The sequence below is a fragment of the Cololabis saira genome, chromosome 8, assembly GCF_033807715.1.
Source record: "Cololabis saira isolate AMF1-May2022 chromosome 8, fColSai1.1, whole genome shotgun sequence".
Taxonomy (NCBI): domain Eukaryota; kingdom Metazoa; phylum Chordata; class Actinopteri; order Beloniformes; family Belonidae; genus Cololabis; species Cololabis saira.
In genome coordinates this window covers 30,921,076-31,042,971 of record NC_084594.1, presented here as the reverse complement: position 1 = coordinate 31,042,971, position 121,896 = coordinate 30,921,076, and the positions used below count along the sequence as shown (strand labels likewise).

Genomic DNA, 121,896 nt, shown 5'->3' with positions numbered 1-121,896 from the left:
CTTTGATATGAGTTAAACACTGGGCAGCCTACTGGAAGACAATCGCTGAAGAAAGGAAATGAAAAAGCCTGGAGCAGACAGTGGAAATCTATGAGGTAAAGTAAGGAGAAAAAAAAGAATGACTTAGCCGTCTAAAATCTCCAAGTGATTAAAATAGAAAGAAAGGGGCCACAAACAAGGGGCTGAAATTTCTACAGCTCCAGGCCAAAAGAGTGTGCTTTCAGCTATGTATGCTCATGCACGTATATGTTTAAAATGCACTGCAGATGAGAAACTGTCTAGATTCTGATATGACGTACAGTAATAGATGCAGCGATAGCAACGTTTCCAACTGTGCTGCATTGTGTCTGTGGGTGTGTTTGGCTGTGTGATAAAGCCTGTGTGCTGCAGAGAGCAAAGAAACTCTGAAAAGCCTTGAGGGGGATTTCCTCTGAAAGGGAGTGCTTTTCTCTCCTCCCCCTCTCAGACCAGCTCCTTCCCTCCTCCTCCCTTTCTCTCACCCCCCAACACTCAGAGGAGGGAAGCGAAAGAGAAGTGAAAGAGGAGCTGAGCTATCAACAGGCGGCTTGACAATTTGTGTCTCTCTGTGCCACATACTCAAAGTGCGTGAAGAATGGAGTTGACTTTACTTATTTTTCAGTCAGGACTGCTCACTGTCTTGTGGATGTACTTCAGCCAGCTGATGAACTAAACATGGCAAGTCTCCTAGCACAGAGCCAGAGGAGGTTGCCTGGAAAGGATTATCAGGACCAAAAATGAAAAAACTTTCTATCTGGTAGAGGAGAGACTGCTGCAAACATGGTAAAGTAGCATCCAAGTTAGTTTCCTGTGTTTCCATCCTGCCCATTGTTGTTTTCTGTCTCAAGAATTAACCTGCACCACTTACCCACTATCAGAGAGGGTGTATTTATGACGAGACAAGTGACTTTGTTTCTCTCTGCTTTTGCCTAACATGTGTGTGTAAACTTTAGGAACCATGGGCCGTCATAAACACACATAATAGGCTACTTTCAGCTTTTTTTCCCCCCCTGGTGCACGTTATTGTGCAATGACATTCTGTAAAGTCATTTTTTCATATTTAAGACAAAACAAAGTCTGCACAAAACTAATGTAACTGCACTCTCCTGAGCTTTTTGTCGTGTCGATGCACAGCCGGAGGGTTGTTTCACTTCAACAGTTTGCAGCATCCTAAGTTTTCTAAGTGTGTGCCCACTAACAAAGACAGAGGGGGGCACATTGTCTTTTGTTTTGAATCTTCAAGTCCTTTGATTTGGACTTCATTGATGCGGATGGCACACATACTTCTGTGAGTGGAGGGTGCCTTAGTGAATAAATGATTTAACTGCTTTGCATGTGGACATAATAGACTCTCCGGTTCAGTGTTTGGTTCTTTGAAAAGTTCAAACCACAAGGCTTTTTTACACCCAGAGAGGACCGCTCTAATCCCAGTTGCAACAGATTCTAATTCATGATGGGAAGTGAACCACAACGTGGGAACAAGGATGGGTTTTATTTTTTGCCTCAGTCAGGCCTGTAACTAACATAAACAAGCATGCAGAAGTAAGAATAAATGTTTAAGAGCTTCTCTTAACTTGGCTAAGCATTGTAGCCACTACTGTACTTGCTTCCCACCCCTAGACGACCGCCGCAGCACACTTGTTTGACCAGTTTTATTGCCCTTGCTGTTTGTTTTACTTAAAGCATGAGTGATGTTTTCCTCCCTGACCACCCCGACTTACAGTCATACGAGCCTGCGGAGTCTAAGTTGTCTGATTAAAGCTCCGTGCATGACCAGGAGGTTCTATCTTAGGTAAACATTGGATGCGTTAACAAAACACAGATCTCTGTCTCGCTTATGTGCATCATATTTGTCTTTCGTTACTGTGTTACAATAAAAAACAAGTCATTTATTCACCAGCGAGGTCAAGCACTTTCAAGGTCCACGTCTTCTGCTGTACAGGAACCTGGTGCTGCACAGATAATCATTTTCTGTTGTTGTATTCACATTAATGCAAGAGAAGTCCTGTTAGCCCTCATCTTCCCGAATGTGCTGAGCTTGGGAGTTACCAAACAAACTTAAATCAAGTTTGTTGAAAGTTATTCAGTCGTAAAGAATGTCATAAAAATAAAATACTTTACAGCATGTCTTCACATTAATCTGATCCAGCAGGCAAATATTCACCAGCTTAAACTATCTGCCGTTTAGTGCACATTTAGTGGGAAAAAAGCTAAAAAAAAGCTGATAACTGTAAAACCTTTCTCTAAAAATGAGGGATTTGGTTGTTAAATCTCTGGTTTAACATAACAAGCAAAAGTCTTTGAAACATATGAAGCCAACGGATCCATTGTTAAAAGAATATCTTGATTACAACAGTTTGAAATCTGATTACTTTACATAGTGTTGGGCCACACAAATGCTTTATTTTACCATTCAGCTTGCAGGGCATCAGTCATTATTTTATTAGTTCCTATATTTTGTGAAAGAGAATCTTAACTTTGATTGTCATCAAGTTCACATGCTGACCTGGGTTTATGTGGTCGTAGCTCCACTGCCTTTTACACCCTGGGCTCCAATAGCGCAGCTTACTAAAACATCCAGGGGGAGCCTAATGTGGTCACAGATACTTGATCTGTTCATCTCAAAGGTGAGCAAAATGTAGTTTTTGCTTTAAGAAATCCCGACTGGAATGTTTTGTTGTTTTTTTTCTTCTTTTTCGTGGGAGAGGTTGACGGTCGGGAGCAGTTTCAGGAAGGGATGCAAATTCCACACACGAGTTTGATGTGTGGAATGTATCTGCCTCAAACAAGAATTACTTGTCGAGGGCAGATACATAAACAGATTGCTGTAGGGCACCTTTGCCACTAATTTCCATTTACTGTATTGAGGAAATACCTAGAAAGTCGATAAGCGATACAAATTTGGTGATGCCTGTGATCTGGTTCAAGCCGGCAACTTCAACAGTTTGTGCTCATGCCGTCTCTGGGTTCTTCTCAAGCCCACCCTGAGTTTATTTAAGGAGCAATATAGTGCTCATCTCTTCCTTGCCAACTGAAGAACAACTACCAGTCTTCCTGTTCTATACAGAAATGAATAAATACATCCCAGCACTACTTCACCTTCTTCCTCTGAGTCAAAGGGTCCAAATAGCAAAGCTGTTCATCACTCCCATTGTCTTAACTTAGCTTTTATCCATGGAGACAGATGAGTTCAGAGCCCAGATACCAAACTACAGACATGGGCCAAAGTTTTGCAGGATTCGGGTTTTTGATAACTTTGTTGCTTCAGTATTCTTAGATCATGTTTGGGGTTGAGATTGCTCCTGGACTTTGGGGAGAAGCTGCTCTTGAAGGACATTATTCTTTATACAGGTTGTGTTTATCAGAAGAATGTAAGTAAACCCACTCACTGAGGTGAGAAAGAACCTCAACCATGAATGGTTTTAGGATGTTTCCCTGTTGGTATGATATGGGACTTCTTTTCCTGGGAGCCATTTTTCCAAAACAACTGGAAGGGGTCATATTTTCAGTCTAATGTTGTCCTTGGAGAAAACTGGCTTCTTTCTTGCCTTTCCTCACATGGCTTTTGCAGCATTACAGTGCATCAGAAGCATTCACACCCACCAGCTGCCATTGTTGAGCAAGCGCTGCACTTGTGCCCTGCAACTGTGGTGACACAGTTCCTTAACTGAATCCTCAAAAAGAACCGGTCTTGCACAGTTAAAGCAGCCTCTTTGACGCATGTGAAACAATTTTGATGCAAAGAAGTGATGGCTGTACACATCTCTTTAGAGCTAGACATTTTTAGGAACCTGCCTTTTGTAACTATCGGTCTGTTCTTATAATTCAGTCAGAATGATAGAGCGGTTTCAGCTGACTTGTGCTTGTTAATAATTACCTCTGTGCTGAGCGTCGGGCTGCTGAGATGATGTCAGTTTTCAGGCTGTGCTAGGGACGAAATGCAAATTGCATTTTTATTTGTTTGTTTTGTGCTTTATATCAAAGTGCATTTGTTCACTCTACGTGACAATAATCTAGACACGATGTGGATCACGGTACAAAAACTGAAAACTGCAAAAAATGTGTCTTAATTCCAAGACTTTTAGGCATGAATGTACAAGTATTAGTCATAGTAATGAAACTGCAATCACAAAACATTTCAGAGGGTTGGCCTGAAGATCGTTTGTGTGAATCTGGTGAAGTTTAGAATATTATGAAAAATGCTTTCAGCTTAGCTTGAAATAAGCACTCTGGCCTACCAGCATTATTGCAACTCCTCTTGCTGTATTTACTGTATTTGATGAGGTGCAAAAATAAAACTTCTAAAGGAAAAGAGGACTGCACTGCAACAAGAATCTGAACTCACACATCTGGGACTTTTGGTTTGCAGTAATGATTCTACATATGTTTAAAATGACTAAAAACAAATAAAGTACTTAGTTTAATATAAGCATGTCATATATGTGGACATCTGGATATCTGGATACGATGGATGCTTTACTATTGGCCCAATTCCTGCGCTCCTTTTTGAATAAAATCATCCCAGTCAGTTTCAATATATACAGTACAAGGTTATATTATTAATTTTGCTAAAACGGTGCTTAGTATCCAGTAGCTACTTTGTGTCTGGTGCTATTTAAATGTCCAACTTGGGAAGAGACTTTTAATTGTTTCTCATCTATAGATAAATATAAAATAGTACTTCATTACCAAGTTTGGAAATTCAAAGAGACTGAAAGAAAGAGGCACAAAAGTGAAACGTATTTGAGCACAGTGTACTCAAATTTACCTTCCTATTGTCACATGTATTTACATGAATCTCAGTTAGTACGACTGGATGAAAATAATTGAGCATCAGTTTGTTGCCACGGGGTATTGTCATGCAGAATCATCTCCCGTCTTTTAGAGAGGACTGTCTGGTGTTCCCTATGGTGAATAAAATAGGAAACGAACCACTGAGGGTTTTCTTTATATTCATTCCAGAAACAAAGGCAGCATTGATCAGTTATCAGAGCTGCAAGTTAAATACTTAGGCTGTTTCTGACAGTTAGAAGGCAAAAAAAAAAAACAAGAAATAAGGAATCAGGTGAATGTCCCTGATTAGGGTGCCAGGTTTTCACTATAAACTCCAGAACCAGAAGAAAAACAAAGAATGAGATGAAAACACGTAGAAGCACTGGCTCTTATGCAGCTTTGCTACTGCAAAACCGTTATATTTCTCAGTGTTGTAAGTCAAGATGAGAGCTGCGAGCTGTGTTTTCAATTAGTTTATTATCACTGCCTGAGTAATGTGGGTCAAACTCAACAGATGTTTTGCAGGCGACATTTGAAGCATATAGTTGTGTGTTCTTGGGGAAATGTGTCTAAACATTCTGCAAGTCAGTTTTCACCACGATAAACTCATAATCATGCCAACAAGCCCTTGTGTCATTTCATTTCACATCATCTTTCTTTTCATGTTCATTTGACTATTCTGAGTTGCTCCTTAGGGCCTCTTATGGTGCTTTGCAGTTTCAAAAAGCTAACTATTTCCAATTGTATGCCTTTTACGTGTATTTAGCATAACTGCACAAAGATAGCGCTCCTCTCCGAATCCATGGCTGCATGAAGATATTATACTGAGCATTTCAATTTGTTGTTCACTGTGAGTCAGTTTGGGGAGCGGGCAAATCCCCAGAACATTTTTTAATGTCACAATTACCATGATTTGCATCTGGGAATCAGACACTGTTTGGAAAAAAACTTTGCCAAAGTCTTGTGACATATTTTGTTAATAGTTTGAGCCAATACCAGAGTCCAACACATGTTGTTTTGAGAATCCAAAGTTACAAACTATATGGTCATTCTTGATCATAAACTTATTCAGTTAATAAGCAGTTTTGTCAAATTGAATCCCAGCTCGCCCCTCCACTGCTGAAACGTTGCAGCTCTGTATTTTCGGGGACAAAGAAAAATGCTTGACCAGAGAATTACAGAGAAAACTATTTAAGTGTACTTTTAACTCTACAAACATTTAAACTACCAACCAGATAAATGAGTAAAAGAGCACCGTGTTTACTCCTACCAGAAGGACCTTGAAGACATGAGCTACCAATTCTGCCTTGTAGGAGTCTTTTTAATTGCTTAAAAGGATTTCAGATGTCGAATAGGCCTCCCTGCCAAGTTAAATAGGAACCAGAGCTGTCGCATCACAAAACAGAAGACACCAAATATTTAAGGGAGTCACAGAGAGAGCCCGGCCAAATGTCTGTCATCTTGATATGACCAAGACTGTGACTAATTCTGTCCTTTTGATTACAACGATGATGAATCCAAGACACAAACGTGTTTCACTTTTAGTTTGGATTTGCTTGCAGAAAACTGTTTTCATGGTTCTTTTTTAAAGCAAATAAACAAAAATAAAGATGAGACACTGTTACTCACATGACCTCATTTTTCTTTTTCTTGTGACAATTTATGTGCATTTTTATGGGTTTTATATGCATAATCTTGTGCTCTGAACCCAGTGTCATGATTTCCTCATATTTGTGAGAAATGTGCAGGGATTTAAAAAGCCTTGTACCTTTCTCATAGCTGTATTTTGCACTGAATCATGAAAGTTCATTAACCAAGTAGTTTTATGATCAAAGTGTAACAAATTGTGAGAATGAAAACAAAACAAGACAAATTAGAGAGACAAAAGACCAAAAAACTAAGAAAACAGCCTACAGGAAACTCACAAGAGTTAAGAGCCTCAATGTCCTTTAGAAGTGAAAAAAACAACTCACACGGGAGTTGAATTTGGGTCTCCGGGGAAAAGGTCCAACTTCCAAATGTGGATTTGTTTGCTAGCCAACAGGACATGTGCTTATGCAGGTCAAGGCATGTGCCTCCTGAGGCGGAAAGCAATGAGATTATAGATATTCTTGGCTTCCTGAAACGTAAAACGATAAGCCCAAACGATCATCTAAGGGTTGTACTTCCAATTAATGCCTTGCGTCAATAAGGAGATTGTCTCGGGTTAAGTCCAACTCCTGGATAAATCACCAAGACCATACATGTAGAAATCAAATCAGCACTTAACTATCAATTCTGATTTTGTTTTGGTTTCACCCTGGAGGCGGAGTGACAGTCGTCCTCTTATGAGGAATTTTAAGAGCCACATGTGTCAGAACAGAGTCGTCAACAAAATGCTTCCACCTTGTCAAACTTTTTCTGCTTAGTTCACGTTTACCTGCTTCCATTTACATTGTAGTCAGCTTAACTTCACTAATCTTGACCCATTATGGCTGATGATGACACAAATGCACATTGTGTCATACAAGTCTGGACAGTTTGTTTATACAGACAAGACTTTCTTTAACCACATCCTGGGGCAATGTGCTGAAACATGCAATTATTTGCTCAATAGCAAACACTGCAAAAGAAAAAAAAAGTCCCAGGGGGCCTAAATAGTGGACAAGACAAAGAAAGAATGAACTTTTAAAAGACACTTGTTCATGCCAGCATGGCCTTTCAGGTTTAAACAATGACCTTTGTTGGAGACTGAAGTTCTTTCTAGAGTTAAACCACAGACTGCACTGGACAATAGTGAGCAGAGAGGGAATCCCCTTGTTGCAGAGGTGAAGAGGAGGCAGTGGAGGAATGCGGTCCGCTGGACGCTCTCTGCTGGCCTGGATAAAGACTCGGGATTTATACTTGACTGACTTCTCCTCTATGCCTGAGTGTGGGAGTAACACACAGTTGAGTTAATTCCTATTATGGGCCAGTAAATGTGCACGCAACATTACTGCAGTTATTTCATCATTAAGACGCTGGGCTGAGATTCTTCCTGAATATGAATTGGAGTGAAAATCCATTAACTTTAAAAGATGGTCTAATGGACTTTAATATTGTACTCTAATGGTTGCTCAAATATGTTAAAATTACACAATTATACAGGAAAATAGTCCAATAATACAATAAAGTCTGGGTATGTGGACAACATCATAGCCCATGGATGTGTTAGCAGCAGGAGGGAAGCAAACTATGGCCAAGATGGCACGTGCAGACTTTGTGGGTATGTGGACCCGTGCTGTAGAGACGTACCCCCAAATGTGATCAGTAAGCTGCTACAGTATGTGCGGTTCACTTTTCTGTTGAGAAATATTACTTATGTTTTCCAGTAGTGACAAGGACACTCACCAGTGAAATTGTATGTAATTCAATTAATTAATGCTTTTTTTCAAATATAAAACAGAGCAAGGATTTAAATAATATTATGATTTTAACAATTTATGCAGGAGACATAAGTATTGTTTAAAACTGTTCCTACTATTCAGAGTTAAGTTAATGTTTGCGATCATACATTTCATGTTTTGTTACATGTAAAATTATATACATGTACATTTTATACCATATATAATTTATTATGTTTTGCTTCCCTTTTTCCAAAATTAAATTCCAGCTAAACCCTTTTGCTGGTCAGAGCTGTTGTTTGATAGAACCTGATGTAATAAGACATAATAACTCACAACACGCACAGTCCGACTCCCTTCAGTTCATTCTGCTGGCTTGACCATCGATGGGCCCCGAGCTATGCAAACCCAATATCAAGAGGATCTCCTTCATTTATTTCTAGCCAAAACCACCCACAACGATACAGCGCAGCCACAGAAGAGTATAATTGTTTCAGGCAAGGTTAAAAAAAAAAAAAGTTAATATCTCTTTGCAGCTGCAACTTTGACAAAATGGGTTTTGTTTCTCTGACAACAATAATGATTACCTGGAAAGATGTCATGAGTCAAGATTGTAGGCACAGATATATTGCAGAATGTTGAAACTGCTTTGCCGATACCGTGGCAGTTTTAATCACAAAGTCGTCCAATTACAGTAAATTATGGAAACGGGCAGAATCGTATTGAAGATAACGATCATGCATCTGAAATCCACAACCATATCACAGTAGTCTGTGAACATGCTGGGACTTGTATGTGTTTGTGCCCTAGGAAAAGTTCCTTTACCATAAACACAGACAGACGAAAAAGTGAAAGAAATAAAAAAAATGAACATAAGGAAACAAACTTCTTCACCCATTCAGAACTGCACATTTTTAAAAAAGCTTATCCATTCATGGTTCACATTCACATTTTACTCATTAATGTTCACCTGCTGTCATCTTATCTTTAGCCCCCTAAAAAACGGGGAATGTGCCTAAAGCTAAACAACTGGGAAATTAATGAATAACTCTTTCTGCAGATCAGCACGAGGAGAACGGTCCCACTCCATGCCTTTTCCCTTGTTACAGCACATTTATTAAGGTTATCTACTGTTGAAAATAACTCTAACAAAGTGAGATATCCTGATGAAATATGCTCAAACACAACTAAGGCACATTACACAGACCAACTGTTCTGATGATAGCAAAACAGTCAATAAGAGACTGAACTTCTCAGCTCTCTGAGCAGTGTTTTATTAGATATGACCTCAGGTTTACTGCTAATTTCAAGTAATACAGTAGAATTCAAGTTCAATGGCTGCAGTCAGCCTAAAACAGCTGTGATGCATTACCCAGCAGGATCCAGCCTCAAAGGTATTCTGCAGTCCAATTCATAATCTCTTGCAACATATGTGCACCATCAGAAAAAAAAAGAAATTCTTTTGTGCTGAGGAAATGCAATAACTAGAGAGGGTTATAGAGACAGAAGTTGCTGCAAGTTCTCAAATAATGATGCTGACTCGCATCCAACATCCTGCTTTGGGTGATCTTGGTCAGCATTTGTTAATTTGAACAACACTTAGAGTTGAGCAATCTGTGAGTAGCGATGTTAAATATAGTTCAATAGTGTTCTGTAGTAATAAATGGACTATAACAGACTTTTGCAATTTTATGGCATTTGGTTAAACTTTTTATGTGTTAAGCGTGCGCAAATACTTTTGCATCTGCCAAACGGTCCCAGTGCTCACCAGTATGAGGTCTTTGAAGTTGCTGCAGTTGTGTTTACCCTGAGCTCCTCCGGTCCTGGTCAGGCCATCAAGCTAAACAAGGAAAGGGCTGAAGCCGGAGTCCTTTGTGAGGCCCGAAGATTGATTTAACACCGCAGGATACCCAGAACTGATTGTATGAATAACATGCCTGCTGTGGATGGTGACTAACAACTTTCTATATCCATAACATGTGCCAAGTGCTTGTGTTCATTTTAGTTCAACACTGAGTTTGCATCCTTTCTTGCCATTGAAGTGGGGAATAATCAAATCTAAACACTAAACTGTGGATAAGGATAAGGATATGAAAGAATTAGGGCAATGTTGTCAATGATCTGAAGTTAACCTCTAACCTTTGGAGATATAGTATGGCTCTGTTTAACCCCTGACTGGATTGTGAGGGATGCTGCATGCTAAGCACAACTGTGAAAGACTAAACAATAAGACTGCATGAGTATGAGTGATTTATATCCCACTTAAACTAACTTTGGGCCAATATTTTCTTTTGAGAAAATCTGTTTTCACTGTTTTCCAAATTTTGCGCCGTTGTCCTTTTTGTTTACACGAAGCGGTTCCTCCACTTGATAAATGAACGCATGTGCTACAGTTTACTGCATGCCACAATAAAATAAAAGGCCCTTTCACTGATATGTTGTAATCTCAGATCTAAAAACGTCTCCAACACAAAACACAAAATACTTAAAAAATGTTCTTCTTTTATCGTAATCGTTTCCATGTGCGTAGCAGATCTTCACTAACAGCACCGGTAGTGCTGGCACCTTTTCCACGGAAGCATTTGAGAGATTATTCGAGGCAGAACTGAGCACTCAATAAAAACTAGCAGCATGGATACCACTTGACAAGAGGTGGTTTCATACACGGATGAATCTCAGTGGGCATTTTTGATGAAAATAGGTGCTTATTTGTCATTTTAAATTAGTTTTGACACTGACATTGCTCAACTGGAAATACACCAGCTTAACTTTAGCGTAGCATAGGCACAAATGAAACAAACTGCACACAATCAGGCAAGAAAGTTCTTAAATTAGCCCGATGGTACACTTTCTTTTCTCATAGTACACTCAAAAAAATCTCTTCAAAGCGTTTCCAAACATAGCAACAAGCCAAAGGTTAGAAACAGTACCTGTCACTTTGTATTAAAGAGTATTTGTTCTTGGCTGGTGCTTTATTTCCTTTAAAAGTCTAGTTTTTTTTCTAAATAATCAAGAGGATATTTACCTTTCATAGCTTATGGTTCCCTTGTTACACAATGAATCAGTGTTCACACTTGTGACCAGATGGAGACAAAACTCAGCACGAAGCCACAGCTGAGGGTTTCTGAAAAGTAAACACAAGCACATTCCACCTCATCTAAAGGGAAATATTAACAAAGTAAACATCAAAGGTAATCAATTAAGAAAAACCTATCATAACATCCACTTAAAAAGACATATGGCATATTCCCAAAAGGCCGTGTGAATGCAGTCACTGAATAAAGCAGGTTAATGTTCAAAACACAATAATAACAGGATTATAACTGCAAATCAGGGGTAAGTGTGAAAAATCCTACAAACTGTCGTGATGGTTGTTTGACATAAAATAAATATATTTCATCATCATGTTCAGTAATTATGGAGCCCATTACTTCTCATAACTAAATAAAAATAAAAAATAAAGTCTGCTTCTGTGAATATAACGTAATCCTGCCTATCCTTCTACCTTCATCTGTTAGTAGTTATTTGATTGGTTGTTAAATCAGACAGTGTTGGTCCAATTCTTTCCGCAGACGTCTCCTCTAAAGGGGCCGTTGCACAAATAAAAGGAATGTCTGAGCCTGCAAAAGAAAAGAAAAAACAAAGTCCTCATCAAGTCGTCTCTGTGAACCGCTCCCTGCAGATTTTGAGCGATTATTGTCCAAAGCCCAAATGATATCAAGTGACAGTTTGTATTCAATAGTCAGCACTTTTGCTTTGTTCAACGTAATCAAAGCAGTGTGGATTTTCTTTTGGCACATCTTGAGACTTTTTCTCTTTCCTGACCTGCCAGAAATGGGCTTTGTCTTTATACTGGATCTCCTGACTTATACTCTAAACACTGAGTAAGAATACAAATCTAGGATTAAAGGTCTGTGTGAAAGACGGGTTATAGCGGCATACTTTATTGTTTCTAACGCATGATTCATGACAGCATATCCCAGTTTTGAGCCATGCCAACATTTCATGAGTCATGTTTTAGGTGAGCTAATGTTTTAACATGCAACATGGATTTATGAAGAAAAGATGGTCTGTTGCAGTTCAAAAGTAAACCGGCAATTATAATCTAAGTGCCACAATAATTTGACTGAACACGATACTGTAAACAGGAAGAAACCAAGAAGGGATGAGAGGGATCTCATAAATGAGAACAGAAAACTGTGAACAGAGTAATTAATAACGGATGAAAGCATGTGAGCGGCATGAGCAGCGCAGTCGGATGATCAATAGGACTAAAGTCAGATGCAAAACAGGTATAACAGACATAGCAAAACTAACAGAAATGGACTAAATAAACAAAAAAAACTTTCAAATTAAGACAGGAAGTAAAATTAATCAAGATGTACAGTAGAACATGGCAATGAATTCAAAATCTGAGACGATTCAAATAGCATTATGAGCACATGGTGTTAGAAGAATTAAAATGTTATTTTATTTTTTTCTGTCAAGGTTCATATGGAAAAAGAAAAGCGGCACAATCGTAGACCCTAAGCTCACCCTTATCTCTTTTTGTCCTCCAGAATCCAGAATCCCTGGACTCGTCTATCCAGAGCGCCTTGTCGGCCCTCTTCCCACCTTTCGAGGTCACAGCGCCAATCGTCATCAGCCAGCTGTTTCGAACCATTGATGAGCGTTACCAGGGCGATGCTCTGCAGTGCCTGCTGGACTTCCTTATTCCTTCCAAACACTTGCTGGAGAGTGTCCAACAGGCTGCGTGTGTGAGTATGAATTAATTGAAATTCAGCGTCAGCACTTCCCAGTTTTTATTCATGTTATAAGTGGCCACAACACAAACTGACCTCGGTTCAGACGAAAGAGGATTAACAAAATAGCTAACTCCACATTTGTGTTAAAATGACTTGGATGGTTGAAGAAACTCTTGAAGTGTTTCAACTGAAACCAGCTATCAAACATTTGAAAAGTGTGATAATAGCTGAAGTTGAATTGAAATCTCTTAATCACAAAGTACCATTGTCCTTGATCTTTTTTCCTAGGCTGGCTACTCCGATGTGGTTTTCCGCTGTGAAGGCTGGCCTCTGTGTCTCCACGACAAAACCGTTATCCACTTGGCATCTGTGAACCCTTTGCTGTTGCGTCCCGGAGACTTCTATCTCCAGGTGGAACCTTTCGGTGACCAAGCGGCACGAATCGTCCTCAAAAGTCTTTTGGAGGAGGGATGTAGAGAAATCGAGGAGACCCCCATCCCTGAGACGTCATACCCCTGCATTTTCACTGAGGAGTGGCTGCAGGACATCAATGAAGGTCGTCAAGGAACTCCTCTGTCGCGGTGTTTGCTTTCCACGGACCAGGGAGTCATCAAGTTGCCGTGGACTAAAATTGCCATCCCCGAGTTTTTAGACAAGCCCAGGGTGATGCCCACCTGTGAGAAGGCAACCCCTGAGTCCAAACAGATTGCAGTTCCTTTCCCGTTTGACTCCTCCACCCTCCCAGTAGGGGCTGTGATTCCTCCACTAGAAGATAGGATGTCAGCGTCTCTGAGACCTGCGTGCTCCCCTTCCAGACTTGTTAAAAAGGGACACGAAAGACTAACCCCAAAATCCGGCTTCAAACCCTTAATCAAACCTGTAGGTTGGGTTTCTCCTAACACCTGGGAGAGCCACAACTATCAGGAGATAGAGGGGGACTATGTAGATCTGGTGGATATATCCAAAGGGAAGGAGTTTGTGGATAAACACAGAGACAGCCATGACATTTCTCCTAAATTAGTTTTGCTCCAGTCTGTTAGACCACCGTCACATGTTTACCTCGGGAATAGAGCTCCCTATGGACACAGCCTTCAGCCCACTAAAGAGTCCTCCACACCATGTAGCCAAAGAGATCTGGGGCAGGAACTCACTGATCAAGACTTTAAGTCCAGGTACAGAGACTCTTATGTGGCAGCGCTGAGAAACCCACTTCCCTTTGAGAAGGGAAGTGTAGACCACCTGTCTGCTTTAGAGGAAGGGAGCGTGTTTGAGGAAGGGGACCCAAGACCAGGAGGTTCTTTTGAAGCTCAGAAAGACTACCTAGGAAACGTTTGTGACCGCTGTGAAGGCAGTGAACTCTGCCAGCATGAGCCCTGCTGCGAGCAAACACCAGAGGACTCTGCGGGTCACCTTAGCAGCGCTTCGGAATCAGAAAAACCCACGGAGGAATCATCCGTCATCTTGAATTCAACATCAGTTCCGAGCCTCAGTCAGAGAGTTCCAACTAAACATATCTCCCACCAACTGGGACATACTGCTTGTGTGCCTCCAGTGTCACACGTCTCTATGGCAACCTGTGATGGCGACTTGAAACCAAATCAAAAGGCAGGTGTTGTTAAACCATCGGGCAAGCAGAAAGTTAAAGCAAGGTCTCTGTCCACCGTGTCAGAAACACCGGTGGGGAGTCCCGTTCTCTATAAACTCAACAACAGAAGCCACAGTGACATTTGCCCCGAAACAATCAATGACCTAATCCAGCGTAAAAAAAGCGTGCTGGTGGATCGAGAAACCGGAAGGCTGGAGAGAGAGAAGTGCTCTAAAAAAGGTAAGTCAAGTTGAAGAGTTAAATTCAAACATCCAAGCTTCTCTCAGGGTTATTTATCTTTAGACTTCCTTTTCATTCCCAGCCCACACACGATATCTACGTTGTGTTTCTGTGCACACAGTCGTTTATAGCAGTCTGTTGCTCAAGTCTCAAAGAGCCTCTCATCATCAAAGCCAAACAGACTGCTTGAGACTCAACTGCGGTCTGACATGTTTGAGCGAATGCTCCTCCACTGAGGGTCGTGCTTCACAAAGGCTCTTCAGAAAGCAGGTTCAAGAGTCAAAGATCAGACTTGAGCCTGATCTTCCTCCAGGGATCCTCCCACCTCTCTCAAAGTGCTTTGGCAGTACAGTTGCATTCACGTCATTCTTCTTATCAAGGGAGTAAACGGAAATAGCATCCTGCACCCCAGTGAAAGTGAGGGTCTGAACCCACCGGGTGGAAAAGCAAATGCAGAGCGTTTGTCTAATGTAGGGAGACAGCATGACATGCAAGGAGGAGGTTTCTTTGTCCCCTTCACCCACTTGCATGCACACGCATGCCCCTCAGAGGGGAGAATTGAGGTCTTGAGTGGAGACATGCTTGTCATGGACTATTAAATTGGCGAAGAGAGAGGGTACCGACAAGGATTGTTGACTGATGGGAGGGGAATCAGAGTGTTTGAAATCAAAGCTCTGGCCAGGATGCCAGGAGTCTTCACACAGAAACCGTGTTGAATGATCAGAAACTGTCTGACTAAAGCTAGACAGCTGTGCAGGGTTGCCTCATCTTGATTGAGAGCAGTTACAATAAATGTTATTCATGAAAAAAAAATTGCTGTTATAAGTAGAGGAAAGGTCAAAGGAGAGATTTTAAAGTTGTGGCTCGCCACAGGCACAACTACTGTACGTATTCAATAATTGCAACTGAATAAGGTTATGTAATGTTCAGAGACCTGCATGAACATAGCATCAACAGTTTAGAGATCAATAATATTAATGTGGCTAACATTCTTAGTATAAAATATAATTAATGTTTTGATTTTTGCTGCATGTGTCTTTAGTTGTGCAGAGTCATGGCGTAACATACTTCATAACATTTGCGTAAAAGCTGCACATCCATAGTAAAGTACTACTTACTGATATCCAAGTGGGTAATTTATAAGCTAGTGCAAAAGTTGCAATTACCATTTATGTTGAAGATCTGTTGCTGATGTTCAGAAAAGAGACCACGTGGAATGCCGCATCGTCATAATTACAGACAAATGAAATTGCATAGCAGCATTCCAACACCAGGCAGCAAAGACAGAAAATGGCAAACAGTGATATACAAAAGCCAAAGTGAGATTCAGAGAGATCCTGTCAGGGTTTCACCAGTTATGTGCCACTGCCACCAAGTTTGTTTTACTCCATTATGGCGCTCCCACACCAGATCATCTGTGGCTTTCTGTCTTGTATGAAGTGTATTTTGGTCTTGTTTCTTGCTTTGAAGTTGTTTACTATGAAGTTACTTTATGAAATCCTGATATTTACTGTGAAAGTGGGCTGCTGCTGCTTTAAGACATGTGTGGAAGGATGAGTGGCAGCTGGTTTGACTAAAAACCAGATCAAGACAGGCTGATACTGAAACATGGGCTTATAATTTGGTGGACAGAGTCCCCTGTGACCATCTTGTATTGGGACCTGGCATTAATCCATGACTTTATTGTTACAATAAGGTAAACACAGAACAGTTTGATGAATAAAGTAATCAAATAAAATAATTATTTTTAGAAGTGATAAATATTTCTTCTGTTCTGATTCATGACTTCTTTCTCTGTCTTTGGTCACTGTGTTTGCGGCCACTGAAAGATTCACAATCAAGCCGCGGTGAAACCCTATCTAATACGAATGCACCATCTCCTTCAGATGTCCAGCTGCCAGCAACAGTTCCTGACTCTGAAAAGGTCCCAACAACTAAAGACTCTGCTTTCAGGAGGGTCAGCAGTCTGCTGGAACTGGGGATTTTTTATTTACCAGGTACATTTCAGTTTTTTGGGGGTTATGTGTCAGTATATAAGAAATGCGTCCACAAATCTCATGATATAAGATACATTTAAAAAGACATGCTGGTTTACATTAAAGTCTTATTGCGTACTGTGTGACCTCATCGGCCCTTACATGAAGCTGACTGAGATCATTCTCATTAAAGTAATGAGGGGTTGAAATGACTGAACTTAGTCAGTTGTGTCGTCTCCATCTCCTGTATCACGGGATCTTTCTATTTAAGGCATTAACACTGACGCAAATATCTGAGGAAATATGATGTTCAGAATTTTAACATGTAGGCTGCAGGGGCTGGGGGTTTAACCTCCAACTTCTGATTGGTTGGTGACTGTTCTTTCTCCACTCATACCCATTTTTAAATCAACATTTCATATGAATGTCAGTGGCTTAGTGGCCTTTTAAAAAACAAGCATTCAACTTCTTTTCTGTCAATATGCACACAGGCAGCAGGGACAGGAATGGCAGAGCAGTGATGGAGTGCCACACAGACAGAAAGGAGTGGATGTCCCCTCTTGTGTCAGCACAGAGTGTTTGTGAATTGCTGCTTTATTTACACTCCATACCAAGGTATGGCAAAAAGCTAATCCACTGATTTAAATGCATCTAACTCATTATTTTAATGAAAAAAAGAAAAGAAAACATATGGATAATTGGTCTATAGGATAGTTTTATCTCTGCTTATTAACCCTACTGTTATATTGCAGCTAAAATTTACCCATTTCAAAGTTTAAAAATCTAATAAAAAAGAAAAAGTTGTTTAAAGTCTCAGGGTCCGAGGTTCGTTGCTTAATAAACATTTTATTAAATTTAAGAGAATCAGTGTCATGTAAAACTATTGTATTTTATATACAAGTGTTTCAAATGTACAGTAAAAAAACAAACAAGAAAATAAATAGCATGATTTATTTTTTGAAAATGAATTAATTATCTTCAATGAACAGTAATCTGTAAGAGGTAAAGAGAACTGCACTAAATATTGATTCAAATGGTTGATAATTAGTTATTAATAAAATATAAACAATGTTTATTGGGATTTTTTGTTCTTTTTTAATGCTTTTGGATAATTAAACATTAAAAAATATTGTTGTTCCTGAGAAACGCACATAACAAGATGGTTAAATAACTATTATTGCAGTAGTTGTTCGGCAGGGGAAAGCAGCTGTCATGTGCCCCAGCGTGCAACAACATTTGAGGCCACAAGAGGGCAGCATCATATCAACTGAAACAAAGTGCATGGTCTAATCCACAGTGCATTACAATAAATGTAAAACAACTCTTTCTCCCTATCAGTAGCACCTATCTGTAAAATTCTCCAATAATTGACCTTCAGAGTATTATAAATGCTTACCTCAAGGGTCTACTGATAAATAATTTAACAGTTGAAATCCTTTAACTTGAGCTTGATAAGGGCTTCTGCATTTTAAAGCTTTTTGAGCAGCAAGTGTGACCCCCTGGTGTCCCTTGTAAAGAGGCGTATCATAACAGTCTGGTGCAACCAGACGGACTGCCAAGTGTCTGGTATGCAGAGCCTTTCCAGAATTAGCAGCCATTTCTGATGTGTGCTTACACAGCGGTTAGGCTATGCAAGAAGAGAGCATTATAAAGGCTGTGTGAAGGCCTCAAAGATGAAGAATGGTTGAAGTATTTGGGTTCATGTGTGGGTGTGAAAGTGTGTGTGTCAGATATAGGAAAAGTCCAAAAAGCTGTATCACAAAAAGAGTATTGTGACGGAGGTAACAAGTCTTAATCTGTTCTAAGATGATGTCATATTGTTGCAGGAAAGATGTTCGAGAACTTGGAATGACGTTGGTAATTAATGCCAGGAAGAAACCTCCTCCGCTCCAGCTGTACAAAGCCCTGTTGATGACCCAGGTTAAACAAACCTGCATGCACATGTCCAAAAAAAGAACCCCAAAACATTTTTAATGTTAAGTTTAAAAAAAGGCTTGATATAGATTATACTAGTTTTCTGTAGATGATACAAGGAAAGGTTAGGATATTTACTTGATAATCAAAGTAAATATCAAGTTATGATAAAAGACATGACATTGTCCCATGTGTTTTGTCTCTGCCTTGCAGGAACAAGCTCTCCATGCGGTCCACTGCATCATCATTCTGATGGATAAAGATAGTTGTCCAAGACCTGAAAAACAGCCTGGTCTGCAGGTTTGAATTCCTCTTCAGTGTTCATGTTTTTTTTGGTTTATTTTACTTTACTGACACTGAAGCTGAATATTACATCCTCCCTGAAATGTCTTGGGTGTCGGTGTTCATCAGATGGACGTGGTGACCTCTATGAGGGTCCTGAACAAGACGGTGGAAGCTTCCCAACTGACCTCTGATCTCGGAGGGACCTTCACCTACGCTCACGCCGATTGGCTGCAGTTCCATCGGGTAATTATTGCTTCAACTATTTGTAGTTATTATTTCCATTTGTCAAACTACATGTACTTAGAGTTTAAAGGTATTGTGACATCATTTTTAACATGCTTTTAACACTATTAAAAGTCTTGGCCAACATCCCTCAAATGTGTCTAAAAGGGTGTAACAAGAAAAACTTCACTCCAGTACTCCATTCCTGGCTTTTTATGACGGTGTTTTTTTGCGCCGTGAAAAACGCGTCCTTTTCCCCCTTTCCTGTCAATCATTGCCCCGCTCCTCCTCCAAACCTCCTCCAACCCAACTGCTACAAACTCCAGTCAGTGGCCGCGGGTCTTCTTAGCAGTTTTCCTCCGGTATGAGAACAAAAGAGGCTCTAAACAGCTCCGTGTTAAGCCTGATTTATGGTTCCGCGTTAAATCGACGCAGAGCCTACGCCGAAGGGTTCAGCGTACGGTGCGCGTCGCCGCGTAACCCTATGCCGTAGGCTCTGCGCCGGTGTAACGCGGAACCATAAATCAGCCTTTATGGTGCGCTGGAGAGGAGAGGAGGCAGGGAGCTGGGTGGAGGGGGCGGTGATTTAGCGGGTCGTTACGTAACGATCCGCCACCAAACCAGATGCGCCGTTTTTGCATAGTTATGCGGAAAATCCCAGAAAGCACACAATACACTGAATGTTAAAAGTTTGTTGTTTTTTGGGTGTAATTGATGTCAAGACACCCAACAAAACACAAAAAATCAAGAAAAATGTGTTTTTCATGTCACAATACCTTTAATGTCACATTTCTGTCTTCTATTTTAGAAACTAGTATCTTTCAAGCACGAGTTGCAAGGGTCCAACAGTTTGTTGCAAAAGGCCATCGAGAATATGGACGTAAGGAAACCAACGGACAGTGCCCAGGTAACGTGCATTCATCCTGCAATGCTATGTACTTTGATATAAGCTCATTTTAGCACAGGTGTGACTGCTTGCCGTGTGGCTACTGCAGGAAGTGCAGCGAAGCATTCAGGAGCAGAAGGTGTCCATGAAAGAGGTACTGGAAGATGCAAGACTGGTTACTCTGCAAAGGGAAGGAGGAACCTTACTGGCCAGGATGAAGAAAGAGGAATTCAGGTTTCAGCAGTCAGAGGACTACAGGTATCAATAAGAATACTAGAGTCAGATCTCATGTCTGGTGTGGGATCTACACTGATCTTCTCTTGTCTTGGTAGCACCTTTTAAAGACATTTGTGTTAAATACTTCCACGTTTACTCACTTAAACTGTACTTTAAGTAGGCGGCTTTAGTCACAAGTTCTTTTGAAAAGAAATTCCCTAAACAGTCACCCATTACCAGAAACTGGCTGGGAGGGAAGGGGGTTTCGAGCCTGATGCAAGCTGAATCTGTAGCTTTCCTGTGGCTGCATCGCGCCCAGCTGAACAGTCAAAGATAATATTGACAATAATTACGCCGTCTCAGTGAGTTGTGTGATTACACAAAGTCTGCAGTATTGTACATTACATCAGCACATAACTACCGAATATAATATGACGGAACATTATTTCTTTTACTTGCAGTCGCTGGTTAGTGTGCTTTGCTTTGATCCACCGAAACAATTAAAAACTGCTCACCACATTTACTATATACCAAAGTCTTCCTATCCATCACAGTACAAGATAAATTAACTCTGCTTTATCCCACTGATGAAAAGAAAATACATGTAATCCATTTTTCAGTAAAATATTTAAAGTTAGCTGAGGATAAAACCATATGTTTGTGGGGAAAATGTAATACATATAATAGTAAACGTCCATCATATACTGTACAGAAGGTATCAGAACGGAACAAGACAAATGGATTATGTATACTGTAACGTAAATGACATATTCATTGTAATCGCTACATTTAAAATGTCATATGAAGGTTCAATTTTTCTAATTAAAGAAGGCACATTTGCAGCTTTACAAATGTGTGTCTCTCGTTCCTGTAACAGAGATGCTTTGGAGGCAGCGACAAGTCTGTACAACCAAGTGGAGGAGAAGCTACATACACTAGTGATGAAATCCAATGAGTCACTGCAGCACCTGGAGTTCCTCCTCAGGATCAGAGAAACAGAAGCGGAAATCGTCACGGTACCACTAGTTTCTTGTGTCTGATCACACATTTAAGAAAGTGTATAGCCTACAGAGAAACATCTTAACTGCTTTTAGTCCTTGATGTGATTCCGAGGGCACAAATGTTGGTTTTCTTTTGTCTGCATCATGTTTCTCAAAAATAGCATGAATAAAGTCTCGACCTTTCCTTGTCCAGCTACAGAATCAGGCAGCGTTGCGTAACCATCACTTAATGTATTGCAGGCCGGTATGTGGTTCAGCACGGAGGGTGAGCAAAGACTGACGGACTCTCGCACAACAGATGATACACTACAGCACACTGAAACGGCCTTGCAGGACTTTAATCTCTTTTTCCTGAAATCTAAGGTATTAAAAAGGGGAATAAATGTTTTTTTTAAATGTATTTAGCCCAATAATAAGTTTACATATACAGTATTCACTCGTCTGTATTTCTCCATAGATGCCAACATTTGTTTTGTTTATGTTCACATTAGTTCACAAGTTTCAGGATAAACAGGGAAGTAAATGTACTCCACCTGACACGCTATATCATTTGTGACAGGAGAAACAACAGCACGGCTTGACCCTCACAGCAGCAGCAGAGGGGATTATCAGCACCCGTAACTCTCGTCCTGGGACGGATGCTTTGGGTAAACTTGTTAGCACTTTCAAATCCAGCGTACAGGACTTCATGCTACGTGCAGAACAGAGGCAGAAGGAGCTGGAAACGCTGGTGCACGTGTGCAGCTTCTGTGACCAGGTCCGTGTTTTGCCGTGGCTCATTTGTATTTTCATCTATGGCCCCCCTTTTTTCAGAGTAATTTGAATCAACCTTGCAATCTAAAATGTCTTTCACTCTGTAGGTTGCTGCCCTGGCTAAAGAATGTAGTCAGTTTTCCGAGCAGGTAGAGGAAGGGTCTTGGTCAGCTCACACCCTAAGCACACTCCAGATGTATAAAGAGAGATTAGGTGGTGAATTCTCCACCCACCACTTTGAGGCGCTGAGAGCTGAAGCCTGCGCTGTGGGATCAGCGGGCCCTGGGATCATGAAAGTGTGGAATGCAGCCTGGGTCCAAAGCCAAGAAGTCAGGCAGTGTCTTGAAGAGATGCAGAAGAAGAAGAAGAAGAAAGGCGTAGATAAGAGCCAGATCCAGCAGACCGCAGCTGCAAACCCTCCTGGGGAACATGGAGAAATGGAGAGGGAGGGGAAGAGGAATGAGCTGGGGGAAGCTGTGAGCGCTCTAACCCAGCAGCCTGTCTCCCTTACAGAGTCGGTCAGTCCTGCAGAAATCACAGGAGAAAGCAGCAAAGGTGCAAGCTTTAAGGACAACTTTAAAGGAGGCAATAGCCAAGGTTTAAAAGAGATGGAATCTCCTGAAAAATTTGTCAAAAATCCAACAAGGACTCCTCTTTCTGCACAAATTTGTGACCACAACCCAGAAAACAAATGGAGGCCAAGAGAACACTGCAGCGAGGCAGATCTGAGGAATGCAAGTTCCACAACAGAAGCCAAGGACTTTCCACCGCACCAATCTCTGGGTCGGTCCCTGAGCGACAACTCGTGTGTGAAGAGCAGCGCATGCGCCTCAGCTTTGAATATAAGTCACAAACACCACCACAGTTGGTCATTGGGTCAAAATCTGCAGCCCTTGCAAAATCTCCTCGTTCCCCAGAACGAGCGCACGTGTCAACAAAACACAAGCAGCCAACCAGACAGAGGCTGTAATAAAGGTGAATGTGATGGACGTGCACTCTCTGCCCAGAATCCTGAAGATTCAAAGACCCAACAGACATTAATCACCGCAACAGAAAGCAACGGCAGTAGTGATTTGTAAGTAGTGCCTGTTCATCAGATTCTTTATTCTTTATTCGGATCCCCATTAGCTTCCACTGTCGTGGTTGCTAATCTTCCTGGGGTCCACATAAAACATCACATAAACATACAATACAACATACAAAATAAACTGACACTTGTCAGTCTAAATCTAAGTACATTCAAAATGGCAATAATATAAAAATAGAGAAACATTTGTCAAGCATCATGTACAAAAACATTGATTATTCTAACTGTGTGGTCTCACTCATAAATTTTTGTTTAATAGATCTTTTGAATAAATATTTGCTTTTGATACTTTTCATATTTGCAGGCAATGTGTTCCATTGTTGGGTGGCTCTATAAATAACAGATCTTTTAAGTATATCAGAAGTTGGTTTTGGAAGTGTCAAATAACCTAAGCTTACCTGTCTAGTATTATGATTATGCTTTAGACCAGCATTTAGTAACTGATCTCTAAAGAAATCTGGCTTCCCCTCAATCATTGCATTTCTGGAAAACTTTATACCCTCCCGCTCAGCTCCGTGCTGTTACATGTTTCAAAATGCATTCTGTACAATGACGTAGTTGTAAAAAGCATTTTTTATGGAGAAATCGGTATCCATTTCAGATGAAAAATGCAAAACAGATCAGGATTCTAAGCTCAGCAGACTCCAGTTATAACATTTATTAAAATCAGTGCCTTTACATTTTTTTTTTTTTTCATTTCCTACTCGTGGAGCAGGAAGGTACAGAAGATCTTGGAGGAATTACTGTCAACAGAGAGGGAATACGTCAAAGCGCTGGGTTACGTCCGAGAGCACTACTTCCCCGAGCTGGAGAGGGCCGACGTCCCCCAGGACCTCAGGGGCCAGAGGGGGAGCATCTTCGGCAACTTAGAAAAGCTTCACGATTTCCACTGTCACCATTTCATGGATGAGTTGGAGAGCTGCGTCAGCGAACCCTTCAGAGTGGGGCGCTGCTTTTTACGTCACGTAAGGTTTCACCTTTTTACGTCACGTAAGGTTTCACCTGTCTTTTGTGAAAATTTGTCTCCAATGTCTGGCTTTTATTTTTATTTTTTTTCTAATTTGTCAAAATTCAAATTTCTAAGCAATTCAGAAGTCAACAGTTTCTCAAACCATCATCTTTGCCTGAAGCCACTTGGTTTTGGCAGATTTAATCCTGGCTGTAGAGCAGTGATCTATAGTTTCCTGTTTTGAACCAAAAAAATCAGGAATTAAGTGTCATCAATTGCAAAGAAAGCCCTTCCAGATGTGCGTTAGCTGGAAGCTGATGCTGAGTTGTGTGTTTTTTTTAAATAGTTTAAATGCCAATATAACTGAACAAATGCTGGACTGCAAACTTGCCTGCATACTTTAGAGCGAGACATATAAATTCTACTTGGCGCTGATAGTGATGGTGATTAATGCTATTTATGTATTTCTCTTGTTTTAGAGGGAGAGTTTTGCTCTGTATGCTCTTTACAGCAAGAATAAACCACAATCTGACAGTCTTCTCATCAACCATGGACAGGTTTTCTTCAAGGTAAGAAAAAAAAAAGCAAAACAAATATTTGAATTACGTTCGGAATTGTCAAATTAAAACAGAATATGGAGTACCCGGCCGTGCTTGCATCTTCTGGAGGCGATGATGAACTGATGACAAGTTGCTTGTACATGTAAGGTTTTGAATTATAAATGTTATTACAACTCTGAATAGTGCACATCCATGCAAAACCCTCAGTAATAAACCCAGTGAGTGTTGAGATGTTTCAGTTCAGACCATCATACTGAGGTGATGGACTGAAACACTGTCCCATGGCATTCAGTTGAGTCACTTCCTGCCAACGTGGCCCCAACACAACACAGCATCAACCTCCTGTCCACGTGGACAGATGCTTGCACTTGCTCTTAACACAGCTCGGTTTATGTTCCTTGTTTTTCCAGCAGAAGCAGCTGAAGCTCGGGGACAAAATGGACTTGTGGTCATACCTGCTGAAGCCCGTGCAGCGCATTAGCAAGTACAGCTTGCTCCTGCAGGACATGATGAGCGAGTGCGGACAGGGACAAAGCAGAGAGATTGCTGAGATCAGGGCAGCCTTGGAGGTCGTCCAGTTTCAGCTTCGCCATGGTAACAACCTGCTGGCCATGGACGCCATCCAACACTGTGATGTAAGCAGGACCTCAATGGCTGTTTTGGCTTTGGGCCATTAAAATGCCACGAAACATCACCAGTAAAAAAGGGTTCCTTTCTTATATGCTGAAGATATTGTACCCCAAACACAGTATACTAAATATTTCATTTCATTTCATTTTTATTTATTCCATATCATGGAAATAGTTCACGTATGTTCCATTCCATGATGGAAAAGGGGCAAGAAGAAGACAGCCTTATATACCAAGCCCCTTTCTCAAAAAAAATAAAACAATTCATATGAAGATGGTCTGTCCGTCTGTTCAACAATCACTACTTATATAATACCAAAAAAAAAGAAATAATGAAAAAACAAAACAAAAAAATAAGAAAACATACACACTAACTCGCCAACAATATAAAAACAACAAAATATATTTTACCCGTTAAATTCATATTGTCTAATTGTGTGGTCTTTATACAATTTCTTGAACTGGTGAATATTTTTACAATCCTTTAAATCAGTTGTTAAGGAGTTCCATAATTTTACACCACATACTGAAATACACATTTGTTTTAAAGTAGTGCGTGCAAACGGATGTTTAAAATCTAATTTCCTCCTATGGTTCTTATCTTCTGAACTAAACACAAAAAAACGTTGTATATTTTCAGGCAATATTTTGTTTTTTGCCTCGAACATAACCAATAAAGTCTGTAACTCAATAATATCTTTAAATTTAATTAATCCTGCATTGATAAAAAGTCCATTGGTGTGTTCTCTTGCCTCCTTTTTATGTATGATCCTTACTGCTCTCTTCTGTAAAATAAACAAAGGCTTGATATTTGAACCAACTGTAGAATCAGTCACTTGTAACTGCAATATCGCTGACAGGAAGGAAGCAGGTATAGGCAGGTATAGGCATGGCAGTTATGTTACTCACTGAATAAAATGTACCAATATTAACAGAAATGTTCTTTGTCTGTTGGCTTTGCAGGGTCAGTGTAGATAAGTATAGGATGAGAGGGAATAATAGATAATCAGAACCACAAACCAGATAATTCCCATGGAATGTGAGAGGAGGTGCTGTTTAGAGAGTTGTTTGTCTGGTGCTCTATTACCGGTAAAGAGGGAATACAGCTGGATTCAGAAGAATTCTGTTGGACGGTCATGAATCGTCACGGCCCTTGTTAAACATAACCAGAGCTCAGTGTTGGATGCTGTTAGTACAGCTCTGTACCACGCATTCACTGCCTGAGTTAATGTTCTCTCTCTTTTTTTTTTTAATTCCAGGTTAATTTGAAGGAGCAGGGGCAGCTGATACGCCAGGATGAGTTTTTGGTGACCTATAGGAAGAAAAAATGCTTCCGTCACATCTTCCTCTTTCAAGAACTCATTCTCTTCAGTAAGACCAGAAAGACCGATGTAGGGAATGACACATACATCTACAAACAGTCCTTCAAGGTACGCAAACTGGAAAGTGTGAATATATTCACATTGAAATTCTATAGAAATAAGTTTCTGTTCTGCTTTTCAATTTGAGGAAAGATTTCACAACATCTTTGTATGAAGTTAAGTGAAGCTGAAGAAACTTCCATGTTTTGAAACGTAAAAAGTTGAAGTCGTAATATAAATGTATTAAAAAATGAAAAGTAGTAAGAAAAAAACATCTACCATACTATTCAGATGCTTAGCATTAGCTTTACTTTACTTGACTTTTATAACAACATTGTATTTATCTCTTAACCCCTTACGACCTACCATAAAACAAGTCCACCTAAGCATATTTTTTACATTTTTAGATCCTGTAGTGCCATTCAGGCCTATAAATATAATAAAACATCTATTTTATTATATCTTTAATAATTAAATTTAAAGCAATGCTTATGCAACAGAGCCACCAAGCAATTTGAATGTCAACAGGACATCAGTACTTGTAAAACCTTATCTCTAATCTCTAATCTTCTCTACTCTCTAATTTACCACAAATCAGAAAATATGTTTCTTACCAAATCCAGCATCTCTGTAGCCTCTGTTACTCACTTCCTACGGTTTAACTTCACAAGTCCAACTATAGAAGTCTTGATTCTCACCTTTGTCTTGACTAGGTCATCGGAATCGCTCACTGTATGTGAATCTACAACCGCAAGTGATCACATGATCTTTCTGTGTGTTTAGACGTCTGACATAGGCATGACCCAAAACAGCGGGGACAGTGGCTTGTGTTTTGAGATCTGGTTTAGAAAGAGGAAAAGCCAGGATACATACACACTTCAAGCTGCTGGCCGCACGGCCAAGGAGGCGTGGACCAAGGACCTGGAGCGGATCCTGTGGGAGCAGGCCATCCACAACAGAGGTACAGCAGCCGTGCACATGCGAACACAAAGCAGGTCCACTGTGACTGGAGGCAGACCAGCTATAAAAGTCTTCCAGCGCAATTTTATGTCGGAGTTCATATTACCTTTATAAAAGCACTGATGTTGTTCACGTGAATATTTTTGACAAAAACTGTCAAGACTCTCTCAGTTTTTGACAGTTCAACTGGTGGAAAAATGTTGACTTATTCTTATGAATTCATCTTTATTTCTATGTGTGGGGATGTTGACACGATAAAACTGAATAAAAGAACTAAAGAAGTTGATTTAAAGGTAAAGAAAAAGTGATTTTTAAATCTGTTTTTTTTTTTTTCATTTCTTCAGAGGTGCGTATGCAGGAGAGAGTGTTCTTGGGAATCGGTAACAAACCTTTCATCGACATCCAGCCCAGTGACGCAGCTATCAATGACAGAGCCATCGACTATGCGCTGATGGGAAGAGGTACATACATACTCACATAGTCTATGATTTTTCATTGCAGCTCTTTATAATTCCTCAAACCTTTTTTCTTTCTTCTGTCGGTTCCTCCAGAAAACAAGGTGCTGTCTTCTGTGAGACCATGTGGGGTGCAGGGTGAGCTTCAAGGGAAGCGGCCAAACTCTCTAGGTTCAGGCAGCAGCTCATCGTCCTCCTCTTCCTCGGGACGAGGTTCTCTGTCCCCTGTAGGGTACGTTTGTGGGCCCAAACGAAAGGTTGTTTCAGGGGGCCTTGGAGGATACGTATCACCCCCTGGAGCTCTGGAGGAAGACGATCTGGACCAGGAGAGCGGGAGTCAGAACTTACTGTGTGAGTAAAATAAATTTGTTTGATGTTTAAAAGCATACAACATGATTCAACTGGACAGAAAGTGTAAACATCTGCAAAAGCAGCTATTTCCTGCTTAGCAAAGTTTTATTTATGTTGGAGTGCATTTTATTATTAACTGTCCCTCTAAAACAGGAGAAATAAACAGAAAGCATTAATCACCATCACTATCAGCACCAAGTAGTGCCAAGTACGGTAGTATATGTCTCGCTGTAAAGTATGCAGACGAGTTTCCAGTCCAGCATTTGTTTAGTCATAACTGCATTTAAACTACAACTCAGCATCAGCCTCCAGTTAACACACATCTGGAAGGGCTTTCTTTACAATCAATGATGCTTAACACCATAGCTTTGGTTCAAGATGGGAAACTATGGCTCACTGTTCTACATCCACGACTACATCTGCCAGAGACAGGTTGGTTCAGGCAAACACTAACGAGTCTGGTTTGAGAAACTGTTTATTTCTAAATTGCTTAGAAATGTGGGTTTTGACAAACTAAAAAAAACAAGAAAAGCCAGACATTGAAGACAAACTTTTCACAAAAAAGACACATGAGCCTCGCATGGCGTAAAAAGCAGCGCCCCACTCTAAAGGTGTCACTGAAATGGTTATCGTATACATCGTTTGTGTGCATAACAATGTTTTTTTTCTTTCTTTTACTTTTGCAGTGGATAGCTCGGAGTCTTCAGGGGACAGCGTAAGCGGCTTCAGTAGTTCGAGTCACAGCTTCCGGTCTGCTGTGGGAGGAGAGGTGGAGGACAGTTCGTCAGTCTGCCCTTCCATAATCACTGTGAAGGATCCAGTCGCTTCTCCTCTAACTGAAGTCTCACCAGAGACCCAAACAGCAAATGCTCTGGCAGGATCTGCAGGGAAAATCAAACCGCCAGTTGCACCCAAACCCAGGCACAGGCCACAGTGCCAGGACGGGGTTCTGGCAAGCGGCAAGGTGTAGTAAAAAACTTAATATATTTGTTTATTGAGACAAAAACACCAGAAAGGCTAAATTCGTAAGCGAATCATCTACTGAGTCATTCCTATTTTAAAATCAATGTTTTTATAATAATAATAATAATAATGTTGTGATTATGTGTTGTGACCTTTTCTTTATATCAAATCAATCCAGAATGACCTTTGAGAAAATCTGTCTGGAAAGTCAAACTCAGTGGAAATTTACACAGTAAGACACACATTCCAATTCCTGTTCCAATTCCTGCTATGTTGCAAGAGATAATGAAAGCAAAAGTCTGAAGAAATTGATGAGAAGCCAAGTACGTCACTCAATTCATCAGCTCGTAAAGCTGCAGTATCTTCATCAGCAGGGAAGTTTTTTCTTACTTCTGAATGGCATTCCCAGTTTCAAAGAAAGTCGCTTCTGTACAGTGAGAATCCCCAGTCTTTGTGTAAAGAGTATTTTCAGCTATTTGTATTCTTATTCTTATTTGCGTAGCTGCTAATTGCCGTGGAAAATTCTGTTGTACTGATGGACAATGACAATAAAACCTCTTATCTTATCTTTATTTAGGGGCACTCTTGCTTGGAATGTTTGTCTTGCTGTGTAAATTTCCACTGAGTTTTACTTTCCAGACAGATTTTCTCAAAGGTCATTCTGGATTGATTTGATATAAAGAAAAGGTCACAGTTCACTTACATGCCTATACATTTCTGGCTGTAAAACGTCTGTAAAAAGTCCCAATTATCACCCCTCCACCACCGTGCATAGCTGCTGATATGCTGAGTGTATTATTTGCGATAATGGCCAAAGGTCTCCTCTGTGACCTAGCATGCCAAAAGGATAGCAATAGTATTCTGTATGCAGGATGATGGATTGTGACACTTCCCAGATTGAAGGGTATCGATAGTTGTTTTCCTAAAATCATTGTTGATGTCATTTAGGTGTTCACACTCCTGAATGCTCCAGATCAACAAACTGCCTAAATGACTCATTTTATAGATTTCATTTGTCGATGACTAAATTAATTGTGTGTTTAATAAGCAGTATTTGCGGCAAGGATTTAATTGCAAGCAACTCATAATAATAAGAAAATTACACTGTCATTTTTTTTATATTGTATTTCCTTAAATTTAAGACTTGTCATTATATCTATTTCTATTTTTTAGTCCTGATACCGTTCTTTTTTATGTCTATAAATGAATGCAATTAATAAAAATGAAAATGTTGAATCTCTCAGGTTCAGAGTGCTGCTGTTGGAAAGTCCACTGAAGTTTGATCCTTATCGCATATAAGGTAAAATATTACATTTCCACATAACCCATCTTTATTTGACGAGGTCAGAACTCAAATTGATTATTAAAGTGTATATATTTTATGTGTGCATGAAAATGTCTTGTTCCATATTAAGTTGTTAACATGAAGGATTTTGTCTTCAGACCTGCGTGAAGCCCATGAGAAGCGGAGGCCGGACTGCATCAGCGCTGCAGATGGCACCATGTGCTGTTTCTGCAATCCCTAACCCGTCACCACTTAATAGACAAGATATTTGTTTATAATTCCTCTGTATCACAAACATAACCATGGATCAATGTGATTCTGAAATGCAGAAATGATATTTTATTTACTGCTGTGCACTGTAATGTTTAGTTTTATTGCTCAAACAAAACATTCTTTGGGTCAGTTGTAGCCACAATGTCACATTAAATAATAATAAGCAATATAATAATGTCTTTGTTATACTTCAATATTGTCCTTTGTACAAAGTTAAATGCTTAACGTCACTTAATTGCAGCATATGTGTTCTTTTGAAAATAAAATACATTCAAAGTACTAATTATCTTCTCTTAATAAAAAACTTGTATAAACTATGATACTTGTATGAATATTGATCCTTTTGAGAGCTGCATTGTTTCTTATTGAAACAGAAGACATGAAGTTATTTGATGTTTTTTTTTTATAAATGTGTATTTCCATTTCCATAGTTTTTACAATAAACAAAAAAAACTGCTGTTTTAACAGATAGACATGTCCTCAGTGTATGTGTGGTTAATATTGACTAATGCATTGTTAATACAAATGTAAAACAAAGCTCAAATACAATTTAGAGAGCAATATATAATGCAGATGTGTTTTCAGTTGAATGAAAGTAAAAGAGCCAGAAAACGACCCATGGTTTTATGAGCTCAACTTTTTTTGTGCCAATAATAACGGTGAAGAAAACCAAAACAAAACAGCAGCAAAATAATAACCACTAATGTACAGTTTGTCTCTGCTTAAGAAATCCTGTTCTATAGCTATCTGAGGCCTAAATTTCCTCTTTTGCTCGGTCTCGTTCTCTAATCTCTAGACTACTCCTTACACAGCTGTATAACCACTTTTATTGCATGTAGAACATCTGCAAGTCAGACCAGATTACAGATGTTACTGTCTTTTTGGAGCTGAAACACCATGTTACCATCACTGGATCTGGTTTGGCCTTTTTGAACTTGTTTGATACTCTTTGGAGAGAAGACACTGGCAGGCCCAAAGAGAACAGCCGCAGGCCGTCCGCCTCACATGACAGAACCACACTCTTTAAGTACTTTACATCAAGTTCTGATAGCATTGAAATATTCTTTATGATGTATTCTGAAGTTCACTGTCGGGTTTACATTTTTCAGTTAAGAGGGTCACATAAAGTTGATGTCATCTGACCCTTTAATGTCTGACATATGAAATAATACACAAAAAATATATTTATCATTTATTAGTAGTGTTTATTACATATTGAAAATTAAAAACATACCAAATTTCTTCTTTAACAGTTTCTAAATAATATTTTTTGAATCACGCAAATAATTGAATAATTGTATTTATTTATTTTTGGATATTTGCTATTTTATTCATTTACCTATTTTTGTATAAAACTATTTTATGGGGTGGCTTAGTAGTCTAAGAAATGCTTGTATTATATTCAAAAATACATTATAAAAACCGAAAGGAAAATCAAGTAGTTAATCTTATACTAATACAAATACTAATACTAATACTGTCATTTAGCAGACGCTTTTAGAGAATTAATTTAACCTTATAAAACGTAGACTTATTCATTTAAAGGGGACCTATTATGAAAAACACGTTTTATCTTGCTTAAAGGAGCTGTATGTAAGAGCAATAATAAAACTAATCATAAAATGACCCCGATATGTCAACAGACATTTAAAAATCATGTTCATTTCAAATACTTATGTCACTGACAACAGCACTCAACCCAGGATATTCCAGTTTAAAAAGAGGAGTTGCAGCCCTCAACTGATGTTTATGTTGTCATTTTTTGTTTTGGCCTGAAGCTCCACCCTCCACCTATCTCCCAATCACCAAGTCAGTATTGTTTCTGAAGCTCCACCCTCCACCTATCTCCCAATCACCAAGTCAGTATTGTTTCTGAAGCTCCACCCTCCACCTATCTCCCAATCACCAAGTCAGTATTGTTTCTGAAGCTCCACCCTCCACCTATCTCCCAATCACCAAGTCAGTATTGTTTCGGCATCCGGGTTGCCAGCTCGGCTCTAATTATCGCAGCCATGGCAGCCTACGTTCCTGCTGCATTCTGCAGCCTACCTGGCAACCTCTGGTCGGGGGGAGGAGGGGGAGGGTACACGCCGCTCAACAATATTTTGAAAGTGACTGCAGTACCAGTTTTGGCCATTTCTTACAGACGGCTCCTTTAAACATATATAAAGTGGTCTCCCCTCAGCCTGCCAACTCAGAGAAGGAGGAAAGCAACCAAATTCTGCAGTATCTGTACAGCTGCCCGGATGAGCCATCCAGTGTGATGTGGCTTCTACGAGCCGTTCAGATTCTGCTCCCTTTCGTTACGTAACGACGGGTGCAATTTACATAGGTTGGCCTCCGATGCGTGAAACCACGGCCACAACTAACTCCGCCGGCCGGAGCTTCTGCCATTTTTTCGTAGCGGTGTATCGCGTCATTCAGGCAGCCAATCAGCACAGTGCCTCATTATCATAGCCCCGCCCACTCAGAATCCTGCATAGATAATGAGGTTAGAGAATGGGAAGATAAAGACATGGCTTAGAGGCTGAATTTCTCATTTATTTAGCAAAAACAATCAAAAGCTTGTTTTTAAGACTTCCAAAGGCTGTTTAAATAGATATTAGATGCCATAATAGGTCCCCTTTAATTTCTCATTACTGAAAAATATAATGCAAATATTAAAAAAACAGCAGGTGCTGGTTGTTGGAACTCAGCAAGCCCATAAGACCACTTGTGTATTAACACAAATGCTTTCTTTGAAACGCCTTCATCGTTTTCCAAACTGGTAATACTGACAAGTTGTTGGTTTTCAGTAGTAAATGTTGTACTGTAGCTATTTGCTAAAAATAAGGCTCCACAGACTGGCGTCAAGTGTAGGCTGCTTCACTGGTCCCATTCATCCTCACTAACGCATCACCCGACAGTGTTGTTGGAGGTCAGGATGGGCGCTGTGGTGAAGACAAATAAAACTGCTTTGGGTAAACTAACAGACACGGGGATTATTCAGATGTATTTATTTCGCCTGTTTGGCACACCCCAAGTAACAGTTTTTTCTTGGCATTAAAACACAGCAACATACTGTCAAGGCATGTGCTGAATAATTACCTCAGAGTTCGTAGGAAAAGCAGAGCGTCTTTTTTGCAATAGCGATTACAGTGAATTGGACGGTGATGTGAGTCATGTGGGATGTGAGTGTATACGTGCGTGGGGGTTTTCGCATCCCCAGTGTTTTAGGTGGGTCGTAACACACCCACCCTCAGCGGGACTGGCATTAGGAGGACTACAAGTAAAGACCGAGGGAGCGCCAGTTCGGACACGGACTTCAGCCCTGAGCAGCAACTTCATCCAACACAGATCTGCACTTAAACAAAAAAAAAAGCACCGCAAGATGGCACAAGGTAAGTTAGACTGATTTATTTTTTTTATGTTTTTAGATTTATGATGGAGTGGTAATCTAACTGTGTTAATCCACTCCTTTAATCAGTATAAAACTGCACGAACTGTTAGTAAATGGCTTAATCGAAAACAGTGTGCACGCATTTTACCTCAAGGCTTTTGTTCCTGTTCCTCACGGAGCAGATGTTATTAGTTGTAAATATTCGTGCATTTCGATTCAACTTCCATGTAGCGGTGTTTTGCAGGCGCTGAGCAGGCTGCAGCATGCTTTCTACATTGCATCAGCACTATCCATCACACTCCAGCAACACAATGCTGAAATGAATTCTCTTCATCCTGAGATTTCAAGACCCTGAAAAGTGTTTGACCCCCATGTTTGAGCATGTGGTTGTTTCCCTGGGACACTTAAAAATAGCAGCTAGAGATTTCACTGATTGCTGCTATACCTTAAAGCACACACAACCCCTGCAGTAGTTTGCTCTATACCTCCCTGAAGACACTCAAGATTTCTCCATGTTGTCCTAAATTCCCCAGAGGGGTTAAAAGCTGTTATTCATCAGGCGATGGAGCCAGTGGTGTGGCATATGAAAAACATCTGAGGGGTGTTGTTGAGCACAATGTTGGTGAATGCACGTTAGTGTATTTCAACTCAACAGGGAACTTCTTTTTTTTTTCCCAGACAGTATATTTACATTCGGGGATTTTACAAGTCACATGAAGTTGTACAAATATAACCCAGAATGTTGTTGGACAGCTTTACGCCGTCACCAGCGACGCTTGTTTTCCATCTGTTCGTCTTAAAGTATAAGCCTGAGCTGTGATGGAGACCTGAAGTCAAAACGGGTGTCACCCAGAGGAGTGAAAGGTTCCTCTACTCTAGTGTTTGCGTGTTTGTATTTCCCAGAGGACCGCATTTACCGGACCAGCTGCCACACCAGTTGGGTTTTGTTTAGACTTCCTTTTAAGGATCAGACTGGCCTCAGTGTTGCTGCAGAGAAACCTCTGTGGTGTGGGGTCATGCATGGTGGAGTGGGAGTGAAGCAGAATCATATACAGTCTGTAGAGAAGTCCGGCTCAGGACTCCGCTCGGGACTGTGTAACTCAATTTTGCTGCAAATTAGGAGCGTAATTAAGTCTGACTTCATACCACATGCACCACATCTGCCGTATCACAGCTGTTTTGATTAAGAAACGCAATGTTTTACAGCTTCCTTTTGTGTTTTCTTTTCTTGCTCTCATTTTGTCATCTTTGAAAAATAACTTATACCTAACAATGTTCACGTATCACTACAAAAGGATGGTGGTTACTTACTTTTGACTTTTTAAGTCTGTTTACGTCTTTGGGTGACAGACTTACATATGGTATTGATTAAGTCATTCTTCCCCGTACTTTAAAAGGTTTTAATAATTCCTTTGGATTTACAGTAAACTGTGCAGCTGTTAAAAAATATCTGCACTCCACTATACTTTGCTCTTTTTTCTTTCTTTTTTTTGCCAAAAAGTTAAATGCTTTGACAAAAGACTTAACAGGAAGACTTTTACATCATCCAGTTACAGTATTTAAACACGAACCTGCACTAGCATGTGTTCCATTAAGACCAAGGCCAAGATCAGTGAACCGGTGATTCCCCCTGGAGTCGTGTAAAACAGCAGGAAGTCTTTCCAGCCCTGTCTTTTGTTCTCTTGAGTCTGGCCCAGCCTTGCCTGCTTCCAGGACTTCTTTTAACGCATATTGATGATATATGGGGAGTGGATGACCTTCTGACTTGCTTCAGAGCAGTGGAAGTGTTACATAAGTTGACCCTAGTTTTTTCCTTTAAACAGGAAATGAATGGGCGTGACAGTGACTCCATTTCTTGTAACAGGCCATGAAGACGGGGAGTCGGAGTGTGAAAAGAAGGAATCTTGCAGTTAATCCTTTGTTAGATCGAAAAAATCAACAGTTCTGCTATCTGAAATTGATGTTGATGTAAAGCACTTTGAATTACCTAGTGTTGAATTGTGCTATATAAATAAACTTGCCTTGCCTTGCCTTGAAATAATTACACCATAATGGGAATAAATAAATGAGCATCCTGCAATTAACAGTTAGAGTTCAAAGTATGTGTGTCAATAATGGCATTCATAATGACAGAAAAGTTGACAGATTATTATTTTTTCCCCTATTTCTACAGACTAAAAGCCGCACTCAGAACTGTATGATGGCATAAACAGAGTAATGGTATTGAGTTATGTTTTGGGTTTTCTCTCCTGTTCCTTCTCCAAAGTTCTGGACATCGATCGCTGGAACCTGGAGTGCGAGTTTAACAACACGGACCATCGCACCGATCTCAATGGCGTAGATCGGCTCATTGTGCGGAGAGGCCAGCCGTTTACAATCAGCCTTTATCTCCGCAGTGGAAGCTTCCAGCCGGGAACCAGCTCTCTGGACTGCGCTGCAGAAACAGGTGCTGCCGCTATTGCCAGTACTTCTTGTATCCAAAAGAACTGTCAAAATATTTTTCCTCCAGATAACCTTTTCTTTGCACCGTGGCGCTGCATCTATGTGTATGATAATGGGAAAACCTTGTGCCTTGCGGCTGATGAGGAAGGAAAGGGAAGAAATCTTGTTTTGCCATTATTGAAACTGCTATTACCTCAAAAGGCCTTTGTAATAAGATATGCTGTTATTTCCATTTTTTATCGCCTGCAGTTCTGCTGCAACTTTAAACCTACTTTCCGTTATTGTTGGAAGTTTTGGAAGCGGTTTAAACACTTAACACCGTCTGCCTCCTCCTGTTGGAGCTGGATAAACCCCTTATGAAGAGTGAGATAGCACAACTGTTGCACCCCATGAAAAGCAACACTTTCAACAGGAAATACTGCTTGCCAAAAGGAAAGCATGTGTGTAATCACAGATAACCCTATCAAGGGTTGAGAGTGAAGCATATTTTGATGGATTGATATGAGACCCTTCATTTTGGACAAGAGATCAAACAGCTTGCTTATTTTGGCTGCACTGGATGGAAGATGTTAAGGAGTGCGGGCTTTGGGCTGTAGGGAGCACAAGTAATTGAAGTGAGCAGCTGCAATTACAAAGTTATGCTCCCCATGCATGAGAAGAGATTCCAGAGATGTTTTAAATAATATCAGCAAGGGTTGAGTAAACAAAGTGTTTCCATTTTCCAGACTGCTCTGTTTTTGCAGACCGTTTTTTGTAATATTTATTGTTTTGTGCAGGTCCTCAACCGTCTGAGCAGTATGGCACCAGGGCCTCCTTCGGTCTGTCCCCCAGTATTGACACTTCCCGCTGGAGTGCTGCTGTCACCAGCCCTCCCGGGGACATGGTGGCCCTCTCTGTGTGCTCTTCCCCCAACGCACCTATAGGTCGCTACACCCTGACCCTTGGCCGGTCAGCGAGGATCGAGTTCATTCTGCTCTTCAACCCCTGGTGCTCAGGTGAGTGTGCAGACCATCTGTGTGAAGCTGTCAGCCGAGCAGTGCATCTTCTGCAGCTGAATGCTTTGATGATCATGTTTCACACCGGTGTGGGTTGAGCATAACAGCTTCTCAGGAGCAGCGGTGAACAAATCCCACAGGAGAGCTGCTGGGATTCGGTCCAGTCATTTTTCTGGAACGATGACGAGGACCAGCCCAGCATCAATCTTGTTCCAGTTAGGACTTGTCTTGGACATTATTTGTATTGTCTCTTGGTAACAGGAGATGCAGTATATATGGACAGTGAGCAGAAATTGGCGGAGTATGTCCTTTCTCAGGATGGACTCGTCTTTCAAGGAAGCTACAAACATCCTATAGCTACTCCCTGGAACTTTGGCCAGGTACCAACACCAACAGTGGCACTGTCAGCCTCACTTCATCATAACCACAATCAATCAGACCAGCCAGATTTCAGTCAGAGTGCTGAAAGAGCTGGAATCTCATTTGTTCTGATAAGAAGAAACTATCCACTTATCAGATTGTGAAGGGTTATATAAATGCAGTAATATTGAAATGTTATCTTTTGTATCCAATCATACTATGCGCAGCATTAATGACAATGATTCATTAGCAGAGAGGCTTTCTGATATTTTTGACATGATATTGTGTCTTGTTTGACTTTTATCCCAAACAACTAATCCTCAGTCACATGTTTTCCTTCACTGTTCAGTTTGAAGGTGGAATCCTGGATATCTGCCTGCGGATTCTGGACACGAATCCTAAATATTTGCGTAATCCCGGCAAAGACTGTTCAGGGAGAAGAAATCCCATCTATGTGTCCCGTTTGCTGAGTGCTATGGTACTTTGTGCTCCTCGTTCTGCTCTGTTTATTTGAGTAAAACATGTTTTACCCTAAGTATAAACGTAAAAGGGATTCATTTGATACAATTTGTTTTGTCTATTTTTCCTTTGCACGGCAGATAAATTGCAATGACGACAAAGGGGTGTTACTGGGAAAATGGTCAGATGGCTTTGAAGGAGGCGTGAGCCCCATGTTTTGGCGCGGCAGCGTGGAGATCCTACGCAACTGGGACACGCAAGCTTGTCAGCCCGTTCGTTATGGACAGTGCTGGGTGTTTGCAGCAGTGGCGTGCTCCGGTAAGATAGTGCAGAGCTGAGCTCTGCGGTCTAGCGGTTTACAGCACACTTCTTTTGTCTTCTTTTGACACGTACTGTATACACGTGGAAATGGTATGCATTTTTTCCCCCTCTGTTGTATACTCCCAGTTTCCAGAGCCCTGGGTATACCCTGCCGTGTTGTGACCAACTTCCTGTCTGCACACGACACCAACAACAACCTGGTTATTGAGCGCTATATCAATGAAAAGGGGGAACTCATCCGATCCAAAGAAATGATCTGGTGAGAGCACATTATGATGTATTTTCATAAATAAATAGAAAAATTATCTTGTAAAAGTAGCACGTGCTTAGAAACCTTCCGATGACCATCTTCTGGATTAGTAATTATTGACATTTCCATACAAACAATAGAGATTTACTGACTAGATATGGATCTGTGCCTTTACTTGTGAGAATTCAGCAAATGTACTGCAGCTGTGGTGCAATAGGGACATTGCTGACACACTGCTGTTGTGGGATTGTTCAACAGCTGTGTTCAACATTTGCAGGAATTATCATTGCTGGGTGGAGAGTTGGATGACCAGGCCTGACCTTAAGCCTGAGTTCAACGGCTGGCAGGCCAGTGATCCCACACCTCAGGAAAAAAGCGAAGGCAACAAATAAAAGTTTCAATTTTTCAATTTCAGTTGAAGCTCAGTCAGTTGTTGTTCTAACATTTCCCCCCTTTCCTCAGGCGTGTACTGCTGCGGCCCCATCCCTGTCAGGGCCATCAAGGAGGGCGAGCTCATGTCCAAATATGACGCGTCCTTCGTCTTTGCTGAGGTCAATGCTGATGTCATCACGTTCATGAAGAAAAAGGACGGCAGTACATCCAAAGTAACTACCACTACATTTGTGGGCCAGAAAATCAGCACCAAAAGCGTGGGGAGTGACAACAGAGAGGACATCACTCATCTGTACAAGTACCCTGAAGGTTGTGTATTATATATATAAATACATCATAATGTGATCAGATCAAACGTAAATTATCTCCTCATGTCTCCCAGGGCCCTCCATATTAACATGATGTTTTGGTATTCTGAGAGGCTAATGGCCATAGTTTGAGCCAGTTTGAGGCACACATGTACATGTATTCTAAGGCACATCTTAAAATATAAAGGCCTCACCAAAAAAATAACAAATAAACAAGAATAATTTAAACAAAACTTATCATCATGGTGGTTGACAACACGTTCTGCACCGATAAGGAAGTATACACAGTGAGGAGAATGCCACTGCTTTAAACTGCCATAGAAAAACAGATGACGGTTTGCAGCTGCTCATGGAAACAAAGATCTTCATTTTTCAAGACGTGTCTTGTAGAATGATGAGACTAATATTAAACTGTTGGCTCTTTTGGAGGGTAAAGGAGGGAGCTTGCATATTGTAGCGCTGATAGCGCGGAGGGGCTGGTGCACTTCATAGATGGTGTCACGTAGAGAGGGAAATATGTGGATGCACTGAAGCAACATCTGGGCATCAGCCAAAAATATAAAACTTAGTTGTGGGTGGATCTTCCCTTCAAACAATGACCCCTATCTACCCCCTCCTACCACACATAGTAGCAAAGTAGATTGAAGACAATGGCTTGAAGGTATTGAACTGGCATTCAACAATCCTGAGCTCAATTCTGTGGAAAATTTGTGGAGAAGAACACACGCAAACTTTTTCTATTATTATTATTAAATGTATCCTGTTTCTGCTGCCATATTCCCAGGATCTGATGAAGAGCGAGAGGCTTTCAAAAAGGCCGACCATCAAAACAAGCTGGTCCAGGAGCAGCAGCAGGGTGGAGGGCTTCACATCGCTATCAAAGTGACATCAGACATGAAGAAGGGTTGTGACTTTGACGTTTTTGCCGTCGTCACGAACAACACGAACACTGACAAGAAATGTCGCCTGCTGTTCGGATCCTGTGCTATGTCCTACAATGGGGTTATGGGTGCCAACTGTGGCTTTAAAGACCTGCTCAATGTGGAGCTCGCACCAGGTGGAGGTAAGTTACATCATACCTGGTACTTACATGAGTGTGATGCCCAAATGTGATTCACCACAATTCATTTACATTATATTTCGTACTCTTCTAGAGAGACGAGTCCCACTAAAGCTGAACTACTCAAAGTACGGTGGCCTGCTCACTGAGGACAACTTAATCCGCCTGGCAACTCTGCTGATGGACTACTCTACTGGAGAGTCATTCCTGGCAGTGAGGAATATTGTCCTGGACAATCCAGAAATCAAAGTCAGAGTGAGTACTTCTGTGTGATACTGTGTACTTCTACCGAGGACAATGTAGACCCAATACCTTTCATGTTCAGCTTAATTATATCCACGCCTGCATTTCTTACACATCCCAACAAAGGTTGAGTGACACCCAGTTTAGGGTTTGAAAACAGGTTAAAAAGATTACATTATTTCACACAGGTGATGACATTTTACCATGGATTTGTACAAAAAGCAGTAAAGGCTGAACTTTTCATTAGCAAATATATTGTATCGTCAACATACACAACATATCAAATACATTAGAGACTCATTTAAATGTTTAAAGATAATATCATCATTGAAATATTGAAAGGGATTTGTATATTTCTGCTACTTCAGCACAAAGTTATTAACCCTTTAATGAATGACAAATAAAATAATACACAGAAACTAATCATTTATATTATTTAAAGGGTTTATTGTATATTAAAATAGTAAACACTCACAATTTTGTCTAACAGTTTCTAAATAATATTTTTTGTATCATTATGAATACATTGGGTAATTTGATGTACGTTTTGATTTATTGTGGGGTTTTTCTTGTATAAAACATGTGTGAAATGTGAAACATCCAGCATTATAGGGTTAATGAAATAATACTTTGTTAATCCCAAAGGAAAGTGCCATTATTACAGTAATATTTGACTCAAAGATAATAAAAGAAAAGGCTATTGCATTGACCTGGAATGGCCCTGTTTCAGTGGATCTGAAGAAGTTGACTGAAGAGAAGAGAAAGATGTTTAATGGAAAACCCCAGAGATCCCCATAAAGGCCCAGGGGGCCGGGGCCTGTTTTTTTTTTGTTATTAAACTTTTTAAGAAATAAAGTCAGTCATACAGGATTTACATCATCCCAGTATCAATATTGCATTGTTTTTCATAAAAAAATTTAAAATAAAATAAATAAATCAACCAATGAATAAGTAAAACAAATCATCAATCAAAATCCGATGTACAGTCAATTCAAGACTAATACCAAGTAAATAAATAAATCAAGGAGAAATCAAAAAGAAAATGCATCTGTAAGGGGATAGCAAAAAATGAGATGAAAAATGAGAGAAAATGATGATGAGACACATATGACCATATCAAAATAACAAGGATTGTGCAGCAGGGGACAGTATATGTGCCGGACCAGATTGATGGAGTCAGTGTAGAAAGAGTAAACTGAAGGTGGTGGGACGTGCAGTTAGAAAGGCATACAACCCTTTACCTTTGATGCAAAACAAAGACAGAGCTGAATTTACAGTACTTGCAAAACCAGTTAAAATCAACAGAATCAAATACATTGGTTTACATGCCTGTCAGTCAAATATCCACCTGGCGCTTTGCTGAGAGCTGACACCATTAAATATTGTATAAATATTTAACCAGATACTAACACAAGCACTTTTCTTTTTCCTGACGTGTGGAATATACCACAAGGGGGAGTGATACACTTGATTATGTGCATTTAAATAGGACACATACTGACCGAGCAGGGCCTCCTCTGTATCTGGGTCTGACCCAAACCACCAGAACATTGGCCCTTGACAGCTCTTTGTCAGCTGTAGGACAGCTTTACACATGCTGCGTGGGATTTATTTGAGCATCAGTACTTGGAAACAGTCACATAAACCACTTTTTTGACAAAAGGATGAGCTTACCAGAGGAAAATCAAGACATATTTCTTAGACAATGATTGATTTCAGCAAATCAAAAACTGTGAGAGCTCCAGAACGCCTCACTGGCAATACCAAAACAGTGAAGGCTTTTCATCGTCACTATACTCTGATCTTGTCCTTTCATATTTCCCAGGGATCTCACATTTTCATTAACAAATAAGTATAATAATGTCTTAATCTTGCCTATCCTTGCTGTCTGTTTAGCTCCTGCTTCACATCTGTAACATTTTCATCTCATCCCTTTAAGTCCAGTCTTACTTCAAGCATTACTTGGGCTTTGTAAGGCATATTGAGCTGTTCCCTCATGTAAACAACTCTGATGTTGGCACAATTCCTCATTACAGATGTTAAAAGTACCAGGAATACCAACATAAATACTTAAGCAGTCTAGTATCTAATTTAAAATACAATGATCTAGACAGGAACAAAAAAGAAGAAAAAAAGTAGAACATCACAAGATTAAAGATTGGAAAATATTACATGTCCTGATCTACTGCAGCAAGCTGCCCCTAAAACAGTACCATACAAGCATCAGTCTAAAAACATGTTGTGACACCTGGACTTGACTATCTTACTTTAGAAATGTGTTTTGGTCAGATGAATCAATACTTCGCATCCTTTCCGGAAGAAATTGGTAGTGTGGAAGACATTTAGGCTGCGTCCCAATTGACCCCCTCGCCCTCGTTTTCTTCACTCCCCCTAAATTTTGCACGTTCCCGTGAAGGTAGTGGTGTCCCAATTCCTCTTTTCACCTACGGGGAAGGGGCATATCGAGGGGGAGGGGCTGAGAATAGCCCCTTCAAATCGAGGGTTTTCAGATGCTGACTTCAAGAGCGAGGGGGTATGAAAATTTCCCAGAATGCTTTTCGTCGTCATTTGCGGACTAAATCCAAAAAAAAAAACATGGCGGACATTTCTTATTTTTTTTGTGAATAAAATCAATATTTTGAGTTAGTTTCTGCATAAAAATGCGTTTTGATTACATTTCTAGCGACAAACCTATATTTTACTTTCATAATATTCACTCAGTGAATCTACATAATCCCTTTTTTGTCCGTTGTTCGCAAAGAATCGCGCCGGAGTAAAGGCTTAGGTTACGTCGTAGGCTACGTAAGCTACGCCGTAGGCTCTGCGTCGATTTGACTCGCCGACCGAAGGCAAACAGGCAGACTCGTCTCAGAGAAATAGAGAGAAATAATCCTGTGACTCGTCAGATTTGTTTTGGATGTTTCTGATATAATAGTTTTCAGAAACCACAAAGTAATCCAGCTGTTATCTGGGTAATTTACACACTTTCAGATAAAGTTGCCGAAGATCACGCCAGAATAAAGGGATTTATGGTTCGACGGCGACGCGCGCCGTACGCCGTACCCTACACTGTAGGCTCTGCGTCGATTTAACGCGGACCCAAGCTCCGGAGCCGGCAGACAGAAATCTCGAAATTTCGGAGCAAATTTCTTTACAGGCGTAGCTACAACTGTTAGATTTCATCTATTAAACCAACATCTTCCAAAATTATTTATTTCAGCCAGCGTAATTCTCAACAGAGCTGCAGGTTTCTCTCCCGGGACGACGGAGCAGCCTGACCCGGCGGACACGTCTCTTCTCGGGCTGTGAGCTGAGGCTGCTCCCCGGGGGCGGCGCTCTTCTCATCTCCGAAAACATCGGGTCAAATTTCTTAACGGGCGTTATTTGGATAAACTGAGCCCCAGTTGCGGATCTTAAAGGTTACCTTTATGCCTGAAAAAATATTAAAACTTAATAAAGTGCCATATTAACAGCGCTACAGCTGAAATTAAAACAGCTTTTGGCTCTCTGCTTCCTGATCAGGGTAGGGATGAAAACGAGGGGTAGGGGAGAATTAGGACAGGCACCTGGGCCAAGTGCCCTAGATTTCAAGTGCCCTAAAATCTCCCCCTTCTTTTTTAGGGGTTAGGGAAGAAAAGAAGGGCGAGTGAAGTTGAATTGGGATTGGGCTTTAGTCTTGATTTAATATTGCGTATGCCACAGCAAAACTGGGATGGGCATGATACCAGACTTTACTTACCTTGCAGATCCTGGGAGAACCAAAGGAGAATCGTAAGCTGGCTGCAGAGATCTCCCTCCAGAACCCTCTGCCAGAGCCGCTGGAGAGCTGCTGCTTCAGCATCGAGGGGGCCAACCTGACTGGGGGACGTGTCATCTCTGAGAGGTTGTATGAGTTACTTGTTGTCCAGCAAGAAGTTTGTGAGGACTCGGAGTCCTTAAAATGTGTCTCTGCAAGAGAAAAATAGATTTTTTTACCTTGTTTAGAGGGTAAAGTACTTTGTGCTAGTTGAGTCATGATAGTACTTGGTTTCTGACGATGTGACTCAGGTATAATTTGTCTTGATGATCATTTTCATGGTTGGCACTGTCATTTAGCATCACTCTTCTGCTGAGCTGCTTAAAATACATATTTTCCATAAATAGTCATGTATATAAGCTGTTTTCAGTCAGAAGTAATTCAGCTCCCAAGTGTTTATGCAATGGGAGGACAGTGATACAGTCAATATGCTGCTTTCACTGTAGTAATACTTAAATATTTACGTTGCAGGTTGGGCTGCACAGTGGGACCCGGAGAAGATGCCAAAGTTAAAATCTACTTCACTCCCACCCATTCTGGGTTGAGAAAGCTGATTGTTGACTTTGACAGTAACAAGTTGTGTCACGTAAAGGGCTACAGAAATGTCATTATTGGAAAATAGAACCTTCTCTGAAGTTCAGAATAATTCATTCATTTCTTTGAAATATGCAGTAAACATGAGCAAATGAACACTTCAATACCTTACCTAGAATGCTTGTTGAAATTCACCTCACATCACTCACATTGTTTCAGTGGTGATTTTTACAAGCTACCTGTTGTAGCGCTACACTTAAATGTGACATTTGTGCTCATTGAGCATAATCAAGTAACTGCATGCAACACTTTAAAACACACAATGTAATGTTGCGTCTCACAGTTGATTATTAGCTTTTTAAGATTTTGCCATTATGCACTATTCATGCATCCATCTATGTTCTATACTGACTTCTTCCTATTAATGGTCTCTACAGTCTGTTGGACCTTATCCTAGCTGTCTTTAGGCAGTACACCCTGGACCGGTAGGGAGTCAGCGCCATGTATAGATAAATTGGACATGTTTAGGCTCCCTCTGAGGGTCAATTAGACTAGTGTGCATGTTTTTGGACTGGGAGGAACTTGGAGCACCCAGATAAAACCCATCCAAACACAGAGATAACTTGCAAACTCCACAAAGAAAGGCTGCAGCTGTGATTCAAAGCGGGAAGCTTCTGGTTATTAGGCAACAGTGCTTACCAACAGATTTCATTATGAACAGGCAACTGAAAAAGGGGATAAAACAAATGTGCAAATTGAAATGTTCAGTTAATCCAAAAATAATTCAGATAATAAATACAACTGAATGAAATGAGTCATTTCTATTCAGTCTATTTCAGTGTAATATTTATAAAATACAAATTTATAAAAAGTTGTCTTGCAAAAGAAAACCATGAAATTCCCCTGAATCTTCACTGTAGTTCAGTTGCCCTCCCTGAGCATCGATGGGACAGTGATGCTCAGGAAGAGGGGGATCCAGAGGAGAGCTCCAGCAGACCTACACAGGAGTTTGCTCCTCTGTCTCAAGATGGAGACGTCAACAAATACAGAAGAGCCTCGTCCGGGATGCCTGCTGTGGAATAGAAATGACAACGTAATCTGAAGAAATGTTACACGCTTTTGTTGTTTTGTTTTGATTTTGCAGCTAAGGAAAAACTTTTTGTGTTCAAACGAATAAATACAAACATCATGTGTATACTGCTATTTTCACCGACTGTATAATGTGACAATCTGAAAGTTTACTCTGGCCAAAGGATGGGTCGAACAAAACCGTATGACTGTATATTAGTTATTGAATAATTATGAATATTATAGGAAGTGATGGGATAATCTTTGACAGCACTCAAACATCACATCAACATCCTAGCGGAAGAAGCATCTCCTCTCTGCAAACATCACTGTATATGAAAATAATTATGACATCCTGTATTCATTTTATATTGCTTTCCATATCATGTTCTGCTTCCCTCCTTGCACCTACTGTAGGAGACACACGGCATCATTTAATAAGCTTCAGTATTTGCAATGTTAAGTTTTAATAAAAGATCATAATAAACTTTCATGCATAAATCATTGAATATTTTGTGTACTTGTTGCAGAACGAAATCTTATGCATGTCATGAATCTCTTTTACATTTTTAGAAACATAACCATCATATCTCCCCTGTGTTTGTTTTTCATTCTATATTCTTTCATGTTGAGGGACAAAAATAGTTCTGTTTTTTTAATTCATTTTCTACGCACACTTTTCTTAAATTACTCGTCTATCCTTAGGATACCAATTTTTATTCCTTCCATGAGAAAAATCTTCAGCAGTCCACAAGAATTTTTTTTTTTTTTGTCACTACTAGCATATTCCTTTACCTGAAGGAGTGCTGCTCTCTGCTGGTCATCTGCTGGGTCTGGAAAGCTTCTGCAGAGTGCACCGCGTACATTGCTCGGTAGCTGGTAGCAACACACAACCTTTTACATGCTCATGCAGTTTATTCATTAGTTCATTTCTTGTTTGTTTCAAATTATTGTCACTTATCAAGAAAACAAAAACCCCACAAAATCAGATATTTTTTAGTGTTCAATTTGCAATAAAGAAGAATATAGAAATAGCTTTAGCGCTGTAGCTGAAATTAAAATACAACACCTCAAACTGAGCCTGCTTTGTTGTATTCAAGCCTTTGAAAACATTTTTGAGTATCTTGTCTTTTAATCAACACTCCAGTGATGGTGCAAGAACAAATTTTAATCACAAACATCATAGCAGGATATTTTTAAGGCTGCCTCATCAGATTCTACTTATGCACCTTTAAATAACATCAACATTACGTTTTACTTAAAAGAAGTGCCTCAGACAAAAACAGACTTTTTAAAGAAATGTATTTAACAGAACAAATATCAAACAGCAGCAAAGAGATGAAATGCTAAATGTCAGAAAGAAAGTATTTCCACGAAAGCTTAAACACAAAAAGTTACACATTTGTTAGGGAAATTATGTTAAGATTTTGATGTAACTAACAGTGATGTACCGGTAGTTACGTTTTATCATTTGGCCAACCAGCACTGAATAACTTCATTATTAGGCTGAACATAAACTTCTCATGTTGTTTGGATCTGATGAAAGCAAATATTTGCATTTGACAAACTTTTAGTTTAAGTGTTGGTTCAGAAAACTAAATGCATTATATTTTCACACAACGGATTACAGGAATCAAATCATTGCAATTTATGGATTTTTCAAATGAATGATAATTAAATTATTTTAAAAAACCTGCATTCTTACTTGCTTTAAAAAATTTTGATTGAAATGTTGCAGCTGACACGACTGCAGTGCTCTATTCTGCACATCCACCATGAAACGTTAACTACTGTACTTAGGATATCCACCATAAAACAAGAAAAGCCCCTAATTCATATCAACCCCTTGATATTAGATCAACAAAACACAACATAACATGAATTTCAAGCAATGGGAAGAAGTATAATCATCATTATCATCCTACAGATGTGCTGGGTGGGGGAGTGGTAGCCTATGGTTACAGAGGAGGGCTGGAGTCTGGAGGACCAGGTTCAAGCCACTGGATTGCTACCGAGGTCAACCACTTAACCCTTACTGCTCCCCGGGCGCTGGACCACTGCTACTAGTTCGTCTAGAAAATGGGTTAAATGCAGAGAAAGAATTTCTCCTTTGTGGGATTACTAAGGGAAAATGTATTTATTTATTTATGGTGCACGTTGTTACTTGCATTCAGCAGGACTCCCTTTCAAACAACCACGTTGACAGACAAAAACAAAAATTATGAAACACACAGGTTCCAGCGACTTGAGTGCTGATGTCAGTCCTCCCTCGCAGGGATAAGTCATGAACATGCAGATGGGCAGATTAGCCACGTGGACGCACACAGCTCTCTTTACAGTCAGTGGATCTCTCCCTCGGTGCCCTGCCCTCTGTGATTCCCCTGTGGCCGCTGTCCTTGTTCAGGCATCGGCATATCGTGTGACTCCGGACTGTTCTCAGGCACCACCCGGAGGAAGGCCCGGACACGGTGGCGCTGTGCCACAGGGTCACTGTAGTCGATGACACGGCACTCGTACATGCCTTCATCTGAGGGTTTGACGCTGGACAGACGGAGTTTGTGAGAAATGTTGCTGCCAGCCACTTTCACCACCTTAATGAGGACATAGACAAAGTCTCATAAACTACATGTGACAAGCAAAGTTGACATGTCTTCCCCTAAATGGAAAATGTTTGAAAACTATTCTTATAAAAGAGAAGAGAAACCACGCTGTGACCTTTACATCTCTATCTTTGCACACAGTTTAAATCCACAATGTGTCGTGCATTAATCATATTTTATTTTAATATGCAGGGCATCCACTTTTTCACCTCAGGAAGCACATTCCAAATAATGTTGGTACTGGAGGAATTTGGTGCTCACGAGGAGTTAAAAAAAAACAAGAAAACAAGAAAAAAGATAAAATACTAAAGTTATTAACACATGTGATATCAACAGGAGGCTGTTATGAGGATTTAATACAGGAGCATCCATGAAGAGCTGAGCCTTCAAGGAGCAGTGAAACATTTAATCCCAAAAAAAAAAAAATCATAATAAGTTTTATTCTTCTGTGCATAATATCAGTAAACAGTTGAGGACATGTGGGGTCATTTCAGTGCTTGAAGGGCAAAGATACAAGCAAAGATGCACCACTGACACCACAAGCAAAGTTGACATGTCTTCCCCTAAATGGAAAATGTTTGAAAACTATTCTTATAAAAGAGAAGAGAAACCACGCTGTGACTTTTACATCTATATCTTTGCACACAGTTTAAATCCACAAGTGTCGTGCATTAATCATATTTTATTTTAATATGCAGTGCATCTACTTTTTCACCTCAGGAAGCACATTCCAAATAAAGTTGGTACTGGAGGAATTTGGTGCTCATGAGGCATAAAACGTAAAAATGAGTGTATATTACCAAATCAAACTACTTTGCAGAGGGAAAGAAAACATGATATATTTTTTGACTCTGTCCACAAAGAAAAAAAACAAACTTCGAGGGTTTTTGATTGTTTTTTTTTTGTTTCAGCATTTTTCTTAATTGTCAAAAAAATACCCAAACCCCAAACTAATCTTTGTAGAGTTTTTTATCATACTCATTATAATAACCAATCGTAATATAAATAGTTTTTATTGATAATGGCTCTGTGCTGGTTGATACACATGAAACTCACACTGATTTTGGTGGCGTCTTTGAACATCTCCTCCAGAGTTGCTACCTGCAAAGAAACATGGGTAGTAATGCGTTAGCTGCAGAAAGTAATTGAAGCAAGACAGTTAAAGAACGATGACTTCAGAGGTTTTTATGTTTCAAGGATTCAGTATTCTTCTTCTCTATAGCGGCCTTGTGTGTGCTCCAGCTCAGATCTCCGTCGATTAATGTGCATGTTCCAGCACACACCCTATACCACCAAGCACGTATAGGCCTCTGAGATTGACATTGTGTGAGATTGCATATGAAGAGGCACAGTGATATTCTGTTGGGCATAGACATGAATTATTCACGGGCTGGAGAGAGAATTTGAAAATCTGTTTCTTTCTCAATGCCAATTATAGTGTCTGGAGGCACAACGGGAGAGCCCGAATCCCTCATGATGGGAGACAGTCAACATGTCCCCCCTGTGCTGGCACATGCTAATTAGCAATTATGCCTTCATTTCCACGCCAGAGGGTTTCCACCATGGATAATATTGCTTTTCACTTTGAATTGCTATACAGTAAACTTTATGCTCAGGCCAGAAGTGTTTACCCTATTGGACATGGTTGGAATTCAGCTGCATTTGTCAAAACTTGAGGAGTGAAGATGCTCCTCAAGTGCTATGACTTTCCAACCCAAACAGCTTCTCTGTATTCAGTTTGTACAGAATCAGAGAAAACTTAAAGAACGTACGTTCCACAGCCTGTGAAGGACAGGACAGTAATAACGTAAAACATGTCCGTCAACACTGAATTAGATTGATGGAGTGGAAAAAAAAAAAATAGTGATATAGTATACAGTAATAGTAATAGTAACAGTTTGTATTCATATTTCAAAGTATTTCAATATTTAAACTGCAGTCATTAGTTTTAAAATGTAGATTTCCAGTTGTATGATTTTTCTATAGCCTATGTTACTTTCTTTACAAGCTTTGTGATGGTGTGCGAAGGAGAGGACGTCCACTTCTTCGCTTCAAGGATGTCGCGAAACGCGATATGAAAGCGCTAAATGTCGATACATCTAGCTGGGAAAGGATGGCTGAAAACCGTAGCAGCTGGCGTCGTACACTTTATGCTGGTGCCATTGAACTGGAGCAGCGATGGTTTGAAAAACTAGCCCGCAAACGCACTAACACTGTTTGACTCATTCAGCTATTAACACTATAATAATCTCACGTAGAAAAATTTGCCATTATTATGTTACTTTCTCAAGGCCTTTTATTTGGGGATCACCTTTATACTGTACATTAGAAAAACAATCCAATGTGTATTATTTGTTTTAAATTGGCTAGCTTTAAAGGAGCATGAGGCAGGATTGAGGCAGGATTTATGAAAAAAATTCGTATACGTTTTAAGTTTTCTAGTAATAATGTCAGATGAACCAAAAAGAATGAGCCCTCTAGTGTATCTCTCTGTTGCCTTGAACAGGCTGTGTGCTGCAAAATGTGCTGCAATTGTTGGGCCGAATTCCCCGCACTGTCCTGCGGATGTGACGTCTACATGACGCTGCATGCCCGTTCTCCCGTGCCGGCTTCGCTGTTGGCTGCAGTACCCCCGACGGCCATCGTGGTGAAGGGTGGCGCTAGAGAGTCTCATTTCTTAAAAGGAGCCTCATGCTCCTTTAAGATTTTCTCATTCCTCCTTACATTATTAGTGATATGCTCCAGCTTCTCTTGCAAGTCTGTCTGGTCCTTGATGCACCACCACTGGATCTCCAGAGAGTAGGAAGGAGAACCTGCCCCTATGAAGGAGCAAGCCATCTCCACATCCTCCCCGCTGTGGGTTGTGATATCATGTGGGACTTCTGTAAAGCGAGCTGCGAGAAGAGAAAGAGGACAAAGCAAAGACATGACAGCTAAAAAGCGATCAAAGGCAGTATTAATCCCAAAGAGTTCTAACTGCACTGTCACATTAAAAAAGTGACTTTTATTATTTTCTCATATTCCACTAAAATGTCTGTATTTTTTGTGTTTACATACTGTATTTCCTTCTCTGCTGCAGATCAACCTGAACTCATGCTGTGAGGTGATTCAGCAATGTCCACTAACAGAAACAATATTTATTTCAAAAATTAAAGAACTGTTTTAACAAAGCTCCCAAGCTGTCCTAAATGGTTAAAAGACAATAAAGTGGGCTCTATAACTGAATGAAAAAATATATAATAAAGAGTAAAGTCCACAGGTTTTACGAGGAACTATATGAGCCTAGGCAGGAAGCAGTGAAAAAATACATCGCTGAAGAGTCCTTCTTAAAAAGACTCACAGTTCAGCTAAATAGTGGTACCAGATAAGAGTCCCAGATGCTAAACGCATCACCTTTGCGACTGGAAAATACTGGGAGTGATGTCAAAGTCATGTCAAGGAGGGAGCAGCACGGGGAGTCCTCACACGCTCTCTGAGGCCCAGAGCTACAGCTGGAGAGGCTTATCGCTTCAAGGTAATTCCTGCACTTTCCCATTCCCCCCCGTCAGCCAGTAAGACCCTGATTCTGCAAACGCAAGATTCCTCTCAATTTTCAGCATCTTTCTTTGACTAGTTTAAAGCCTTGCTTGGCTGCTTCTCTGTCCTGCTGTCTCCCTTTCCAGCACACCAGCATCTAAAATCTCCCTCTTCTTGGAAAAATGCTTTTTTTCTCTTACATTCACTATCTTTTTATTCTTACTTTCTACATATGACAGTGCTTCAACCTGTTTTTTGTGTTTATAAACACAAAAAGAAAGAACTAAACAGACTGACAGTGGTCTCTGGTGTCTTCATGAATGTTTATTGAATAGTTTTGGAATAAGAGCTTTGATTCTGACAACTTATCATCTCAGGTATGGATATAGTTTCTTTTCCCTTATCTGTCAAAAGCTCCCATGAATGCTTTTTATCTAACTAATGTACTGTCCAGGGTATCATGCTGCATACAGATGGAAGAAACTTCTTGCTTATATTTAAACAACACATCTAAAACGCCTGTATTTACTTGTTCTTTACTTTCAGGGAGCCTCTACAGTCTACAGCTTCATTTCAGTCCTGCATCGACACACACAAACCCGAGCCTGAACAGAAATCATTCTGAGGAGGGCTCCCTTCTTGGTCCAGCTCCTCTACTATTGGTCTATAAACAGGAAGGAGTAGGATCGGCCTCCCAATCATCCCGCAGGGAGAGACGCGCCCCCCTCACAGCGCAGGGCTCCACAGACACCAGGGGCACGCACCCCTCCACCTCCATGACGACCGTCCCAGGCAGCAATGCCTCCCCAAGCACAGGTAGAGGCCAGCCCCCAAACCCAGGTAGAGGCCAGCCCCCAGACGCAGAAGCTCCGGGCCCACACCGGAATAGTCCGGATACCCCGTCAGTGGCACCCAGGCCACACCCAACAACCCCATCCATCGCCACGAGGTAACACCCCCCATAGACCACCAAATTCCCCACCAGGCCAGGGACACAGTTCCCCCTATACCAGTGGTCCTCAACCTTTTTTCAGTGATGTACCCCCTGTGAAATATTTTTTCAGCCAAGTACCCCCTAACCAGCGCAAAGCACTTTTGGTTGTAAAAAAAAGACCTAAAACAGAGCACTGTGCCATCAGTAACTGATTTATTAAACATAAAAATATTGCTGCTATGCTTCAACCACGACTCCATCGTTGGTCCAAGTGATTGACAGGTGAAGCCAGGTGATTGACAGGTTAGGTGGAACCATCCTGGTGTGGGGGAAACTCTGCGGTTTTAGAATAATAAGTTGAATAGCCTACTCCTGAAGATAACATTAATTTTATGAATTTAGAAATATTTATTTTTAAATGATTTTTGCATGGATGCTACTTTTTAAGTATATGTATATTTTAAAATCTCACGTACCCCCTGTAGTGCTTTCACGTACCCCCAGGGGTACGCGCACCCCCATTTGAGAACCACTCCCTTAGAGGACCAGCCCCATTACCCAATCCTCGCCCCCAAGGACAACAAGAAAGCCACATCCCAGCGCCCCCAGTCAACCCCCAAACCCCAGAGCCGCAAGATCACCACCCACCCGACCAATAAACCAATAAACGGAGATCAGAGAGAATGCAGTTCTGCCAAATGATGTTTAGTGGAAGCAGAAATTATCTCATTACTGATATGATCTAAAAAAAGATTCCTAAATTGATAAACACAGCTCTTGTTTCCACTTCATAAGAATGGTTTTCTTTGCGATACATAAAGCAGTGAGAACCAAATGAGCCAATTTAGTTTCCGTGCAGATGTCACCCAGGTGACCTAGTGTGGGGCACGTGGGAATTCTGCAATTGAGCCATGTTGATAAGTCTTCACATACTTCCAGTCAAAATGTCTGCACAGGTGTACAAAACCATAAAGCATGCATGTAATCACCAGGGGTGTTCTCTGTGCACGGTGAGCAGATATTAGAGCGTGCAAGGCCCATCTGGAACATCCTTCTTCCTGTATAATGTGTTCTGTAAAGGACTTTGTATTGTATTAGTTGCAAATTTGGATTCCTAGTCACGCTGAAAATATTTAATATTTATCATTTCCCTTTTTAAAGATGAAGACCATGCAGGCACTTCTGTTACACCGTAGTCACACATTTATGAAGAGGACAAGATGAAGATCGGCTGTTTAAAATGTTTGTTTTTTTTGTTTTTTTTTTAAAATCCTAGCCGCGCTTATTATTTTTTTAATCAAAGTTTTAATGACATCAAATTTACTTCCGCCTCTGTAAGAGAAAATATAGGATCCTGGCTCTTTTAAACCCAAACACAATGAGATCTTAATTAATATAATCACAAAAATCTGTATAGAGAAGTCTCCTTAAAAAGATGAATATCCCTGCTTTGTTCTGAGGCATGTGACATTAAATGCAATCTTCTGCTTTTTGAATCATTTTGTGAGTTTATTGTGTGTACATATTGTTCTAAAGGTCCCATGATAGACAATTTTGAACCTTATTGATCAAGGAGCACAATAGTCATTTTCATTTTCTCTTCGACCGTGCTACCGACATCTTCTCTTCTTCTGTGTGTTCTGGTGAGCACCGTGTTTGACCTCCCCCTCCCTCCAATCTCCCTCATGCTGCTGTCATTGCATACCTTCTTAAACCAGTCACACATAATACATAAAAAGTCATGTGCACAGAGACAGAGACAATAGGAGTATGTTTTTCTTTTTTTAAATTGCATCTGCGGAAGCCAGGGGCAATGCCTCTGTGGATAGATGCATAGCCTAGAGGACCAGTGTGTTAATGCTTAATGCAATACTTTTATTTACTGTTTAATCAACGGTGCACCTCTTACATTTACAGTTAAACACTCTGACTAAGCATATTACAGTTTAAGTCATTTATTAGCAAGCATTTATAACCTCCACTGAGAGAGGGCATCCGTGAGCTGTACAGAGGTGATTGCTATATTACTTGAAGGTGGCAAGTGGACTTATATACAACATTGACTCTGTTACATTACCTCCTGCTAAATTCCAATCACAGTAAAACAAAATGTATTTAAAAAGGTGAAGAAAATAAATAAATAAATAAATAAAATAAAAAATACAGAACACACTCATCCTGACCAGTAACAGATCAAGTACAACGGAAACAAAAAAAACAATTCCTCAACTCAGCACTATATCCGGCTCTTGCACAGAATCTGGAGAGGTCAGCTCATAAATAAGGCAGTTATAAGCTCTCAGTCAAAGGCCTGCTTATCAGCAGAATCAGTGTGAGTAGAAGTTGCACAGATTTTAACAACACACACTTGGGGCAGAAAACATATTGACCACATTTTTCTGAAGCAACTGGAAAGTACCTCGGTGATGAGAAGAGAAAAGAAGCAACCCAGAGTGGCATTTCCCACTGATAACATCCATTTTGGGCTCTTCAGACTGCTGATTAGAGAGCCACAAATGAGTATGGTTGAGTCCACCGTGACATCCCTAACTGTTGCACTCTCACTGGGGTGCTCTGCTGAGGTAAGTCAAATCCAATCAAATCAAACTTTATTCAATCACGTTTCACACAGTAAAATGAAACATGTGGTCAACAGGAAAAATAGAACCTCCCACCCCCCCATCTCTGATCCCTATGATTATCAAACATGATCAAAGATAAAAGAAAGAACAACATGGATAACTTGGCAGGGCACAGAAGAGAAATTAATAGTAATAGTTTGAGGATAACAATAATAATACGTTCCGGAAATTGCAAAATAACTAAATAAATTAGATATAGGCAATACATAACAGCACAATCACAATGTGGATTCATAAAAGGATTCATGGAACTTTTTCAAAAGTAGAGTGGTACAGTAACTACCTCACCCAGAGGTGTGGGATCACACAAAAAGGGAGAAAATTCAAGTTAAGATAAACCTCTTTCTCTTGGCTAGTATACCACTCTAAATTTTAAAGGTGGTACCCCTTTGTTGGTTAACAATGCTCGATTATCAAATCTAACAGGTGCACCCCGCACCTTTTTGGTTGTACGCAAGTATTTGAAGGTGATGGCTTTTTTGAGGTCCTCGCAGAGGATGAGACAGAGACAGAGATGATATCAGTGGGGAGACTCTGCACCTTTGCAAACACGAGAGGAAACAGGGTAATGGTATAGTTGTATGCAAATTTGGGAGTTTTAAAAGTTTCAGGCCATCTTTGTTTCACTCTTGGAAGAACATAAACCAAACACATTGCCTCAAGTCCTGTTCATTCTTTCACAGGAGCCATCACCCATTGGGTGGTAAGATGTTCTATGTGACTTTTGAGGAATTAAAGCACTCTCAAAGTTGACCCCTTCATCCGAGTGTAGCCATTTGTAAGCCATACAGTATATGCAAAAACAGTTGTACCACAGCTGAAGAGCCACTGGTTTTGCAGATTGGTTTAGACACACGAAGATGCGTGTCAACTTGTTAAAGTGGTCAGTGGCACACACATCCAGACGTATTAGCTAAAGTGAGACGCTCCTCCTGAAGGGAGGAAGTGGCATTGTGTATGTACGCTACAACATACACTCTGTTACATCTACATTTAAACACTAATGACAAACACATGGAATGTGAAGGCTTGCACATCCATTATCTGTTTTTAGACATCCCCTTCCAGGAAAATTGGCCCTTGTCTCTAGAGGTACTCACTGGGCTCTTGTCAGACTCGAGGTAATTAGATGAGTCATATTGAGTTATTTTTAGTGCATAGACACGCATAAGACAGCAGCTATCAAAACAAGCTCTTCTTCTCATTGTATTTTTCTCTTTATTGCTCAGAAAGCAATAATAGCACAGCTGAGTGCATAAAAATATCAGATTGGCTGCTCACTAACCAACACAGACACATTTAAAATAAAGACGAGTTAAAACAATGAAAGAAAAAAATACATCGGAGGAAATACAAACATTAACAGTCAGACGCAAGTTCCTCAAGCAACAAACATATCACTTTTTTGCAGGTAATGATAAGTAACATCAAAGTCTGAGTCCCAGAAATAGCAGCATATATAATCTGAGCAGCTGCAATCGTCTCTGTTCAAGTTCAAGTTTAATTTTATTGTCGCCATTTCAACAACAGTTCATAGGATTTTGTATTTGATACAAATACGATAGGACATGTGCAGTGAGTCAGAGAACAGGGGGTGTACCTGCCTTTAAAGTGTTTTATAGGACAAGGAGGTACAAATTGTCCAATTCATTTGTCTTCACATTAATGATCAAAGCTGATGCAAGTAAACTGGAGTTGGAAAGACTTGCGTTGTGTATATTTCGGTGCCTAATCGCTTGGAGGTAGGTACTTTCCCTAAAGCGTGATGTTCTTTTTTGTTTGGATATGGGTTCGGGTTGGCCTGTTGATCAGAGGCTTGTTCAGGGCGACACGCTACCGCTAGAAAAAGCATTAATTTTAACACCTGTTACTGTTGTCGTGAGAGATTATACAAACAGCATAGAATCACACCACCAGTCGTCTTCTACATTGACTCTCATGTATTATCAGTATTTTTCACATTTCAGGCACTTCATAGGCACTCTATGGGTTCCCGGAGGACTCGCAAAAAGGTACTTATGTCATACGCAACATTGGACTAGAGCAGGGATGTCAACGCCGGTGTCGGCGTCACTTGTAGATAATATGATGATTGTTCGTAGCAACCGAAATTCCTTTCAGTCAATGTAATAACGAAGAAAAACCGGCATTGAGACAATTGACGACAAATGACCGAACATAAAAATCCAATTTACGGACGTAACTTCTACAAAGGTGAACGTAAATAGCGGGGTCACAGTTTTCCTCATAGACAAGGTAGTTCACTCATTTGATGAATGGGTTTAATAATAAAGGCGGTCCACAAGGGATAGTGAATGAAACTAAAGGAACCTGCAGCAATAAGGAGACTTGCTAGACATATTTATCTTGATCTTAAAAAGCTTTAATCCTGCAAGCAACAAATTCAATAAAGAGAGCTCTGTTGGGTTATTCAGTGTGAGAAATCTCACAGCACTAAAACATGTTTTAATTATTTAAGATCTACCGTTTTCATCAAGGTAACTAGTAAGAGGATATTATTCAGCAGTTTTATTAAGTTACGATCATAAATGAACCATTATGAAACTAAACCCTGAATTACTCTCATGTTTAATTAAAATCATTATTCACTGACTTTTGAAGAAAGTTGCATCAATCAGATTGAATGAAATTTCCAAACTTCAATTTTGCACTATATAAAATTTGATAGTGGACAACATGGTTAATGGTGGTGGATCCTCTCTCAAATAACCCCTTAAACATTTTGACCACAAACACCAAGATAAATTTGATATTACTGAAAATAAAAGAAAAAATTAAAACATGTTACATGACACACATGATGCAGGTAGGAATTGCTTGCCTACAGCTAAATAAAGTCAGTCAGAAAACAAGGTAGAATATGCAGCAAAATAAAAAATGTTCCCCTAAGTTATGTTGTTTTTATGGTTATTAGGAGCTACATTACATGTGATTAATTCCACAGCCCTACTGCAAGGTTAAAGTGCAAACCATATATCGGGGGGGGGGGGATAAACGCTGTTGATTCTGGGGCAAAGTGTCCTTGGGAAATAATGTTGCCTGCAAGAAGTTAGACCTGAAATCAAGGTGGAAGGGAAAAAATAATGAAATAAGAATTGTGCCTGTAATCAAGCAAGCAGATGCCTGCCAGTTTCCACTGATACTTACAGCCTGTGGAGTTGATTTCTTATAGCCCTTGGGACACAGGTCTCAGAAGCTATTTCTGCTTTTGCAGTGTGACAACGGGACGTTGCATGCGTTGCTGATAACAGATGCCAATGCTCAGAGACATTTCCCGTTTTGCACACTGTACTCCATCTGGACTAATCAATGATGAAAAATGATAAGAGATATTTTCTTTATTTTTCTTCATGTGTTTTTCTTGATGTAGGAAAATTGAGCGCATAAGCCTTCAGTCTGCTAACTGATGTCTACAGGGTTTAAAACAAATACATAAAAATAAGCTAGACATTAAAGTTGAGATAGTGACATTGTAGGTTGAAATATAATATGAATGCAATGAAATGTTGAGGTAACATAGTGTAGTCATTAAAGTGGGTCACATTTACCTTGTAAACAATAATCATAAAAGATAAACATGTTCAGACCTTCGCTGTCAGGGTTTCACCCTTCCTGTTTTATTTTGAAGCCCATGTCCTTGTGTTTAAGTTCTGGTTTGACCTTCCTGTTTCTCATCGGCCCTGATCGTCTGCACCTGTGTCTCGTTATCCCTTGTGTATATCTAGTCTTGTCTTTCCCCTGCTCCTTGCTGGTCCGTATTGCTTCATCATGATAGAACACCAGAAAACTCATTACAAGGTCTTAAATTAACTCGTCTTAAAGGGGAACTATTATGAAAAACACGTTTTTTCTTGCTTTAACATATATAAAGTGGTCTCCCCTCACTCTGCCAACTCAGAGAAGGAGGAAAGCAACCAAATTCTGCAGTGTCTGTACAGCCGCCCGGATGAGCCATCCAGTGTGATGTGGCTTCTACGAGCCGTTCAGATTCTGCTCCCTTTCGTTACGTATCCAAAATGCAATTTGCATCGATTGGCCTCCGATGCGTGAAACCACGCCCACAACTAACTCTGGCCGGAACAACCATAGACATATATAAAGGCTAGATGACTCGTCCGCGCTGCTGCCAATGGAGAGCGACGTCGTCACACGGCGGCCATCTTGCCACAGGAGAGCTCGCTCAGAATAACATTGTGTTCAATGTACTGCTTAAACAACCTTAACTTGCTCAATTCTCAACAGATTTTCAAACAGTTTGGTTTGTCATGAACGTCAGAGATGTAGTTATGACACTGCATACTTGTGAATAATTATAAACATTGAAAAACGTACTTTTATATGAAAATAACCAGAAACAGATAGCCATGACATGGTTTTCATATTTTATCAATATTTCTATAGTATTCTTAGTAATATTTATAGTTACATTATAACATATATATATTATTACGATATAACATAACATATATATATATATATATACATATATATATATACATATATATATATATATATATATACATACATATTATTACCATATAACATGTATTCATATGACATAACATATTAATATATTATTACATTATGATGTATTTACGTCATGACATTACATTACATATGTGTGTCTATATATATATATATATATATATATATATATATATATATATATATACCTCTATCCATTAAGTGTAATGAGATTTTTTTACTAAAATGAGACATTTTAACTAGAAATAAGACAAATATTCTTGTTAAGATTTTGAGTTTTTGCAGCGATCCATTTTACTTATCCTGTGAAGGACAGAGTCATATTGATAAGTTCAGAAAACAGTTTTTTATTGTTGTGTTTTGATGTATTTGATGTAAGCCCAGTGGATATTTAAAGCTTACAGAAGGCTGCATTTAACTGCTGCTATGTCATTCCTGCAGTATTTCTGCAGGTGTTTTGGTCACTGCTATTATTTGTAATATATTATATTATTTGTATTCAGCACAAATTATCTGTCCCCATATGATAAAATCCACCATCCCCCCTGATTTTTTTTTTTTTACAACTTGAGTACTGGTGGTCACCCTTGATAACTTGGGCAGGTAACGTTAGTTAGTGGTGATACACAACTATTGTATATGCTGCATGATTAGGTCGCTTTTCGCAACGAAGAGATACAATTTCAACATGTCCAAGCATCCCGAATCATACCCACGTTAATGACGTTTATGATGAACCAATCCGTTTGTAAATCCGTCAAGATTTCAGCAAGTTATGAGTATTTTTGTCTGTACAGACCACTCACCCTCCAACAGCAACAACTATAGCGCACGCATGCGCACCAGAGAGTCTCCTGTGGCAAGATGGCCGCGGGTGAACGACGCTGGAGACTCCGCCGTGAGTCATCTAGCCTTTATATATGTCTATGGGAACAACAACTCCGCCGGCCAGGGCTTCCGACATTTTTTGGTAGCGGTGTATCGCGTCATTCAAGCAGCCAATCAGCACAGTGCCTCATTATCATAGCCCCGCCCACTCAGAATCCAGCATAGAGAAGGAGGTTAGAGAATGGGAAGATAAAGACATGGCTCAGAGGCTGAATTTCTAATTTATTTATCAAAAACAATCAAAAGCTTGTTTTTAAGACATTCAAGGTCTGTTTAAAATAGGGATTAGATTCCATAATAGGTCCCCTTTAAATACATCAAAGAACTGATGTGCTGTGCTTTGTTTCGGTTCATTCTTTACTGTCTTACTCTTTCATACCGGGCCTCTGCCAGCACTCTCTTCTCTGGTGGCATGTCTGTGGCTCTTCCATGTTGCACTGTCAGAGCTCCATTAAACTGAAAGACTATGAAAACTGCCTGGACGGGCTGTCCTCATTAAGAGGACGCCAAGCAGAGGACTGGCAGAGGATCCCAGACACTTTGGAAGCCTAATGAACTGGTACGCACCCCCACACTGTGAAAGTGATCAGGTTAAGGTGTATAAAAGGCTAAACGCTGCTGAAGGGCTCTAACATAGAAAGGTATGATCTTTGTAGGGTTCCACTCAAACAAGACCACTCATGGACAATGAAAAATACTCAACTGTCCTCCCTCTCCTCACTGCTAAAGCTCCACACACATATGTCATTTAAGAGTCATATCCTAAACTGCACGGCAACAAATGAGGTGCAGCCTCTGACACACTATAAGAGGGCATACTATAAGAGGTACATTCATCTTCACATCGTGCAAATCATTTTCTTGTGTGAGGTGATTTGATCTACACTTCAGTGAAAGTGTTATGGGGTGCAAGGATCAGATGCATTTTCTGAGACAAATGAATCTGAGCTAAATCCACCCATGCAGGACTCTCCAGAACCTTGCACAGAGCGTCTACGCTCTGGATGAAGATGCAGCTCCCTTCTGGTTAGACAGTTTATCGAAATGTATGCTTATACAAAAATGTTTTGGACATTACTTATCTGCAAAAAGGATGCCACAAAAATGTTACGGTTTGTGTGTTGAGTGTGTTTTGGGTAATGATATGCATTTAATGAACAGGAGAAATGTGCTACACAAACATGTGTTCAGTGGGGCTTCTGTTGTAACGTATTTTGAGTTCTCAACAAGTCTGGAAAAAATCTTTACAACCAAAATAAAAAAGAAGTGGATTGTATGGAAAGTGTGTTGAGTTCAAAGTAAATACAAGAAGTAATAAGCTTTTTGTGGAATGTCTGAGGACTTTTAACATCTGGATGATTATATGGATGTGTTAGACCAAAATGCACCAGTCAGCCATAATAAATATAAGCAGGTCCGTCTTGTGCACACTACTCAGTGTCTGGACAAAGAACATTTTAGGGTGCCCCGAAATGTCTGGTATGTTACCATGAGATCTTTTGATTGTGGGTTGGGGTCTCTGCATGTTGGCATTGCTGCCCAGAGTCACTATCAGGTCCCATCAGATTATTATCTGGAGAGTTTGGAGACAAAATGAACACCTTTGGCATGCCCCTTGAACAATTCCAGGAAAATGTGTTAATGGTCCAGGTGCTGACTTGCTGGGATAGCTATTTTAGTGGAATGATGTTGCCATGTTGGTGGTATTATTGGTCTGCAAAGATTTTAAGTGCCAGAACAGTAATCTCTTGGGATTCACATGAATGTCTCCCTGCTGTTCCCCTGATGGGCTCCACCAGGCCCCTGCAACCCCAAATAGGAAGACACAAGTATAGATAATGGATGTTTGAATGGACACATAAAAACTAGGATCGAGAAAAATGCAGTGTTGTCCCAGACTGCCTGAAAATGGTCATAATATTTTGAGTCATGATTGTTATGTTATGATGATTTAAGACAGTAAGCAAGTAACGGTGCTGTGTTGTCTCACAGCAAGAAAGTTCCTGGTTCTACTCCCCTAAAACATGTATGTTAGGTTGATTGATGATTCTAAATTGCCCATAGGTGTGAGTGTCAGCCCGTACGGCTGTTTGTCTATATGTGTGGCTCTGCAATAGACTAGCAACCTGTTCAGGGGGTACCCCTGCTTTTCATGTGTGATGGGCTCCAGCAGACACCCATGACCCTGTATAGGATTATGCAGGCGTGTTTTAAATGTGTCCTCCAAGTCTATAGAATAAGGATAAAACGGCGGAGAGTTCCAGAGTCTAAGTGCCACCATGCACCCAAAAAGCCCAATGACCACAAAACAGCAATCAGATATACTGGGTTGTTGTACCTTTTGAGAGCTGTGAACATTAAAAAATAATTTAAAATTGATCATCAAACTGGCCAGTGAAGAGTTTTTTTGAATTCATGTAATCTGTCTTCCTGGAGTTGGATAAAAGGAATGCAGATCTATTTTGACCAGACTGGATCTGATTCAAGGACATTTTGTTCAATCTTTTGTTGAAGTGTTTTCACCCGGTGCATCAGAAATGCCTCCAAGCCCAATAAGTCAACACTATCCCAGGACAACGTTAATGCTAAAGCTTGCTTTTGATTTTTGCAAATTTTTGCATGAGATGGGATTTGTAAATATAGCTCTATATTGTAGTCCTGACAAGATTTTGCCAAAGAAATCCCTCTCTAATGTGGGTAAATCAACCACTGGGAATGTAACTATGTATAGGGTCAATCTTATTAAAGTTTCCGATTAAACTGCACAGAATATTTCATTTTAAAATTTAGCACAGTGAAATTACAGAAGGGCTGCACAAGTACAGCTTGTCGTGGACTGTTTGCCAGGAGAAAAGCTTTTCCCTCTAAAAGAAGCGATTAGGTTTGTGGAGTTTTGTCGGAGCAAACTTTCAGTTGGTACAATCCTTTGGCCAGATGAGGCCAAACTTGAGATGTTTGGTCATAGTACACACTACTCTGTTTTCCAATAACTAAACACAGTCTATCATTCAAAGAAAATGCAGCACGGGCTGTAAACAGTGTAAGAGTATTGTCTTGGGCTTGTTTTGCAGCTAAATAACCTCAGCACCTTACAGCCAATGAGCTCTACCATGATCTCCCCTGTATACCCAAGTAGTCAAACGCGAGGCCATCTCACATTTGACTTGAGCTTGGCGAAAATTGTGTCAGATCTGCAAGTGCACGACAGAAATGAAGAAGAAAAGAAACAAGGTATTGCAAAGGCTGTTTAAAAAGGCTTTAGGACCTCAAGAAAGCAGCGCAAAGATGGATGTTCCCAAAACTCAAAACGCCTTATCATCATACAGCAGCACAGGTGGCCAAAGTTCCTTCATGACAATGTGAGACACTGATAAAATCATACATAACGCCACTAACTACATAGCGAGGGCCGAAGAACATAACCTCCTATCTGAAAATTTCACTTTTTTGGGAAAACACAAAAAACTGTGTTGTTTTGTTGTAGAATGCTATTATTTTTTTTAAGGATACCTCTATACATATGGGTGGAAATTACGTACAGACAGGCTTAATAGGTGCAGCAGGTGTGATGTCATCTAAAGTGAAAAACACCAGTCAGACAATTTTGCAGATAGGAGGTTATGTTCTTCGGCCCTTTTCTTTTTTTACTTTGGCTTATCTTGAGTGCCAGTTACCATTTTATTTAGATATTCTTGCACAGCCTCATGCTTAACATTGACTTCAGTAGGTTAAAGCATGAACACACACTCCTCAGCTTTAGAGTGGAGAGGAACACATCACCTGGCAGCTGCTGGTCAGAGAATATCACACTGGGTTAGTGAAGAAGACCAACAAAAACTGTACTGTACTTTCTGAGGGAACTCCTATATGGCCTTTTCTCCACCGATATCTTCTCCACATTCTGTGGAGGAGAGGTAGTGGCTGTGTTGACATGCGGCATCTGAACATGATGCTTGAGTTGGAGTGGTGCAGACAAAAAGACCCTGCAGCTTTAAAGATGGAATAAGAGATCCTTGTTTAGGAAATATCTCAGAGACATTGCATGGACAGGGCTCTGAACTCTGTGAGGGACTCCTCACACCATCTTCATAAATTCTTCCAGCTGCTGCCGTCACCGCCGAAACATTACCGCAGCATTGAATGCACCAGCACAAGGCTGAAACCTGGACAAGGGACTGGACAATGAACTGTTGTTGTTCAACTGAATCTGTTGAACTGCCGCGTTATTCTGATTTACTTTTGTATCTGAATTACAATGTAAGTATTATAATTATCACGTCATCTGGATTTTATATTGTGCTCTATGAAGAATTATTATTCTGTTGTTGTTTTATAGGCTATAGTGTTTTACAGTATGTGCTTTAAAAATATCTTTAAGATAAATATATAGTTTTATTTACACCTTGGCGTGAGCAAATAACAGATTTGATTTCATTTAATTGGATTTCTTGCATTCTCTGAAAACATCCTTATTTTCGGATAGATCTTTCCAGTTAAACAGGTCACCAACAATTCAGTTTATATCAAATCATAAAAGTAAATATTGAACATTTACATTAGAAGTTGTATTTAATGCTAAATTATAATTTCCTACACTATGAGCATCGATTTCTGGATTCCTTGTTTTTTCTTTCTTGTTGTCAAAGTGTCTGGAAGCAAAGCAATGCAGCAATGCAATGACTAAAGTAACGAATGTTGGTGGTTTTGTTTGTTCGTTAGCCAAGTTGGGTCCTGCGGAACAGCTGAAATGTGTTTAAAGTTCAACAAAAGGTTCATTTGAATATTCATGCGTTGGTGTGATGCCACGCTTGTTGTTGTGGTAAACGCAAAGCTTACACCTCTGAAGCCTTTACAGACGCACCACCAGATATGAATTACACTACGGATCATATATGATAACCATGACAGCATGAGCTGCGAAGATTTAGTTCAAAGGGAAGTTATTATTCCATCCAATACATCCCATAAATCATTTGAACTCCTCTTATAATGATGATTTCCATGAGAACCTGTTTAGTTTTATCCTAAAAATTAGGTCCAGGATGTCATTATGAAATGCACAAAAGTCTAGGAGACACTTCAGTCTCACAATATGATGCTTAATGTTTAATAATTTTGTCAAATCAAACGTGTTAATGTTGAATCTATGCTATACACAAGGGTGGAGTGGAGCCACTTAATGAATAATTTAAAATCCTATTTCATATTCAAGTAACAAAATATTAGACCTTCTTGAAAATACTCAATACAAAAAAAAAAATCTAAATTCACATTCTATTTAAACTTCCAAATGTTATTTGATGCAATTACTGCTTGCAACTGTAGACAAGTCCTCTTTGTAAAACATATAAGTATGTATAAAAACAATAACAACGATACAGGAGGACAGAATATCTTGTCAAAATCAAGAACTATTATTAATCACTGAATGCCTCCCAGGACTTGTGATTTGAACGCAAACATGAACGCTTTACTCCGTCAAGCACAAAGATCAACTTACCATTTCCAGAGATGTGATTATCCATCTCTGCGTATCCGTGACCGAGAGCTGCGTTAAGTTGCAGGTAAAGTCCTACGTACTGCACAATCTTCATCATCACTCCGAACGCTCCCATTGTTTCAGCCGGGTTTCCAGTCAGTTGGGTGAAATGGTCACACTAAGTGGAAAGCATGGATGATAAGAGACCCAGCTGGGGCTGAGCATCGCTCGAAGACACGCAGGTGGACCTGGATAGGACTCGCGTCGGGGTGATTTCAAGACTGAATTATGGTTCCGCGTTAAATTGACGCAAGGCTTACGCCGTACTGTGCGCGTCGCCGCGTACCCTACGGCGTAACTCTGCGTTGGTGTAACGCGGAACCATAAATCAGCCTTAACGCGGTCAAGGAGGCGGAGGGAAAAGCGTCTTATAAGCAGGTGCAGCGGCTCAAGTCAGTGAGGCGGATGGATCTATAAGACATTTTAATTGCTTTACATTTTTCTCCTCAGCCTGTTTTTATAAATTATCAGCCTCCTTTGACAGTGTCTTAATCAGAATATTGTTTTTTAGGAAAGTGACGGGATGACGGGATTCCTAACTGCGTTTATGTTCTCCTTCACTGAAAAAAATGTATCGAGGCGCATGTAAATATAACATATTTAAATCTGTGATATTAACATTTAAAAATGAAGTTTGTTGCTTTGCATGAATACATCTAGTTTTGAACTTAATCTGCATTTGTTCAAAAAACAAGACATTGCATTTTTTCCTTAACAAGCTGTATTTATGTAATCCCAGGCAATCATTTCATTTAAACACAAACAACATATTTACTTTTCCTTTAACAATTTTAATCTATTGGGCAGATTGACCAACGTTTAGATGAAACATGCGTTATTTGTTTAAGTAGAACAACCACAGTAAAAAATATCTTGCTTGATCTACTTTAAAAAATGAAGGCAACTTTTTCGCATGAGATTTTTATGTAGATCAAGAAAGACTAGTCTTTGTATAAACTACTTAATTTTTAGTATGTAAAAAATTCATTTGCAAGTAAAGTCAACGTAAAGTGCAAAATGTATTATTTACATACAAAAAATTAAGTAGGTTAAACAATGAGTAGTCTTTCTTCATGTACATAATAATCTCGTGCAAAAAGTTGACTTATTTGTTTAAAGTAGATCAAGCACAATCTTTGTATCAGTGTTGTTGATTATGCATTTTTGAGTACTTTTTTGCACAACATTTTATTGGCTTATGTTTGAGTCTCTTCAAGAAGTCAAAGCTCTCCCTGAGCATTACTTTGCAATGCCAAAGCATTCTCATAAAATCCCAAAATGTTACACAAAACTCTACCCATATTTTGGTGGTAAAGAGATGGGCACAGTTACATCCCAAGCCTTGCTGATGAGGTGTTGAGGGGTGGACCTAACTTACCTGTTTTCTCTGAGCACTTTGCCTCCACAGCTCAAAGACAGGCACATCAGGCTAATTGGTGGCTCCAAATTTGCTGTCCGCCTGCGTGGTTGAGTGTCTCTTTGTGTTTTCTGTCTCAAACTGACGGCCTGTTCTGGGCGCACCACCACCTCTCGCTCATGACAGCTGGAATTGTCTCTAGCCCTCTGTGACCCTGACAGGATGAAGCTGGTAAATAAAAGAGATGGATAGGTTTAAATCTCTGCACAAAGCTGAGCCACCACCAGGTAGGCTAATGATAATCATTTTTAAAAGGTGCTCCTGGGCTGTATCTGTTTATTCGTTATACTCACCATGACAGTTGGATCCTCAGTGTTAAAAGTGCTGAAACTGCTTTGAAATATTTCTTTGTCACTGCTGTTTTTTCCGAGTAAACTTGGATACTGTTAATCCTCAGTACTTAGTTACACTACTACAACTACCACTAATGCTGTTGATTGTTTATAACAGGGGATAGTTGTGACAAAACAGTGAGAAGCAGGTAAGAATTATTTTTTCATTTTCTTAGTAACACATTAAAGAATGCTCAGGGCATAAAACTGTGAAAGAGCAGAGTTTAACATCTCTACTGTAATTTGTGACGCATTTGCATGATGTTTTGCATGATGTAATAGCATCAGCTAGTATTTAAATCACATAGTTGTTTTTTTACACAGTATTTAAGTATTAAATACTTGTCAATTAGAGAAACAGCGCTTTTTGTGTGACATAAGAAGCAAAAATAATACATCATTGAATCCACCCACACTTAGCTTTGACGTAACACAAAAGCACCACATGCACACATATGTCAACAAAGGACTTGCATGACTTACAAGACTGGTGCACGATTGTTCTTTTTTTCCTGTGCATCCCATCTCTTAACCAATATCAGCTTCTGTGTGCACATAAACCACAAGATCTGGCTGACATTGTATGAAAAAATGTAGATAAAACAAAGTGACATGTGTCGGGGTTGTGCAGCCATCAGCTCCATTCTTGTTCCAGTGGCTTGTCTGCCAATTTCAGAAAATAACTCTGGAAGTGCAGTTGTAAATATATTACAAATATTTAATAGTATTTCCAGTTAATTTTAAATAAGGTCTTGCTCCAACGCAGGATAAAGCCGCAGGGTATCAGCTTCCAGCAGTGTTCTTCGATACTGTGCTCAACCCACCCACGTCCTGATAGTGCTGACAGATTTCATATGATCTTGCTACTTTTCATTTTGAACATGAAATTTATGAAACTATAACAGCGAACAAATGAAACCTTCATCAAGTTTAGCATTTAAGTTACAGTATTGTTTTGAACTTGTTTAAGACAGGTGTATTTATTCAGCAGATGGCAGCCATTGAATCAACCGTGAATGCTTTTGTGGAGTATCCTACAGACAAATGTGAGGCCATCTGTCGAGTTGCTCAAGCTTGTTAAAATTGTGTCATGCAACAATACAATGATTTGGTGCATCAGCAAATCTACATCGGCCTCCAGAAATGTCTGGGAAAAAATGAACCAAGGTTTTGGGATAAGCACAAACTCCAGGCCTCAGCCAACTGAAATGTGGCGGCGAAACCTCAAGAAAGTTGTCACACAAACCCCACTGAACTGAAGTCATTATTTCAAGAAGGATGGACTAAAATGTCTCCACAACAATGTGAGACAAAAACTCATACAGGCAGCAACTTCTTAAAGTAAAGTAAAGATAAAGGTGGATCTTGAAGCTGCTGACTCTTTTTGCCTTTTTGTTTATTTGTACATTAATAATTGGACAGTCAACTTATATGCTTTTGTCTGAGGCTGCATTTGCCTTATATTAACATGCATTATGATAGGATGATGGTATTTTGTTCATACATAAAAAGATAAGATTGAATGAATGCCCACTAACTTTTGCATGAATGTATACTTTTGTACAAACTGGTATGACTCTGTGCATGCCCACATATCAGTTGCTTTTAATGTCATTTATAGTTTTCCATACAGTTGAAATATTACAATTACTTTAAATTGTGTTTATCTATTTGTTTAGTTTTTGCACAAAGTGTAATGGCATAATCTCAACTTTAGTAGTTTGGTGCATGTTTATGCATTAGTTTTTCTTTAATCTGCAACTTGTTGTACTCAAAGGGACTTTATCCTCCTAAATTTGATGCACCTGTTCAGGGACTTGACATGTGGAGCAACACACACACACACCGTTGCTTTTCAGCTGGGAAGAAAAAGGGATTTTTTTTATACAAGCTTGGGAACATTGTACTTTTATTTTTACCGTTCAGGCTCACTGGATATATATTTGTCATGTGAGCATAAAGCTTTAAAGATGTATTTTACATCAATCCGCCTTTTTCTTATTTTAGTGTCAACAACACAGAGATAAAAGGCAAGCAATGGAAAAAAAGAGGTTCTAGGTTTAGACATATGGGACATCAGTAGCTAAAAGCTTTCCGCTTTTGTGAGTATGAACATTCAGCACAATTTGTAGTTTAGAAAGTGCTACATTGCTTCTCTAGGAAACTGGTTAACTTTCCCATAGAAACCCATACATTTTGTTGTGCACCTGATTGGAAGGAGACACATACACCTTGTTTATACGTTTTTTTCTTTTGGCTTTTGTTTCTTGGGTTTATTCCTTCTCATTTTTTTAGCCTTCTGGATGTTCTGTGAAAGTCCAAAGCAGCTGTCTGTTATGACACCGCCGGCATGGATGGGACATGGTTAATCACTGATCAGAACAGACAGCTCGGGTGTAACGCTGACAGTTATGAGCAGAGGGGACTAAATTGTTTTTGTAATCTTAAATAAACTAGTCAAAGATATGACAAAGAGGACCGCTATGTTGGTGTTTGCTCTTCAGTTTTTCAGGTGAATGGGAACAGGGAAAAAGTCAAGCAAAAACACTGGAGACAGATGCTTATGACTGTAAAAAGCTGAAGGAGCTGTTTGGCTGCAGCACCGCAATAGTAATGTCATCAGTGTCCGGGGCCTCCTGGCTATTAAGACTGAACAATATCTCTGTGGTCATGGTAAAAACAGCAATGGGACTTCGAGGTGGGTCATTGTTCCAGGAAAGTTTAAAAATAATCCAGGACAAAGGCAAAGACTGAATTATATAAACAGATTTATAGTGTTATTTGTAGGTCAACTGCATGTTTGTAGCCTTCACTCTAGTCAGTCTCTGTCGAACGAGTTTTCATGACAGTCCCACACTTACTTGCTCAATGGCATTCTAATGTAACACCATTTTAATGACCTGAATCAGTTCATATTAAACTAATATTAAGCTCTTAAAATGTTGTTGTATCATTGATACAATAATTGTAATAATTGCCCCGGGGGTCATGTTCTGGGTCTCTGGCAAGCGCCTAGAGCAGGGGTCGGCAACCCGCGGCTCTGCATGTGGCTCTTTAGCGCCGCCCTAGTGGCCCCTGGAGCTTTTTCAAAAATGTTTGACCTTTTTCTTCTTTTTTTTTTCCTTTTTTTCCTTTATTCTTCTTTCTTTTCTTTTTTTTCTTCATTTTCTCCTTTTTTTCTTTTTTCCTTTTTTCTCTTTTTTTCTTCCTTTTTCCTTTCCTTTTTAATCTCGACATTTCAACTTTTTTCTTGAAATTTGACTTTTTTCCTCAACTTTTTGACTTTTTTCTCAACATTTCGACTTTTTTCTTGACATTTTGACTTTTTTCTCAACATTTCGACTGTTTTCTCGAAGTGCATAATGAAACAATAAATCTTCCCCCAGTTATAACTAATATAGATATATACAGCATGTGCTGCCTTCATTCTAAGGCTTATACAAGACTTTTCATTTTTTGCGGCTCCAGAGATATATGTTTTTTGTGTTTTTGGTCCAATATGGCTCTTTCAACATTTTGGGTTGCCGACCCCTGGCCTAGAGACAACTTCTGTTCTAATAAACATCTCCAGCATTGACACTGTTAAAAAGGTTGCCTGTAGTCTGGTCTGGAAAAAAACACACTTTATTGGAGAAAAGACATGTTTCTCTGATCAGGAAAGCTTGCAAGAAATATACAATCCAATTATTGTCAGTGGAACTGTGATCATACTTGCAAATATGAATTTTAATCACTGATTGCTGCAGCAATGCAAGGTCATTACAGCATATGTGCTGACTGTGGTTGGCGTACTTGGGACGAAGGCCGTGGTTGTTCTTTAAGCCCCAGCCCGCCCCTTGTTATGGGTGTCAGCCCATTTAGTTTTATTGAAGCTGATGAATGCAGACGTGACCCCAGAAGACAGACACAACACCTGGCTGGTAGCTCCGGGATCCGCGCTAACTGCCTCAGACAGCCCAGCCAGAAATGAGGTATACAACGCATGTGTGTGTGTATGTGTGTGAATTTGATGGAATGGTTATACAGCCTCGGGCCAGTTAAATGTAAAATGAAGGGAATGAATTGAGAGTGTGAGTCAACTACAGAGTGGATTTCAAAGCCCCCACAGAAGCTTTGTGGCGTTCATTATTTATCACGTTCTCCCTGACACATTCAGCTCCTCTTTACCTGCTACTCCTTAACACCAAAGAGTGGCTTTGTTCTCTCTGAGGAAACCAATGCAGTCTGCACAGAATGCAGCATATAACAATTGTTTTCGATGTGACAAAATTAATATTTTTCTAGATTTTATTTGTAAAAGAATGTTTTTGACGTGTTTACTGGCAAAGACAGCTGCTCTTGTTATACTGTGAAAAGTCAGGGTTCCACATATCAAAAACTCAAAATTCCTCAACTATTCTACTGGTTTGGATGCGATTGCACTGAATTTAAAATTGCAATTCACATAGCAATTCAAGTCTGCCTTCACTGTCCGTATGAAAAGGTCGGTGCCAATTCGTAAACCATCTTTATTTATTTTAAAAGGTCTGGTTTATGATGCCAAGCTTTGGTGCATCATATTTTTAACCGTGGTAGCTGTCAAGCTTCTACAAATCAAATCCACCTGTCTAATAAATAAAATCAAGGTAGACGTATTCTTTTGTCTTTTACATTCTTTGCAGGCTGCATTGATTGCTTCTCTGAATTGTCCTGAAATCACTGACACATAAAACGGAAGAGCTTGGAGCACTGATAAAGAAAAAGTAGAACCGCTGGGAAGTGATTACTACAGTGTGCGTTTCACCAAGATGCAGCTGCAGGAACATAGTTTGGTCCACCCATCTCTCATACAGGGAGAAGCTGCAAACTAAGCAACAAGCTCTAAAGGAGGATGGGGTTGCAGGGCTTGTTAACATGAGACGCTTTAATCCCAGACACGCTATTGTGAAGGAGTGTGTGTGCATCCTGCATTTTGAAGGGCTTGCTGTAATATTCCTGACATGTTCTCAACCAAAAGTTTAACTTCTCATTGCTGAGTGTGACATCGATAGCTCAGTTGTTGCTGGAGTGCACACAACCCGTAAATGCATGTGGAGAGTCTCTCGAGATTTCAACAATTCATACTCTTCATTTAAAGGAGCTTGAGGCCGGATTTAGGCAGGATTTATGAAAAAAATCCATATACGTTTTAAGTTTTCTAGTAATAATGTCAGATGAAGCGTTCCAAACCCAAAAGAATGAGCCGTCTAGTGTATCTCTCCTTTGCCTTGAACAGGCTGTGTGCTGCAAAATGTGCTGCAATTCGGCCCCAAAATTTCCCGCGCTGGGCTGCGGATGTGACGTCACATGACGCTGCATGCACGTTCTCCCCGTTCTCCCGTGCCGGCTTCGCTGTTGGCTGCAGTACCCCCGACGGCCGTCGTGGTGAAGGGTGGCGCTAGAGAGTAATTTTCAAATGTTTTTTCTGTATAAGCCTATCTGTTACTTAATCACTTTTCTATTTTCTTTCCTCTGTTCATTTATTACTCACTGCCATCCATTTTGAATTTTAGTTTTGGTCCACGTTTCTTTTCTCCTTTGAAAACTTTTCTGTTCAAAAATATTCCCTTCTGCCCAATAACTCTGAGCTTCTTGAGCCTGTGAGGTTTTGTGAGTTATGCTGCTGTTTTAGAAAGGTCGAGGAAGCTACAGTGTGCGAGAAAAATTGTGTTTCCACCCTTCCTTCAGCGCTCTGTTTACCAGACTTAATAACAGTATAACTTTTGGCCCTGGACTGTTTAAAAATCTCCCCACTGTTCAGCACTTCATGAATATTAAAGAACGCTCAAAGCAATATCACTGTATCTTTTATTACACGAGGTGGTGGTTTAAAAATGTGGCTGCAGTTACAAAATCCTTTTCTTTTCTTATAGGAATTCTCTTTTGGATCCTTTCGATTTAGCTCAGGGATTTAACTTTATCATGTAAACACGTATATCCTAAAGCAAAGTAAGATTATCAGCCTTTGATTTTGAGGCAGATATGTCCATACTCTGGTGAAGATATATTGGGTTTGCAGTAAGAGAAAACCATCCCTCTTTTGGGGTCAAGTGGAGGAGAAATCATCCTGGAGGATGCTGGTTTGTGAAACTAACCAGACAACCAGACTGGAAAACGTCAAATCCCATTCTGCAGAACCGATCTGCTTAAACAAGTCCCTTCACAAGGATTACACCAAGACACCAGCTCTCAATAGGGGGAAAAGTGTTTTCACACTCCACAGCATTTATTACCAGTCAGGCAGATTGTTGGCCAGCCTCCCTGCTCTGTCTCTACCTGTCATCTCACTGGTCGTTGAGGAAAAATCACATGATGGCAAGTACCTCACCACCATTTACTGGTTCAGTGGACATAGTCGCATGCTCCAGTAGGTCTTTGCCATTCTGTTCTGGTACAATTTTAACTTGATGCTGCTGCCGCTGAGAAGCAAAGAGGTCAACCTGCATCCTGACAGCAGCTCGTGCTGCACATTTAGCCACCTTCTCTTGTAGCTTTTACTTTTTCTTTCCCTGAGACTCATGCTGACTGAACAGAAACTGGGGAAGTATAAAGATCAGTCAGGCGCGGGTAGTGATTCATTTGTTGCTAATCAAATATAAATGAAATGCTGCACTACTCATAGATTTTATTTGGTAAATGTCATTCTTTGTGCAACACTTTTCTTTGTTACAAAACATAGGCAGCAATTAAATTAGTTGTGATTTGTACAAGCATGTTTTTTTGTGATGACATGCAAATTAGCTGGAAGAAAAGTAACAAGCTTTTGCTTTGCTTTTTTTATAAGCAATAGACTCAGCAATTCGTACGTCCTTAAATTCAAACTTCTGTGGATTCAGAATGCCTTTTAGTACCTGGGGAGCTCGACAAGCAAGCTCACCTCTTTTAGTTTATTATATTCCTCTGGGATGATAAAAGTATCACATCAAATATCTCTGTCAGGGTTGGTTTTGGTGAGGACCCAAATACAGGACTTCCAAAAAACTGCTGAGCAGGATCAAGAACGGAACATGAACAAGAAACATAAAACTAGGTAAACCTGACAAGGGGAACATGGAGGGAGCAAACAGTATGGACCAGCAAGGAGCAGGGGAAAGACAAGACTAGATATACACAAAGGTTAACGAGACACAGGTGCAGACGATCAGGGCAGATGGGAAACAGGAAGGTCAAGACAGAACTGAAGGGACATGGGCTTACAAAAAACAGGGAAATGTCAAATCCTGACAATCTCATTTTTACAAGTGAAGTAATTCAGTAATTGGTTACACTTGTCCTGGATTATTTGTAAGCGTTTGAGAAATTTTATTTTGAAAAAATAAAACTACGTTTGATTGACTAAAATGAGACAAATTGACAACATGTCAATTAAACACACATATACACTACATGTGAAAAAGAAATTGCCAGATTAATCTTTTTTTTATGTTAAGTAAAATAATATATATCCACTTAAAATATGGGTGCTTGGACATATTATTGCGGGTTAACAAAGGGTGATTGATCCACTTCTTTGCATTTCCCGCTAGGATTTTGTTAGGATTTCATGAAATTATTGAAGCTCAAAACTGTCTAGGCTCTCTCTTCAAAGTAATCTCATTCTGATTAAGAGCAAAAGGTTTAGATTAGATTAGAAGTTAAATACAATACACATATTGTTGGAGAGGAAACGGGGGAAAAGGTGACACCTTAAGGTGATTTCTCCTTGATCTCGCTCTCCTAATGAAATTAATTTGCAATACACATGCAATGGGGAGAAACAGATGTTTAGCATTGGGGGGTCTGATCTGCGGTCTGGTTTGACACCTCAGATGGGAGACAGTTAAAGGAAATGTAGAGCTGGAAGTGACAAAGTTCGGGGGTTTTTCCCGTAGCTGACTCCCTCCACCAATGAAATTCACTTGCAAAGAACACCCCCCTTTAGAGTATAAAAAAGACTGGACTCATGAAAACGAGGTGCATTTCTCTCGGACCCACGCGGTCTGAAGAAGTGTACCTCCGACCGGAGACAAATGTACCTCCGGCCGGAAAAACCTTGTGCTTGACATGATTAAAAGTTGTATTAACCTGTGATTCTTTCCACTAGTCTTTCTTGATTCACCAGACAAACGAACGCGTATTCTTTCAATTTCTTCTTCATAGTTTTCATGCCAATGTCAAATATATTTATGTAATCAAATTAATAAAAGTAAAAAAAATGTGGGCGGGGTTAAAATAATATGTTACTGTACCTATATATATATATATATATATATATATATATATATATATAAATAAATTAAATCACAATAAAACTATAAAATGTTGTTAAATCATAAATTAAGAATCGTAAAAGCTTAATTAAAAGGTAAATTAAAAAGAGGAGTCTTGAGTTGCCTTTAAGATACGTAACAGTAAAAGGAGGCATCACCGTATGTTTTTGTTTTTCATCTGAGAACAGTTAAACATTTTCCACCAGAAGACCTGAGGGACTGAGGGCCATTAAAATATGAACAACTCTGACAGATAAGAAGAACAACATTTTTTAAGAGATTTATATAAAACTATCTTCCTGAAGGAATCTGGAAGCCACTGCAGAGGCTTTAAAATTGGCATCATTTGCGCCCTTTCCTGTTTTAGTCAGCAAATGTGCTGCTAAATTTTAAAGTAACCATAGTCAGGAAATATTTTTCTTGGTGAGGCCAGAAAGAGGAGCATTACAATAATACAGTCTGTATGTAGTAAAAGCATGAAGTCTCTGTATTGGCTCAAGATAGAAACGGCCTGACTCTGGAGATGTTTCTTCTTGTGATAAAATGCATTCTTGGTGACAGTTTTCATGTGGGCATCAACACTTAGGTTCAGGATGACAGCTTGTTTTGTTTTTTTTACTTGATTTCTTGGACTCAGTGCTGAGGCTTGCAGGTTTATCATACGTTTCTCTCTCTGATCTTCAGGACCAATTAATAAGACCTCAGTTTTGTCCTGATTGAGTGTTACTATATCATACAACACAATAAAATACACATATTTGGGGACGCCACGGCAAACCTTTAAATTTAAAGCATGCAAAAACTAAATTACATAGTACGCAAAAATACTGACCACATAACCAGCACTTCATATCATGAACCATAACACCCAACAAGTCAAATATAACCTCCATTTGTAGGCGCAGCTTTGTTTTTAGCCAGAACTTAACCTTTATCATGAACAGTTTTATGCAGTTCAATTGGTAATTGTTCCATAGTTAACATGCACTTACATGTTAGTTTGAATTTGTCTCTGCAGTATACTTCATATAAACTTCAACAGCAGTGAAAGTTTATGGTCCGAAACAGAGAAGGGTAGACAGACAATTTCAGAAGCAGACAAAAGTAATCTTCTTATCCTTCTTTCTGTTGAAGTCAGCTCTCCTTCTTTAAGTGTATCATATTTATCGTCACGGTGGTGGCTGAGTTGCAGGAAATACGAGGAGGCAAGAGTTCCAGAAAAGGTGATGTATTTAACTTAAACAAAAAACGCTGCTGAGCAGGATTTACAAAAAACATGAGAAACTAAACTTGAGAAAATCCAAAAATCTAATATGACAGGTGAAGGGTAGACACAGTACGGACCAGCAGGGCGCAATGGAAAGACAAGACAAGATATACACAAAAGGCTTGATGAGACACGAGCTGCACAAGATCAGGGCAGACGGGAACAAGGGTAGTCAAGACATAACTTAAACACAAGGACATGGGCTTTCAAAATAAAACAGGAACTTAACTACAAGACTGTGAAAAAGAACAAAACCATGACAGAATTTCACCTTTAACAGCTACCAGATGTTCCAAACGAGAGAAAAAGAACCCAGAACAGGGAGGGCGGAAGGGGCCTTGAAGAGGGCCCAGGCCAACACACAGACAGAGTTCAGGGGGCAGATCAGCAAGACAGTTCAGGGGACCGGTCTTGGTGCCGGGCAGATCAGCAAGACAGTTCAGGGGGCCGGCCTCGGGGCCTCGCTGGGGCCTGGGCAGAGTCCGTGGTCGTGGCTTGGGCTTGGGCTGTGCCATGGACTGAGTTCTTGGCTGTGGCGTGAGCAGAGTCCTTGAAATCCTAACATGAAATTCATTCATGTTGGGATTTATTCTCAATTCAAAGCAAATTCAATTATTTAGGCGGAAAATTCTCTCAAAAAATGAAATATTTGCCTATGTAACAGCGAACAGATTTTAGAAATTAGGTTAACTTTATATTTGTCTGAGTTATCAGTCCCTCTCTTCATAACAGAAAGAAACAACACCTATCCTTTAAATACTTCACAACAGTAGTTACCAAGTGAATGTTTTTTTTATTTTTATTTTGGATCCCCATTAGCGGACGCAAAACGCCAGCTAGTCTTCGATGGGGTCCATATGTTGAAATGTTGAATGTTGAAAGAGTGGAAATGAAGCATTTGATTATTCAAACTACACCACCGTCCTGACATGTGAAAGTATAATGGCATCTTTCCATTAAAGAAATTGGTTATACTTGTAAGAATGTGTCAATCTAAATAATGATAATGCTACCAACGTTGCTGAAATGATTGTGACCGTAGGTGGCACTGGTAGAATATGCGGTCATGACAAAATTTAAAACTGATCATTCATGTGATACAGAATCACAATCACCACGCCGACACCTCTGAAGACAGATTTGTTGTGTTACAGTCACATGAACTATACTGTCAGCTCTCGCCGCAGATAGTTGTGGATGGGAACAGCTAACAAAGCCGAGGTTGTTTCAGTTGATTAGCACCAGTCTGAGGACGTTTCGTCAGATTATTAGTGTTCGTGAAGATTTTCTTGTGTCTGTGTGTTTGGTCTTAAACTCCTGCTCGTGGCTCAAGCCTTTTTTTTTTCTTAAGTGAACATGGGGCCATTTTTCCACAGCTGTGAGGCATCCCCACCATGACTCTGACAACTGGCTTTTCTATGGACTTTTAACTGTTGTGTCTCTCTGGGATTTGGCTCCGCTCTCTAGGATGAAAGCTGCAGACTGCTGAGTGGACTGCGGTGTGGATTTATGGAGCAGCCTAAGCATCGTTCCAATAATGCAAAAAATCATACATACGCAGACCATAATATAAACCTCCCGGAGATATGAATTATTTATCCAGAGAGCTAACATTTGTTCAACCTTATATATGCACTTAATAAAAGAAAATAAATCCGTTTTCTGAACAATGTAATGTTTGCTGGGACATCAATTCAAGGATAAAGTGGTATACAGTAACAATAGTATTGTTTATCTTCTATCTAAGATTTCTAGTGAAAATGTGTCCCAGATTTTCTTTGACATTGCAGAGTTGATTTATTGTATTCATTATTCATTAGTTACTTTTTCTGTGTTAGGCATGTATCCAAAAGCACAGCTGGTCCTTTCCCTTTGCTACTCACCTATTTTGCTAATGGAGCATTATGACAAAGAGAAAGGCCACATATTGATGCTTTGGTGAGATGTAGTTTTGGTCCGGCTGCAGGGGGCGCTGTTGAGCAGCCGTTCCGTTGATTGCGGCAGCAGCTAGTAGTACAGCTATTATCACTTCTGCTAACATTTCTTTTAGTCAAACAGTGACACCTGGGGCCGGAGGAGGCAAATAAGCAGAGAACAAGACTGTATTCAGCTCTGAAAATATTATACGTTATGTATAAACCTGACTATTCTAGTGGTATTGAGTTTTGTGTTGCTGGAGAAAACCCTTGGTAGCTGGATTATTGCTACAGTTGACTTAAGGGAAGGCCTTTTAAACCCTTTGCATTATATTATTGTGAGATTCAAATGTTGGTCATTTGCAATATATGGTTCTATATATTGGATATGTGGACACTTAATCTTACACATTGTTTTTTTGTTTGTTTTTTTTAATAAAGGAAGCCATGCAGGATCTTCGTCCAGAAACCTGCATCAGGTGTTGTCAACTGTTGTTGAGGCTTGACATTAACCCAGATGCTTTTTGTTTTGTTTTATTTTAGTTATCGACTTTTCTTTGGTAGCATTAAAATATACAGGGGAACAACTTACTGTTAACAAAAGGAAAATAAAAAGGTCAAGACTATTGTGGTGGGCAAATATTTGTTTTGTTTTGTTTGGTTTCAGCAGAGTTACAATGTCTTCCGAGTCTGACAACACAACTAGACCTCTGGTGGAGCTTGAGCTCCTGCCTTTCTCCTAGATTATTCCCATCACTCTTTCTGGTAGCTATAGGAGACTACAGGTCTAGGAAGGGTGTGAGGTCTGTGTGACTGCTTGCTAGCGAGGAGAATTCTCCTCATCCTCCCGACCTGAACTTATTAAAAAATAAGTCTGGTTCCTCTTCTTTTTGAAGCCAGTGATATTTTTCATCCCTTACCAGACCTCCTGCATGCTGTTCTGTTGATAATCATCAATCAGAGACAGCTTTCTGCCCCTAGAGCATACTTATACCAACATAACCCCAACATTTTTCAGTTGAAATATGACAATAAGCTAATCATACATCAAGGAAAAGCATTAAGCAGTTGTGGAAGATGGATGGAAGCAATATAATGTTCATATGGTTGAATGAGAAAATATTCTTTATATTTGCAGGTACAATATGAATGTTTCCGAACAAAGATGTTTATATATTGGTGTTAAATATGAAAAGGATGCTGCGTGCGCTATTTTATTTGTCCGTGGAGAAAGTGCAGAACTCTAAAATATGGTAAGAAGCATTAAATTATGTTTATAATCCTATCATATACTGTGTGGCTCAGCAGTATACTTCTTAGGTTTCTTGCTAAAGCAAAATCCTGTTTGCTTTACAGATTTACTTCCCCTGCCTTCACATGCCTAATTTATGCATTTGAAGTCAAATATGTTTAAATCCATCGTGAGTTATGGTCGCCTCACACTGGGGTTTGCATTGGAAATGTGCTGCTGGTAGTCATAAAAGTGTCGGTGCTTTGATGAGGCTATAAGAATAGATGATGAGCACTGAGAGGTAAAACAGAGGTGATCACTGTAGTATGCCTAGTGGCCTCTGATTGACCTTGCGGAAAACAATGTCCTGTCACTGGAGTGACCCATCACACATCAGAAGCCAAGGGTATACCCTCCTGCTCTCCTTTCTCCTCCTCCTTCACCAAGAGAAGATCTGATAAAAGCCCTTTGGCCCTGGTCAAGTTAAACAGGACTAATATGGTGTTCTTCATGCAATGAGTTTACATTAAAGGCTATCTGTCTATATCTTGTGGACTAAAACAAATGTACAAGTTAAAAGCTGGTGTAGGATGTTCTCGACACGTATAATGTGAATGAGGCCACCGTTACTAATGTACAAAGATTTAAGTTGTTGACCGTTGGGATCATTACCTGAGACAGGGATTCTGGTAACTCACTTGAAAAAAGGGGTGTGATTTTAGAGAAGAACCGAATGAAATGAGGAGGGCCAAACAGTAGTACAAGGAAAAAACTCCTTTTACTTTGAAAGGTCTGATTCTACCAATAGACATTTCTTGGTATAAAAAGTATCTTGATCCTGTCAATTACTTTGACAATCTCATTTACTTTAAATAAAAGGTTAAATTAATGAAATATCCTGGTCTTTATGTCATGTGGGAGCATATTCTTCAATAATGTGTGGACCAAGCTCTTCCAGATGTGCGCTGACCTCGGCCAGATACCTAGCATCTCGCAGATGTAAACCACAATGTGCCTTCATCTGAGGATTCATATAGAATATTATGGATCTGTGTTTAATTGTTAATTGTGGACACAGTTGTGAAGTTGGATATTAACAGTCTATTTTTTTAAATTAAGACAATAGAGAACCTCTTTGATAAAGACTCTCAACACTTTTCGTAAGGAGATTTTAACCCACATTTGGTTATTTTATCAAACGTATTTGGATATTTTTCTCTCTGAACCTTTTAGTGTTTTGCATGACCTTGTAAAAGTCTTTCAAAAGAATAATGGAGCCTGTGTGGAGTTTGCATGTTCTCCCCGTGTTCTCTTGGGTAGCTAATGTGAGCTACCCTCACAAATACATGCAGCAGTCCTGGGCTACACTGCCCCTTCTGACCAGCCGGGGTGCCAGATGGGATGGGAAGATCTGGCCGGAATAACGTGATCCTTCCACGCACTACGTCCAGGGAAGCCCTGCCATGTTGGGTGAAAAGAAGGCCTGCTCACTCCTCAGGTTTAGAAGGAGCTTTGAGCTCAATGCAGGGCCCTCCAGGAGTATCAGAGGGAGAGCAATCCCCAGGACTGACTTAAGTAGGAGCACTGGGTGATAAAAATGGGAAAGAATCTGATACAAATATATAAAAAAAAAAAGAATAATGGAGCCAAACAAAGACATTTGCATTTTCATAATGCAATAATTATGAAAGTGTTCCTTTAAAAAGCTTGTCAAGACTTTTGTCTTGAGCTAACACAGTGCTTTTATTTTGCCTTTTAGAAAGTCTTTGACCAGGGCTCAAAACATAGCCAGCGTCCCCTCCCGCCCCCACTGCTGGCGTATGGAAGAAGATTGTGCAGCCTGCAGAGCAGAACAGCCAGACTCACAAACAGCTGCTTCCCACATGCCATAAGACGGCTGAACACTATCTCCCTAACCATGCCCCCCCCACCTACACAGGACTACCTCACCCACTCAGGATCTATCCGCCATACTGCTGTGAAACAGACATTACATACATAAGTTATCACATTCAATTTCTATTGCATGTAAATATACTTATTTCTTATTTTATTTATTTATCGAAACTGTAATGACATATTCACTGCTGCACCACATTGCCATTGCATTGAAATTTCATTTCCGATGCAAATACGGAATGACAAATAAAGTGTATTTAAGTCTAAGTCTAAGTCTTAATGTCTTTTTCATAATCCTTGCTTGTATTCCTTATTGTATTTCACTGTGAAGCACTTTTTTTTTTATCTCTGAACGGTGCTATATAAATAAACTATTCAGTTACTGACAGCAAAACATTTTCCAACATTTTCTGTGCAATGGGTGTTTTGATTTTACACATTGATTTGCTGATCTTTTTTCTGTTGAAGGGCTTAACACTTCTGAATAAAAATGATTTTCCATCATGTAACTCTTTACTATGGTTCTGTGGTTCGTGTGGAATGACTGGGTTGATATATAACATGAAAATGTACTATTTCTTTCATCATGTGAATATATCTGTTCATAATGAGTTACAAATCTGTGTAGGAACTGGACTAGAAAACATTTTTATTTAGATTTGGAAGGAATAGCAACTCATAACATTCTTTATTGCTCATGGGGAATAATTCACACGATTTTCTGATATACAGTAACCTTAAAAATGTCTCCCTTCCCTTCCTATTGTTGCCTGAACACACACCCAGACACTCCCTGGGCTCAGGAAAAAGGTTTAACATTTCAAAAGTCCCAAGGGGAGGCTGCAATGATGTCAGGCAGGGTTGAGCTTTCCAAAGCTTATACCTGCCTGCATACTGGACTCCTGTGCCCTTCCTGTCAGAACTTTAGACAGTTTAAAGCAATATTATGAACTTTATTTACAAAAAACTGCATTTTATTTTAATTAATCCCCAAACATAAAATGGCATTATAATATTTTGTAGCATAATTAGTCCCACGGTGCAATTCCCAGTTGCTGGTATGTAACACACCAGACCGACAGATGAGTCAGAGAATAAACTTGAATCTCTCACATTGTCCCTTTGGAGGTCGTTGAGCCTTTTGTGATGTCTCCTCCCATGGTGCCATTTTAAGGGGGAAAAAATATGTAGAAGTGACAAAAGCACACAATTGTTTAATTCCAAAAATCCTTATTTCACAAACATGGATTAGGAGCTGCAAGTCAAAGATGTCTTAAATGGTGTACAGTGTGTGAGTGTGCGCACTAAACAGCTGTTTCTGTGGCCTGCACTTCAGTAAAATCTCTCATATAAACCCTTCAATCACTTGCTGACAACCAATAAATCGATGTAGCAACTGCTCATATTAGAGTGTATACGTGGTTGTAATTGTCCCTTTCAGGCACCAACATGCAAGCTGTTTTAGGCAAATTCAGTCTTTGTTTTTCTTTTTTTAATCCTTCCATATGACTGTGTATCCTCAGTATATACTGAGGATCAGTCTCTCCGTTAATGAATAAAGCTTGTAGTCTTGTAGTCTTGTAGGCTGCCATTTCAGCCACCTGAACACTAAACAGTAGGATAACTATTAATGAAATACATTAAAAAAAAGGAAATACAATTTGTTTAATTGTCAAGACATATTTGAAAAAACATCGTCTGGTCACTTTTGGTACATAAAATGTCAGATGAACGATAGATGACTCAATACATTGTGACAGGATTTATGAACAAAAATGAACCACAGTGTAGAAGCAGCATGTGAGAAACTAAGAACACCTTGCAGAAGTACATTTTTGTGTAAGTATTTTCAGTATATTTTTATTTGCAGTATGTATTTTCATTTTATTTACATCACTCTTGAGACCCCACTACAGCTTATGACGTAGCTGGAAGCCTGGTCTTTAATTAGATCATTCCAACAACTCGTTTTTCTTTTTCAGACCTTCTCCAGTAGTTTTACTAGCATGCCTGGGATCATTGTCCTGGTGCACGACCCAGTTTTGGCCAAGCTTCAGGAGTTTGTGATAGATTCAGCGGCTGTAAGTCGCCAAGGTCCTGTGGCTGTAAAACAAGAGCCTGTCATCTCCTCTCCACCACTGCACCAACAGTCCCCAGAGTTGCTGGTTCTGATATGTGTTGTATTATGTTTTGTTTTTTTTTTTCTTTTTTGGACTTGGGGGTCCATTTCAGATTTAATTTACACTTTGATCACTGGCCCATCTTTTTGGGAAAGGTTGTTAATGAGCATTAACACTGTCATGGTATAGATTTTTTTTTCATTTTAGGTAAACCAAGATTAGAAAAGGTCTTCTAACATAACATTTTTAGAAAGCAAAACAAATTATTCTATTGATAGTGAAAGAATGGCACGAAGAAATTTGAACATTAAGCCATGTGGCATGTAGCGGTGAACCTACGCAATGAGTGTTATCTTTAGGAGAAACATCAACGCAACTGCTTTTTTCCCCAAAGAAAACAAAGTCCTGTTTTCTGGTGGACCTGGCATCAGCAGACTAAGCAGAAACATATTAGAGACCCACCCTTCAAATAGCTTCAAATTGACAGCACGGTCAATTCTTTGGAGAAAATCCAATTCCAAATCTCATTAAGATGCAGCCTTTTACGTCTCTGTTTTAACCAGCAGATGAAGAAGCCTCAGTAAGACGTCTTCTCAGGTTTCCTCTCTCCTCAGCTGAACTGTTCTCAGATCCATTGCCTGTCCAACTCCATCAACAAGCAAGCAGCCAGACATTGTGAGGTTAAACAGTGTTACTAATGGAGGCTGATCTGCCTGAAGACACAGACAATTACAGGTGCAAGAAGGCATCATGAAGTATATAGGATTACATAATCAGGAATAATTCAAATCAGGTATAACAGACTATATTAGACTATAACAATACGCTGCTTTTACTGCTGAGCGTTTGCTTATTTTCTTTTTTGTTTAATCTGACAGAGATGACAATAAATTCAACTTTTTTTGGATTTTACAATAATTGTACAAACATTGTGCAGGTAGTCACTCCAATGAGACTTTTTATCTTTTTATCTTAGGACTTTTTATCCTTTTTATCCTGCATGTACAGTCAGTCATATGTGTTTATGTCAAAATTCTTAGTATTAGGTAAATTCAACCTCAGGAACAAAGAATACCAAAAAAAGCATATAACTTTAAGACAGGACAATTATTTAGCATAAATCAGGCCAAAAAGAAAAGAAAATCATATAGGCAATACCAACCAATGCTATCATCAGTTACTAGTGAGTATTACTTGTCTATTATTACTGCCTACATACAGCCCACTCAGTCATTTTCACCCTGTTTAGCGGTCATAGATTATTTTAACGCCCTGCTCTTTGGTCTTCCCAAAAAGAACATGTATAGCCTACAATTACTACAGAACTCAGCCGCACGCGTGCTGACGAGGACCAGTGTCTTAATGGTCTTGGGCCTTCTTATTTGTCTGCACTACTTTTACCCTATCAACCCTCGCGGACCCTGAGGTCCTCCGGTGCCTTTTAACGATACCAAAAGTTAGAACCAGGACACACGGGGAGGCGGCATTCAGTAATTATGGTCTCCGATTGTGGAACAGCCTCCCGGAGAATCTCAGGGCCGCAGAGACTCTTGATGTTTTTAAAAAGAGGCTCAAGACCCATCTCTTTAATCAGGCTTTTAACTGACTCATTTAACTCTTTTAAATTTTTTATGCTCACCCCTATTTTTATTGGATCTTACTACTCTGTTTTATATTAATCTTTAGTTTATCCTGTTTTATCATATTTTATTTTCATTGTCTTATCCCAATGTTTTATCTAAATGTTTTAGTTGTTATTTATGGTCTATTTTATACATTCTACTGTCTCATTCTTTTCGTTTTTAATGTCTTGCTTTCTAGACATACTTTTAGGATTTTACGTTATGTTATACTTTTTAAACTCCTTTAGTGTATTTTATCCTGCTTTCTTGTAGCTTTTATCTCCAGTGTTTCCTCATGGGGAGCCTCCATGCTGGGAGTGACTCTGGCCTGCAGGGGTGTCGTCCTGGGGGTGGTTCTGGCCAGGATGGTTGTGGAGCTCTGCACCACGGTTTCAGTCTCTCTCTCTCTCTCTGTACTTCAGTTGAGTACAGGTCTGTGTATCTAACCTCTCCAGTCACTGCCTCAGAAAATAAGAATTTTGTCCACAAATTTTAAATTATTGCTTAACTCTATCATTTCCCAGCGGTTTGCAGTCTGACTCCGCCTCCAAGCACCATCATTCAAATCAAGTGTCTCGTCATAGAGGAGAGGCACAGATAAGAGAAGTGCTGTTGGAGGACACGTCAGCAAACACACTGGATTATTTAATGCACGCTCGGTTGTGAGTGCCAATCTTTCAAAGGGGAAGTGTATGTCTGCAGGCCATAAAATAAAGCAGAAAGGGCAAGCTGCTTGATTCAGCTGTCAGTTTTTATGATGTCCACTAAATTAAGGTGTTTTCATGGTCCGAGCTTGTTTCTTTCACTCATTTTAAACTTTGTGTCTGATATTTTGGGGGATTTATTTAACGGTATACTGTATCCTGTTTAAGGGAAGTTGATTTCTTTTTTTTACCTTGAAACCAGTTTATTATCTTTACCTTAGTTAACTTGTTTAACTAAAACTTGTCAGTTTAGTTGGTGGAGTGTTCTCCTCTGTGACTGGCTTTCGTTGTAGCGGCCCCATGCATCATGGAATACAGTCTGGAAGATAAGCTGTCAGTTGCATAACGGACATTTCTCCAGAAGTAGTACACCATCTGGGTATATTTTGCATACAACAAATTGTGTAATTGTTTCATATCATATGTACTATATTTTGGCAAAATCAGTAGGCTGATGTGCTCATAATGTTGTATAAAGTTTTAAAAACAGCCCTTATGTTTAGTTTTACTAGCCATTTCAATTTTAAACACAAACTTGGAAATACATCAATAGACTATGTTAAATTTGAGTGCATAACTGGGATCCTCTTGAGTATTTTACCGACACAAAAAGAAATCATGATCGTGCACTAGTGTACAGCTGCATGGTGCACCCCAATGGACTAAGTGTTTTCTGGGTAAAGGTTTTATAGAAGTGCATGAAGGTTGATGTACTATTTCTGACAGGAATGCTAACAAAGTATGTCAAAACTAAGCACTTATTCATAAAAAATGTGGGAATAAAAATTCAGTTTAATAAAACTTTGAGCTTATAGGATGAATGTTTAAAATTCCAAAAGATGCAGCAACCAATTTCATCGAATTGCCTTTTTGCTGAGGCGAAAGCTGCATAAACACAAGCGACACTGCAGTAAATCTATTTCTATTTAAGAGCTGGAGTGTTTGAACACCTGTCAGGAACTACAACATAGCTGGAGGGCACAGTGCGGTACCTTTTAAAGCCAAACTGCCTGCTTGTCAGTGGCTAGGGCATCCATCCATCCATCCATTAATTCGCAGGGAGGCCCAGACCTCCCCCTCCCTGTCCCCCTCCTCTAGCTCTTGCAGAAGGAATACAAAGGTAAGTCTATTAAATATGTCCAGGCACAGTGCTTTACATGTTGTCTTGTTGTTATACCTCAAACAGAGGTGAGTTTCCACATTTTGACTGTGCTTCTAATCCTGAAAAAGTGATCACGTTTTTTACAGAATAAACCTGTGAACATTTATTTGTTTGTTTATTTGTTTATTAGGATCCCCATTAGCTACTACCTAAGTAGCAGCTATTCTTCCTGGGGTCCATACACATAAAAAGAAAATACAATACATAATATACAATATACAATACACGATATACAAAGGTTTTAGTTTCAGTATAGAAAATGAAATACATGATTGCAATTTATTCTATAAAAAATGATTATAAATAATTAATGTAATGCATTCTACAGTATTAAATTACAAAGAACACATGATCATAATCCACTTTACAAAATCAAATACAACAAAACAAAAATAACACTCCAGTCATGTAGTAAATGACAAGTGTTTCTTTATAGCATATTTAAATTACAATTTACTTTGTACTATATTAATGTATGACATATATGACAAAGAAACAAAGTCGACCTAGCTGCTTAAACTCACTGCACATGCACAATTTCCATCCGTGGCTGCTGACATTCACCAGTATTGACTGAGGTGTCGGGGTTTGTGGAAGGTGTAATGTTTATTGATTGAGTTGCTCAGCTTAGAGGAAGGGTAAGGTCAATCTTTCAGTCACTCGTGAGGATTGCATCCAGAGCTGTGGTGGAGCAGAGGTTAAATTGTGCAGGGGCTCTCTGAGGTTCAGCTACAGAACATATGCTTTAGTTTGCTTATCTTAAACCGTATATACTTCAATACTTTTTCAGGCTTAGTATCTCTGTAAATCAAATTTAGTAACAAAACTGATACAAAGATTTCACTAAATGGGAAGGATGAAGTTTTATATATATATATATATATATATATACTGTATATATATATATATATATATATATATATATATATATATATATATATATATATATATATATATATATATATATATGTATATGTATATGTATATATATTAAGTGGTTAAAGAGTTTGTTCAGGTTATTTGCTCTGCCCAGACTTCCATCTAACTGATCCTCCCCTCACTTGAAGCCCGTGATCTTTTCCATCCCATACCACACGACTCAGGGTTGAAAACATACAACATATACTGTAGCTTGTCCAGTTCCTACGGACAGATTTCTGTGGAGCTCTCCAGTCCTCCAGGGTTATCTACAATCTCTTTAATGCCTCTCTGATTAATGCCGTCCTTACCCGGTCTGTGACTTTTGTCTGGCGACTCTCCCTCTTGGTTTGTTGTGGTGTAATTTTCTTCCAATTTGTGTGATAAACGATTTAATGTTACTCTAAGTATGGGACGGCATACTTTACCAGTTTGGACTAGTTAAAAAGAAATGTGAACGATATCATTGGAGGACAACGTCAAGACAATAAGACCTCTTATCTTCAAAGATAATCGGCTTCAATACTCAATAATCAACAGTGCTTTTCCATTCCCTGTTTCACTAGGATGTTCATCATTTCACATTTAATTTTACTCATCTATAGATATATTTAGTATAAACTGTCCATTTTGCTGGTAATCACACAGCTGTATAACCCGAAACATTTGTTTTATTGCAGAAAAGCCATTTGAACAAACTACACCTGTGAATAGTCTACAATATAAGTGGAGGATTTATAACGACAGACGAGACACTGCCTTCTGTCTGCCTCAGGGAACGACATCATTTCTAATTGTTTGAGTGGTGATGTAATGACTTCAGTAGTAGTGTGAACAGCTTCAAGTATTTGACATATATCTGGCATGGTTGTTATGAGCCAGTCTTACTTTAACTCCTCTGGGTCTAAATTTGACCTTAAGAACCCTGCCAGCGCTCTAGGCCCTTGGTAAAGTTCAACAAAGGAGCTTACCTGTTAACCTGCCAATACAGATTTAGAGTGCAGGATACACATTTAAAAATGCACCATTGAATATCCCCGAAAGAGTATTCACCTACAACTGCAAGTATGTTAGCACAGCGTTAAGTTTTACATTGTGAGCGGAGGGTAAATAGGAACTTACGTGTGCAGTATTTTTAATCTGCAGTACTACAGACCGGCACGTCACATATCAGTCTAAAAGCCTGTCATACCTAACCTGCCCAGTGGGTGTCCTCTTCTCCCTTTTCATTTTAAACTTAATTTGAATGCCGGTTTTGTCAGTTAATTCTTGGAAAGCTGCTTTCAGGTTGCAGAACCAACAACCTCTTTGACCTCCTGATTATGTCTCTCTGGTGCTTGTCTTACATTGCTTTTGTTCTCTATTGTGTACAGTAAGCTGCATTTGAGTTCACCTAGATCAGCGATGACTGTTGAAGTGGTTTTAAATAGATTAAGCTGTAGTGAAAACACTAAAGTCCCTACAGTGATCCTATAAAAGCCACATGTGCCGCTTGTTATTTTAGCAACCAAAACAGTAGTTGATAGAGTAATCTATTGCTTTTTTCCCAGTCTTTCAGTGATGAGTGAGTGGCATCACATAGACGTTTGATGACTCTTGACTATATTTTTAAAATACGTGCTCATACAGTGAATGTGTCAGGGTTACTGTGAAAGGAAGCAGTAACTATTGTGGCACAGTAGTGCCTCCATGTGGAATCTCAGAAGATAATTGGCTTCTTGTTTTACTGAAAAACAAGACTGATCTTAAAGTAGCTGTTCTTTTTTTTCTTCTTTCATTTACCACAAATGTAATGAAAAACACATGCACATCATTTTATTTCCTCAGATTTATTTCTCATAATTTCACAATTTCTCATTCCTGCAACATTCATCGCTCGTGTTGCTGAGAAGACTTTTATAAAATAAATCTGGTTTCGGCGTAGTTTCAGCATGAAGGAAATGGGAGGCAAAACTAAACAGGAAACAGTGGACAACATAGTACAAAAAAAAAAGAGCAAGCGAGTAACCAAATGGCTCCAAGTTCTTCTGTAAACAAATATCTCAGTTTTATACTTCTCCAATGGTTACATTTGGTTAGTGGCTTGTTCTTCTTCGTTAGTTTTAACACTCCACATAAACCTTTTCTTTTTTTTTTTACTTTTTACTTTTTATTTGAATGTCAGTGCACACAGAAAAAAATATGCCATGCTAACTGACACGAACCTTCAGAAAATGTGTTGGCTAGAACAGAGGATGTGTTTGCTAGTTTCAGATATCACTCATTTCTGGGATGCTCAGCTCTCTCTGAACGTGTTTGACAGTGTTGCATAGCACCATAAAAGGGGGCAGATTTAGACTCAATTCAATAAAAGGAAAGAGGGACAGCTTTCCTTTTTTTTTTACAACTTTTAATAGTATCTCTTGGCATTGGTTGATGTGACTGTGGATTTGGTGATGGTGCTGCCACTCATACCGCCGTAACCACCAGACATGCTGCCTCCGTAGCCGTAACCACCGCTGGAGCTGGACATGCCTGGTACAGAAAAAGTTGTCATTTAACTTCTTGCATGGTTTCCTGGTTCATGTGCCATGGATGATGACATTTTTAGAAAATTACTTACCACCACCAGAGCTGCTCTGCTGCACATGGATGGTGGCATTGGATCCTCCACTGATAAGTCTGTAAAATAATAGAGTGAATAATTAATTTAGAAATTAAACTCATACTGCAGCAACTTAGCTCAATATTCAAGCTCATTCTACCTGGATTCCTCTCCCTCCAGCAGTTTTCTGTAGGTGGCAATCTCAATGTCCAGGGCGAGCTTCACGTTCATCAGCTCCTGGTACTCCCGGACCTGGCGGGCCATGTCCTGCTTGGCTCTCTGCAGAGCGGCCTCCAGGTCCTTGATGCGACGCTTGGCGTCTGTCACTGCCAACTCACCACGCTCCTCAGCCTCTGCGATCTGAGCCTCAAGGTTGGCTTTCTGTGAAAAATGATGTCACAAAATAATGTATTAACTTCCTATGTTCTTGAACAATAAAGTCTCTTGCAGGAGATTTTTTTTTTATATTCATACCTGTCCCTTGACGGATTCAATTTCGTTCTGAAGACGGGCGATCATGCGGTTCAGCTCAGCAATCTCAGTCTTTGTTGAGCGCAGGTCCTCACCATACTGTCCGGCAGAGCTCTGCATCTCCTCATACTGTTGTAAAAAAACAAAAATAGACATATTTTAGATAGATAGGAAATTGACAGAGGCTTTAATACTCACTTATGCACACAATGATATGGGGTAAAAGCGATGGCTTTAGTTGTACCCACCTTCTGTTTGTACCAAGTCTCAGCTTCTGCCTTGCTGCGGTTGGCAATGTCCTCATACTGAGCACGCACTTCAGCCACAATAGAGTCCATGTCCAGGTTACGGCTGTTGTCCATCTCGACCACGACAGAGGTGTCCTTGATCTGGCTCTGCAGCTCAAGAAGCTCCTGAAAACCACATGTCAAAAGGTTAAGTTCATCCTCATCTGTTCTTTTTTTTTGGTAATATTATGTTAGTATTGATGGTATATTGAAGAAAAAAGTAGATTAAATTAGTAAGAAATTGTGCTTACAGCTTCATAGATGGCCCTGAGGAAGTTGATCTCATCTTGAAGTGCATCAACTTTAGCCTCCAGCTCAATCTTGTTCATGAAGGCAGCATCGACATCCTGGAAATGAGGATCACGTGGAAACAGGAAATGTTACAATTTACAATATTCAACTCTAAAGACGTAAAAAAGGTTAAAGAGAGAATATTAATCTTCTCTTACCTTCTTCAAGAGCACAAACTCGTTCTCAGCAGCTGCACGTTTGTTGATTTCCTCCTCATACCTGATGGCACACACGACAACGCATGAGCACAGCTTCATTTCGTACATCAGCTCATGAGAAGAGGTACATTTGCTTGTGTGATAAATATCAATTGTGTTTCACTGACTTCCTCTTGAAGTCCTCAACCAAGCCCTGCATGTTCGTCAGCTCTCCCTCCAGCTTGAACTTCTCATTGCCAAGCCCATCAAGCTGTCTGCGCAGGTTGGCAATGTAGGCCTCAAACATGCTGTCGATGTTGGAGCGGGTGGTGGTCTGGTCCTGCAGGAGACTCCATTTGGTCTCCAGCATCTTGTTCTGCTGCTCCAGGAAGCGGACCTGCAGACAGAGAAAGGACCATCCTCAGGTATTGTTCTAAAACAATTAATTTGGTTTATACGCTCTCAGTTTGTCTACTGCTGAAAGTTTTTCAAGTGGGGGAGGGAAAACTGTGTCACTTCTACTGTAGTATCAGGTTTTAAGAAGCCTCGCCTTAATTGCATGACTGAATGCAAGATAAACTATTGTAATATGCCACACCCATGACACAGCAATGGTAATTCATGGAGGCTTTTCATTGAATGCATACTGTTTCGAGCAATTGTAAATGATAAAGTCCATTCAAATTTAAATGAATATCTATATTATTATAATCATCATCTTATTTATTTATAAAGTCGATGCCAAGTACTGGATCCAGATGTCACCACCAAGTAACAGTGGCCATGATAGTTTCAGCTATGGCGTCTCATGTTATGCTGTGAGTCATGGCCGGTGCTCCGCTGTGCCATGAAAGGAGCCACAGAATTTCTGTAGCCATAAAAAAGAAAAAAAAACCTAGGTGTGGCTTGTAAACCGCAATAGACAAAGCTTTGCAGTTCCATGATATGAGTACTTTCCATGGTGCTTATACAAATTTAGAGAGTTTGGGAGATGTTCAAAACCATGAGAAATGTTGCATCAATGCTGACTGTCTGCTTTTAACATTAAGAAATAAAAAAGTGGAAGCTGATTCACAGAATTTTACTTAGCAGTCACGTTGCCCTTAACAACCAGGTGATAGGTGCAATGTGCAGCCTTTGGACTGGGTGTAGCACAGATATATGCTTACTTTACCTGGCTACCAGTTTAGTTAGTGGACAGCAAGCCTCCCCCACAAGAAGCCCAACATCGTTTAAGGTAGATTTTGGATGGAGTCTGCAATCTTCAGTCATTTTTTTTTTTTTTTTCAAATATTTTATCACGATTTTTTTCCCATTTTGATCACCGAGTGGTCCTACCTGTCAGTCCCGGGCATTACTCACCCTCTACCAACCCCGGGAGGGCCCTAAACTGAGCTCAAGTGTCCTCCTTCAGTTAAATTTGTCTCGGGGGAAGACTTGACTTGTGATTTTTAGAAGTGCCTCTAGACGCGGGGACTGTCGCTTGTCTGTGAATGCACCATTGAGATCTGTTTGATAATATTTGTTGCTCGGCAGTTTCGTCAATAATCTACATGCAAGCCACTGACCTTGTCTCGTACTTTTACTTTCTAATTGTTTATTTACAGTTAAAGATGATAGTTACAATAATTCACTAACTGCTTGCAGATGAAAAAAAGTAGTTTAAGTTGGATGAGATAATGAGACCAATGGTAATTTCACAGGAACTTACCTTGTCGATGAAAGAGGCGAAGCGGTTGTTGAGGGTCTTGATCTGCTCCTTCTCATGAGTGCGGACAGTCTGGATGTTGGGGTCAATCTCCAGGTTCAGAGGGGCCAGCAGGCTCTGGTTGAACTGGACAGCTGTGATCGGTGGTGGGACGCAAGAACCCATTACTCCAAAAGAACCGTACGCGCTTGAGCCACCTGAAGCCTGACTAAAACCAGCACTTCTGTTCATGCCTCCAGAGCCATAAGAGTAGCTGGTTCTGCTGACTGCGCTGACCGGTACAGCGTAGGACCTTCTGACGGTTCCAGAGCTCGTGGTTGACATTGCTCTCCTCATCTTTGCAGTTGTTGAAGTTCCGGTGTCTGGTGGCTGAGTAGAAGAGAGCAAGAGTTGTGCAGGCTTAAAACGGAGAGCCAAGTGCCTCTGAGTATCTGATTGCTGAGTCCGCCTGCTTTTATTACTGATCCCAGGGGGGAGGACCTTCTGCCACCTCAACCTGTCGACTCACTTTTGCTGTCAGCCTCCTCCCCAGCTCACACACAACTGACAGGAGTGGCCGGTCCTGTTAAACAGGTAGGGAGGGACTGCCAAGAGATAAGGCGTGACACGCCCAACCTTCGGACAGGCTCCAAGGAGAAATGAGAACGTACAATCATGTATGCACAACAGCCTTATTGAGTGGGTTGAAATCTATGTGTACCAGTTTTACATAATCTTATGCATTCAGTGGAATGAGAGATACATTAGGTTTACATTAAAAACAGGAAATCGCAATGTACATCAACTTATTCAACATCAATATATATATATGTATATATATATATTTATGTATATAAAACACATTTAAGTTAAACACATTATTCCTTGCAGCTTGAGTTTCTTTGTTTTTTTTTGTGTCACACAGAAAAAACCACCACGATGAAACTAAAATGAACTAAACTATTAAACCACAATGAATTTGCACATATTTCTAACTTGTATACACTATTATTACAAATAAGGTAGCGTAAGAGTTGGCAGTGATGCCTGTATTATCACTGCCAAAAGCTAATTGTGGACTAATTCAAACACAGACTACACCGCAAGCATTAAGTATCATTAAAGGTCATGCTGCCAAACGCCTTAGGCACAGTTATCTCATCCAAAGCTTAGTAACAGTGCTCCTGAAAGAAAAATACCTCACAAAATTCTATGCTTCAGGTGTATTTCTTTTTTTAGCCCACTTTTTAAGTGACATGTGCATTGAGGATTTTGTGTTTGTTTGTTTTTCTTGGTTTTTTTTTAGCTGCAACGACTCCTTCCATTCTCAGAAGGAGTCGTTCTCCTTTGGCACTTTCTTCAGAATTGAGGCCTGCATTCTTCCCCAACCTTTCACATGCACTTGCCTTCAATTGCTACCGAGGTGTGGAACTTTCCTTCAAAGCTATGATCGCTGCTGTCAAACAGCTATTTGGAGACAGTTTATATTGTTTTCCTCCCTGTTAAGTTTAAACATGTATCCTTATTTGATTACTGCTTTTACTATGACTATCAGTAGATTTCAGCATACAGTATATCCATCCATCCATCCATTTTCTATACCCGCTAAAGGCATGTGACACCCATAAATCTAAACAACAATGGTGGAAATTGGGTGGGGCATCAGAATCTAGTCTAAACCGCAGATTTAGATCGGATAAGATAAGATAAGCAGAAAAAAAGAAATGCTTGATTTAATTGCGAGAATCAATTCTCAAATAAATGGAAAAAAAGAAATATAAGAATATCAATATAAATAAAAATAGTGCGTATTAAATCTAGTATAATCTAAGAAATAAAGCATGATATAATCAGAGTAATCTGGAACACTTATACATGCTCAACCTCATCCAGCTCACCGAAGTCCCTGTTACCAGATCCAAATGGCAATCTTCATGATTTTTGCAAAAGTTAATAAATCCTGACAAATAATTCAAAATGCATGTAACAAATGCATGTTAGCAGATGGAGTGCAGCTCATAACCCCATGCAATGCTGCACCCACCTGTTGGTGTGTTGCGATTGTTTCTTACACTGGACTGGAGGATCAAAACAAGTGTTCGTCCTTTTTTATACGCACTTCAGCTCTCCATCATAAATTTGCTGGCTGCGACCAATACATGCACCAAAGCATTTGCTTATAATCATATGCAAAAATTCACACACAGAAAGAAAAGATCTTAAGTCTTGGTCAGAACCTTCAAATTATTAATAAAGGGTTAATAGAGCAACCGTTTCCGACTTACTTAGTTCATCCGAGGATGAAAGCAAGTCATTTTCTTTACTGTCCTTTATTTGTTGATTTAATGTGAGTTGTGTGCATACTTTTGGCTCATGTGGGACATTTTCTCAAGGAAACAAGCTTTTAAAAGGAAAGAAGTTGCTGGCAGTAGTTCTGAGCTACTCCAGACTTGGCCCTCCTGCTGCTTCTCCACCCAGTTCTGAAGTGCTTCCTCATACCTGCCTTGCATACTTTTTTGAGTATCAAATCATACTAGGATATTGGTGTGTGTGTGTGTGTGTGTGTGTGTGTGTGCGTGCGTGTGCGTGTGCGTGTGTGTGTGTGTGATACACATTGGGAACGTTTCTTTTTGTTTAAGTTTGACAGCTGGAGCAAGTCCTATATTGCATGTCATAGCTAAATGTTGGCACCAAAACTTTAATAGGTTATAAATATGTTAAATGATGTATTTTTATGAGGGTATTTTTGTATCTCAAACTAATCTGAACTTCATAATGAAACACCCTTTGTGGACTTTCCTTTTGTGCTTGTGCAGTATGTGTAAACTGGGTGTGGACACTTTACAATGTCCAAGGTGTGGTTTGGGTGGTGATCCTTCTTTACACTCAACATTTTGAATGAGTAGGCATGTACAAAACTTAAAATGCAAATGAAGACTGATTCATACAGAAATACTACGCTAATAAATCAGTCTGTTTGAGGGGAGATGGAGGGATGGCCTCTCATACTTACTCCATGACTAACACTGTGTAAATGACCTTTCAGGCAACACATCCAAATATCTACAGTATTTGTTCCCCTGTGTTTAAGCAGAGAAACAAAGGTGGTTTATGTGATATAAATCGATCTACATTTAGTTGAATGTTTCTGCAGCTCTGAATCATGTTTATGTGTTGCAGATAAAGGGGCTTGGAGTTTTGAAATATTATATGAAATCATATGACAATAAATTGAAGGTTTAACGAAATGAAGGTTTAACAAACACACTTGTGTATGTAGTCCTTTTACTATCTGGGGCTGGTCAATTACTCATCCCTGCACAAGTTTTTTTTATTTTTTTCCATTAGTTATTTTTTCATGGTTGGTTGTATCTTGTCATGCAAAAGCAACTGAAAAAACAATAAATTCCATCTGCCAGTAGTTGATGGATTCCTGAGTTCCGTTTTCATCACATTTGAGCTCTAAGTCCTGTTATAAAGTTTTTCCTTTGGCTGTAGAAACTCGTTGAACAGCTTGGACCTCCCATGTCTCAGGTTGATCCATGTTGTTTTTGTCTTCTTTTTTATGAATGCAATTGTTTACTTAACTCACTTAATATCGGATATCCTGTTTAGTTAACTGTACGTTATAAAAGTTACAACATTTTTTTTTTTTTGTTGTTTTAGAAACGATTGCGCTGCTGCTTTATTAATTTAGTTCTACAAGACTAAAACAGTCTGATACAGTCATGTGTTCCAGTGCAGGGGAACGTATCACTGTCATGTCATGTGTTACCGAGGTGAAATGTACATGCGCAAACATAAAACCACATACATCAATGTCCCCTTGAAAAAACAGCCACATTCCAAAACTGTTGAGGACGTTGACAGAGTTCTGGTGCTCACTCTTTAATATTTGTTTAGTGTTCACACTTTATGTAGCATTTTTAATTTTTGTACTTTTTACTCATGTAATGCTTAATTTGTTGACTTTATGTTTGCATTGCACTTTTTGTTTCGCTTTTTAATTGGGGTTGATCCACCAAACCACATTATTATCCATCCATCCATTACCTGTAACTGCTTATTCCAATTCAGGGTCACGTGGATCTCCTGCAACTGTTTCCAGCTCTCTTTGGGTAAAAGGGTAACACATGATTACGGTTTGGAAAATATTATATTTTTAAGTTACCTTTATAAGTTAACATTGCTGGTTTTCAACCGCATTAACGTACCCTTTGCACATCCTCTTGCACTGGTAATCCAGGTAGATTCAAATCAGTCACTGGGTGAGGCACATTTTTAGAACCAGCATTATGGAAATCTAATAGTCATGGACTTGTTTGGATAGTCATCACTGTTGTAGTTATCTGATTATTTCCTGAGATTCTGAACCAGTCCTATTGATTGTTGGATGTACTTTCTTTATAAAAATGTTTAGTGGATCTATTGGCCTTTATTCAAGGTGTTGACAGAGAGAATGGGAACGACATGCAGCAAAGAGCCGCAGGCCGGGACTCGAACCTGCGTTCGCTGCAGGACTGAACCACTTAACCACTGTGCCACCCAGCAACCCTATGATATCCTTTCTGTAAGCAATACACAGACATGGAAAGAACTTGCACGTTTAAAATTGGTTTAGCGGTGCTTCAAAACTTGGGATGAAAAAAAGGGGCTTTTCTTTTCTCCTCTTTTTTTGGCTCGTGGGTGAAAACTCTGTAGGTTTGTACTTTTGTTTAAATTTGTACTATGTTTACTGTTTTTTAATTTCCACAAACAAGCAGCCTCCGATATGCACAACCACACTATTCATTTACAACAGGAATAACAAGGCACCCAAAGAACAAAAAGAATTCAAGACTTCATGAACACACCCCTTCATGTTTGCTTTGGCATGCTGTGAGTTTGTGGGTGTGCTCATGATGGAGGGATGCCGCATGAGGTTTGTAATCTAAGCCTCATAATTTCATCACCTGTAAAAAGTACACACCCTTAGAACAGAACAGCTTCAAGTCAAGCAAGGAAGAGTCTGCGGGAGGCCAGTGGAAGGGAATGTGGTTAGCTTGCAATGATGAATGTGTAAAAGTTTGTTAACACAACAATGAGTCTCTGATGAAACTCCACCTGAGGTTAATATGCTCACCTGCATTGCAGAGAGGCTTCATACAATCTTCTCTCATTGTCATAAATGTGAAATTTCGTTGACATGTGGACACATTAGCAAAAATGAAACTGTTGTAAAACCTTCATAAAAAGATACCAGTGGACTTTAATACCTCGCTCACAGTCCACACTCTCTCTCGCTCAAGCAAGCCCAGCTGTCCTTATTGGATCATTGAATTCAATTCATCGTAGACAAGCCCAACCTAAGCCATATACATTCCCAGCCTAACACTTCCCGTAACCTAGCGTTATACGTTTTTTTCATAAGGTGAGCTTGGGGGCTAGTATGGACTACAGTTTATACCGAACAATTTTTCAAAAAAGGTGCCCCACTTTGAAGCGTACTGGGTATCACTGTATGTTTCAGGAGGCGTGGGAAAGCTGGAGCATACTACTGTCTGACTGGTGACTCACTCTTTGTCACGCAGGCTAGGTCATGCGGGATGTCTAGCCAAATACAAACCTAGCAACGGGATTGTTTGCTTGTGTGAGGTGAGAGTATCTGAAGACACCTGCTTTAGAATGATGCCTCATACGTTGCATCAGTTTTGTGACGGTTTTAACAGTTGTGCTACACTGATATCATTCATTTTAGCAGCAGTGACGGAGATGAATAAATGTCTCAGTATGTGTGTGTGTGTGTGTGTTTTTCTTACCTCATTGTTTTTTTGGTTTTTGTTTTTTAAATTTCCTAATTGTCCCAGTAGGAGCGTTAAAAAGGCAACTGTTGTTATAGTTGAGGGTTCAGGGTTATAGTCTGTCCATAGTAGATGGAGATCTGTATGTCTTTATACAGACAGATGAATAAGATTGTGTTTGTCAAACATATTCAAGTTTAAAAATAAGAATACAAAAATGTTGATCTTGTGCATTTTCTATACGTTACCAATGTCTGCCAGGTGAGTCTTGGTTTTGTCAAGTAGCCTGCTTTGTTCTGACTTGATACAAGAAAAACCAACATCAAGCCCATCAACCCATTTATGTTAATTACCAAAGGCCGGCATGAAGAGGGGCAATAAATGCTGAACATGTTAACATTGCTACTAACATGCCAACATTAGTACTTAGCTCAGTGCATTGTCTTGTCAACACCAGAGCTGTTGATATTAAACATAACGTGTTTGAGGCAGGAGATTTTTGTGTATATTTCAGGTGTCCAAGTGTGAGCCATCATGGCAGAACATGTGTGTGTAATCACACCTTGATGGAGTCCTCTACCACATTTGTTAATTCTGAGTGAATTTCTCATGGGCAGAGGTTCAAAAGCAAACATAATCTTTATTTCAGAGAAGAGATGGCTGCTAACACTTCCAAACAAGCCAGACTTTTGCAGTCGTTTTGTACCTGTGAACTTAACATTTACTGATACTGGGGCCTGCGGATATCTGTTTTTCCTCTTCTTTGTAATTGATACTCCCAAACAGAGCTGTCAAGTAACGAAGTACAAATACTTTGTTACCATACTTAAGTAGAAATTTTGGTTATCTATACTTCACTGGAGTAATTATTTTTGAGACGACTTTTTACTTTTACTCCTTACATTTTCACGCAATTATCTGCACTTTTTACTCCTTACATTTTAAAAACAGCCTTGTTACTCTATTTCATTTCGGCTTTAAAAAAAAAACTATCCAGTTAAATTGCTCCATCCGGATAGAGTGAATTTGGTTGTGGTTGTTTCAGATGTTCTTGTCCAGTTTTGTTCTTACATCCGTTCCCTCAGATTCCTGCAACTAAACTTGGATGTACATTCCAATAAAGGTTAGGATAAATGATAACATGCCTCTGAAGTTTGACTTTTTGCACCATTACAATACTTATAGGCAACTAGTCATCATATCTTCTGCTCTCTGAAACACATGTTAATGCTCAATAGTACACATGTATGGTTCTTTAAAATATTTGCATTATACTAAGATACATTCATTTCCAATGGCTTTTGTCCTTAATGGCTTTTTTCCCCCTTACATTACGTTTACTTTTATACTTGAAGTAGTTTTGAAACCAGTCAGAGACCAAGTACGAGTCATGACCTTATCTCACCATACTACTCTGATACTGCTGTCATGTTACTTCAGTAGATTTTAATTCTATGTCTACATTCTCAAAAACAAACAACATCTTTCATATTTCCACAATACACCCTTAAAAAAACATGTTGTTTCACATAATTCTTCACGTTTGACTGGATAGAAGACATTACTGGTGTGGCCTCTAAGGATATGTCCTTTATTATATCTCCTTTGTACGTAACTGGGTTTAATTAAGGTAAAAAGGGAAGAAAATGCTGAATATGCTAAAATGTGGATATAGAGAGGAAATGATGATTCATGAGCATAGTATGTTGTTGTGGATGTGCTGCCTAGCAACCACCATCTTGTCTACACACTCACAATCTCCATTTGATGTCATGCATGCCGTGCTGGGAAGCCACCATCTGCATACAGTCCAGATGCAAAAAGGGAGGGCCAAATGGAAAAGTAGCTGAGGCATGCCACTTGGCACAAACCTGCTTAAATGTTGAGTGTCTGAACAAGTGAAGGGAAAGTGAACCTTGCAGTTGTCGGACGGCATAGCAGCCAATCATTAACTTGTGCTCCTGAATCTAACTCTGCCAACAGGATGCCAGAGGTTTGCTTCTTATCAGCACTCAATTGCTTTATCAAACTCAAGCTCTCAATTCAGATAATATCAAGAAAGTCAAACAAGTCACCCTGCAGTCAGCAGAAGGGAGTGCATCACTTCACAATATCACTTAGAAGTCAAACCTGGTAAAACTGCATCATCTCCAAATAAGGACATTATTTAAAATGTAAGTTATAACTTTGCGAGAATCAAGATCACAGTAACACATCATCATGTGACTGGAGCACAGAGATTAGTGTGTGATGATTTCTGGAATTAAAAGTTTAGTAAGTAATGCCTTCAGAAATGCAAAAATACTGGCTGTGACTGCAATATCTTGGCTGAAAGGGAATCTTTCAGCATGTTATCAAAGCACACTGTCAAGGTACTGCAAGACTTTCTACGGAACAAAAAAGGAAGTGAGAACTGACCAGGGCCTCACAGTGATGAGGTTAAATTGGTTGGGGTCTTTCTATTTGGTGTTTGCATGCTCTAAGTTGTCCATAGTGGTCAGTGAGCGTGAGCGTGGATGGTTGTTTCTGCTGTTGTTTCAAATTGTTCCTCCTCTATTATCCCCGACAGATGCCCTGCAGGAATTGGACTGTCAGTCATTGGAAAATGAAATACAACAGAACAGGTGAAGCGTGTGTCACTGTCATCTTTCAGCGTCGTTAGGCAACCAGAAACCAAAAATGAAATACTTAAAATGACTGAGAGAGGTGCAACGCCAAGGGTGTGAAAAACATACCGTCTCAGGCCGACCTTTTCGCCTTTATTTGGTCAAATCCCTTTCACAAACCCTTGTGTTCCTGTCATGGATCAATTTGTTAGGGGCCAATCTTTCTGAGTTTTTTTCTGTATTATGATCCTGTGCAGCCTGTTGAATTTGGGAAAGGTAACCCGTGTGCCATTAGCGCGACTCCCATAATCAATTAAGTATGTCACGTCCTGTGATTTAAATTTTTTATTTTTTTTGTCCAAGGATTTAAAAATGCTACTTTACTTAAGTGGGTTTTGGATATAGACTCCCCTCTAATCAATCCCCACTTTTTAGGCATACGTAAAGATATCAGGGTGATAAAAATCCTTCCTTAAAGTCAGAGTCTCGTGGAAGCTGGAGAGGAGGGGAGCAAGCTTGGTGGAAGGCACAAAAGGAATAAACACCTCTGAATTTGGGCACATCACCTTTACCAGCTTTATAGGTCTGGGTAAGGTACTCGCAAATATCCAGTGTAACAGTCTTTGTGAGGAAATATCTCATTCTTCTCTTTGCCACCTCCAAAACAGACAAACAGTTGTTGCGTCTCTCTCATGAAAGGTGCGCTCCTAAACCCGAATCGCGCAAACCCGAAGGGCGCTCACGATGAGATGAGGTCTCTCCTCCTCCTCCATTTGCACAAATTGATGAAACCAAAACAAACTAAGCAAACGTAATTCATTTGGTAGATAGAGTCCAGTTACTACAGAATAGCCTACAGTTCAGTTGAATGGCCTTACGTTACACTCCCCGAAAAAGTGTCGGGTCTGACACACAGAGCCGGATTAACGCAAAGGCAGACTAGGCACGTGCCTAGGGCCCGACAGGGGGGGGGCCCAGACAGAGGGCCAAAAAAAAAAAAAAAAAAAAAAAAAATTTTTTTTTTTTTTTTTTTTGTCTGCACACATATTAATGGTTGATAACATGTCGGTAAAAACCTAAGGCATATATATATATATGTGCATTATTACTATATTTAGTATACATACATATATATGCATACATACGCACAGGGCCGCCGCAAGGGATGTGCGAACCGTGCGACCGCACGGGGCCTGGCGCCCCAAGGGGCCTGGCGCCCCAAGGGGCCTGGCGCCCCAAGGGGCCTGGCGCCCCAAGGGGCCTCGCGCCCCAAGGGGCCTGGCGCTATGGGCCGTTTTTTTTTTTCCCCAATTTTTTTTTTTCGTTTTTTCCCTTATAAATATCAACAGTCACGTTCCATTACAGACCTAAATGTGTACTAGTCTGTGCATATCAATAAATATATGTGCAATGATGACGCGTGTCTGTTGTTCAATACAACTGATCAGACCAAGCGCGGACACAAGCTAGTCTGATCCAGACGGGTGGAGTTGGAACAAACTGTCACACAATGTCGAGAGAACGAGACAGATTCAGGAAATTTCCATCAGGGGATGAAAAAAGAAAAAAACAAAAGAAAATGGAAGAGTTTAATGCCTCTCTGAAAGGCTCGTTTGATAAATTTGTTACAAAAATCACAGATCCGACCAGGTCTCAAGCAGCCATGGGGCCCCGCGTTGAGGCAAGCCCAGATGATGATGAGGCAGGGGAAGGTATCCAGTATTTTGCTAATTGGAGAGTTAAAATTGCGCATATAGACACCCGATCCGACCCGAAAAACCCAAAAATTTCGCGCGCGCTCGCTAGGCACGCGCGAGGGCCCCCCTGGCTATTGCACACAGGGCCTCGCAAATCTCTCAAACGGCTCTGCATACGCATACACACACATACATACATACATACATACATATACACATACAGACATACGGTACATACTACAGCACACTTTGTCTTACTGCAAATTGTATTGGTCTTTGTAGATTTTACTTCTTATTTAACTATTCAATTTAATCAACACATTTAATTAAGATTTTCTGCAAAATGCTCACAATCGATAAGATAAGGATAATTTAATAGCATTTAATAGAGCATTGTAATAACGTATAAATAATACAAATCTAAAAATAGTCTGATAGACTGTTTAATATACAACACATGACTTATTTTGGAATACAAAGAACCAACTTGACTATGACTTTGCTATGTAAAATGTGAATTAAGTTTTATTAGTAACTTTGGTAAGTTTAAGATTTCATAAATAACATCGATGGAGGGGGGCCCAAAAATCACAGGCTGCCTAGTGTAGTCCATTTATTTAATCCGGCTCTGCTGACACATCCACAGCATTAATTATGCAGGGCAGGCTGCGAGAGTGCGGATGGGTTTTATTATAATTTACACATTCACCGGCTAGAAACGACAACAATCAAACAACAACAACCATTATTCATTGCATTATTACATTTGTGGGAAGTTATTACAACATTGAAAGTTGAAGATTTTCACTTCCCCACAAACTTAATAAATCTCTACAAACGTAATAGTTATTACATTTCTGGGAAATCGCGTGTTACGTTTGTAGTAGGCAGCGACTATTACGTTTGTGGGAAATGTATTACATTTGCAGGATTATTACATTAAAAGCTGCATATTTTTATTACGTTTTTGGTTTATTACATTTGTGGGCATTATTACATTGGCAGGCGTTACACCTCCCTCTGTCTTGCTGCGTCCACTCGAAACTTTCAGAAGAAATCAGACCAGAAACTCAAGTGGGTGGCAGGGTTTTTTTTTTCTCCCCGTGTAGCATTAAATCATTTGCCAGTCTTGCACATATTATACCAAGGCCCGTGCAGACAGATTCTAAATGACACAGATTAATACATTGATTTACTCTATTGCCCCCGGTTTCATTTTAATGCTTTGAGACTATTAAAACTGACAGTTTACATGACTAAATCATAAAACCCTGAAGAGTGATCATAACTCATTGTGTTCCTCTTCTGGCATTTATTTTACACCACTCAATCATCCCTTTTAGTCATTACAAGTCACTTAAATAATACTCTATTATTTCCCAAAGGTTATGTTTGGATATATGAGAATATATTACAAGCTCATGTTGTAATTGTGCGAATTATAGGGCAATTAAACTGCTTCATTGTGTTGCCAAGTTAACTCAGTTCATGACTAATATACAGGTTCCTTTGTGTGCTCACTTGTGTAGTCTGCGGTGTCTGACTGTAACATGTAGCATGGAAACACAAACGCTGAAATCAACGCAGGTTTTCTCCTCCGTGATCCATGTTAAAGGGGACCTATTATGAAAAACACGTTTTTTCTTGTTTTAACATATATAAAGTGGTCTCCCCTCACCCTGCCAGCACAGGGGAGACAAAATACCATGAATTTCTGCAAGCTCTCTGACCCCCGCCGGACAGAGTCCCCCAGTGTCACGTGGTTTTTTTTGAGCCGATTAAAATCTGCTCCCGTCGTTACGTAACGACGGGAGCAGATTTCCATAGGTTCGGCCTCCACTGCTGAAACCACGCCCACAACCAGCTCTCTCTACAGGCTGGAGCGGTCCTTCCTTCAGCCAGTCGGACGCGGCGCCGCGGCGGAGCGGATCCGGGTTAAATCATCCAGGTTCCCGGGTGGTTTGGGAGCTGGGTCCTTGGGGGTCCGTCCCAGGTCGGACCAGCTTCACCCTCCGAGATTTTCAGGCAAATCTGTCGGTTTGATCACCTGTAACCGACGATGCGCACAGGATGTGCTCCGGAGCTGATCTGTGCGCCCGCCGTGGGGTTGCAGCACCCGTCGCGCAGCATCCGCCGGGCAGATCCGGCTGAAATTCCGCTGCTCGGTCCCCGGGAGTCCCTGCTACCAGTCAAGGCGGGTTCCTGCGGTCCCGGCCGGTCGGAACCGGTCAGATTCCCCCGTTAAAGCCGCGGTGATGCGCGCTGCTCCCGGGCGCCCTGCGTGGCTCCGGGGCCAGCGTTCAGCATCCGCCGGGCAGATCCGGCTTAAATAGTGCATAAATGTTATTTATATACAACTCATATTTTATTTTTTTAACAATAAAGTTTCCATTTGTGAAAATTCAGTGTTGTGATAATTTACAGGCTCGGGCTGCTCTGGCGGAGCGAGGGTTTATCCTCCTCCCCTGCTACACGTCATTCAGGGAGCCAATCAGCACAGAGCCTCATTATCATACCCCCCCCTTCCCTAAAAATGAGGCACAGAAAAAGAGGTTAGAAGCGGTAAAACTAGTGACAGGGCCCACAGGCTGGATTTATGATTTATGTAGAAAAAACAAGCTTTAGATTGTTTTTAAGACATTCAAGGCCTGTTTAAAATATACATTAAATGCCATAATAGGTCACCTTTAAGATACAGCTCGGATGTAATTTTCGGTCATTCAAACTTTTGTGTCACATTTCATGGAAACGCGGTCAAATGCTGAATATAAATGTTAACTATTGTACATGGTGATCAATTCAGGAGAACACAGAATGTTCAAAAGTCAAACCTTGAAATATTGCCCCTTGTACTTGAAAATAGAGATATTCAGTCAGTTACATGAAAGTATCATTACATGAAAAGTAGTTTTGGTAAGTGACTCAGAGTAACGAGTGTGTAGGTGTGGATTCTGTTGAGATCGTTTGTCAGCCTGAGGGTAGCTAGCTGTTGCGTTCAGTTTTTGGTCTTTTTGTATTTTCATTATTTTCCAAATGGATATATTCAGATGACATCCAACAACAGCCACTTGAAAAATAGAAAGGCATTCACATTTGTCTCTCATTTAGGTGTGAATATATTTATCCTGCTTGGGATTCCTGCAACATTAGTAAACGGGGGCACATTGTGTAGGTTGCATAACATGAGGGTAAAACTGGTTCCTCTTAAGTGCATTACCTGCTGCCCTTCATTGACCTTTCTCTTTAGCTCTGGCTACTCTGCACCATCCCACACCATGAGCTTGTTGCACATCTGTGGTATTTCCTTACAATTCTGAACTTTCTTATTTGAAAAAAAGACTGTATTTGAAAAAAAAAACTATACACACTCCTGTGAAATTGCAGGTTACAAAAAGGTGACAATAGTAACGCGAATGTCAGCTGTATTAAATCTTTAATGCAATTTCAGCAAGACAACTCAAAACACTTTAATTGTAACAGATATTTTTATTTTTTTTAAACAGATAAAGCCCAGATTTGTGTGAAATTTTATGGATTGTAGACACAAGCAAGGAGTGATCAGGACTTGCCAAAACTTCCTGTAGTTTTCTCCTCATCATCTTTGGTGCAATAATCATCTTTGGAAGCATTTATATTGACATTTATATTGTTATGTCTGTGTCTATATTGTAAAAGCCTGCAATTTAATAAGGGTGTGTAGACTTTTTATATCCCAGGCATATTTGAAAACGCCCTGCAGTAAACATGATAGTGCAGCGGGCCATTGTCAGTGTCAGTTCATCACAGTGGACTGCAGCACAATCAGTCCCGCGTCCTTCCTGTGTCAAGAAAACACATACACAACTCTTTGGTAATGCAACAAGAAGTAGGCCGCGCGATATTGATTTATTCTGTAGTTTGCAGAGTTGTTGTCATTTATTGCTATGGTGCTTTATGGGAGATCAAACTGCTACTTATTAAAAAAAAAGTCAACATTGCATTACCATTCAAATTATTTCATGTCACAGAGAGAGATTCTGAATCCAGAAGCTGGTTTTCAGTAATAAGTGAATGTACAAGAAACCTTAGAGTATAACCGTGTTAGTCTTTTAAAAAAGTCTCCTTTTATAACTTTTAAAACTATTTCAGGGATTATGGCCTTGAACCTTTTGAAAGATTGAAACTTAAACATTAATGAAATGTTGTCTCAGAAAGAATTGCTCCAATCAATCCACTAAGAGTTGAAGTATGAATATGCATGATTTTATTTTTCTGGACCATGCAGTACTTATCAACCGATATCAACCGAAACACTTGCAACCTACTTTAGATGTACAGTATCTAAACTGTTCATCAGCTGACAAGGGTGGAGTGAATCACACGTTAGGTACGATTGTGCAATCTGTGACAATACCATGGTTACCATGTTTAGCTACTATCTGGATACTATGCTTGTGTACTGTGCTTTGTACTGTAATATGGTGGTTTGCACTGCTGCATCACAGGAAGATGATTCTGTATTTGTACCAGCGTGTTGGCATGGTGGCTTTCTGTGAGGCAGTTGTATGCTTTCCCTGTTCCTGGAGCATTATCTGTTGCTTCCCAGAGTCCAAAGACACACATGATTGGTTAATTATTGATTTTGAATCGCCTGTGTGTGCATGTGGCTCTCTGTATCTGTAAATTATCCCAACGATCGACTAATGAACAAGCGGGCCTCACCGACACACACTGGGACAAGTTCCAGCCCAAGTGAACCATCCAAAAGATAAAGGAGGTATACCCGGTGAACTGATAAACTGATAAATATCACCGTTTCACTTTTGTATTTGTTACATAGGTTACTCATTACTTACTGACATCTGTCCCATTCATAACCCCTACAAAGCAGCAAGCCCTGACAGTTACGCTTGTCATAAGAGTTTCATGAAGATAAAGCTAACATTATGTGGATTTCTGAGATTTGGCCCACTGTTTTGGATTCCTCCAGCCAAATCGCTTTCCCTGCCTTTACCACAGCTTTACTGGCAAGCTAGCTCTCTGGCGGCTGTGGTCATAAACTGTCTGTTGCTTGAGGTGTGGTCTTCCTTAAGCCAAATAATGCATTCACAGTATCTGACAGATACTTTCACCAGTTTCTCAGCAAAGATTTACTTCAGAGTTGGCCTGTAACTCAGTTTTCAGCTGTTCCAGTTATGTCAGGTCAACTGTTGCTGTGTTTCTGCACATATTTTGTGTACACAGTGTGTGTCTTTTCTGTGCTCATCATTTTTGTGCAGTTACCTCATCAGGTTTTTAAACCTGAACATGCTCTGCTCTGTCCCAGCGTTTGTCAGCGGCACATTACGAATCTGGGTGGGATTGTGGGACTTATGAAGTATTCTTTCGAAACACATGAGAGGATGTGTGGTCATGGGTGGAGCATCACCACCCGTTATTCGTGTTCAAACCTGTTTCTCAGTGGACTTGGAAGACATGTAGTCCTTTACTGAAAGTGAGAAAGGTCCTGTTCCCGAATCATGGATCACAAACCCTGATAACTTGAGTGGTAACGGATTTCCAGGTATCTAATAATAATAATAATGACTTGGATTTATATAGCGCCCTTCAAGGCACCCAGAGCGCTTTACAGAGATCATTATTCATTCATAGACATCCTCACTGGTGTCTATAATGCTTTGATACAACTTTACTCGCATCGGACTATGTAATGTATGATTCTTTGATGTGCATGCTTTGTGAACTTTAGATGCACATTTTGCAATAAAAACATACACACTTCATCTCTCTAAGTGAGCAATGGTATAAAACTTGACAATTACACTTGATAAAATCTTACACAAATGCATGCTTGTCAGTTTATTGTGTCACAGAGAAACTCCTGAGGCTAATGTGTTCCTGGAGCAAGACAGGCTGGGACCTGTTGCTGACTGTCACCCCCTATGATACGCTTTCATTGTCAAAACACTGTTAAAATCCTACATTGTTTTACTATGACTGTATTAACAAACCATAGTCACTAGATAGGAAGTTGTTTACAAGTCTTTTCACCTTTGTTGTTGAGTGTACATTACTGTATATTTAAAAGTCGCCTTTTTAATTGAAATACAAATAAATATGATGATTTCAAAGTTTTATAATGCAGTTACTCCCAGGAAAATGCCAATAAAACACCATGTAAATCTATATTTCATAATTTGTTGTTTTGCAAACAGGGTTCTAGGTATTTCCAATGGTGGTAAGCAGAAGTCACGAGGAGGTTGGTGACTGTTTTTAATTTGTTAGTGTTGCAAAACGTTTTTCTTCCCCAAATGACTCCTTTCAAAGGTGTTATGTTGTAAATGGCTCGCTCCCATCTCAGCTGTGCTTTGTAACAGTGACATCTAGTGGCTAAATGAGTGTAGTGCAATCAAGAACTGGACAGCTGAGGGGGGTCCGGGGCGTGGGGGACGCTGTCTTACATACCCAGGGACGACTAGACTCAACAGATGTACACTTGAAAGATACACTTGCACATAGGACCTTGGAGTGAGGGCCACTGTGAAAGGTGGTGCCCCCGACCTCACCCTCCCTGTTTTAACCACATTAGTCACACACACACTCATCACCAGGGGCAGGAGCGAGACTTACGTCACCCGTGTTTCCCGCATTTGGCCTGGGGCGGGGGGGCCGTGGTGGCCGGACACGGGCCGTGAGTAAGGGTGTCCTGCGATGGAAGATGCACTAAGCTTGCTGGCGGGGGGTTTCCTCCCGCCCTCTTCTGGTCCTCTGCGGGGCTGTGGGTGGCTTGGGTTCGGGTTTCTCCCTTGTCGACTTGTGGTCTCTCAGGTGGCGGGTTGTGCCCTCTCTCCTCCACTATAGTTACAGTTCAGGTACAGCATTGTTTTGACTTTAAACACACACACAGTTACACAGACATACACCTGCTCACTCACCTACATACTCACTCCACAGTTTTAGGGGACAGTTAATCGCAGTAGCCTAGCTTCAATTCAGTTTCAGAGACATGAAATGTTTCTGTTTGTTTTGTTTGTTTTCTCTCTTGCAGATTTCAATGGCTTGTGTGCCCGTTGTGTGTTTTCCTTTTTCTCTCATTTCAGACTAGCAGCGGATGACACCCCTCATTACAATATATATATATATATATATATATATATATATATATATATATATATATATATATATATATATATATATATATATATATATATATATATATATATAATATTTTTAAGAAAAGCACTATATTAAAATATATTAAAATGCATAGCCTATATATGCTTTAAGTTTTACCAAACTTGGTATTAACCATTAATATATATGCAGACAAAAAAAGAACTGGACAACTGGAATGTACTGTTGTTGACAGTTATGAATTTATTCAACCAAAGGAGTTTTAACAAAATCTCAGTCATAGCACAACTCCATCAGAGATGTCAGGAAAGAAGGTGTGTCTACACCAGTTTCAGCTGAAAGATTCAATTTATTTTGGGGGACATTAATGAAGTGAAAACAAATGTCGAGAGGGTGGAATTTTTCTTAACCTACAAGCTTGAAACTAAAACGCTTTAAGACAACATTACTCTTGAGCCACGGGTTCAGCCTCCGCCTGCTCCTCCTTCTTCTCCTCAGGATCCTGATCCTGCTGTTCCTCTTTCTCTTCCTTGTCCTCTTCTTTCTCTTCGGCCTTGATCGACACCGCCTCGGTCTTTGTTGCCTCGGTCTTTGTTACTGTTGTGCTCTTGACCACCCCACCTTCAAGGGCAGAGACTGATCCCCCGACAGACTTCATTCCATCATAGGAAGAGCTGACGTAGGACGGGATGCGAGAACTCTCCATGCTGTAGGCATTGTAATTCATGCCTGTATATTAAGAAGAGGACAAGGGTCATCGTTTTGTTTTTTTTAAAGAGCAAGATTTTGTGTCATCAAAATAATGAAGAAAAGATCCAACTTTCCTAAACTGTGTGAGTCTGATAACATTTTTTTATTTATTTTTTTTAGCTTGTGACTCAGGTTTCAGGAATGATGCTGTTACAGTTCATTTTCACGTAGGTAGAATATGGACTTACAGCTCTGCTTAGTCACATTTGTCTTGATTCCTGTTGCCAACCTACAAAAGAAAGAGAAGAATCTAAGAAAAACACGACTTGGAAAGTCATAGGGATAATGCTGCATCAGATGCAGCGACCATGACGACCACAGGTGGGCGCACAAATGTTCAAACAGCAAGAGCTTACCTGATCTCCTCTCCTTCAAGCAATTTCTTATAAGTGGCAATTTCAATGTCCAGAGCCAACTTGACATTCATCAGTTCCTGGTACTGGCGGACTTGCAGGGCCATATCCTGTTTGGCTCTCTGGAGCGCCTCCTCCAGGTCTCTGACGCGGAGCTTAGCATCCTTGATTGCCAGTTCGCCTCGCTCTTCTGCCTCTGCAATCTGACCTTCCAAACTATTACGCTAAGAGTAACGGAGCATGAGCAGAGGGATGGAGGAGAAACGTTTTAATTGTCTTTATACGGTAATATACCCACTTTTCTCAATTACTGCAGAATATTTTGGGGGATGCAGGATGAGGATTGTCAAAGGGATAAAATTTTATTGAATTGAATTTTGTTCAAGTAAGATATTTAAGCATGTATAAAACTTCAGATTTGAATCCCTACCTGTGCTTTAACCATGTCAATTTCGGACTGGAGTCTCATTATCCTGCGGTTCATGTCAGCGATCTCAGCCTTGGTTGACTTCAGGTCGTCACCATATCTTCCTGCACACTGCTGCATTTCTGCATACTGGGACAGCCAGGAATGAGCAAAGATATGAAGCAACAGAACTCGTAGATTATTTTCTTATTAATTGTTATTAGTTATTAGTTGTTGCCGAAAACTCCTCCAGTTCTATCACAAAAGCACTTAGCAAAACAACGACAATTCAGATTCACCATGTTTGCTTCCTTTTATGACTTTGGTGCATTTGTGAAAAATCTATATAAAAGATTATTTGTGTGTACACGGACACAAATAATTCACTGGCTTCAACTTCCCTACCTTGTTCTGGTACCACAGCTCAGCCTCTGCTCTGCTCTTGTTGGCAATCTCTTCGTACTGCGCACGCACTTCAGCGATGATGGCGTCCATGTCAAGATTACGGCTGTTGTCCATCTCCACCACCACAGAAATGTCCTTGATCTGGCTCTGCAGCTCATTGATTTCCTGCACAAGGTAATAAAGAAATTCAAGCAAGTGGAAAATGCACAGGAAACTATAATTGCTATCCTACTGAAGCAATTTGTTAATGCAGATCCATGAAGTAAAATAAGGTTCTCACTGCATCATAGATCTGCCTGAGGAAGTCAATCTCATCAGAGAGCGCGTCCAGTTTGGCCTCCAGCTCCACTTTCACCGTATAGGCTGCGTCTGTGTCCTTCAGTGGAAAAGATGAAATTACGAGGAATTATTATTAGAAGCAGCCCCAAACCCATACAGGAAGATATGGGTACTTTTGAGGAAAGTTATTATCGACATTAAAAACTAAACAAACCTTCTTTAAAAGGACAAAGTTGTTCTCACACTCATTACGCTTGTTGATCTCTTCCTCATACCTGGGTGAACAGAGAAAAGGCATTAAGACAACACTTTCAGTCGTATTCTTAGTCTTTTAAGTTCTTGCAACTCTTTTTTATAACTTTGTGTGCACAACTAAAGATTAAATAAAGTTGCGTGTGTCTGAAGAAATGCATTAGGGTGGATAAAAGTGTCAGCTAAAAGAATATGACATCACGTTTGGGGGAAAAAGAAACTCCTGTCTTGTATAATTAAGAAGTGTGACCCCACGCACTTGTTTTTGAAGTCCTCCACCAGGCCTGTCATGTGATTCAGGTCTGATTCCAGTTTGAATTTTTCATGTCCCAAGTTGTCCAGCTGTTTACGGAGGTTGGCAATGTAGGCCTCGAACATGCTATCGATGTTGGAGTGAGATGTGGTGTGTTCCTGCAGAAGCTTCCACTTGGTCTCAAGCATTTTATTTTGCTGTTCAAGGAAGCGGACCTGGAGACAAGATCATTCGAGAAAGACTGGTGAGAAAAAAGGAAAACCATTTGATTATGGAGATATGTGTTTGTCTTCTGTTCTGTTCTTGTTGTATGGAGAAATGCATAATAAACAGAAAGGAGACTTTGAGACATGGTGGATTGAGGAAGGAAAATAAAAATGAATGTAAAGAGTGGGAGAAATGCAACATAAACTCTACCTATATTCACTTTAACACAATGTGGCACTATTTCTCCCAGCTTTTCTTTTCGGTGCTCTGACCTTGGGTGGGGCTCACTCAGCAAACACCACCAGAGACACACAGCTCAGCGTGCATATGTGTGTGCCATTTTATAGTACCATGGGTGGGAGAAACAGCTTTTTTTCATTCCTGTGTGCCTCCTTAAACAAGAATATCCATTTGTGAGTTATTGGGAGAGATAACTGAAAAAAAACGAATGGTCTCTGCTGGAAAACACTTTGCTGGTTGGTGAAAAACCTTGCTCATTTTAACATTGCAGTTGTCATATTAAAAAAAAAAAAAAAAGGTGTATGGCAAGCACTTTGGCCACTATATGGCCTCAGAAAAGTAATTGGTGGGGTCTTTCTGTGGTCAACTGCTTCTTTTTTGTGTGTGTGTTTTTTCCTGTTGCTGTTTTTTTTTTTAAAAACCTCCTCGCCTTCTGGTTTGAATCTGCACAGGCTGCCAATATGCAGGCAATGAGACCCGAATGAGGTCAGTTACACAAACTTTATTTTCAACAAAGCTAGAAGTGTGCCAGAACTGCATCTGCTTTCATAACCACTTATTTGTGCAGGATATTGTTCATATGTTGGATGTAGCTCTGAAGCAAGGATGTTTAGTTGTTCTTGTCAGTTCTGGATCCAGTGTGATCTTCTTATCTCAGCTCTGCGATCTGGCCTGAGAGGCAGCTTAGCCCTCCCACAGAGGAAGCAATATCCCCTCAGATTTGTTCCCCGTGTGGGACGGCTCATTGTTATGAACAATATAAGTCTCGATGGAACCGTTTCAAGGGCAATCTCCATTGTGAGACCACTTTCAACAGTTTGTTTTGGCTTTCCTTTTAGTCATTTTCTTTGCAGTTCCTGTACTTCTACTTTTACTTGTGTGACTTTTACACAAATATGATGACAGTTTTTGTATGTGTGCAAATCTTGGGCGGACTGACCTTGTCGATGAAGGATGCAAAGCGATTGTTCAGGGTCTTGATCTGCTCCTTCTCCTGGGTGCGGATTACTTGGATGTTGGGATCGATCTCCAGGTTTAAGGGAGCCAGTAGGCTCTTGTTCACAGTCACCGCCGTGATGGGGGCCACCATTTCACCTGCCATGCCAGCTCCCATACCTCCTCCAAAGCCGAGATAGCCAAACTCCACTCCACCTCCTCTTTGTCCAGAGCCTCCAGCTGCAAACCCCCTGAACCCCCCAGCAGCCACACCTGCACCACAGCTGCCCACGCCTCCATAGGAGCTCCGGACGGCGTAGCTCTGTCTGGAACTCCCCATGCCATGGCCTCCGTAGCCGGAGAAGGAGCGACTGCTGTAGCCCTGGCTGGGGCCCCTGGAGGATGACACACTGGAGAGGGTGGTGGTCTTCACAGCTCTGACAGACATGATCGCGGAGGGAGTCTAGGGCACAGAGGTGGTGTGAGATGAGAAGAGACTCTGCAGAGGGAATGAGATCCAGGCAGATAGACCTTCCCTGGTTGGTGGTGGTATTTATCAGAGGAGGGGAGGGACCCCCGCTGAGGTGCGATTGGCTGATGTCCTCAGTAGAGGAGTGAGGGATGGGGGGGGGGGCAAGAGGGGGGGAAATGAGCCAATGTCAGGAAAGAAAATTGCATAAAGTTACACATTTACAGCACGTTAAAAGCATGACAATTACAGGAACAATCAGGGTGCTGGTTCCAATAAAACCACTGCAGAAATGGAAGAAAACAGTTCTGGAGTTGCGTTTGACATATTTCATCGTCATCAATATTCTTTTGCAACTCTTCAAATGCAAAATGGAATCTTTACACACAACAAGTCAAACCTTGGGTATAATGAAAAAGCATATAATTTTACAACCTTCTCCGCCACTTTAGCACACTTCTCACAGAAGTGTCATATGGCTAAGTAATTTACATTCGTCCAGTGTTTGTTGGCGGACAGTGGCTGTATGTCTCATAGCTGTGAGAGCAAAACTGAATGTGATCTTATACCTGCGTCCTAGTTCGCATTTGTTGCGAAGAATTTTGCATGAAACATTTTATATCAACAGCAATTCAGTCCTTGATAGATTTTTTTCATCCCTAATGTTCACATTAAAACACGCCATTGTGCTGGATGGTTTCACTATCAGTTTGATGGACAAAACTAAACAGACACACACATTTACTAAATTCCTTCCATATCAGTCAGGTGAAGCACTAACAGGGTTTGTTTTTCACCTTATCAACAAACCCCACCTTGGTCTTACATAGCTGTCCCCACCCAAGGCAGATACATATCTTGTGACAATATGCCAGAGAAAGACAGATAAAGAGATCCATCGTCAGACAATCACGTCCTGCCAATCAATCAGCTAAACTTTCATGTGTTCTGGTTTAATGGGTTCACACACCGACAATCTTTTCAAGGTTGTTCCATCACCGTACCTGGATCTATCACACCTCGGTTCTTTTGTTTTCGTAGGCTTTCTCTTTAATTGTTTACTGGCAAATTATATATCACACTTCTGAATGTGAACAGGCAGACAGGGCACATTTTTTAGTAAGTGCAACCTGATAATCACTCTCAGGCTTTGAGTAATCAAAAATACTTGGCTAGTTTCAGACAGTGACGTGATTCTTCACAATAGAGCTCTTGTGCTGATCTTGGAGGCGGTCGTACATGTGCAAGTTAACTAGTTTTTGCTGTTTCATTAACTCAACCTCTCCAACAAAGGCGCTTTAACAGAGCAGCAGATGATGTTAGATGGATTAAATGCGGTGAGTAAGAGGGTAACTTAAAAAGCGTACTCCCCGACCTCAAGTCTATAAGGCCAAAGATGTTCGTTTGTGCGAAGCTGCTAAATGACACTTCTGGACAGGAATGTGCTGAGAAAGACACATACACGCGACAAGTCAGAGAGGAGGGATGGGGAGAAGGCAAACCGGTAGGGCATATGAGAAAACAATTAGCACAGATAAGAAACAAATCTGCTGCCCACCCGCTGACTGACTCACTGGGATGTTTAGTTTAGTTACTGGGATGACTGGGTGGGATGCATGAAAGTCCACAGTAATGTCAACAAATAAAACTGTGTTAACATGACCTTTTTAGACTGAAAACAATGTGAGCAGCCGTGCTGTCTCCAGCACTTCACATAATGACAGGGTCATGATAAACTCTATGAAATAATAGCATTTGTTACACAGAAGATTCTGTCTGCAATAAAAGTGTGAAAAAAATGTTATAGTGTTGGTTTCTTCTTTGGTTTTAAATCTAAACTTTGTAGTGATGGAGGCTCCTACAGCCTCTGACCGATCAGAAGTATATGCCATATAAGTCACCACTTGTTTCATCTTCTTCTGCCTGATCAAACAAAAAACCTCAACAACAGATATGAATGAAATCTACACAAGACATGGAGCTCAGAGTTGAGCAAACGTAGAGCACACAGTGTAAACTCGGTGCAATAAACACAAGCATTCCCACATCTTCTAGTTCTTCCTACTGCGTGGGCCCTCACGGGTTGGATTGTTTACTTTGAAACTTCTGCCCCCTAGAGGGAGGATTATGCAGGTGAATTTTTCAGCAAGCCCTTTACAGAAATTAAATAACGTTATCAGAGTTTTTCTTTGGCCATGAGTCACTCTGCTTTATGAAACATTTCCGTTTTTTAACCATGGTAGCTGCAGAGGTTTCATAACCCATTTTGACTGTGTCTCTGCTATTCCAAGAGGTTGTAATATCTGAACAACGGATAACGATGACATTTGGTAAGAACTTTGACAATCAACCATCAGATTAAATACAGACATTAGCCCTCTTATAAACTTTCCTCCAGTAACACTATGAGTACTTTAGATTTCCACATTGTGGGTGGATTCGGATGACATTTTGCACATATATTACATATATTAAATTCTAATAACTTTGATAATACTTGTTTTTTTATTTCTCATAATTAACATTCAACACTAAAAAGACCAACTTCTCACAAAGCAATCATTTCAGTAATAACATGCTGAATTTTAACTTTCAAACAACTGAACGATGACTGTCCCAGGCAGCAAAGCTCCATCGAGGCTGGATTAAAAAGAAAAAAAGGAGAGGGAAAGAAAGGGGTTGAGATCCTGATGGAGATCAACGACAAAGGCTTTAATTGATCCCAGACTGGACCAAGATCCTGCAACAATTGTCTTGGAAATCTGCTGACTATGCAGCCATCTTCATGACAAACATATTAGCATGCTAATCTTCAAATCTTCTACTGAAGATCCTGTTAACACATCAAACCCTACTACTTCAAGAATGAAAAATAAAGTCATTAGGAAAAACAGAAAATTTCATTGGCGTTTTTGGAGTTGAGCTTCATCATTTAACAATATCAATAAACGGCAGTATGACTTCACATAAATGACAGATCTAGTTTTTTCGTACTTATGTGTTTCTATTTAATTCAATGATTTTTGTTTATTAGCCCCTGAGAATAAAATAAAGAAATAACTGAATTGGTATATTTAAAATGTGTTTTCCGGAGACTTTATTGTAATAATCTATTTTAATATCTAAGCTGAAGTTAATAATTGGTTCTAATTTGAGAAATGGATGTGACCTCCAAGAGTATCCTATCCCACCTCTCGCTCCTTTTATGTCATCCTGTGAAATGCTAGAAATGGACATGACATCCCACAGAGAAACGACCTCTTAGTCAACGCATTTCACTCAGCTCTTACCAGTAGGTGTGAACCTGTGATGCTTGCACTGCCAATTGTCCTGGCCTGAAAACCACAACAGATATAAATACATATATTGCATGAGTAACATGAGTAAGACACTATGTGTTGATAGTAAAGACAGAAAGACTGACGCTTATTCCCACTGGATGGTGTCTGAGCATCAGTGTGAAAATATTAATTTACACTCAAATATTTCCTTGTAGATGCTAGATGTCGGCGTCTTTAAATATCTCTGAATGTCTTTGAATATCCCAAGTGACCCAGGGAGGTAATGAGAAAGGGAGGAATGACAGGAGAGGAGAGAATGTGAGGAAGTGAGTAGGTAAGAACGTGTTACACTCACTTACATGTCAGCATTCTTCCAGGCATCTGTCATAGAGCAGACATTATCTATTGATAGGCATATCTATTTTTGCGAATCAATATTTTGACTGGTTATAAAAGTGTGTGAGAGTGTTCATTTTGCACTGAAGCTGCTGAAACAAAAGAGGGAGGGAAGTGAAATCCATTCAAGGTCACACCAGGCTGGGAACAGTAATAAAACGGCAGTTATCCGAGTCTTGTGAAACTTTCCCAGTCGTAGTTTCCAGATTCCTGCTGTGTGTAACTATGATTCACACACTTCTGCTTGAATAATTAGACTGAGAGAAAAAAAAGGAGGGGGATTGGGGGGCAGCAGTCTTTAGATCCCACATGTTGCCTTTGATAACATATTTTGTAGAGCAGCAGGAATCATAGCTCTCTGATTTAAAGGCAAGTATATGTATTATTGTGTAAACATGGCACTTACATAAACCTATGGTTACGTTAATTGAGTAATAGTTTATGAGTTGCCAGTTAGGGACTCTGTGGGTGACATGAACGTTGTCAACACACATCCAAACAAACCAGACAGTAGTGACGCTGTCATGCGGTATGAATCACACTGATTCGATTCATCCTTCCTTTAAATCTGCCAGTAGTCATATGTTGGTACTCTCTACACTTTAAGTTTTTGTTCCTCTTTTTTTTACTGATCACCAATAGAAACAAGTAAATAAACACTCAATTAGGAGCTGGGAGTGGATGGTAAAAGACACAAGATCATGTGAAAGCTGATCAACCGGGTGAAGAGAAATGTGAATAGAAACACCAAGGTTGCACAGGAGTTCAGGAGGGAGCTGAAGTCTGTGATGTTTCCCCATTAGATGGTCTCAAAACACTGAATTAGACTCAAACTTTTCCAGATAGATTGCTAGTTCAGTCCTTTATGCTTGTTGTAGAAAACGTATGAAACTTATTTTATCATTTTCTTATTGACCACTTATGCAGAGAGGATTATGTTACAATGTGGATCGCAAAGGATCAGGGGAATAGTCATCTACGTATATAACAAAAGTAGTTCTCATGGCAGGTATATGGGAGATAGTACTTCGGTTGTTCAAAATCCTCATCTGCAAGAATCAGTAACTGACTCTTGCAGA

At 39.9% G+C, this 121,896-nt stretch overlaps 5 protein-coding genes across 7 annotated transcripts; 2 read left to right on the top strand and 3 right to left on the bottom strand.

Annotated features, from left to right (window-relative positions):
- Positions 1–530: 530 nt before the first annotated feature.
- Positions 531–31,311, top strand: LOC133448836 (uncharacterized protein KIAA1755-like). 3 transcript variants are annotated; one of them, XM_061727739.1, is made up of 24 exons: positions 531–801; positions 12,713–12,910; positions 13,187–14,723; positions 16,553–16,720; positions 17,191–17,314; positions 18,526–18,619; positions 18,827–18,913; positions 19,025–19,141; positions 19,929–20,027; positions 20,116–20,264; positions 21,100–21,238; positions 21,464–21,586; positions 21,783–21,980; positions 22,084–23,051; positions 23,779–24,028; positions 24,492–24,581; positions 24,986–25,207; positions 26,461–26,631; positions 27,346–27,523; positions 27,867–27,983; positions 28,074–28,328; positions 29,015–29,292; positions 30,536–30,591; positions 30,735–31,311. In XM_061727739.1, exons 1-23 carry the CDS (start codon positions 799–801, stop codon positions 30,572–30,574), a joined length of 5,604 nt encoding a protein of 1,867 aa, XP_061583723.1. In that variant the 5' UTR covers positions 531–798; the 3' UTR covers positions 30,575–30,591; positions 30,735–31,311. The 3 variants fall into 3 exon arrangements, with proteins under 3 accessions (XP_061583723.1, XP_061583721.1, XP_061583724.1); XM_061727737.1 differs by having other exon boundaries at positions 24,983–25,207; positions 30,735–31,310; XM_061727740.1 differs by having other exon boundaries at positions 16,610–16,720; positions 24,983–25,207; positions 30,735–31,308.
- A 2,775-nt stretch (positions 31,312–34,086) lies between these two features.
- Positions 34,087–46,959, top strand: tgm2b (transglutaminase 2b). The gene is made up of 13 exons (XM_061727736.1): positions 34,087–34,229; positions 36,495–36,674; positions 37,447–37,665; positions 37,927–38,045; positions 38,375–38,503; positions 38,625–38,802; positions 38,932–39,064; positions 39,333–39,436; positions 39,518–39,757; positions 40,541–40,819; positions 40,911–41,071; positions 44,806–44,942; positions 45,327–46,959. Exons 1-13 carry the CDS (start codon positions 34,220–34,222, stop codon positions 45,475–45,477), a joined length of 2,040 nt encoding a protein of 679 aa, XP_061583720.1. The 5' UTR covers positions 34,087–34,219; the 3' UTR covers positions 45,478–46,959.
- An 857-nt stretch (positions 46,960–47,816) lies between these two features.
- LOC133449488 (V-set and transmembrane domain-containing protein 2-like protein) lies at positions 47,817–67,278 on the bottom strand. The gene is made up of 4 exons (XM_061728639.1): positions 67,044–67,278; positions 51,782–51,951; positions 50,114–50,158; positions 47,817–49,048 (listed from the first exon to the last, which is right to left on the bottom strand). The coding sequence occupies exons 1-4, from the start codon at positions 67,156–67,158 to the stop codon at positions 48,797–48,799; spliced, it is 582 nt and encodes a 193-aa protein (XP_061584623.1). The 5' UTR covers positions 67,159–67,278; the 3' UTR covers positions 47,817–48,796.
- Positions 67,279–91,750: 24,472 nt separating this feature from the next.
- On the bottom strand, positions 91,751–95,922 carry LOC133448834 (intermediate filament protein ON3-like). The gene is made up of 9 exons (XM_061727735.1): positions 95,419–95,922; positions 93,896–94,104; positions 93,729–93,789; positions 93,531–93,626; positions 93,241–93,405; positions 92,996–93,121; positions 92,682–92,902; positions 92,540–92,598; positions 91,751–92,451 (listed from the first exon to the last, which is right to left on the bottom strand). Exons 1-9 carry the CDS (start codon positions 95,749–95,751, stop codon positions 92,327–92,329), a joined length of 1,395 nt encoding a protein of 464 aa, XP_061583719.1. The 5' UTR covers positions 95,752–95,922; the 3' UTR covers positions 91,751–92,326.
- Positions 95,923–112,810: 16,888 nt separating this feature from the next.
- Positions 112,811–117,202, bottom strand: LOC133448830 (keratin, type II cytoskeletal 8-like). Its single transcript, XM_061727732.1, has 9 exons — positions 116,676–117,202; positions 115,295–115,503; positions 114,998–115,058; positions 114,785–114,880; positions 114,505–114,669; positions 114,124–114,249; positions 113,697–113,917; positions 113,529–113,569; positions 112,811–113,319 (listed from the first exon to the last, which is right to left on the bottom strand). Exons 1-9 carry the CDS (start codon positions 117,117–117,119, stop codon positions 113,036–113,038), a joined length of 1,647 nt encoding a protein of 548 aa, XP_061583716.1. The 5' UTR covers positions 117,120–117,202; the 3' UTR covers positions 112,811–113,035.
- Between the last annotated feature and the right edge of the window lie 4,694 nt (positions 117,203–121,896).

Coding starts and splice junctions, on each gene's coding strand:
- LOC133448836 (XM_061727737.1), top strand. Junction 19,142..19,928: donor ATTGGCTGCAGTTCCATCGG/GTAATTATTGCT, acceptor CTTCTATTTTAG/AAACTAGTATCTTTCAAGCA. Junction 21,587..21,782: donor TCTTTTTCCTGAAATCTAAG/GTATTAAAAAGG, acceptor CATTTGTGACAG/GAGAAACAACAGCACGGCTT.
- LOC133449488 (XM_061728639.1), bottom strand. CDS start 67,158: ATGGGAGCGTTCGGAGTGATGATGAAGATTGTGCAGTACGTAGGACTT. Junction 50,159..51,781: donor TGGAGCATATCACTAATAAT/GTAAGGAGGAAT, acceptor GTTTCTTTGCAG/GTAGCAACTCTGGAGGAGAT. Junction 49,049..50,113: donor AAGACGCCACCAAAATCAGT/GTGAGTTTCATG, acceptor GTCCTCATTAAG/GTGGTGAAAGTGGCTGGCAG.
- LOC133448834 (XM_061727735.1), bottom strand. CDS start 95,751: ATGAGGAGAGCAATGTCAACCACGAGCTCTGGAACCGTCAGAAGGTCC. Junction 93,122..93,240: donor AGACTTGGTACAAACAGAAG/GTGGGTACAACT, acceptor TTTTTACAACAG/TATGAGGAGATGCAGAGCTC. Junction 92,599..92,681: donor CTGGAGGGAGAGGAATCCAG/GTAGAATGAGCT, acceptor ATTATTTTACAG/ACTTATCAGTGGAGGATCCA.
- tgm2b (XM_061727736.1), top strand. Junction 36,675..37,446: donor GGACTGCGCTGCAGAAACAG/GTGCTGCCGCTA, acceptor TGTTTTGTGCAG/GTCCTCAACCGTCTGAGCAG. Junction 41,072..44,805: donor ATCCAGAAATCAAAGTCAGA/GTGAGTACTTCT, acceptor CTTACCTTGCAG/ATCCTGGGAGAACCAAAGGA.
- LOC133448830 (XM_061727732.1), bottom strand. CDS start 117,119: ATGTCTGTCAGAGCTGTGAAGACCACCACCCTCTCCAGTGTGTCATCC. Junction 115,059..115,294: donor GTGGAGGACTTCAAAAACAA/GTGCGTGGGGTC, acceptor CTGTTCACCCAG/GTATGAGGAAGAGATCAACA. Junction 114,670..114,784: donor TCAGGCAGATCTATGATGCA/GTGAGAACCTTA, acceptor TACCTTGTGCAG/GAAATCAATGAGCTGCAGAG.